We start from the raw sequence: 140,041 nt of genomic DNA, 5'->3' as shown, positions 1-140,041 counted from the left end.
TGCCTCCGGGGAACCCCCCGACGCCCTAAGCCTGTCCCTACCCCCTCACCAATCACAACAGTGAAGGCGGGACCAAACTATGACCCCCCACCCCCACTAGGTGATGGAGCTGATAAAAGGGGCCCAGAGCAATTGATCTGATGTGGTGGCAGAGGCTGTGTCAAGACTAATGTAATCTAATAGATAATTTCTATATTGGTTAGAATTAAGATTATTTTTATTTTTCCAGTTCATGAGGACTGTTTTCTTGGCTATGCATAGGGCAGTGAAGATCATATGGGCTATATTCTTTTCTGAAGTGACATTATCTAAGCTGCCCAACAAACACACTAAGGGGGAGGTTGGAATGTTACATTTCAGACATTTTGATAAGTCTTCACATATCTCGCGCCAAAACTTTTGCACTGGTGGACAGAACCAAAGAGCGTGGATGTAATTGTCTGGTGTATTGCCTTGACAGTGTGAGCAGTTGTTGGAAGATGTAAAGCCCATCTTGAACATCCGATGACCTGTATAGTGCACTCTATGAAGTATTTTGTATTGTATTAATTGCAGACTGGGATTTTTAATTAATTTAAAAGTTTTTAAGCAAATCTGAGACCAGAAGTTTTGGTCTAGGTTGACTGATAAATCTGCTTCCCACTTTGCAGTAGGAAGGGATATTGATTCATCTAATTTAGAAAGTGTTCTGTATATTTTAGATAATAATTTGGGGGATTTAAGAGTAAGAAAATGTGCCGCACTTAGTGGTGTTTGTAATTCAACTTGACTGAGGTTAAATTTCTTTTTTACTATGGATTTAATTTGTTGATATTCTAAAAACCTTGTCTTGTTGATCCCATATTGTTCAACTAGTCTGTCAAATGGAATAAATTCTGTTCCCTCTAATATATGTTCTAAGTATTTAATTCCTTTACAACTCCATTCTGGGAAATTAATCATATTATTGTTTTGTAATATGTCAGGGTTATTCCAGATAGGTGTACGTTTGCATGGGATTAATGAAGACTCCGTTATTTTTAGAAACTCCCACCATGCTGTTAGAGAAAAGCTGATGTTGATACTTTTAAAGCATTCATGTCTTTTGATGTTTGAGCTAATAAATGGTAGGTCTGAAATCTCTAGATCCTTGCATAGTGCCTGTTCAACATCTAGCCAGGGCTCAACTAAGAAGGTATGTTTTAACCATTCTGAGATGAACTGAAGCCTGTTGGCTAAGAAGTATTGGTGAAAATTAGGCAGATCTAATCCTCCTCTATCCTTGGTTCTTTGTAGCGTTTTTAAGCTAATACGCGGGGGTTTATCTTTCCAAAGGAATTTGGAAATATATGAATCCAGAGATCTGAACCAATCTTGTGATGGTTTGTTAGGGATCATCAAAAATAAGTAATTTATTTTTGGCAAGATCATCATTTTTATAGTGGCGACCCTTCCCATGAGTGATATGGGTAAAGATTTCCATCTAGTCAGATCGCCTTCTACTTTCTTTAGAAGTGGGATGTGGTTTAGTTTAGTTAAGTCTGAAAGCTTAGGAGAGATATTAATACCTAAATATTTAATGTTTCCGGATTGCAGTGGGGCAGAGGAAGAATTATGGAAGGAGCAGTTAATGGGGAGAACTGTAGATTTTGGCCAGTTAATTGAATAATCTGAAACTGTTGAAAACCAGTTTATTAAAGTAATTACCTCAGAGAGGTTGGTTTGTGTGTTTTGCAGAAAAAGCAACACATCATCCGCATAGAGACTGATTTTATGTTCTATGTTCTTACATTTTATGCCCTTAATTGTTGTAGCCTGTCTAAATGCTGCTGCTAGAGGTTCGATAAAAATTGCAAAAAGTGAGGGGGAGAGTGGGCATCCCTGTCTGGTGCCCCTCAGGAGACAGAAGCTGGAGGATGTCTGGTCATTTGTTCTGATACGAGCCGTTGGGGAATTGTATAATATTCTTATCCAGTTTATGAAAGAGTTTCCAAAACCAAATTTGTGTAAAGTTGCGAATAAAAATTTCCAATTAACTCTGTCAAATGCTTTTTCTGCATCTAGAGATAATATTATGGCTTCGATGTTTTTATCGTATGAGTAGTCTATTAAATTAAGTAATCTACGAGTGTTTGTTGAGGAGTGCCGACCTTTTATGAAACCAGTTTGGTCAGGATGAATTAAGAGGGGGGTCATTTTCTCTAATCTCTTTGAGAGAGCTTTGCAGATTATTTTAAGGTCTACATTTAAAAGAGAAATTGGACGATAGCTTGAGGGAAATATAGGGTCTTTGCCTGGTTTTAGCAGGAGACTAATGTTGGCAGAATTCATATTTGGTGGTAGTCTGCCCTTTTCCTCGATTTCCTGCAACATGCTGTGGAATACTGGTGCCAAAATTGTCCAGAATTCTTTGTAGAATTCTGCAGGGAAGCCGTCTGGACCTGGAGCCTTATTATTGGGCATACTTATCAGGGCTTCCTGGAGTTCACTTGGCGTCAGTGGCGAATCCAATTCCATTGCTTGACTGTCTAGTAATTTTGGAAGAGTTACGTTGTCAAGAAACAGATCAATTTCATTTTTAGATGGGTTTATTTGTGGTGAGTATAAAGTTTCATAGAAATCCCTAAAAATGTTGTTTATTCTTCCAGGATCATATATTGTGTTCCCCGATAAATCTTTAGCAGCACATATAGTTGTTTTTTCTTTATTTATTTTTAGCTGGTTAGCTAGAAATCGACCTGATTTGTTACTGTGTTCAAAATTCTGCAAGCGAAGTCTTTGTATAAGGAATTGTGTTTTTTTATTAATAGTTTCATTTAATTCTAGTTTTGTTTTGCATATTTTGTTCAATGTTTCCTGATCTTGGTGGGACGCGTAGGCTTCTTCTAGTGATTTGATGTTTTTTTCTAATTCCTGAATATTTTTGTTTTCTTCTTTCTTTTTGTGTGATGAGAAAGAAATTATTTTACCTCTCATCACAGCTTTCCCTGCTTCCCATAGAACAGAAGCAGATATTCCGGGAGTGTCATTAAAGTCTAAATATGAAGTCCATTCCTTTTTAAAGTATTTAATAAAGTCTTCATCTTTAAGTAGTGATATATTAAATCTCCAGTTTTTTCTTGGCGTAGTATTATTCTTGTGCATTAGTGTTAAAGATACAGGAGCATGATCGCTGACAGCTATAGGGTGAATCTCAGTGTCTGAAATGTCACACAGCAGTGAGCTGCTGACCAAAAAATAATCCAGACGAGAGTAAGAGTGATGAACATGCGAGAAAAAAGTATATTCCTTACTGGTGGGGTGAAGAGAGCGCCATGCATCGCAAAGACCAAAGTCGTTCATATACTGTTTGATTATATTTGTGGACTGCCAATTACGCTGAGTTCCTGTTGTGTTGAGCCTATCCATTTCTTCATTTAGTCCAAGGTTGAGGTCACCGCCAAGAATGAGTGTGCAATCAAGGTGTTCAGAGAGTGCACTAAAAAAACCGTGGAAGAATGAGGGTTCATCAACATTTGGACCATATATACTAACAATACATAGTTTTTTGTTCAATATTGATAGTTTAATAATTAGAAATCTACCCTCTGGATCTATAACTGTATCGAGTACTGTAAAATTAACATTTTTATGTATTAAAATTGCTACTCCCCGTTGTCTAGAATTATAACCGGCTGCAAACACGTTAGGAAACTCAGGTGTTTTAAGTTCATTTAAACCTGTGACAGGTTTGTGAGTTTCTTGTAATAAAACAACATCTGCCTGTAGTTTTTTAAGCTGGTTAAATATTTTTAACCTCTTTCCTCTGGTGCCAGCTCCATTTACATTCCATGTGACAAACCTCAGCATGCCCTTAATTGTGCGTGTATGTTTAATGATGTATGCTGGGTGTTTCGTTTAGACAGGTGGAGAGAATATGGAAACATCCCTTGTTTGTAAATAGAAAGAGAAAAAGAAGTGTGGTGAGAGACTCCATAAGTCTGACTATGTGTGTGAATATTCACTAATATGAACAAGCGTGGCTTGCTTATGTGTCCTGCAAGTCTGTGCGTGCTGTGAAGCTGTTGTGAATGTGCTGCCGTTGAGCTGATGTGTTTGCGTGATCGTGTTGTGAAAATATGTAGAAATAGAGGGTGTTGTTTGTAGGTGAGTGGGGAAGTAGGTGACCACAGCAGTGAAAGACAAGAGAAAGAAAGAAACCACATGAACTGTGAGCGACAACAAAAAAAAAGAGACGAAACGGAAACATTCCAATTAAAGCAATGACGGAGGGTGACGGTGTTATATCTGCTATGACATCCTACTGATATTACTAGGTTAAACACATTTTAAAGGAGAAAGTGTGAATGAATAAGAAAAGAGTGTAGCGGGTTCTTATCTGGAGTGCAGTCAGTATAACCACGGTGTGGTGCCGGGGTCGCGGTACAGCTGTCCGTCCACGTAGAGCCGGTCCACAGCGATGACAGCACGGGAGCCTTTCTGGATAAAGCTACGTCGAACTGGGAACAGGACCTTGCGTCGTTCCAGGATCTCTTTGGGGAACTGGTCGTTCACGCTGAAGTCCGTTCCTTTCAGCTCTCTGCCGCGACTCTTCACCTGTTCCTTTTGTTTGAATTGGCTGAATTTGGCCACAATAGGCCGTGGTCTCCCGGTCCGCGACCGCGCGCCCCCCAAGCGATGTACTCTATCGAAGTCGATGTTCTTTACGGTGTCCTCCGGCAGCTTCAGGTGGATTTTAATGAAGCTTTTCACCGTTGCCTCTGCGTCCTCTCCGGCAGTTTCTGGAATACCAGAAAACACAAGATTATCTCTCATGCTACGGGCTTGTAAATCGATAACGGACTCTTTTATTTTTTTATTTTCAATATTTAGCTGGGTCACGTTATCGGTGAGAGATTTAACCGACTCCCGTAGCGTGGCATTTTCAGCGGCAAGCGTTTCCACCTGCCGCTGGCTGAATTCCAGGGATTCTCTCAGAGATTTAAATTCCCGGTGTAAGATCTCCACCAGGGACAGCCTCGCATCGAAACTGGACAATCGCTTGTCGATGGACTCCAGGATTTTGATGTAATTTTGAACAGATGCAAAATACTGAGAGGTCAGATGCCTCTTAATGATTTGAATTTAGCAAATATTCTCAGAAGATGCAGATCTTAAGTCAGGTGTTGTTGTGTTTTCTCATTTGCATTGCTGCCTTCTCCAGACAGGCGTGTTTGTTTTTTAGTTTTGACTGAAAACACAACAAACTTGCTGTGACATTAGCGGGGCAGGTATTTTATCTACATCATTTAATCCACAAAGATGAACGTGAAAGAAATTTCATTCAGACTTTTGTTCAGATAAGCAAAAATGATAAAATCCCATTTTTTGTAGTGAAATTTTTCTTTTCTCTTCTTTTTTCTTTAACTCAATTTGGACTGAACGATTCATGTGGAAAAGCCAACCTTCAGCTTTCAGAGTTAGAAAGATGTCTTTTCAGTGTCTTTCTGACCAAATTATTAAAAAAATAGTAATAAATATTATTATTTTAAAGCTAATTATTAACCATGTAGCATATATGAAACTCAGTATAAACAGGTGGTGCCAGTACTACATCAATGGCAACATTTTCATTCCGTTTAAATCTGTTTTGATGTTTTTATTTTAAATTCTTAAATTGGCCACAAGATTTTGTTCCCTGTGAAGTGAACCTAAACATCCTCTTGTGATCTGACTGGGCTTATATAACGTTAAACGTATGTATATTATTATTATACATATTTAAATATTGTAAAAATGCAATTTCAACAGCACATTTCAGTTTTTCTACATGACAAGTGTGTAAAAGTACAGAAAAATCTCTTGTAGCTCACTGCCCAGATCTCCTGTATGTATGAAACCTTATATCTTTATTTGACTGATGAAAACATTCATTTTTTTACTGGAATTTCTGTTGTACACAGTAAAAGGTTTTTTCTGTCATTTAACTGTTTATCTAATACCTAACTACTTTGGTGTAGTACAAATGGCTCTTGAGGAGCAGAAAAAGTTGTACACCTATAAGAAGTCCATAAATGCATGCCATGCACATTTTCCAAAACCATCCAGCAGACCAGATTGGAGTCTCTGTCGGGTCAGTTCTGGCCCCCAGGACTTATGTTTGACACCCCTGATGTAAACGATGCTGTGGAAAACTGTAGCTGCAGAAAAAAACAGATTGTCTCTTTTTAAAACCCTTGTTCTGATGATACACTGAGTTGGACTCATATACAGCTGTGCTTCTGATCCCTGTTTAAAATGCTGCTGATTGGTTCATTACTCATGGTCATAGTAACTTAAGTTTTATACACTATGTGTGCTTATTACTTTAGAATATATCCCTCCACATTTTTTTTTTTTTTGTAAATTCAGCAATATATTAAATGTATAAAAGGTATCTCTGTTTGTGTAAGAGCCCTTAGTGTTGAAATTAAATATTACTCTTGAGAAATGTAAGTGTCATCATCTTCAATCTGGCTGATAGACTTTGAGGTAAGCTTATGTGCCTTTGAATGTAATGATCAGTGAAATGAATAAAAATGTCTAATAAGGCAAGTGAAAATGTAGAAAAATAAAATGTTTAAACATTAAATTGTAGAAACATGCAGTGGAAAGGTTTGGTCTGAAGATTTTGAGTGTGTGGTCATTCATGCAAACATCAGTGACTAAAAATTTGCATATTCTTGGATACTGAAACAAATGCAGGAGTAAAGTATGAGACTGGTAGTGATTAGAAGAAAACTACAGAGACAGTAAGTCAGTCTACCTGCCAATTACTGCGTTTTATTAATGCCACAATACATTTGACTTGGATACTTTCTTAAGCCATGAGTGGGACTCATAGTTGGAGCTTCATTGGTAAGTTAAAGTATCTTAAACTTTCTTTAAGAAAAAATAAAGTTAAAATGAAGATGATGGAATTTAATGTACACATCAGTGAGATCATTCAAAAAAATAACTCCTTTTTTTTAAATATCTTTCAAATGTCGGTATGTTAACAGGCATTTCCATCATGTTAACATTAACATCTGGAACACTGGCAGGTAAATTTTTCTTCTGCAATCAAAACATTCTCGTCCACATTTGTTAAGTGCAAACTATCACAAGTTTGCAAAAATTAAAAAAATAAAGATTTTTATTTAGAAAGCACAGCCAATAATTGAGCAAAGTTTCATTCTTAATAAAATGAATCCGTCTCAGTTCAGGCAAATACAAATATAATAACTACTAATTTGACACTGGACCTTGATTTATCTGTATATTTATATGTATATTGCTTATTCCGAGCAAAAATGTAAAAATAGCCCTCTATGTTTTCATTAATATTTTTTTTTAATCACTTAGGTCAACTCCTTTACAACGTGGCACTGAAACAAACAGCTGTCCAATCTTCAACCAGTGGCACTGTGGGTATTGCTGGTAAGGCAGTTGATGGAAACAGAGATGCAAACTATCAAAGTGGGTCTTGCACACTTACCAATGTAGAATCTGATCCCTGGTGGAGAGTAGACCTGGTAAATGTGTATACAATTGGGACTGTAATGGTAACCAATAGACAGGAATTGGAAAATGGGCTGGATGGTGCCGAAATCTGGATCGGAAATTCAATAACAATCAGTGACCCTGAAAGCATCAGGTGAAAGAGCTTGATTTATAACCGTAAGTCATTATTTATCATATCAATAGGACTTATTTATATTTATTCTTTACTTTTTCTTTTTGAATGTTTCATACACAGGTGTGCTGTCATCTCCCACATTCCCAGCGGACAAGCGTTTTATTTTCCATGTAACTCTGTGAAGGGACGCTACGTCACTGTGTTTTTACCAGGAAGTGCAAAGGTCCTAAGTCTCTGTGAGGTTGAAGTGTATTACGGTAAATACTTTCAATTCTGATGCAGATACATAAAACTGCAATTTACTGAGTCAAAGAACAAATGACAGCTTTCATGTCAGGGTGTTTTTAATTTCTAACAACATTACAATGTCACGTCTGCCATGGCAGATGAGTGGAGGTTGAAAGTTAGGACGCAAGATGCAGGCAGCTTCAGATGCAGGTGAGCTTTATTAAACTGGTAAGTGAAACAAACAAAAACTTAGCAGGCGAGAAACAGAAGCAAAGAAATTTATACTGGGAGAAACAAACAAAACACTGAACTGAAACCGGGATGCAGGGAGACGCGGGAAGATGACACAGAATGAGGCAGGGAAGAAACACAGACGAACCAACAACGAGGACGAGATGACACACAATATAAATACACAGACAGGAACATGAGGGAACAAGGAACAGGTGGCAAGCCCGGTGGAACTGATTGGGCACAACGAGACAAGGAAGCAAAACAGAATAGACTAACATGAGACACAGACCTTCAGAGTAAAACAGGAAATATACAGAGATGCAGACTGGAGGGAACACTGAGAAACACAAGGAAGAGTGCAAACATGACACGCTGGATAAACATGGAAAACATAACAGAATGAAACACAAACCACGGCACGAGAACTCACACAACAATATAACACAGACACATGGGGAGACAGAGGGCAGAGACACAAGGCGGAATCCAGTAAAATAAAATAAACAACCTAGGAACCATGGAATAAATCATGAACTAAAAAAGTAGAAAAACACAAGAAACCTAAGAACGCTGGGTCAAATTGACCCAGGACTGTGACATGCAATTATTCTTTGTGTTTTTATTATATAAATCAATAAGAGTTGTCAGAGCCCAAACAACATAAATTATTGTCCTCTTGGTTTTCCTTCAAGGATACCCATTACCCAATGTGGCACTCAAAGGAGAAGCTACCCAGTCATCTACACTCTCTGTTGCCACTGCGTCCAAAGCCATCGATGGCAGACGGAACTCGTTCTATAGCAATGGGTTCTGTAGCCACACGGCTGAAGACGAGACCAACCCCTGGTGGAGGGTGGACCTGCAGCGAAGCTTTACAATCACTGCTGTAAAAGTCACCAACAGAGGAGACTGCTGTGCTGAAAGAATGGATGGAGCTGAGATCAGAATAGGAAACTCACTGGAGAACAATGGAAACAATAATCCCAGGTAATTTTATATCAGTCAACGTTCATTGTGATTTTTTTCTTTGTTTGTTTTACTTTAGAATAACTTGAACAGCAATGTTTCAGCAATTAGAATATACATATTATCGACCACAGGACTAGTTAATTACTTGATGTTACCTTCTCCTTAACATGAAGTCCATAATACTAACATAATGCTGCCCCCACACTCTCTGCTGTCAGGTGTGCTTCCATCTCACATATCAACGCGGGTAAAACCTACACATACCGGTGTGATGGAGGCAGCATGGAGGGTCGCTTTGTGAATGTGTTTCTTCCTGGACAGAAGAAGACTCTCACCCTGTGTGAAGTGGAGGTGTATGCTGCCCCAGCAGGTAGAGCTTTAAGTGACTGGATCTGATCTACTGAAACACATCTGCCTGATACTGATTCATACTTGTTTCTTCTTTTCCACAATTTAGTGGAACCGCTTCCAAACGTGGCCTTAAACAAACAAACAGTACAGTCATCAACTTGGTATGGGCCAGTGTTTGGGCCCTCAAAGGGTGTCGATGGGTGCAGGAATGGAAACTTCAACATAAGATGCTGTTCTTGTACTGTAGAACAGCTGGGTCCCTGGTGGAGAGTAGACTTACTGGCTGTCTATAAAGTCAGTGCTGTCACCATCATCAACAGACAGGACTGTTGTCCTGAAAGGATTCTTGGGGCACAGATCCTGATCGGGAACTCGCTGGATCAAAATGGTAACCAAAACCCCAGGTGAGATCTGATTTCTGATAAATGTAACTTTTCTCCTTCAACATTAAATTCAATATTTTTTTGTTTTTTTAAAACAAAGAAAAACTAATGTCTGAACATAGTTTTAAGTTCTAATCTATCATTTTCTTTGTTGTTTCTCTACATCCATCAGTTGTGGCATGATCACATCATTAGATGGTACACCAACATACACATTCCAGTGTAATGAAATGGAAGGTCGCTACATCATTGTGATCATACCAGGAAAAAGGACTTACGCAACCCTGTGTGAAGTGGAAGTGTTTGCTTCTCTATCTGGTAGGGTCTTGTTGTGCTATTTTTTAGAAATTGTTGTGGTTTTGTGTGCTTAAATTATTATTGTAAGATTTATACTGTTGTTGTTTTTTTCTTTTTCTTGTATTTACCATTGTTCATAGGACCAAATGAACATCATGCACTTTGCTGAACTTTTAGCTTTCAGTGTCCAGTTAAACTGCAGAATATTTCAATGGAACATGTTAAAATGAAAGGAAAACAATAACAACCAAACTGGCTTAAACAAACAGAATCCTAAAGCAAAGTACTTCCCTGTAGTTCCAGAAGCTGTCACTCCTTTACCAACTCCTCCGCCTCCTCCCACCCCTCCTCCACCTGTGAGCCTGCAGCTTGGTGGCAGGAACGTGACGGTGGTGGGAGAGAGGCTCTGCTGGTCTGATGCTCTGATGTACTGTAGACGTTATTACTGGGACCTGCTCAGCCTTCACAGCCAACAGGAGCAAAGCGAGTTGGAGCAGCTGCTGGGCCTCGTTCCTTTCTCCCTCACAGACCACGTCTGGCTGGGACTGCGCAGGTACTGATAGCTATAGATACATTTAGCTGATGTACATCACAGATTAAATAATGAGCAGGACATAACATAAATGAGATGGTGCTTCTCTCCAATCACAAGTGAAATGAAAAAATGTATTAAAGAACTAGACATAAATATCAAATGAGAACAAAGAAACAGAAGAAACAACCAAATAAATGGAGAAAGACACAACAGGAAAAGCCAGAAAGAAATGCAAACAATGTACAAAGTGAATGAAAATAACTACCAATGGTTCAAAGAAGAAATAACTTCTGACAACACAATGACCCCAAAAACAAAAAAACCCAGTCAAGAAAATATTTACTTGTTTTCTGATTATTTATCCAATTGTGTGTCATAGGGAATACATTTTTCACAGTTAATAAAGAAGGCATATTATGTAAATTTAAACTGCTGCAACATACTAAGAGGTCAGATGCCCCGCCTCTTCTGAGGAAATATTCTCAGAAGAGGCAGATTGTTAGAGTCAAAATGTTAAATATTCTGCCAAAGTTGTATTTTTACTCAGTTGTATATGTATTAAATTTTTATCCTATTGTACATTTTATTTTATTTTATTCCATTCTATATATAGTATTTTTTTATTCTATTCTATTCTGTACAGTTGTGTACAGTGTATTATTCTTATTGTTTTCCTGTGTTCTTTAATTTTTGCTATATAACTTTGCACTGTTGTGACAAAACAAATTTTCCAGATGTGGTACTAATAAAGATTCTCATCTTATCTTAAATGTTGTCATTGTGTACTTAAATTTGTAAGTCTCAATTCAAACTGAATCATCAAAGACATTCCTTTGTTTCTGTTGTCTTCCCCAGCCTGTTGAATGGTGAGGGGGGCTACAGTGTAACTGAAGGCACATCCTATGTGAGGGTTCTGTTCTCTTATTTAGCGAGGATATTTACTTCCTGCATTTATGACCTTACCTGTGCTTGTGTATGGTGAGACGATTAGAGGGGTTACGCCATATACAGGTTGATGGAGATGACCCTTCTTGTTTAATGCTTGTTTCAAAAGAAAAAAGAACGAAAATTGGAATTTTCTGAACTCATTCCAGGCATATTTGCATCTTCCCAGTGATCACCTACTGTGCTTTGTTAATCTGAATTTCATTAACAGGTAGTCACACAGAAACGCAGACCCAACACAGATCTTTAAGTTAGATGCTTTGTGTTGTTGTGTTTTCTTATTTGCATTGCTGTGTCAAACTTACATTTGGATTTTCTATTCACTTAAGCAAAATTATGCTTAAAATGATAAAATTCAAATTGTTTTCCAGTGAAATTTTTTCCAGTATATTTAACATATTTTGTTATTTTGAAGATAAATATCAATCATATAGCTTATGTTAAATGTCAATAGCTGCATTTTCCAATCAGTTTACATCTGTTCGTTATACTTTCTCTACAACAGATCCCTCAGAGCAGACGAGTGGTTCTGGATGTCTGGATATTCCATGAATTTCTTAAATTGGCCACAAGATTTTGTTCCAGACTGTTACTCCAGCACCTGTGGAGGCGTGGCCAGCACAGACCACTTCCTCTGGCAGGACCAGCCCTGTGAGGAGAGCCTCAACTTCATCTGCCAATCAGGTTTTACTTACACCACATTAAGGCTTGTGTGCTTTTATTGTGTATTGCCTTATTGAACTTTTCCTCATGTTCTTTCAGGTGCTGACGATGGCGTGCAGAGAGTTTATTTCTCCAGCACTCAAGGATCCAACAAGTCCATAAAGGAGATGACACAGTATAAACTGTGATGCATAGTTATTTTGTTAGAAATAGTTTCTATCTGAATATGTTTTACACTCCTTTAAACCATTCTTAGAAAAATTCAGTAATTGCATAAAACATTACGTTTATCTTTTTCATAAGTTACAGTCATGAATAAATGATTTATCTTTAAATAATTTCCTGTCTAGTTTGTAGTAATGCTCATAGCAATCATAGCAATTGTATTTCTACAAAACACGTGAGGTTGTTCCTCTGCATTATATAAAGCAATAAGTGCCTATAATAGTGCCTCTAAAGTTATGGCAAAGACTGTAATGATGAAATGTGGTAATAAAGTTTGGATTAATAAACAAAGACAGTCGTATATTATAAAATATAACAATATCAAACAGTTTGGTTTTTATTTGTGCAGAAGAACACAAGTTCTTAAGCACTTCACACTACACGCACAGCAAAGTGCGAAAATGTTATTTTTCATTTGTGGACAATATAGCATACAACACACATGTCTGTAATTACTAAATTCTCTCTGACACTATATTAAAAAAAATCATTGCAGACCTGCTGTCTGACAGTATAAATAAGTTTTGTCTCTAAACAAATTAATTAGAAAGATTGTCAGAAAGATTTCCAGGGATTTGGTGGCATTTTCATATTCAGTCCTGCAACAATTTAAAATGTACCAAAATCAGTCGCAAAGTAACAATTTAAGATACAATTTAAAATAAAGCAGAATAATCAGTATGATTATTCTGACTCACTGAATTAACTGAATTCCAGCTTTGCATCAGCTTTAAACAGTCTAGTATAAATGTACTGTGAGTATACAGGATGGATATTAGCCAAGATTCGGGTTGCATCTTGTTGAATCCAGTTTTGTAAATCAACAAAGAGCATTAAACCTCAGAGCACAGCACAGGTCACCTGATCACAGCCTGTACAATAAAAAAAATCTACTGGAACTCATAATAGAAATGATTATGAGTTATGATACTTTTCCGCATGCTGAGCCACTACAACTGATTTTAAGATTCCCTCACCTGCTGAATCCCACTATAGACTCTTCCATACTAATTTTCCTGTTTTGTTATCTTGTTGTTGTTTTTTAAAGCCTCCTTCTTTTCCTATGATCGTGTTTCAAGCCAAACATATTCATTAGAATTAAAATTTAGGCTGAAATAAAGTTTGTGTTCTCATGTACTATATATGCACCACTTCATATATGACGCCATTCTTGCTTTTCAAAATACTAAGAGGCCTTTCTCTGCTCTCATTTCATTCACAATTTGAATGACGATTTGAATTTTGCAAATGAAAATTTCTCCAAAGATATAGCCTTTAAGTCACAGGCTGTGTCCTTGTTTTTTCTTTCATTTGCATTGCTAGCGTTTCCAGACAGGCATGACTAGACGTGATGCAAAAAGTTTTCCTTATGTATACTGAGGTGACTCCGGGGCTAAACTGTGAAATCTTGCAAAATATTTAATAAAAACAAAAACATTTTTATATGAACCCATTTCACTACATGAACTAAAAAAAAGTTTAACAAATATTATTTTCCAAATATTATTAATTTAAAGTCAGTGTAAAAGGCAAACTGCTTTTGATGTAATTTTGAACAGATGCAAAATACTGAGAGGTCAGATGCTTCTTAATGATTTGAATTTAGCAAATATTCTCAGAAGATGCAGATCTTAAGTCAGGTGTTGTTGTGTTTTCTCATTTGCATTGCTGCCTTCTCCAGACAGGCGTGTTTGTTTTTTAGTTTTGACAGAAAACACAAACTTGCTGTGACATTAGCGGGGCAGGTATTTTATCTACATAATTTAATCCACAAAGATGAACGTGAAAGAAATTTCATTCAGAGTTAGAAAGATGTCTTTTCAGTGTTTTTCTAAACAAATTATTAAAAAAATAGTAATACATATTATTATTTTAAAGCTAATTATTAACCATGTAGCATATATGAAACTCAGTATCAACAGGTGGTGCCAGTACTACATCAATGGCAACATTTTCATTCCGTTTAAATCTGTTTTGATGTTTTATTTTAAATTCTTAAATTGGATGTTGCCCATTGTGGGGTGAACCTAAACATCATCTGCTGATCTGGCTGGGCTTATATCATGTTAAACACATGTATGTAAATATTGTAAAAGTGCAATTTCAACAGCACATTTCAGTTTTTCTACATGAAAAGTGTGTAAAACTACAGATAAATCTCTGGTAGCTCACTGCCCAGATGTCATGTACTTATAAAACCTTATATTTTTATTTGACTGATGAAAACTTTCATTTTTTTTACTCGAATTTCTGTTGTACACATTAAAAATGTTTTTTATCTCATTTAACTGTTTATCTAATACCTAACTACTTTGGTGTAGTATAAATAGTTTTTGGGGAGCTTTAGCAGGAAAAGTTGTACACCTATAAGAAGTCCATAAATGCATGCCATGCACATTTTCCAAAACCATTCAGCAGACCAGATTGGAGTCTCTGTCGGGTCAATGCTGGCCCCAGGGCTTTTATTTCACACCCCTGATGTAAACGATGCTGTGGAAAACTGTAACTGCACAGGTATCTCTGTTTGTGTCAGAGACATTAGCATTGAAATTAAATATTACACTTGAGAAATGCAAGTGCCATCATCTTCATCAAAGTAATAAAGTTTACAATAAAACGGCACATATAGTTGTGTGTGAATCTGGCTGATAGACTTTGAGGTAAGCATGTGCCTTTGAAAGTAATGATCAGTGAAATGAATAAAAATGTGTAATACGGCAAGTGAAAAATGTAAAAAAATAAAATAGAATATTTAAACATTAAATTGTAGAAACATGCATTGGAAAGGTTTGGTCTGAAGATCCAGATATGAGTTTGGGTGTGTTGTCATTCATGCAAACATTACTGACTAAAAATTTGCATATTCTTGGATATCAAAACAAACAGGGGAGAATAGTATGAGATTGGTAGTGCTTAGAAGAAAACTACAGAGACAGTAAATCAGTCTACCTGCCAATTACTGCATTTTATTAATGCCATAATACATTTGACTTGGATACTTTCTTAAGCCATGAGTGGGACTCATAGTTGGAGCTTCATTGGTAAGTTAAAGTATCTTAAACTTTCTTTAAGAAAAAATAAAGTTAAAATGAAGATGATGGAATTTAATGTACACATCAGTGAGATCATTGAAAAAAATAACTCCTTTTTTAAAAAAAATATCTTTTAAATGTCTGCATGTTAACAGGCATTTCCATCATGTTAACATTAACATCTGGAACACTGGCAGGTAAACTTTTCTTCTACGAACAAACATATTCTGGTCCACAAAGTGCAATCTTGTGCAGAATAGCACATGATGGTGATGGAACAAAGAAAATGTAAAAAAGTCAAATAAAGAAAAATCACAGCCGATATTGAAGCAAATTATCTTCAAACTAAACTGAAACAGCCTTAGTGCAGGTGATAGCCGAGATCAATAAGCTGCACAGTGTATATATATATATATATATATATATATATATATATATATATATATATATATATATATAGATAGATAGATAGATATATGTGTGTGTGAAAAAGTGTTTGACTCTTCTTTCATTTTTTTTTTTGCACATTTGTCACACTTGCATTTTTCAAATCCTCAAACTAATTCTATTATTAGACAAAGATAGCCACAATAAGTACAAATTGCAATTTTAATTGATTTAATTCATAAAGGGAAAAATGCTATCCAAAACTATGTAACTGAGCATTCAAACAACTGTGAAGTTGGTAACTGAGATTCTTGAAATACATTATTTTTATTTGTAGTGTGCTACTTTAGATTTTTTTTTTTCCCAAAAGGAGGTAGAAGTTAGTTTGGAGCTATGCTAAGTTGCAAAATCTGCTTAAGTTAAGTTATATTCATTTAACCTCTGTTTCCTCCTGTCTAACCAGCTCACTCCCTTACAGTAAGAAATTAGTAAGTAGCCGCCTTGAGACCAGGAGGGCCAGGTTCTAATCCTGCTCATGGCAACGTTTCTTGTGGGGCAGGGATAGCTCAGTAGGTAGACTGGTCGCCCCATGATCGGAAGGTCGGGGGTTCGAATTCACTGAACGGCCACCCTGAAGTACACCTGAGCAAGGTACCGTCCCCACACACTGCTCCCCGGGCGCCTGCTTAGTGGCTGCCCACTGCTTCACTGAATGAACGGGTCAAATGTAGAGGAAAAACAAGTAATTTCCCCATGGGGATCAATAAAGTATACATTATTATTAATTAATCTCCTGAACCTGATAACTGGTCGTGCCACTTTTTGGCAGGACAAACTGCACTCAAGCATTAGTGATAACTGGCAATAAGTCTTTGACATCACTGTGGAGTAATGTTGGCCCAATCTTCTCAGCAGAATTGTGTTAATTAAGCTACATTGGAGGATTTTTGAGCATGGAAGTGTCATGTTCAGCAAACAATTGATCTTTCACCGAAGTGCAGGTTATGCCAAAGCATCTCAATGTGATTAAAAGTTTGACCTTTGATTAGGCCACTCCAGAACTGTTATTTGGTTTGGGTTTTTTTTTTTTTTGTTTAGTTTTGATTTGTTTTTTCTTCAGGATTTTATGGTATAGAACAGAATCAATGCTTAAATCAAATCCTTCAAATCTGGATGTAGTGTTTTCAGTGGAAGAAATGTTTTGTCACTCATTCAAGTGACTTCTTCAGTCTCAGTTGACTGCAGGTTTCCTCAACCTTAAAAACACTACATTTGCATAATGACTTAAACTGGCATCGCTGGCAAACAATGGGCTGTGTCTTGGGGATCATCAACATGTTTTGTGAGGGGGGCTTTTGGTCAGCAGTGTCTTTTTCCTTGGATCTCTCTTATGGATGACATTTTTACTTAATCTCTTTCTTATTTTTGTATCATGAACTCTGACATTAACTGAAGCAAGTGAATCTTGTAGTTCTTTGGATGCTGTTCTGGGTTCTTGTGTGACCTCTGGTTGAGTCATCAATGCACTCTTGCAGTGATTTTGGTTGAAAATCCCGGGAAGGTTCCCGACTTTTCCAAGTTGTCTCCATTTGGCAGATTGGATAGTTTTTTTCTCTTATAAATGAACTCTTACCTAAATAAACTTTTTTTTTTTGTATTTACTCGTTATTTTGTCTATTATTCAAATTTGTTTGATGACATGAAACATGTAACTGTGTTAAGTATACAGAAAAAAAGAAATCAAGAAGGGGACAAATGCCTTTCAGAGCACTGTATATTATGTTTGACTCTAAACATTCAAGGTGAGCAATCAGTGAAGAGTTGCAACATATATTCAAAGGTTTGGTTCTGCTCAGTACTAGCTGTTTTGATTAATAATGCATTTTTTAAAATATTTAGGTCAACTTCTTTACAACCTGGCACTGAAAAAAACAGCTGTCCAATCTTCAACCAGTGGCACTGTGGGTACTGGTGGTAAGGCAGTTGATGGAAACAGAGATGCAAGCTATCAAAGAGGGTCTTGCACACTTACCAGTGAACAATCTGATCCCTGGTGGAGAGTAGACCTGGTAAATGTGTATACAATTGGGACTGTAATGATAACTAATAGAGATGAATTGGGAAATGGGCTGGATGGTGCTGAAATCTGGATCGGAAATTCAACAAAAATCAGTGACCCTGAAAGTAACAGGTGAAAGAATGCGATATATACCCATAAGTCAGTTATCATTATATCAGTGGGACTTATTTATTTTTAATTTTTATACTTTTTCTTTTTGAATCTGTTATATACAGGTGTGCTGTCATCTCTCACATTCCCAGCGGACAAGCGTTTTATTTTCCATGTAACTCTGTGAAGGGACGCTACGTCACTGTGTTTCTACCAGGAAGTGCAAAGGTCCTAAGTCTCTGTGAGGTTGAAGTGTACTACGGTAAACACCTTTAATTATTATGTTGATACATAAGACTGTAATTTACTGAGTCAAAGGACAATGAAAGCTTTCATGTCAGGGTGTTTTTAATTTCTAAAAATATTATTATGATTCTTTTTTTTAAATTTATGTCAATAGAGATTGTGACAGGCCAACCAAAAGAAATTATTGTCCTCTTGGTTTTCCTTCAAGGATACCCATTACCCAATGTGGCACTCAAAGGAGAAGCTACCCAGTCATCTACACTCTCTGTTGCCACTGCGTCCAAAGCCATCGATGGCAGACGGAACTCGTTCTATAGCAATGGGTTCTGTAGCCACACGGCTGAAGACGAGACCAACCCCTGGTGGAGGGTGGACCTGCAGCGAAGCTTTACAATCACTGCTGTAAAAGTCACCAACAGAGGAGACTGCTGTGCTGAAAGACTGGATGGAGCTGAGATCAGAATAGGAAACTCACTGGAGAACAATGGAAACAATAATCCCAGGTAATGATGACTTCATACCAGTCAATGTTCATTGTGATTTTTTCTTTGTTTGTTTCATCTTAAAATAATTTCAACAGCAATATTTCAGAGATTGCAATATTTATATATTATCCACCACAGGACTAGTTCAGGACTTCATGTTACTTCCTCCTGAACTGGAACTCCACAACATTAACATAATACTGCCCTGTTAAATATCCCAACTCTTTGATCTTTGGGCTGAAGGAAGAATAACACTCAATGCATAAATGCTCAATCAACAATTACTTTAATCAGCACAATTCTCTTTATTCCATACAACACTTTGAGCATTTCAAACGTCCGAACAGGAGATGTGCACTGGAGGGTGTCCGGCAAAATCTCAAAGTGTCTGACCATTTCTCACATTCTTACAGCTTCGGCCCCCCTTCCAAACTAAGCATCCAAATTCTTTCTCTCTCAGTGAGCCTAAGTTACGACCTTGGCTTCCTGTGCAGTATGTTTTGCTCTTCCTACAATCAGAAAAGCAAGGCCATGATTCTCCGCAAACAGTATTTTCTTTATAAATCAGCAGTATGAAGTACCATAGAACAGTGTAATTCATTCACAGTAAATCAGCAGTCTAATGTAATACAAATCAGTCTAATCAATATAATAATTTCACCTTCTAACTCAGGAGTATAATGCAACCTAAAACTATAGAATGATTTCATAAGCTTAAATCAGAGGTATAATGTAACATAAGACAGTGTAATAATCTCACAATTCCCCCTTTGAGCTCTTCTTAAACACAGGTCACATGTGGGGCGACCGTGGCGCTGGGGTTGGGAAGCGCATCTGTAACCAGAATGTCGCCGGTTCGATCCCCGCGCTCTCTGTCCTGGTCGTTGTGTCCGTGGACAAGATGCTCTAGGGCTCTAGTTACAGAACCATCTGGGGCTATATTGTTGGGAATGAAAGTGCAGCACATCTCTCCAAACATTACACACACACTCTCTTGTTACCCACTAGGTGTCAGTTCTCTTAGTTGTCATGCTTCTTTTCTCTCTCTCAACCCTCTGTCCCCCTTTAATAGGTGGACCATATGTGGGATAACTGCTGTGTTTGGGAAATTTAGATGCAAGAAAAATAATGTTCTTCTAGTCACTAGAAGAACATTATTTTTTCATTTCATTTTTCACTAGAATCTAGTGTTTCAAAGTTGGTTTAGTATAACATGTTCGTTACTTTATGACCCACAGACTTATTCTAAACATAACCTAGGTGTGTAAGCATGTTTGCAATGACCCCTCTGCACTCTAAGTCATTTCCCACAATATATCAGTCACGCCAAACAAAGCTTATGACCTTCAGAAGACTGAGTTCCAACTCTCATGAGCACGTTTGCCAGGCCCTGTGTCAGCCCCCCCTTAATGATATAATTAACTCACATGTACATGTACATATTTAAATTCTTAAGATCGCGTTTAAACTCACAAAAGAGAATTTCCTTCCTTCAGTAGGTCATTTGTGTTGTTCAATAAGCAGAAACCATCTCACAATTTGACTATCTTATCTAAATGTATTGTTTCATCACTGGTTGGACATACCAGTCTTTCTTTTTTTTAAGTTAACCTTGCTGAAATTCACGTGTTAATGAGTGTAAGCTGATTTTCATTGCATGTGTGCATTAGTAGGCGGGTTAATTCTATGTGTGTTCAGTGGAGCTGCAGATCCAGCAAACCCTCTGTGCGTGTTTTTGTTTGTTGCGATGTTCCAGACACTTTCCCAACCTCCACAAGTCAGTTGGCCCCAAATTTCAACACAATTTTATGTGCTCTTAAAACCTTCATTTCCGTCCTTGCTGCTGTACATTTCACAGCTGCTGATTGTTGCTGGGTGTGGTTCCCATTATGTTTATCTATCAATTTGCTCCGGCTGCTGTGCTCATGGTGGAAGGTTGATCAAGGTCCGTAGCCACCTGTATTAACACACTGTGACACTTATCTAATATCATTTTCATCACTGCTCCATAGACAAGCAGGTAACACGCCCACCTTTACAGCGTAAACTGCACACAAGTCTCGCAACACATTCCTCTCTCTGCTTGTCAATGTTGATACTGAAGGTTGACCCCGAAGGAAATTGGGTTAAGGCTGCCGACCTTTTGCCAGCGCCATCTTACCCTTCCGACCGTACATACATTGCACAGGGGGAAGACAGGTCAGAGAGGTATAACACAATTTCTGCTGTCAGGTGTGCTTCCATCTCACATATCAAAGCGGGTAAAACCTACACATACCGGTGTGATGGAGGCAGCATGGAGGGTCGCTTTGTGAATGTGTTTCTTCCTGGACAGAAGAAGACTCTCACCCTGTGTGAAGTGGAGGTGTATGCTGCCCCAGCAGGTAGAGCTTTAAGCGACTGGATCTGATCTACTGAAACACATCTGCCTGATACTGATTCATACTTGTTTCTTCTTTTCAACAATTTAGTGGAACCGCTTCCAAACGTGGCCTTGAACAAACAAACAGTACAGTCATCAACTTGGTATGGGCCAGTGTTTGGGCCCTCAAAGGGTGTCGATGGGTGCAAAAATGGAAACTTGAACTCAGGATGCTGTACACACAATGATCAAGATCTGGGTCCCTGGTGGAGAGTAGACTTGTTGGCTGTCTATAAAGTCAGTGCTGTCACCATCATCAACAGACAGGATGCTTTTATTCCAAGGATTCTTGGGGCACAGATCCTGATCAGGAACTCGCTGGATCAAAATGGTAACATGAACCCCAGGTGAGATCTGATTTCTGATAAATATGCTCCATAAACATTTTTTCCTTATTAAAAAACTGAACATTATATTTAAAAGAGTTACACTGAAACTTTTTAAAATTTTCTCTACATCCATCAGTTGTGGCATGATCACATCATTAGATGGTACACCAACATACACATTCCAGTGTAATGAAATGGAAGGTCGCTACATCATTGTGATCATACCAGGAAAAAGGACTTACACAACCCTGTGTGAAGTGGAGGTGTTTGCTTCTCTCTCTGGTAGGGTCTTGTTGTGCTATTTTTTAGAAATTGTTGTGGTTTTGTGTGTTTAAATTATTATTGTAAGATTTTTACTGTTGTTGTTTTTTTCTTTTTCTTGTATTTACCATTGTTCATAGGACCAAATGAACATCATGCACTTTGCTGAACTTTTAGCTTTCAGTGTCCAGTTAAACTGCAGAATATTTGAATGGAACATGTTAAAATGAAAGGAAAACAATAACAACCAAACTGGCTTAAACAAACAGAATCCTAAAGCAAAGTACTTCCATGTAGTTCCAGAAGCTGTCACTCCTTTACCAACTCCTCCGCCTCCTCCCACCCCTCCTCCACCTGTGAGCCTGCAGCTTGGTGGCAGGAACGTGACGGTGGTGGGAGAGAGGCTCTGCTGGTCTGATGCTCTGATGTACTGTAGACGTTATTACTGGGACCTGCTCAGCCTTCACAGCCAACAGGAGCAAAGCGAGTTGGAGCAGCTGCTGGGCCTCGTTCCTTTCTCCCTCACAGACCACGTCTGGATGGGACTGCGCAGGTACTGATACAGTAGTTATTGCAGTAGTCCGCAAACTATTCAGTTCCCCCAAATTGGTCCTGATGGTCTACAACATAAGTATGTTTGGATGCGATAAGATGCAAATGTCTTCTAAAACAAACAAAATAACAAACAAATGGAAAAGTGCTGTATAATTGCACAAAAACTACCAATTTTGTTGTGTTTTTTTTTTTCATAATTAATGAATAACGTTTGTGATGTTCAAGGTTCCTGCACAATACTAAGAGGCCAGATGCACTACCCTGTACTCTTATGATGCATGATGTCTGTGACAATTTGCAAACTTTGCAAATCAAATTATGCAGATGCAGATCTTTGCATTGCGCGTCCTTCCATTTTCCCATTTGCATTTCTGCCATTGCTGCAATAATAGGCCACTTTGCAAACAGCTTTCACTGTAAACACAACAAACCTGCTGTACCAAGGTTTTTTTTCTGTTTTTTTAATGATTGTCATTGTTCTTTTAGGCCTACACAACATCAAGAAGATAAATATGGATCATCCAGCTTATGTGAAATTCAACAAGCAGCTTTTAAACGCCCATATGCTCCATAAAGAGCAACATCTCGATAAATGTAAATCTGTTCAGATCTGTTCATCTGTTCTGTCCAACAGATCCCTCAGAGGAGACGAGTGGTTCTGGATGTCTGGACAGTCCATGAATTTCTTGAATTGGCCACAGGATTTTGTTCCAGACTGTTACTCCAGCACCTGTGGGGGCATGACTAGCACAGAGCACCTCCTGTGGCAAGACCAGCACTGTGAGGAGAGCCTCAACTTCATCTGCCAATCAGGTTTTACTTACACCACGTTAAGGCTTGTGTGCTTTTATTGTGCATTGCTTTAGTTGAACTTTTCCTCATGTTCTTTCAGGTGCTGACGATGGCGTGCAGAGAGTTTATTTCTCCAGCTTCCAAGGATCCAACAAGTCCATAGGAAAATCGATGACACTGTATAAACTGTGATGCATGATTTTTTTTGTTAGAAATAGTTTTCATTTGAATTTGTTTTACACTCCTTTAAACCATTCTTAGAAAAATTCAGTAATCGCATAAAACATTACGTTTTCTTTTTCATAAGTTACAGTCATGAATAAATGATTTGTCTTTAAAATCTTTCCTGTCTAGTTTGTAGTAATGCTCATAGCAATCATAGCAATTGTATTTCTACAAAACACGTGAGGTTGTTCCTCTGCATTATATAAAGCAATAAATGACTATAATAATGTCTCTAAAGTTATGGCAAAGACTGTAATGATGAAATGTGGTAATAAAGTTTGGATTAAAACATCCATCCATCCATCTTCATCCGCTTTATCCGGGGCCGGGTCGCGGAGGCAGCAGCCTAAGCAGAGAAGCCCAGACCTCCCTCTCCCCAGCCACACCACAATGTTGCGTGCGTGCATTTACTGGGCATTGCCTTAATTTAACTGTAACTCATAACCCTTTAGGTGCTCAGGACGGTGTGCAAAGAGTTTACTTCGACAGCACCGCGATTGCCACACGTTCACAGTAAAGGTGAATATCGTCATGTATGCTGAAATGTATATTTTAAAGATAGATTTAATTAGAAACTTTATTTCTTAATCTATCCTTTGCTGAGGCGCCATAAGAAATGTGTGCACGAAAGGGAATTTGACTTTAAAAACATGACTAAAGCTGTTAATGCAGTACTTCTGTTAGAACCCCTGAATGTGAGCTGACAGACATCAACTCTGGTACATCTTGATTGTCTGATTTAAATTCAGAGGCAGACTTACAGGAATTGTCTCATTGTGTAAGCATTTATGGACACAAATGTGTTGGAAGCTAAACTTTGTTCTGTATTATGTCAAGACCAAAGCAATGAAATGCAGATCACGCTTCAACAATTCAGAACTGATGTACAAATTCATCAAAGCAATAAAATTCTCATTAAACCAACAGACACGTTTGCGTATTTTAAAATTGACCTTGAGGAAAAAATATTGAGACTCTTAATATGCTAAAATATTAAAATAGCACACATGTAGGACACACGCTTTCTCTTGTGAGTGCTTGGTTTAATACTCATATTCATACTCATTAAGGGAACATCTGGGTAAATAAATCAGTGACTTCCACTTGCTCACATTAGAATATTTTCTATAACAGTTTTAGTGCTTTAAATGAAGTCATGGGAAGTTTTGTCTTTGTACTGTGAATATGTTCAGCGTTACAAGCCTCAAAGTGAAAAGGGGCAAGCCAAAGCTTTGTTTTTTGTTTTTTTAAATCAAAGTATTTTCTTGCCTGTTTGAGCGTCAGAATTTTATATGAACAGGAGCAAGACACGTTAAATTTTCAGGGTTGGAAAACATATTTAAATTCTAAGTAAAGCAGTTTTTCACAATCTAAACCTGCAACCTTGTTTTTTCCCAGCACAATATTTTTTTCTGCAGCCAACTGTGAGAACAGCATTATGGGACATATCGATGTTTAAAAGCAAAATATCCATTCTGCAGAGAAACAGCAATGAGCTGTGGTACCCTGGATGATTGATCTGTTTCCTGATGACTGGTTCTTGTGTGACGCGTTGACTTGGGAATGAAATGACCCAGTTCTAAAAGGACACAATTACACAAAGGGAACATTGTGATTGTAGATCAACAGGGCACGTGTTTCTGTTACATTTCTTTAGGTGTGGTACAATCCTGTAGTTTCAGGGAGCGTGCAACTCCCATATCTGAGTAATGTGTTAACTGAAGCACGTTGACAAGTTCTAATATAAACCAAGTAAGGACAGATACACCCAAAAAATTAGGACAGGTTGAATCAGTGTAAAGTTGAGTAATGATTCACCTGGTCTAACTTGTCCTTCTTGTCTCGTGTCTGTGTCTGGTGCAGGCTGAGTCACTCGTTTGAAACTATACTTGTGTATCAAACTGTGCATTGTTTTATTTCTGCTGTTAAATTAATTCTTATTTAATGTCTAAACTGTTTATATAGAGCAATAATATGGCAGAAGAGTCCCATAGAAGAGTCTATGGGAGGATAGATTCTGGCCAGTGATGATCCAGCCCTGTGCTGATCCTGCCAGCATCTCTGGCGCTGATGCAGCCAGAGATGTTTTTAATGTTTTTAAGTTTGGGGTTTTTTGTGTCTGTGTCTGGGGGGAGGGTTCACAGCTAGTTTTAGTAACCCCGCTCCTTGGCATCGTCTGCCTTCCATCCTTTGTATTATAATAATTGCAAGCACATGGGGGGCGCTGTTGTAGTGTTTCAGATCAAAGCGTTTCTCCTCACTCGGTTTTAAACATCAAAACTTAAAGTTAAATTTAGCAGCTGCAAAGCCACTATTGCGGTGCTATTTTCAGTGAAATGAACCAATAAAAAATATAAGAAACTGTGAGTCATCTCAAAACTAAAAAGTGATCCAAAACTTTAGGCAAGGCTGACTTTTGATTTACCCCATTCTGACTGAATATACTTACAAAACGTTACAGTAAAACTCTTTAATTAATGTTAGCATGATTTATAGGCTTATAAATCATTATCTTATTTTTCTCCTACAGGTCTGTTACATGGCATACGACATGAATCATGTCTGTAGTGCACCGAACATGTGCAGGCATTGCTGCAGTTAATATTTAAGGGAGTATTCACAACAATTTTCTGTTAGTGCATCTGCCACTGAGGTTAAAGAACCTCACAGCACTTGGGGGAAAGTTTGTGAGGGGACTCTGGTGTTTTTGTTAGGTGAGAAGGGGGGGGGGGGCTGCTGGGCAGAGGAGGGAAAATGTTCAGCTCAGACGTTTCCAGGCTAAGAAATCCAGCAGGAGAGTGTGGAAGAGAGGAGCGCTGAAATCTTACTAAATAAATAAAGGATTTGCAGCTTGATTAGATGTAGGTCGAGAAAATTTTGTGGAGATTGTGTAGAGGCAGCAAATCCAGGAAAGGAGAGGAAGATTTTGTAGGAATTCCTGACTGACGTCATTGTAAGTAATGGTTTTCTCATAGCTGACAGGAGCAGCGCTCACTGCGGTCTTCTGCTGCTGTAGTCAATCTGCTTCAAAGTTTTGACATGTTAGTGGTTCAGAGATGCTCTTCTGCATACATTTGTTATAAAACCAAACCCAAAAAAATGGTTATTTGAGTTCCTGTTGCCTTCCTGTCAGCTCAAAGTAGCACATCAACCAGGCATTCTCATTAAAGAACTGATGTTCACTGGATATTTGATCTTTTTCCGACTATTCTCTGTAAACCTTTGAGATTTTTCTGTGGAAAATCAGTAGATCAGCAGTTTCTGTAGTATTCGGGCTAGGTAATCTGACAAGAGCAATCATTCCATGTCTCATCAGTCCACAGAACTTTATCCAAAATCCAAGCGCTTCATTAAGATGTTTTTTGTCAAATGTGAGACGAGCCTTTGTGTTTTTCTGGCTCAGCTGTGGTTTTGTCCCTGAGCTCTCCTATAGACAGCATTTTTGTCGAGTCTCGTTCTTATTGTTGAATCATGAACTTTGACCTAAACCGAGGCAAGTGAGGCCTGCAATTTTTTAGATGTGGTTCTGGGGTCTTTTGTGACCTCCTGGATGACTCATTTGGTAGTTCGGTCATTCCTGGGAAGCTTCACCACTGTTCCAGGTTTTCTTTGTTTGTGGATAAAAGCGCTCACTGTGGTTTAAACAGTCCCACAATTTGAGAAAGGTTTTGTAACCGTTTTGAGACTGATAGCTGTCAATAACTTTGTTTTTCACCTGTTTCTTTAGATTGTGTCATGATGTTCTACTTTAGCCTGCTTCACTTTGTCAGACAGACTCTAAATAAAGTCCTGATTCAGCAGATATGACAGTAACCAGACGTGGGTGTGGCTATTGGCTTAGCTTTTTTAAAAATGTGGTTAATTACAGTTAATTCCTGGTGCACATTTGGTGCGTGCGTGCATGTGTGCGTGTGTGTGTGTGTGTGTGTGTGTGTGTGTGTGTGTGTGTGTGTGTGTGTATGTGTGTGTGTGTTGGCTCTTGAGACAGGTGAAGAGGGCTTATTGACTTGTTTAAAGAAGTTGTTGTGCGGGGATTGGATCGGATCTTAACCTCCAGCCGGATGCCACCTCGGCCCTCTGCTTGTCTCCTCTTCACCCTACGACGAACTGAGTTCTACATTATAAAGTCTTTGTAAATAGTGAAATAAAAGGCTATCTTATGTTAAATGCTTAAATTGCACTGTGCTGGTGGTTTTTTCTTCACTGTGGTATGAGCGACGTTTGAGACTTTCAAACCACACATCCACAAACTCGTGCTGCATTTATATCCTGGGGGAAAACCAGGATTTTCTGTGTACTGCTATGTCCTTCATGAATAAATAGATTTTTTTGTCCTCTTAGCTAAAAAATATACATCTACCAATGACAAAGTTAGTGTAAGTTAGTGTAATGACAAAGTTAATACATGCTTTAAGTTGCAAACACAACTCATCCCATAGATGATAAATAACTCCTTGAGTACAACAGGTTAAACTTCATAGGCTATGATAAGCATTGTGTTTATATATTTTGCTCCGTCCTAGGATCCCTAAGAGGAAGCGAGTGGTTTTCAATGAATTATTGTGTGTATTGTGTATACTGAAATGCATGTTTTTAAGACTAAACAAGGTTTTAATTTGATGCCTTTCATTGCTGTAATGATGTAAATTATTCCGTGGAAGGTTCTGTAGGATGTTTCTGCACCAAATGGAATCTGGCTGTGATTCCCAAACAGTTAAATCAGGATTTTTGTTGAATTTGAACTGAAAGCGTGCAGGTCAGTTACATCCCAACTGTCTGTTCTGAAATGTTTTTGTAGTGATGCACAGAGGCAGAATAACGCAAAATGTCATGGTCTAAATATTTCTGCTGTTGTTGTTTTATATGATCCAGTTCTAAAAGGCATGCTTTGAAACAGTTGCACATAGAAAGAAATGTAAACGCAAATCAAAAGGTCAAATTCTTTCAATTGTATCTAGCATTACTTTAGGTGTGGCACAGCCATGTAGCTTAAAAGGAACAGGTGAGTAATATGTGTTGACAAGTGTGTAACATAAACTGAGTGACGACGAACACACCCAACGTTTGAAAATGGCCTGAACTGGTTCTGCCTGTCCTGCTTGCCTGGTGTCTCTGCCAGGTGTAAGCTCAGTCACTCCTTTGAAATGACACTCCTCTAATTTGTAGTGCATTATATTATTGCTACTATTGTTATCATTATCATTATCGTTATTAGTATTATAATTAGTATTAATATTATTTCATCTCTAGATCATTAAAGTCTTTCTGGCCTGCACACATAACACAATTACGTGTGTTATTAAAAAGACTAAAAATATCTCCTCACTGTTTTTATTTTAGTTTTCTAGTCCAGTTAGTTTTTCTTTTCTCTTTTTAATGTCTAGTTTCATTTATATTTATTTTCATAAGCTAACAAGTTTTTTCACATCAAGTTTTAGATTTCAGTTTAGTTTTAGTTTGAAGAATTACTAAATTATTGAATTCAGGTGTTCCAATTGCTTTAATGGTCACAGGTGTACAAAATGCAGACTGTTTCTACAAACGTCTGTGAAAGAACGGCATCGCTCTTAGAAGCTCAGATGTGAAATTTTCTTGCTACTAATTATTCCACAGTCAGCTGTTATTGGTATTATAACAATGAGGAAGCAACTGGGAACAACAGCAACTCAGCCATGAAGTGGTAGGACACGTAAAATCACAGAGCGGAGTCAGCAGTTGCTGAGGCATAGAACACAGAGGTCACCAACGTTTGGGGTTGTTTTTAAGGAGTTGGGCTCGGCCCTTTAGTTTGAAAGGAACTCTTAATGATTCAGCATCCCAAGACAATTTTGGACAATTTCATCCAGCCAACTTTGTGAGAACAGTTTGAGGATGGCTCCCTGCTGTTCCAACATGACTGCACAGCAGTGGGCAAGAAACGGTCCATAAAGACATGGATGAGTGAGTTTGGTGTGGAACACTTGAAAGCCTTAAAAAAAGAAAAAAAGAAACAAACTTTGGGATTAGTCAGAGCACAGCCAGGACTTTTCATTCCGACATCCATGTCTGACCTCACAAACGTGCTCGAATGATCTAAAATTCCCATAAACACACTTGTAACCTGGTGGAAAGCCTCTCCAGAAGAGTTGGTGCTGTTTTAGCTGCAAATATTAAATGTTCACATTAAACAATATGGATTAAAAATGGGATGTCACTCAAGTTCATGTGCATGTGAAGGCACATGAGAGAATACTTTGGCAGTACAGTGTCGCTTTGCTCCTCATCGTTGTCTGGTTTTCCATAATTGCAATATCATACACACAACACAGGGGGGCGCTGATGCAGTGGTTGAGATCGTTCCTCCTCGATCCATAACACAAACCCTTACGGTTAAATTAAGCACAGTAAAACCACCAGTGCGGTGCTTTTTTCAGTGAAAAGATCCAGTAAAAACATATGAGAAACTGTGAGTCATCTCAAAGCTAAAATGTGATCCAAACCTTAAACAAAGCTGACTTTTAATTTAGCTCATTCTGCTCATCCTCAAAGTGAATAAACTTCGGGGGAGAAATAACCTCCATTATGATTTATAGGCTTAATTAATCACCGGCAGGTCTATAGTGGTTTATATATCCAGCATTATTTGTTCTGGATGACTCTGAGTCAAGAAGTTTATATAGAGAGATTCGTATTAGGGAGAACTTTAAATTTAGATGCAGCATGATTTGAATTAAACTCTTATTCGGTTATCAAAGTACTGTAGGCTGGGCCCACGTGGGCTGCTTATCTGCCATACAGGGCCTTTCCCTGTGGGCCAATGTGCACCGGCTGTACAACAGCCTATTGGTTCATTTTCATTACTGACACTGGATTGCCCAATCAAATCTCTTAATGCAAACCGGTTCCTCCCACACCTTCTCAGCTTGTAGAAAAAGTTAGGTGGAAGTAGTGAAAAGCTGGAGGTAGAAAGCTGAGAGAAAAGAATAAAGACTAAAAAATAGATGCTGCAAAGTGTCTGAAATTAACGACATGTTAGCTGAACAGAAGTACCAACAACAAACAAGGCCTCACGGGCAGTGCTTTAAGTGGGCCGGTACGCGCCGGTACTCAGTACCGCCACTTCTAAATATAGCTCTTGAGAGTACCGCCACCTCTCCATGCGCCCAGAACGTGCTTTTAGCGTACCGGTACTCTCATTTGCACATCTGTTATAATCGTTTGGCTGCGCTGCCGCTTTTCAGAGCGCCCTTCACAAGCACGCTTCCTAATTCGTCCCACCGAGAGCAGAGACTACATTACCCATACACCAATGTGTTTTACAAGTGAAAAGCGCATGCGTCGCTTTTGCCGTTGTCATGTCAACAACTCAACGTGGTCCGGAGAGGGTGTGTAAAACGCGCAAACAGCTGCTCGGTTAAAATACAAAAACAATGAACACTTAATATGCTCTCCTGGCTTCAGACTCTGAGTAGTAAAAGAACAAGGTCAGAATCAGAGGACTCGCTGGCTGACACCCCACCGAGCCAGAATGATATCGCTGCAGGTCAGACGCAAGCTAATGAAAGCTGCACTAGTGCCGCAGCCGCGGACGACGGCACTTTTTGCGACGACGAGGACGAGAATGACACCATTTCTACCGATGACAACAGCCGCGTTAGCGAGCATGAGTGGCCAGAATGTTGGTCCCAAGCACAAGTCCGGTATTTCTCCACAAATTACAAGTGGCTGATCAGCAGAAATCAAAAGTTGGGTTGTAGTGTGTGTAGTCAAGTTTGTGCTCGCGTGGACATGCAGCAAGGGCAGAGAGTGTCGCAGGAGTGGAGTGGGTGCTTAATCTCGTCTTTTGGAAGGGACAAGGCTGCACAACAAAACTCACTACGAAAGAAAATAAAAGAGCACAGAGACTCAATTTATCACAAGAAAGCAGTTGAAATAAAAGAGAAGGCAACACAAAATACAATGCAAAAACACATTGAAGATATGAGAAAGGCTGACTACGCTTCAACTTCAATGTGTTTAGAGCAGCTTATAAGATTGGCAAGCATGGGCGTCCCTTTACAGACATGCCAATAGATGTCCAGTTGCAAGTCTTAAATGGTGTCAAGATGGGCAGAGTTTTGCACTCTAATAACTCATGTGCAAATATACTGGATCACATTGCAGCTGAAATGAAAAAGAAGGTAGTCAATGACATAGTGATGAATGAAAGAAAATTGTGTGTGCTCACTGATGAATCCACTACAATAAGTGGAAAGTCTGTGCTTGTCGTGTGCCTGCGGTCAGCTATTTCCACTGAAAATCCAGACACAATATTTTTTGAACTGATTGAGCTGCAGGGGACCACAGCAAAGGACATCACTGAAGCACTGTTAGGATGTCTTCATAATAATGGCTTTGACCCTCACTACCTACAGGAACATTTGTTGGCATTTGCTTGTGATGGAGCCTCAGTGATGCTTGGGAGGAAAGCAGGAGTTGCTGCGCAGCTTTGTTCCAAATTCCCTTACCTGTTTGTCTGGCATTGTTCCAATCACAGACTGGAACTGGCAGTTTGTGATGTTTTGAAGGAGGTAGGAGGAATCAACCACTTTAAAATATTCTTAGATCAGCTTTACTCCCTCTCGCATCACCAAAAAACCAAAGGGAGTTAACCGAGAGTGATCACAATGTTGGACAACGTCTCCTTGTGATAGGCCGTGTTTTATCAGTGCGTTGGGTTGCTTCAAGTGAGAGAACAGTGAAAGCATGTATGGGAGAACTACCAAGCTCTGCAGGTACACTTTACAAGTGCTGCTGCTGATACCAGCAGGGACTCAAGAGAGAGAGCAAAATACAAATTAGTTTATAATTTATTTTGTGTACATTTTGTTAAAAAAAAATTTCAATACCTTTTTGCACATTTTATTTATGTTCAGTAGCTCTTTCTAGCTCAAGCAAATCCACAAACTAATAAAATGATTTATTATTTTGTATAAGGTTGTCTGTTGACTGTTGTATATAAAACCCATTAAATATAGTTGTTGTTACCTCAGGGGAGGCGGAAAAAGAATAGAGTACCGGCACCTCTTTTGGGCCACTTAAAGCACTGCTCACGGGGGATGTGAGGAAGAGACAGAGGAAGAGGAGCTACAAATGTATTCTCCACTCGTGAAAATGTGCTACATGATGCTCTGTGCTGAGTGTGCATAGACGGAGGGTTTTTTATTCATTTAAAAACAACTCTATTGCCACTTTACTTCGTGTGCAAGTCTGTGAAGTGGCAGGGAGATTTTCCAGTGTCAGTACTTGAATAATGCTGTTGTATATCATGGGGTTTGTGGTTAAGAGACTGAAATAATGTTGTGCATGTTTCTCATCGTATCCACTTTTCCACAAATACTTCTTTAACTTCTGAGCCTTTGCCTCGGGTTTGATAATTAAAGGCTCCACCTTAAAACGGGTGGATTGTATTGAAATCCCTGATTATTCACTCTGAATTATTCTTGGACATTGCAATAGGCCATCTGACAAATTAGTTTGCTTCTGAAGGTAGCATTGTAAAGTTTATCCAAATGAATTGAGGTTTGCAAATGTGAAACACCTACATTGACTGGGAGCTGAGCCCCCCTAAAAGTTTGAACTGTACATAGGATGGGCCCTAAACTGAGCCCACTGGTTCAGCTGCCAGTGTGCTACCTGGGAATTTTCATTATTTGTTGACTCACTTATCAAATTGCACTGGCATTTGCTTATGTGTCAAGGGGAGGGCAGCTGGGTGGGATTTCTCCCCTCAGTGATGCACTGAACATGTGCGTACGCTTCCATTTAATATCTGAGTGTTTTCGATGAGAAGCCCACACTTTTCCATGAGATTACATTTGATTGCACACAGACTCACTTAGCTTATCTGCCCTTAGAATAGAAGCTCACAATAAAACATCAGAGGTTTCTAGTGGCTGGTGGCTGGGTGGGGTAACGGTTTTTCATTGTGCATTCATTTAAGTTACCACTGGGGGAAATGGAAAGTTTGAGAGGAGAGAGAGGGACTGTAGTTCTCTTGTTAGGTGAGAGGAGGAAGAGGAGAGGGAGGTGTGGGGTGCGTGGGACTGCCGGGCAGGAGAGAGGAGGGGTGGGAGAAGCAGTGCAGCTCGGACATTCCCAGGCTGGGAAATACAGCGAGACAGTGTGGAAGTGGAAGGGAAAGAGAGGGGAGGAGAGCTGCTCCTCAAGTGCCGAAATCTTACAGAAGGCGAGCTTTGAAGGGGACACGAACCTATAAAGTAAAGGAGTTGCAGCTTGATTATTGTAACTGAGACAAAGAGAAAGTTTTGCGGAGAATGCGCAGAGGAAATGAATTCAGGAAAGGACCCGAAGACTACGTAGGAATTCCTGACTGAAGTCATGGTAAGTCCCCTGTTTTGTTTTTTGTTTTTGTGTGTAGAAATCTTTACTGGTATTGACCAGTCGTCATTGTCACAATGTTTTTGTGTAACTTTTATGCCCATGGATATAAATGATCTTGTTTTACTTCTTGAATGCATGACTAGTGCATAGATGATCACACATGTGCATTTTAAACTGAACAAGAAGAAGGATCCCTCATTCATCTCTGACAAAGGCTTGCTCTTGATTTGAGAAGATGTTTAGTCAGCAGTTACAACGCTCAGCTTAGATCCCAATGGCTCTAAATCATAATGATACGATTTAAAATGTGTGACGTTGGTGATTTTTGTGGCCGACTTGCGGAGGGAGTAAGGGACTGCCTCTAAAGTGAAAAGAGTCCTCTGTTGCATCTCTTGGGAGTTTGACTAACCATCTCCTCCCACTTATGGTCTGATCAGTGACATACAGAGGCAGACAGACTGGGAGATGGCAAACACATGCAAATGTGTCTGATGAGAAGTTAAATCAAGAGGATGCCAAGTTAACAAAGAAAGTCTGTGACTGTATTTCAACTTCTGCGAGTTGGGTGGAGCAGTTTGGCAGGGAGAGGAAGAGAGAGAGCAGAAAAAAAAGGGAGAGCTGTGCAGGGAAGGAAGAGAATAAAAGAGAAGGGTAGGGTTACTTTTTTTTTTTTTTTAGGAGACTTGGAGAGCAGCGGTGGTGGTTTCAGTGATGCTGCATTTTCCACACTGGACCTGGGAGAAAAAGCTGGAGAGAGGGGAAAAGGGGGAGGGAGCAGAGAAAGGAGGAACAAGGGATGGCATGGACCTCGGGGAAGGACGAACATGTGCTGTGCAGTTTTGTTCTCCTCGATCCCCAGTTGGGACAGTTTAGAATGGAAAACAGTAACAGATGTACACACGAAAACACAGAGTCACAGTAAAGCGTTACGTGGAGAGAAATCAAACTTTTCCCACAGTACTGTGCTCATAAGAGTTTATGTAACAAACAGCCCACCAAAAACGTGATTGCGCATGGACACTCACTGGATACTCTATCAGCTGCATCTTTGTAGCACTGGGTTGGAGCCGTTTTTGCTTCCAGAATTGCCTTAATTCTAAATTGGTGCAACAAGTTGCTGGAAACATTCCTTACAGAGTTTGGTCCGTGTTGACATGACGGCATCACATGGTTGCTGCAGATTTGCTGGCTGCACTTCCATGATGTGGCTGCCATTCCACCACATCGCAAAGATGCTCTACTGGATTGCGATCTGTCTGACTGTGTGTGTCTGACTGGAGTCCATTTGAGTACAGTGAACTTACTTTCATGTTCATGAAACCAGTTTGAGATGCTTTGAGCTTTTCGACATGGTGTAGCTTCTGGCGTAATCTTCTGCTGCTGAAGAGATGCTCTTCTGCATACTGTGGTTGTAATGAGTAGTTATTTGAGTTACTGTTACAGTTTGAAGAATTCTGGCCATTTTCATCTGACTTCTGACATAAACATTTTCACCCAGAGAACTGACTGGATATTTTCTCTTTTTCAGACTGTTCTCTGTAGAGGCTGTGTGGGAAAATAACAGTACATCAGCAGTTTCTAAAATACTCTGACCAGCCTGTCTGACATCAACATTCAAATACTTAAATCACCTTTCTCCCCAATTCTGATGCTCAGTCTAAACTTTAAAACTCCATCTTGTCAAAGTCAGTTTCTACCATTTGCTTGGCTGATTAAAAATATTTACGCTGACCAACAGTTGAATACCTAACAAGGTGGACAATGAGGGTGCATTCCCATTCAGGGGCAAACAAGGCTGCTAACAAACACATGTACATAGGCGCTAACATAAATCAGCAAACACAAAGTGACACACACTCAAACACATACAGCAGGGCTCCCTTGTGAAAATTCCATTCCCTCTGCCCAGAAATCTCTGATTTTGAAACTAATGGGATGTACCAGTCCTTGAGTTTGGCAAGGCAATCCATCAAAAAAAAGGAAAAAAAGAAAAATATGTACAGTATTATGAAAGCTATAGCAAACCATTTTCTGTGTTTGTTTAAACATGCTTGCAGTGCCAGTTCAGTGGAGATAACTGCACTAGAAAGAGCCAGACAGGACAGAATCATGTTGTCAATCACAGCAAACAAAGTTTCCTGTGATTGTTCAGAGTTTCTGACACGTAGAGTGCATACAGACCGAGGATGGCTACTTTTCAGCTCAGCAGCTTGCTGTTTGGGCCATTTTTATTGGACATTTTATCCAACTTCATAATCACCAATCTAGCTTTTTCCGCGATAATATAAATGATAAAAATTGTGGTCTTTTGCTTAAATATGTATTAATATTAGACCAAAGAACATAGAGCAGAAGGCTTAAAAAGTCTGCAGTTTTCTTGTAGTGAGCATTTTAGAAACGTCCAGCTCACTGTTTCTGTTTTTGGACCCAGAGCCACACCAGAATGCTCCAATAAAACCCACTGCATGCTTTCTGCACCAAATGGCAGACAAAATGTTAACTAGGTGGTAACCAAATGGTGTTTAGCTGCTAATGAAACTCAGATTTGCATTTTTGATGTGGACGTGGAAAGAAAAAAAAAAGAAGAGGTAAACGGGTGTTTATGTTAACAGGTTTCTTTTTTTGAACATTTATTATCCCCCAAAGTGTTCATGGCTGACATCACAGTTTACCAAGGATTAGAATAGTGCCGATATATTTATAGACTTTCCCAATAACAGAAAATTGCTGTCACTATAATATCTAGCTAGCTATTTTTAACTTAATAAGAGTTTGTGTCACATTTTTTAATCTAATTTTGCTCTTAGTCTGAATTTAAAACATAGTTGCCAAATCATTTGACATCCTTTCATTTTCACTCTTATACTAAGTGTTAATAAATGATAACAAAGCACTGTTTGTACATCAGTGGAGGGGCAGTTAAGCTGGTGAGCTGCCATTCTGTTGCACTGGGTAAAAAAGGACCCTTGTGTATATGGGATCAGAATGATGCCACCTTGAAATTGTAACGCGCTGCGGACACTAAAGCGGTCGCGCCAGAATGTCACGCTAAAAAGAAAGATTCTTTAAAATACAAGGGGGAGCAAGCGAGTCAGATACCACGGGCACAGAGAGGGAGCAGGTCTGATCAGAAACAGTTTATTACTAGGCCAGGGAGCACAAATAAAAACACCCTTAAAATGTATGTAATAAAATGTTTGCTCTCTACTAAAAACAATTCTAAAACCCATAAAACTACCATTTTCTACATTCACTAAAACCCCCCCTGCTATAATTAGGCCACATGTTCAGTATGGGTCCATCAGCAGGCCAGGAATTCCTCCTTTAGAGCAGAGTCCACGCCAGCCCTGTCTTCAGCAGACAAGAAAGAGCCACCCATCTTCTTGTCCTTCCGCTGGCCCATCACTTCCCAGCCCGGCTTGCGTTCTGCACCCGAATCCATGATGCGACCACCGCCACAGCTCCCCTCGCGTCGGTGTCCTGCAACATAACAAATAGGGGCCAGAACAATGGTCCTGATAGGCCACCTCTGGACACACCCCTGCCTCAGCAGGTGGTCCCTATCAGCTAATTTGTCCCATGTGCAGCCAGTCCACAGTGGATAAAAACCATGTCACATAAAACACTAAAAACCATGCAAATAAAACACTCATAAATAAACACTAAAAATCAGAATAAAAACAATATACAAGATAAATACAAATTTCCACTGTGTGACAAAATGAAACCGAAAAACCCCCCATTTCGGTTTCATTTCAAGGTGGCATTATTCTTATGTGTAGAGCATTCACCATTAGACAACATAGTATTTACCACTCCCACTCTGCTGGCACTGCTGTGCTGCTTCCACCTTAACAACAGTGCTGAACTTGTTCAGAGTAAATGACTATGCTCGAGAAAATTCACAGTCCATGCAGCTATGAATCATTTAGCATGTGATTTTTAAATGATGATAGTCATTGTTGATATCAATGCATTTGCTTTTGGGTGGCTGTAGTTCAAATGGCAGAGCCTACAATCATTCACAAATTAGGCCAATCCCCAAAGAGCCGAACCCCTACAGCCCTCCAGTGGATGGTGGGTGCACAGAGGGATGGATCAATGTTGCTTCTTACGGATAAAGCGAAGCCACCAAATACTCTCCCCTGATGCTCTACCACAGGGTGAGGGCCCAGTAACCCTGCCCCGCAAGGGTTCGCTAGATCTCTAGTTTATTAGATCTGTAATTGATTAGATCATTAAGATCTCTTAGTTATTAGAGATATAGTGAAGTGATAGGGTTGTCTGAGTCTTTCTTGTCTGGCCCCTCCACTTTGTCATGGGAGACCCTGGTGAAGAAAGAGCTGAGCATGAAAGTTTACCAGCCAGGCTTTGTTCCTACTGTCACCTAAAGTCACAGGCTCTGGATAGTGACTGACAGAATGGGATCACAGATACAAGCGGAAATTAGTTTCCTTCAAAATTTCCTTCCTTCAGGCATCTGATCAGGACACCTGTATGCCTCCTAGGTAAGGTATTCCAGCGATTCCTACCAGGGCAGGTCCTGGGGCAGACCCAGGACTCACTGGAAAATGTGTCTCGACGGGTTTTGGAAGGACTGGGTGTCCGCCTGGATGACCTAGAAGAGATGGCTAGAGTGATGGAAGTCTGGGCTTATCTGCTCATACTGCTGCCCAGTGGCTCGAACCCAGATAAGCAGCAGAAAATGGATGGACATTTGTTTGACTGATACATGCGTATATCCCTGAAATGTTGGCTAATTTGTGAAATATAATTTGTTAATTCAGAAACAAAAGACAGCCAATTAGTTTTCTGTCCATCTTTCAGTTCAAAGACTGGTCAGCTGTGACCCCATGTGCCTGCAGAGATGGCTAGAGTCATAGTTCAACAAACTTTGTGCTAACCCCTGCCCCTCGCTCAGCAGACATCTGCGCAGACTTCTCAAACATAAACAAAAATGAGGAGAGGCATGAAAAGCAGGGTTTTTTCCACAGGAGTATTACTATGCTCATAAGCTGTTAACTCTGGGATTCTCTACATTCCTGGAAGTCTAATGATTTAAAAAAATGTATGAAACTCCCATTCTAATCATTTATATTTGTGATTTTTTTATGTTGCAGTTAATGAATTCAGAACAGCCCACACTCCTTCAGCACTTAAATAGTCTAGAACAAACCATAAGAAATCCCTGGAAGCCGATTGACCTACAGTAGGTCAGATCAGATCTGGCTGTACAGGCTTATTTAAGAAAGCAAATCAATGTTGGGCCTCCCCCCTTTCCCCCTTCATCCTCCTTTTGTCTGTCTGCCTTTTTTCCCTTGCTGGCTTCGCTTCACTTTTTCTTTTTCCTCATTCTTTCCCTGTCAGCATCTTTCTCCTGTTTTCTTCCTAATCATGTCACTTTCTATCTCTCCTCCATTCACCGAAGCCCCCTCCCTGTTCTATCGTCTTCCTCTCTTTCTCTGTCCTTCATGTACATCTGGTTTCTATCATGGTTGCTGCTGCTCTTGTTTGCCATCGATCTCTCCCACTGGTCAGCCTCCTTTTTTTGTTCTCTTTTTTTCCCTCACTTTCTGTCTGAACCCCCACTCACTGCAAATCTGTCTGGTCTTCTCAATGTCTCTCTTTCAGTCTGTTTCTCAACTCGCTCAGTCATAAGCTCCGAAACCACTTCTCAGGCTCTTATTTTTCTCTCTCAGGCTTATTTTTTTGAGTTCTCACTCGTTTTTCTACACCCCTTCCTGCATATCTCCATTGTTCTCTCTTTGCCAGTCATCGGTGGAAGACAAGTTGCCGTACGGGAGAGAAAGACAGGAAGTCTGACTCAAGAATGACAGACCCCAATTTCGCACAGTGTCCACTTTTTACCGTACAAACATGAGGATACAGATGCACACTAAACAGACTGTCCTGCCTTGAAAAAGCACATGATTTTATAGATGACTCAACCATGTCAGACTCTAAAATACCAAAACAAAGTGAGCAATATGTCACCCATCATTTTGTAAGTTGTAGTTAGAAGACGGGGTATTTGTGTTTCTGGTTGCTGTTCATCAAGTGAAAGCATTTTGAAATAACACAAAACAAGCTGGTTTTTGACAAAAAAAGAGAAATTCACTGACTCGTCACGACCATTTTTGTAGTGCTTTTTCCCCCATCTGCATACGCTACATTGCCATTCGTAATTTATCAAACCTCAGTTTTTTTTAGTACTCTTACATATTTCCTATTTCCTATTTCCACAGCCACTTTATTAGGTACAGCTGTTCAACTGCTCGTTAACTTGGATCAGCCAATCAAATGGCAGCATTTTGGAGACATGAGCATGACAATCTACTGAATCCAAGTATCAGACAATCCAAGTATCAGAATGACGAAGAAAGGTGGTTTAAATTACTTTGAAAGTGACTTGGTCTGAGTATTTCAGAAACTGCAGATTTCCACACAACCCTCTCTGGGGTTTACACAGGATGGTCCAAAAAGAGAAAATATCCACTGAGGGCAGTTCTTTGGGTGAAATGGACTTGTTGATGCCAGAGGTCAGTGGAGAATAGCCAGGCTGATAGAAAAGCAACAGTAACTCAAATACCCGCTTGTTAAAAATGCAGCATGCAGAAGAGCATCTCTGAACAGCAGCAGTAGACCGCATTAGTTATCACTTAAATTAGCTACAAAAAGGAAACTAATTCTAAAATTCACACAATGTCATGGGGTAATAGTGTGGGGGATATTTTCTGGGATACTCTGGGGAATGTTTGCCACAAAGATGTGGCTTCAGAGGAAGGCGGAAACGATCCAACCCACTACTGGCAACATGTACCAAATGGCTGGTGAGTGTAGTGCTTTATGAACACAAGTATTGGTGGATATATAGCATTCATCAGGCTTTACAGTGCAGTCATTATTCGATATAGCCTAAAAAAACTGACTCACAAAAATCCTTCTGCACATACAGTACATGTTCGAATATATGCACGACCATTCATGCTCTTCTGAAATGAAAGCTATTTTCATTTTCTGTTTTCCATCAATTTTTGGTTTCCTTTGTTTGGTAATAACTTGCCATGGGGACAGTTATCAGCAAGTTGACTGCATTTGTTGAAAACGTAGCATTTTATAAAATAAGACCTGTATTTCAAGGTCAGTGTCTGTCCAATTGAAGAGTAATTGGATTATAGCTAAAGTCCCTCAAAGCAGAGGCAGCAGGTTTAACATGAATGTCTTCTACTGTCTTGGATTCCAGCAACAAATCAGATTTACCGAATGTATCCTTGTTGCTTTGCTTTGTGTGTACCAAAAGAGTTAAAGTTAAAAAGAAGATAGTTCACCTTTTACCCAGAAACACTCATCATTTCAGTGATTCTACTGGAAAATAAGCAGTATTGATTTTTTTTTTTAACGAGGACTTTTTCAGTTTAGTGGAAAAGCAGCGCTGCTCTTTTCCTGCCTCTGTTAGACATCATTTCCACTGTGCATTTTTAATAATTGTGCTTCCAGACAGAAATTCCATTCTGTGGATGTTAACAGTGGTATATCCTGTTGAAGGCTGTCTGCACAGGCCTGTGAACACAAAGAGATTCAAGCCTGTTTAAAAAAATAAAAAAATAAATAAAAAAGTTGCTGGTGGTATACAATTGCACATGGCACATTCAAACTAAATATTATTGTAGGCTAGCTAGTCGGCCACAAAGTCAGCTAGTGAATTCACGTTGTCCACTAAATATCAGTTAATGCCCAAATAGGTAATATGATGCTCATATGTCTTTTTTTTTTTTAGCAACATTTAAATAAAGAGTATGAGTGGTGCATGCACACTGTGAATGATTCATCTGGCAGAAGTCCCCCAAAGGCCACTATTGCACCAGATGGACTGAAATAGCTAAGTTGTTCCTATTTGCGTCTTTTAGAGTCTTCAAAGCACAAAAGCTTTGCAAAGAAAAGACTAAGCACACTTACTGGCTAATATTTACAGTGAGTCTAATGATACTGAAATGTTTGTGTCTTACAGGAAGCACACAAAAAAGAATTAAAACATTCAAGATTTTCAGCTGACATCTTTTAGTTTTTGCTTTAATTTAGTGTTTTGTTGAATTGTCTAGTGGGGATGTTTGAAAAGGGCTTCAGTTAAGAGGAAGTTACTGCTGGGTTGCCTTGCAATCCTCAGAACCACCTGCTGTGCTTTTACTAGACTCAATATGTTCTGTCAGTGAGCCAGAAGGCTGTCTGAGCCTTTATTTTTTTTTACTACTGTTACACCTACTATAGCATGCTCTGTAAAATAGTACAGTCCACAGTTGACCATCGTGAATAAACGAATACACACCCTGTGTTATACAAAGACAGTTTTGGCAGCACAAATCCTGCACACAATTGGTCGTACCGTGTTTTTTGCAATTAATAAATTATTTTTTTATAATTTATTTATTTTAACATTGAAAAAGTGCAGGTAAAGTGGTCACATCAACAAGCTCAAGAAACCTGTTCGAGAAGATTTGAGGTTTGTGACACGCTGTGTAATTCTGCTGGAAGCAGCCGTCAGAAGATGGGTCCACTGAGGTCATGAACGGCGATGCACGATGTGGCTTTTAAATAGTGCTGTCATCATTAATCCCGTTAAAAGGATGTTTACGCCATAACCGTATTAACGTGGCAAATCTCCGAGTTACCGCAGATCACCCCGTGCGTGCGGCTGCACGGCGTCAACATGTTAGTGTGGTGATCTGCGGTAACTCGGAGATTTGCCACGTTAATACGGTTATGGCGTTAACATCATTTTAACGATGACAGCACTACTTTTAAATGTTGTTTCAAAGTGGCCCAAAATGTGCCACACACTATTATACACCACTGTGCCTACCACCTGAATGTTGAAGTAGCATGTGTAGCCTCGTCAGACCATTTTTGGTGAGCTTGTGTGATCTGTAGCTTCAGTTTCTTGTTCTTTGCTGATAGAAATGGCACCCGGCGTGGTCTTCTGTTACTGTGTTCAGAGATGCTCTTCCGCATACTTTGTTGAAACAAATAGTTATTTGAGTTACTGTTGCATTCCTATCTGCCAGGCTATTCCCCTCTGACCTCTGGCATTAATAAGGTATTCTTCAACCAGAGAACTGCTGCACACTGGATATTTTCTCTTTTTTCAAATCATTCTCTGTAAACCAGAGACATGGTTGTGTGGGAAAATTGTCCAGTTTCTGAAATACTCAGACCACATTTAAAGCCACTATTCTTACATTTGGTTTGAGCTTAAGCAGGCCATCCCGAACCTTGTCTACATGTCTAAATGCATTTAATTACACCCAATATTCAGTGTATTCTTCAGTGTTGTTTAAGGTAATAAAACAGACTATTTGACTTGCATTAACTTGCCTAAAAAGTTTGAAATTCTAATAACCTGACACTTTTCCATTTTTTGAGTCAAATAAGACTGAAAATATCACTTGAGTCTACTAAGATTTTCTTTTCTGGAAACTAAATAATAAAATGACAGTCTGTTGGTGATTTAGTGGCTTCATTCAAAGAAAACCAGTGAACAAACATGTCCTCTGAGCGCTCTGCCCATGGAAATCTAAGCTGTGTTTTGAAAAAGTAAAGCCAGCACAGCTGTGCCTTAAACCTGCTTTTCTTTTTTCTACTGGCCTCTGGTTGCATAAAGAGGTTTCACTATAAATACATCTACAGCAAAACAGCACTTTTTACTTTTCCCCCCCATTTTTAACTCCTTTTTACTTAAATTGTGCAGAATCACAACTGCAGTCACCTCAAGGTGCTTTATATCAGCGGCCCCCAACCGCCAAGCAACGGCCCGGTACCAATCCATCGTTTGGTACCGGACCACGAGAGTTGAGGCTCGGGTGTAAAATTTATGGTTTTCAGGGTTTCTTTTTTCTTTTATCGTTAACTCTGTTTCCCTGTGTCTTTTCCCGTGTTGTAGTTGTGTGTTATTTTAAAAGAAATATTTATGCATTACTATAGCGACCAGAGAGCATTAAGGGGCAGAGAGGAGGATGTTACTCTCAGTGTTGTTGGCGCATTTCAGGAGGGCGCTGCTAATAAAGTTACACAATTTCACAGAGAATTCACGTTGATCATTATATTTACCAAATGCCACAGTTTTTGTCTTGGTCGTATCATTTTATTTTGTTGTATTTATCCGCGACATCTTAAAGACCGGTCCATAGGTGAAGACCCTACGGTGGGGGGGCTTCTGTGCCAATTCTAAGTCTTTTTACAGCAATAAATGTTCATTTTATAAAGTGAACATTATATTGTTCAATTGTACAATTGAGGATGGGTGTACCTCCCAGCTGACAGGGCTCCGTGGTGTAGTGGTTAACATTTGTTCCTTGGTTTGAGACCATTAGGAGACACAAACTGAGGGAGTCACGAGTTGGTGTACTCCTAGTGCTGGTCCCAAGCCCAGATAAATGGGAAGATTGTGTCAGGAAGGTCATCTGGTGCAAAATCTGTGCCAAGTCAAACATGCTATCCATCCGCTGTGGCGACCCCCAGGGAAATGGAGTAGGAGCAGCCCAAAGTACCACACGCTATTATATAAACTTGCAGCATTCCTAATTTTAACAGTCACGTGTACCCCTCGATTGTCATATCCAGTTTCAAAACACCAACATGCATGACATCGCGGTGACTACAGCCATGTTCGTATGCAGTCTGTGTCTGACTTCTCTCTGGTTTTCAGAGTCGAGTTTTTCACCCACTCTGTACAGGGGTTCAACTAAACAGACTGAAATGATCTTTCTAGCCAAAAGACTAGTTAGGAAACAGAACCGAACATCTGTCCAGAGCAGCCCTGAATAACCTCAGCAGAACAGCACTCCACCCAGTTATACTGTTGACTTGTTGTGACCATCTCACATGCACTTTGTTTTTCATTTTCAGCATTTGAAAAGCAGGATACAGTAATCGCTTTCCACACCATTTCTTTTCCTTGTTGCTTTTAGTTAATAGCACAACTATTTTTCCCAAGATCTGGATCGAAAACAGTTGCAAATAAGATATGACTTTATATTTTAATCTTTCTTAAACTGATTGCTTCATTTTGTGAGAGCATTTCAGTCAAAAAGTTGTGTAAGAGGTACATTTCAAATGGTATCCTTCTTGTACGACTCATTCTGTCCTCCTTTGTGGCTAAACCTCAGCTCTCCTCTGCACACAAAAACAAGCCCAAAAAATAATACTGAAATACAGTTCAACCTAGGTCTTCTTCCATAAAAGCCCCCACAACACCACCAGCTCATTCATTCCTGGCTCTCTCTCTCGTTCTCCACTTTTTTCCACACACTCTGTTCTCCCCTCCTCAGCCTTTTTTTTAACTTATTGCTTTCTGTCTATTGCTTTGGTTTTTGCAGATATTCAACACGCTATGCAGGCTGTTGCAGAGAATCTCAATGTAATTGTTGTCAGATGACATTCAGAGAATCGGCGGGAGGTGAAAGAAAGAAAGTTGGGTTAAAAAAATAGAGATGATGTAAAAAATTAAATAAAATAGAAAGAGAAGCTGCTGGAGGATCAGTGAGGAAATGTTAAAGTAGAGAGCGAAAAAGAGAAGTTGGAGAGGGGGGCGGTTTACAGGTTACCATGCCAACAAAAATAAACACCAAGTGTGTTATGTGCTCCATGCTCCAACTCACTGACCTGCCCGGTGCTATGATGTGTGTGTGTGTGCAGCTAAGTATTAGGGAGTTAACACACTGAAGTGAAGTCACCTTTGTTTTGGGGGGTTTCTACATTTACTGGGCCTCGGAGGAAATGCTTGACACTCTGGAGGCCGTACAGCAGGAAGCTCAGAGCCGACCATGTGTGTATATTTATGTGTACGTGTGGGCGTCAGCAAAAACAGACACGAGCCGGCTGTTCAACACAAACGGATATTACAGTTGATTCAGTGTCCGGTGATGAATTAAACCCCTTTTTTAACCCTTTCTTTATCTCTCGCAGGGTTCAGAGGCAATGGAGGACTGCGTGCAGGGGGCGCTCTCATCGCTTTATCCTCCTTTTGAGAGCACAGCCCCACCCCTCCTCTCCCAGGTAGATTTCTCTAGTGCGCACAACTTCATCCCAGTGCACGTCTTCAGGGAAATATACAAGGGTTGTGTAGACAAAGACAGTGTGATGTACAAACCCAATTCTGAAAATGTTGGCTGTGTAAAACGTAAATAAAAACAGAATGCTATGACCTCCTAAAGCTTTATTTTATTCACAGTAGAACACAGAAATTTTACTATTTCATGAAAATATGACATCATTTTGAATTTGATTGCAGCAGCACCTCAAAAAGGGTCACAGAGACAGGGTCAACAAAAAGTAAAAGTAATTGGTTCTGAAAAGAAACAGCTGGCAGAACATTTACAACTAATTAGGTTGATTACCTACTGGTCAGTCACACGATTGGATATAAAAAGAGCCTTTTAGAGAGTCAGAATATAAAAAATCCATATTGAATGGCTGTCATCTTCTGGCCTGTCATGGAAATCACCGTCTGCAAATGTACGTTAAAGCGCTTTTATCAAAAGAAGAAGCCATATGTGAACATGATCCAGAAAGGCTGCCGTCTTCTATGGCAGGGATGTCAAACGCGTTCCCTTTTGCCAGCAAAAGAAGTTTAATCGGGTTTAACTACATATTCTTCTTCTTAATACAAGTAAAAGAAGTGCAGTTTCAACAGTTTATCTCTGTCCACATGCTGTTGTAGTAAATGAAAGACATCTGTTTCTTAAATTGTAGGAAATAACAGTGTAAAATGTGTAGGCCATTGCCTGTACTGTCATGTAATTACAAAACAGACAGCTTCTGTAAATGCACAGAAATGTCTATAGTCAGTATTAGCGGGGAAAAAAGCCTTTGTGTACAGGTTTCAGAACAACACATGCTCCTATCCGGACTACTTCTTTTTCAGGGATGGCCTTGCATAGCGCAGCAAACTGCATCTATAAAGATAGTGTGCCATTGTAGTACAAGGGTACTGAAGAGCCTTGCCTGCAGTCCAGACGTTTCACCAACTGAAAACATTTGGAGCATCATGAAATGAAAAACACAACAAAGAAACCCGAAGATTGTTGAGCAGCTAGAATCCTCCAGTAGACAAGTATAGGACAATGTTCCTCTCCCACGATTCCAGCAGCTCGGTTTACATTGTGGTACACATGGCGGTGTCCCAGCTTTTTTGAGACGTGTTGCTGTAATCGAATTCAAAATGAGCTAATATGTTTTGCTCATTTTAAACATTTAAAATGTTTTTATATATTCTAGGAATAAAATGAAATTTGCCAAATTTTGAGTTGTTTTTGCAGTTGGGTTTGTATGGATAGCACAGACTTTCCATCTAGTTTTCAAATTTTTAGTTTTTAGTATTTTTAGTAACCAGCTTAGATATTTCTTTTTTTCTTTTTTCAAATTGGACCAAGTAGTCTTTGTTACCTAAACTTCACAGAGAAGGTTTTAGTTCCTAAATCTATCCAAGAAGTCTAACCAAGAAGTATTTAGTACCTAAACCTAACCAAATAGTCTTTGGTGTTCAAGTCTTACAGAAGAGACTTTGATGCCTAAATCTAACAAAAAAATCTTAACTAACTATCCAACGAGGTTTGCAGTTTCCAAACCTAACCAAGTGCGAAGTTAAACCTTAAACCTGATCTTAACTGAAAACACAAGCTTGTGATTTATTCAATGCTGCTACTCCAGTATTGCCATTAAGCACATGTTATCCATATCTTTGCTCTACCAGAAACCCTATTTGAAACCCTACAACAAGAACACCTTGACTTTTCGATAACACAAGCAAATCTAGTCAGTTATAACCAAATATTCTTAGATTATAGCACCCCTAACTATATCTAGCATTAATTTAGCTTTCGGTGCTTTGTTTCCTTAAAATTCTGGATACAAACAGATTTTTTAGCAACGGCTTGAACCATTGAGAGTTACTCTACTTACTTTGTAATTGTTTTTTTTTTCCAAGTTGTCACATAGCTTCCAATCAGTTTTCTTTCTTGCCATGGAAAAAGCTGTTTGATACAACAAGAGGGATCAAATTAAACAGCCTTGGTGATTTGCTTGCTTTAACTACTGATCATATGCTGTCTGGGTTGAGCAAATTCTTCCACTCAAGGGGAAATTAAACCCTCTACAAATCCACTGATAGACAAAAAATACACACACGCACACAAAAAAAATGTTGCTAAAGTAAATGCTGTTTAGTGCCTAAGAATCTGATATTCAGAGAATAGCTTAATTTTCTATTCACTCCAAAGTGTTTTTACCGAGTCTTGCATCCATTGTCCAGGTCTTCTCAGTCCTGGAGTCGACCTATCAACACGACAGTCTTCGCTATCTCCTGGACTACTTCGTACCTGCAAAGCACCTCCTGCACAAACTCCAGCAGCATGCCTGTGTGAGTTCTAAACTGCAAACACTGTTTGAATGGAACACACACAAAGCTGAATACTTAGAAACAGAATCAGCCATCACACACAAGAAGTATAGTCTGAGAAATTTACCAGCTAGCTTCTTGATTCCTTTAAAATGGTCCTTGGGTCATTTCTCAGGTAACTTACTTATTGGAACTGACAATTTAAGGCAGTCAAGCCGTAGTTCATAATCTGAGCAATGCCTTGTCAAATTCAGCTATGCAGAATAAACCCAAACCTGTTAGGTGAGTAAAAGATGCGACATCGCCAAATCTCTTAAACAGAAGTTCTAAAGTGCAGATAAATAAATGTAAGTCAATAACTTCTATTTACAATTATGTAGCATACCCATGATAAGAAACCAAATTATTTGATCTCTTCTGTTATCAGCACTGTAACTGTGTGGCATCCGTGGAAGTTTTAGCCACAGATGCATGAGGAGATGCTTACTGTCTTGATTTCATTTCAACATGAAGTTTAGTAAAGTCCAAGTTATAAAGGTCAAATTAAGCTAAGTCAATTTTAACATTCATTTAAAATTGACAGACAAGTTATTAAAAAGTACTTTAAAAGACAGCAAACGACTAAAGGAACCAATAAGACTAAATTTATTTGCAGTTTGATGGAGACAAAGAACTGCTGGTATTGATCTTGTTGGCAGAATGCAGCACAAATTAAGCCTCAGTCTAGTCTTTAACATTTCTCACTAAATCATTTCAGAACAGTGGAAAACCTGTCTGATTGTTTTTTATTATTTGGGGTTTCTACAGATTCTGGCTTAAAAGTCTGTGATTTCCAATATAAACTGGGGTTGTATTCTCAACAGTCAAGTCCAAGTTTTATGCCGGGGGTCCTGTAGTGTCTCTGTAGCTGGTGACAGGAAGACTCCAGAACTTAAAACATGTAGAGTTTGATACACGTAACCCAATACCAGTTGTTCACTACGTTATGGAGGCTCGAGTCTGCCCCTAAACTTTAGCTGCTCGGTAAAATTTGTGAAAGTCTCTGGTGACATTTGAGATTCGCAAACAAATGAGGTGGTTTTCCTGCCTCGGAAGCTCCAGGAGTGAATGACATGCAGTGCAGTCTTGTGTAAATAAATAGTTTATGTTGTGATGTCTTTAGGATCCCACATACATAAACACAAACGCATATAAATAATATGATACAGGATACACTGTCCAAACCTTGTGCAAACATGCAACTTCCACTTTGTGTCACTCTCTTGCTGTTTCTGCCACACTTAGCCAAACCGAGACAAAGAAATAAGGCGCGATGTCTATTTAACTCGAATCCCTGATGTTTAATTGAACAGCATTCTTTATATTGAACTTTCTGAGACACGCAAAGGTAAACAAGTCGCAGTGTTTAGTGCAAGATTGGTAGCTAAGAACGTTCTCATATTTCCCTCCACAGTTTTCCTAGACTTATACACACACATATACACACCCCCGTACAGCGTTTGTGAGCAAACTATGTTTTCATTGTCGCTGAGTGGAGCTGCCTGGGATGGGAGTTAGACTGTGAGTCATGACAATAATGCCTTCCATATGTGAGTGTGTTACTTGCTGCGAGAGAAAGAGTGAGTAACAGAGAAGCGGTGGGAGTCGAAGGAGAGAATGAACATGACTCCCATTCACTGTGCCTGTGCGAAAACAGAGACGATGCTGGAGTTTAGCAGGCAATAGCAGACTGATTGAGGAATTTTTGAGTAATGGGAGGTGGGGAAGAAGGAGCAAACACTGGGGCATATTGAGGGAGAAGGAGGGGGTGGGCCAGAGGACACAGAGAGTTACAGATTGTGGACTGGCTCGAAATAGGCAAACTTTTTAAGAGAGGAAAAGCTGCACATGCTTTTTAATGCTAATATTCACCCTGACAGATATCAGATACTTGCTTCCCCAAAGCTTGCCACAGTGACAGAACAGGCACGAAATGAGACAGAAGGGAGGCTTAAGAGGAAGAAATTGAATAAAGGACAGAGGTAGAATAAGGGGAGATGGAGGAGAGGCTGAGGAAGGAATTTAATTTGATCACGTCTCGTGAGTCTGGAGGGCACAGAGAGAGGAGCGAGCAGCCCTGTGTCAGTCGATTAGACGTGACTGGGAACAGCAGAGAGAGGCTCTGGATGAGTTTTAGGCTTCAAGGCTTTAAGAAAGGGGATATAGATTGGACACACCACTGATTAAGGTGGGAATAGTGCTTGGATTAAGGTGTATTACCTAAATAGATCAGTTGATTAATCGTGCAGAGGGTCCCACAAGAGGCCCACACTGCTGTGCCCGAAATCACAGAATTTGCAGTTAAATTCTTTTACTATTCACTGGAGGGTTTTCTGTATTTAGGACTGATTGAAATTGATTCTGTCGTTCTTACAGAGCCACCTGATGTGTTTTCCAACTGTTTTAGTAGTGGCTGCCTGTTGCGAGGAGCTGGTCATCTGCAAGTTTCTGTCTGACTCATTGACTCTCTGCTAACTAAGCAGTTTTACACTTAGGACACACGTCATGTCTGACATTTGTATGTGGCACTGGCTTTTGGCCAGTTCAGCTTGTGAAAACCGTTGACTCGTGTGGTATCAGTTCTAGAATTTCTGCTCATTTAAATAACTAAGCCAGATACAACCATGCAGGCGGACACCAGTGTGGGTGTGGGTGAATGGGAAAGCACAATTGTGCACACTGAGGGGACTCTAATGGTTCTAAAAGGAGGTCAGTGCATCACACAGTCGGAAGGGGTTCAGAAAGATGACTTGTTCAGCAAAATCTAACATTATCTGAATGAAGGTTTAATTTTCTGTTCGTACATTTAACACTCTCTCTTTGTTTTCTTGTGTCAGTCTCAGTACCTGGGTTGCTTGTTCCTTCACTCTGGCTGGCCTCTCTGCCTGGGCGAAAAAGTGGTTGTCCAACTTTCCACTTTGGACTGGAGGCTTCTGCGCAGTAATGACTTCTACCTACAGGTGGTTCCCTTCTCTACACGTTGCCCAAGGCTGGCACTAAAATGCCTGGCTCCTGGGGGACGGACTGTTCAGGAAATCTTGGTGCCCGAGTCACAGCATCCCCTTGTGTTCACCACTGAGTGGCTTCACATCATCAACAAAGAGCGAGGTCACAAGAGAGAAGGTAAGGAACAGATTCCTCTTATCTGACCGTTAGAAAAGATCATTGGGGAACTGAAGATTGGGTAATACAGGTGGGTTGCTTGAAGAATCATATTTTTTACCAGGTGGAAGGACAGAAAGACGGGGGCTATGTATATAAGGGTGATGATGGCAGATGGGGAGAACGTAACAGCAGAGCTAAAGAAATGTAACAAAGCTCATTTTAGTCAAGTCAAGCTGATGTTGGTGTTTTCTTATTTTTTAAATTACCCTGTACTTTTTCTTCATAAATGCATTCCTTTCTCTTCTTTACAAAGTTGGAGGAGGACTTGACACCTGTCTGGTCAGTACATGCGATGGTGTGGTTAGACTTCCATGGAAGGAGGTAGTCTACCCAAAATTTATCCACGACCCCTCTGAAGAGTTGGGCCTAATGTCCAACCGTCTGCCTAGCGAGGGGGGTAGCAGCCTCGGAGGCTGGGGTGGCTCATCCTCTGGGGAATTAGACTCCTGGTCCTGGGATGAAGAAGAAGATGAGGATTTGCAACCGGATGGCTTGGACTCTGACTGTGTGCTTCCTCGACGAAGGCGCAGTGAAGACGGCCTTGGGCGGACATCGAGACAACCTCAGCTCGATGGGGATTATGTCGAGCTTTTGGAACCCAGGGGGGGTCCTGATGGAGGAGTCGATCCAAGGCAGCGGTACCAAGAGATGCATGGAATCTGTAAGACCAAGACTCTACCTCTTTGCAGGAGAGGAAAGGCTATCAAGGTTCGCAGAGGAAAAGCATGGGGATATGGGCGAACGGAAAGGTCAGGAAGCTTTCGGGCTATTCTTGGCATCAAAGGAGACGCTGTGGCTGCCAAGGGTGAAGCATTACCGCCACTGCCTGTGCCAGGAGTTGCCGAGCCTGGCCGAGGGAGGAGGTCTTTCTCCTCCTCAGTCCATGACTCTGATGAAGGAGATAAAACAAACAGAGACTCTGAAGGCCTGGAAAGCCGCCGCCTTTGTTTTGATGGCCCATTCAAGGAAAGGAGACCTGGAGTGGGCAAGGAGAGAGATAGCAATGGTCACACACAGCTATGTAAAGATGACCACAAAAGTAAAGAATCCAAGAGCAACAACAGCTTGGACACAGGTGAAATCCATGAGTTAACAAACCACAAAGATGGACACGTTGTAGAGGGCCACTCTGATCACGGATCACATTCGGACTCTGTTTTTGAGGATGCTGATAAACCACTGAGCGGAGACAGTGAGGCTAATACCCCAACATCAGATGCACCACAGAGACCATTCGCTGCTGTTTCAAAAAGTGGTGAAATTACAAACACTGGGTCTAAAAAGAAGAGTTTGTCAAACCAAAAATCCATGGATGAAAAGGATGAAGGAAAAGTGGAGGACAGAGTATGCCCCAGAGGAAAAGAGGTTAAAACGGCAGGATTCAGAGCACCAAGGTACTGAAATATCGTACTCTTTCATCTTATTTGTGTTCTTTTTTGACACTTCTTTATTAAAACACAACTTGATAACACTTAGCTGCAACCTTATGGACACAGAAAGGCCTCAAAAACGCAATGTGGCATGACCGTGACACATGCCTGTAAGTGCAGCTATTAATTTTATGGTGTGCCTCATTAAGATTTTCCTCTGCTTTGTGTTTAGGAGGAAAAGGAAGGGAAAGGGGGCCAAAGGGAAAGCTAAATCTGGGGGTCGTGTAAAGGAGAAGGCCTTGAAAATGCAGGTTAAAACTCCTCAACCAAGCCCAGCCACCTGCACTGCTTCAACAAAACTGCCGACTGCCAAGGAGAGCCAAACAGAGGAAGCAGAGCAGGCTGACCAAACTGAAGGTGCTTCTGCTGCAGATAGCGAGGCGACAGACAACACAGTGAAAAGCAGCGCAGGTCTGAAGAAAACCGTGTTTGTGCACGAACATTTGGTCATGTGTGCTTAACTGTCCTCAGACTGTTTTGTATATTTTTCTGTCCCTTCACAGAAGCTGAATCATCTCTGCCTGTGTGTAACGGACAGTCGGGCACATCTTTTTTTAACCACTCTAATGAGGAGGCTGCGTCACCTGACAAACAGAATGGTGATGCTTCAAAAGAGCCCGCCCTGCTGAGGGAACTGGACGCAGACCTTCTCCAGTCAGGGAAGCTCAAGTTGACAGGCAAGCTTCTTTAGGGCCTTCTGCATAATCAGCTCAGAACATTTTAACAAGGGCCTGTTTAGATATGTGCACTGGACATTTCTAGGGCTTATTTGACAGAGCTGCATATATAAATGCAAATGGCAATTTAAGCAAGAACATATAACCAACAGCCTTTAACACACAGATGTCTAAGTCATCATTGGTGATTACCACAACATCAACTCTAAGTTTTGGGGAAAAACAAAAAGGACTATTTGACAGTTTTGATGCATGTCTGTTAGAATATTTATGTCCAATGGCACTGATTAGTGCCAATGTGAGAACACTGCAGGCTGGTGTATTCCCAGTAAATGGTCTGCTGTTAGCTGTCTGTACACTCCACCCAGGCAGCCCCCAAAACCAGAAGTATTTCCAGTAATCAGATGATTCCTGAGCTAAAAATCTACTTTTACACTTATCAGAAAAGTCAGCTTTGGACCATGTCCTTCCTGGGTTTTCCCACATTATCTGGGTGTTATTTGTGAAATTGCTTCAGTGAAGCCTTTCTAATTACTTTTGTAAAGTAGTAACTTTTTTCTTTTTTGTTGCCTTTCTAGTCTGCATAGCTGGCTTGTATCTTTACCAAGTATCAAAAGAAATATTTTATTTTTTTATGGTACTGAAACAAAACCTGCTTTATTTCCAAAGTTCACATCATGGTGATCCTAAGTAATTCAATTCAATTCAGTTTTATTTATACAGCGCCAAATCACAACAACAGTTGCATCAAGGCGCTTTATATTGTACAGTAGATCGTACAATAATAGATACAGAGAAAAAGCCAACAATCATGCGATTGAGCAAGCACTTTGGTGACAGTGGGAGGTAAAAACTCCCTTTTAACAGGAAGAAACCTCCGGCAGAACCAGGCTCAGGGAGGGGCGGCCATCTGCTGCGACCGGTTGGGGTGAGAGAAGGAAGACAGGATAAAGACATGCTGTGGAAGAGAGACAGAGATTAATAACAAGTATGATTCAGTGCAGAGAGGTCTTTTAACACATAGTGAGTGAGAAAGGTGAAAAAGAAATACTCAATGGATCATGGGAATCCCCCAACATATACCTACTATACCTATTGCAGCATAACTAAGGGAGGATTCAGGGTCACCTGATCCAGCCCTAACTATATGCTTTAGCAAAAAGGAAAGTTTGAGGTCTAATCTTAAAAGTAGAGATAGTGTCTTTAGTAGATATCAATAACACCAACAAGCTTACAGCACAGAGAAAAACCAAATGGATTTGTATGCTTGTAGCCTCGGTGAATTAGTTTGTCCTCTTGGCTTCCCCACTCGATGCTTAACCTGATGCATATTGACCACAGGTACAGTGGACAGGCTGGGGCGTGTTCTGGTTTTCACAGAGGCCGACGCATCAGAAGTGGGTTTCTCTGGGGAGGAGATGGCCCGCGTCTTGGCCTGTTACCACACAATCACGCGGTAAGTGCGTGTTCCTCCTTTGATTGTTTATTTTAGTCGTCCGTTGTCACCAGAGATTTATGGCTTTTAAATACAGGGGGATATTGCCAATAAATGTAGCCTTCGGCTCTCTGATTCCCCCGATTCTCTGAATGTATGTTTAAAAATCTTTAACTGGCTTTTTTTGTTCACATTTTTATATTTAGGCTTGTGTGGTTTGTTTCCTGTTATACCACCGAGACCGAGCCTGTTTAACGAAAAGCGCCTCATAATTATGTTCGACTCGACTCGCTTCTTGACTTTTCCAAATACAACATAAGGTGGTGTGAGGGAAACACAGAGTGTGCCAGAAAACGGAGGACAAACATAACAAACTGACTCAATGTCAGCTTCACAAACACATCTGAGCTTGCCAGTTTACCTGGCACAATAACTGCTACTACTTGTGGCAAGTCAGAACCAAAGCTTCTCAACGGCTTTGGGTAGAAATGATGTGATTCTATGCAAATGACCAAAAAACTCTTGTTTAAGAACAAATGTTTGTTTCAACTTCATCGTTTGGTGAAAATACCTAAATAAAAATGGCTATTACACTGGTTTAAAGCTAAACACTTATTTTTAACATTTCTCTCTTCATCCACCCTCAACAGGCCTGCAGCCAAAGAAAAGGGTTTAACAGTGTTAATGGACAGCAGGCGCGCCCCACCCTCCGCTCTCTTGTTCTCTGCTCTTAAATTGTTCCAGGTGAGACAGCACAAGGACGCTGGTTAACTGGAAGTGCTAAATGTTTGCATGCACGCTTTAATTAGGCTGCAGATGTGATAGTAGCTCGAGCACATGTGTTTTTGTGTTCGTGCCAGGGATCGGTCCCCGGTGGTCTTGGATCCCTTCTGGTGTTGGTGGAAGAGCAGCAGGAGTCCCCTTCTCATTCCCTGGAAGGAGCAGAGGTGACCTCATGCACATCACATGTTTAGACTGTATTACTAAGCTCCTCATGGTTAAGTCGGTTATACTTCTTTTACTTGCAGATCCGTAAAATGAATAAATGTGAAGTTATGAAAGCATGTCAAAAGCTCAGTGATAAATAGCACGAGAAAACATTAGCAGAAAGCAAGTTCCTGTAATTCTATTGCCTATTATAATGTCAACAGGAAAAAGTGTTCATATAGGAAATGCAAATTGCGCGAGAGGAAATAACGTTCCATAAATTGTCCCTGTTCCTTGTTGCAATGCGATCAGTGTCAGAAGTGCTTAAGCTGGAGTGCACATTCACATTGAGCTTGAATCTATTAAACCCAATTTCCATACGTTTGGAACATCTACTGCTTTCAGATAACTCGGTTTTACCGCTAATTCAGCATATTGCTTTGCACCGATCAGCAGAAATCTTTCTTGCGCACAGGCACGGGAGGATCGGTCATGCCACGTGGTTTGTGTTTCAAGCAGGCAGTGTTCAAACTTTGGATGTCGACGACAAACACTTCCAAGAAGATGTGAACGCTGTAGTTAAATTACAACGTCAGCACCATGTTGAATTTCAGTAACCAGTTGTGTACCTGCTCAGAAAGTAAAAAATAAATCATAATACAAGTTAGTTTTTTTTTATTCTCTCCCATTCTCAGAACCTCTAGCCATAATTGCCATTTAATAGAATCGCAAATAACAAAGAGGTCAGCATTATTCTCTCACTCAAAGTGGCCACATGCCCTGATAATATGGTTTAAACAGGTGATTTTTGAAAACTTATGATTGGCACAGCAGGTTTGTTGATGTTTTTAAACTCTTGGAGCTTTTCACTTGGTGTGTACTCAGTAAACATTGCCAACACTAACACATTCAGATAAGAGTTTATATGTTCCAGGCTTCAGTGTGATTTAATTTATTTCTTTTTTGGTCTAATTTCCTTAAAAGCTTTTATTCTTCTCAAACATACAATAAGAAAGTCACTTCCTCTGCCCCTTACTGTTTCTCCTCTCCTGTGCAGGTCCACACAGTGCGAGGAACGAGTGTCCTTCAGCAGTATGTAGACAAACAACAGCTGCCCAAAGAAGTAGACGGGGACTTTATCCACTGCCACGCGGACTGGCTGGCCTTCAGACTGGTGAGGAGCTCTGTTTTGTCTGTTCGATTATGCAAACATGAAAAAGCATCCTTGAACTTTTCACATTTGATTCTCCACTATAGCATTTGTGTTTTCAGTGGTTCATCCACAGAGTGGAGGTATGACGAAGTTCAGACTTCAGTGTAAACAGGAACATTAATCAGTCAGCTGCAGTCTTCAAAGTGACTTTGGTGTATCAGGGCAGCAATAAAAACAATTAGAGTCTGCTATTAGTTTGTGATTGAATCAGGTCAAAATGGCAATTGAATGCAATTTGTTTGTGATAATACGGTCATTAACTCATGAATCAGTGAAAATTTCAAACCTGTCGCCATCTCGATGAACAGAAATTCACACTAACGGCTTGTATTCAGAGTCTATCCAGAAACTCAGAGATCTGAAACAGAAATTCATAAATTCCTCCACAAATCATGATGTAGTTGCTGCAGAGTGGCAATTTAACAGCTACTTGACATAAGAGCTGGAAAACCTTTCTTTTAAACAGGAATATAACCAGAATACAGCTAACCAAATCCATTTTGCAAAGAGACACGTCACAGAAAACTTGCACCTTGATTGCAAAACCTTCACCGATCCATCTGATAGTGGTTGTTTGGAGACATGTTTCCTCCTATATGTGACCCATGCCATCTCCTTGTAATCAAAAGCTGTCGCCCAGAGATTGTGGGTGTTGTATGCTCAGCCTCCTGGAGACTAGTTAGTTGCCACAATGACTTAAAATCCAAAACATTTAAGCTATCACTGGGCAGCCACAGATTTTCTCTAGTCACAAGAGGGTTGCTGTCCTATTTTTACTCCCGTGTGCATCAGCGTGTGTACATCAGGGATGTCAAAGTCATTTTTCACATACAGCTCACTTTGATCTTAAGCTGTCGGACCACTGACCTAACCCTAACCCTTTCTGTCAGGAAATAATGAAATTTCGATAGCATGTCTCGTTTTTTTTTCACATTATTAAAACATGCTGCCTTAGTAAATGAAAAAAATGTGTCGGCACGACTGTTTGAGGTTTTGTTCTGTAATTATAAAACAGAAAGTTTCTGTTAATTCACAGGAAATGCCATTTTTGTATGTAGCTGAGGAATTTTCTAAAGCAAAAAGTCCTTAGTGTATTTTTATTGTTATTATTTTTAAACTTCTTACAGACAGCTTGGAATGAACAAGCTCAAGTAACCCACTCAAAGTCCGGAGTTCTTGTAGCTCGTAACTTGTTTCGAGTTTTGGGTACCTCCAGTGTAAAATATGACCTCTGACAGTTGAGGGAGTATTGTGGGAGAAAGAACATCTAGGAGGGAGGGAGGCGAAATAAAAGGATGTTGGCTGGGAAAGAGTGGTCGTCTGCTGGTGGTCGATTATTTCAGACAGGCATGATGAACTAGGTGAAGAAAAAACACAGCCCGTAAGAATCTCAAGGACCCTTAATGGCTTTCCCCCCACAGTTTATGTTGCTTTATCTAAACAGTTGAAAACATTTTCCTATCCTCTGGACTTTTTCTGACCTCTCCTGTGGATTACAAAAAAGGTGGAATGAAAGAGAGATTTCATGTGTTTGTGTGGATTTCTACTTCTTTTTGTCCTGTTTAGAGTCTGGAGAGTCTGACAGAGCGCTGTGAGAGCGCCCTCTCACTGCTTGGAGAAGCACTGCAGTCTATGGACGCTGAGCCAATGCCAGACAACATAAAGGTCCATAACTTTAACATGATGCTCGTTCTACTCGTTGTGTGCGCTCAGATATATTTGTGTTTTAGTAACTTACCAGTCTCTATAAAAACACACACAAAAGGTACAATACACATGCTTATCTTTTTCAGGCTGTTCCTCTGAGCATTGACAAACACAGGCAGCTCATGGCCAGCGTCCTGGCCGACCAACGGTTAACTGAGCTGCAGCAGAAGGGCGGGGCCTGGCTTGCTGGATTGACAAATAGAGCATCTGGACTGGCACAAAAGTCACCAGACTGCAGGTACCAGACACCTAATTCATCCAGTATTTGTAGGACTACTGAATTTTTATTTTATGGATTATACTTTTTTCTTTCTTTTTTTTTTTTTTTTTAAATCAAGTAACAAAATCCAATGAAAATATTGGGGCCAAAAACCCTGGAAAACGAACACTCCCGGTTATTTAGTGCTAATCAGCATATGCTAACACGCTAAACCACGATTTTATAGTGATTTTTAGCCATCTGTCAGTGTTAGCACCATCATGCTGAACATGATTTGGCTCCACCATTGATTGGCCACACCTTCTCTGAGCTCTGCCAGCAGTGTTAGTTCAATGCCTTGTCATCTTATACAGAAACTATTGGATTTGCATATAAACTGAAGCCTCATTTTCCTATTCTTTGCTGACAGGACAAACACCCAAGCCTTCCGCCTTCCTATCAGCTCATTAGTAGTCTGGCTACTTTCCACTGACCTCTGACATCAACAAGACGTTTTCTTGCAGAGTTTAATTCTCTATAAAATCTTAGAGCTGTTTGTGTGGGGGAAATCCCAGTATATCATTAGTTTCTGACACTCTCAGACCAGTCCGTCTGGCATTAACAACCATGCCATGTTCACTAAAATCAGCCTTTTTCCTAAGTTTGAACTTCGTTGGGTTCCTGCCATGTGATTGGCTGATTAAATTATCGTTTTAATGGGTAGCTGAGCACACATATGTAACAAAGTAGCTGGTGACCTTCCACCCGAGTGTCGTGCCACCCCAAAGTTGTGCTTGGAGCCTATTGCCACACTTTACCAGCAATGAACTGAAAGCTATTTCCTTCTAACATCCAGTAGCTGTACTGTGGGCATTTTATGCATTCCTGAGTTATTTTTTAATACAACCTAACAACCCACAATGTTATGATTCTGAAAAGATGCTTTAATATACATTAAGCACAGGACTTGAAGACTATATTTTAAATCTTCTTCTCTTTTCCTTTCCCATGCTTTTTACAATTTTGATTGAAGGGTTATTTTTGTCAGGATGAGCTTTAGGTTAAAAATAATCTTCCTGACAAAAACAGAGTTGTTTGTTTTTAACCATAAAATGAAAACCAGCTGGAGAAGAAAACACATCAAATAAAGGACAGAGCGATGCAGCTTGTTTGTGCATGACTGCAGCTTAGAGATGATCTGAAGACTGTTGTAGCTCTTCTGTTCTTACTGTGTAATGAGTTTTGGCTTAAGCTGTGCAATAATACAAGATGGGTTTTTTCTGTGCTGTACATGAGACGTTGTTTTATAATTAGATCATTTCTGTCAGCATGATTTCGAAGAATTTAAATGAAAACCAAAATTTCTTTCTTCTCCTCTCAGAGCTGCTCTTGCCGTAACTTCTAAACTTTATGACAGCGTGGACGATGCACTCCATCGGCTTGTCCGAGTGTCCAACCAAAGAGGTCGTGACCTGGAGGCGCTGGGGCGTCTGGCGGGGTTGGTGGACAAACTGGAAAAGGTATCTGAGGAAGATTTGCTTTACTTTAAAATAACCTACACTCTGTAATCTGCGTATTTCTTTTTTGCTTCATCATCTTCAGTTTTTCCACATCTTATGCGTAACAGAGCGCCTCATGTCCTCCACTCACCCAAACCTCCGCCTTTAATCCACAGTGCGATAAAGAGATTGAGCAGGTTCAGTCGCAGCTGGAGGACTACAAGGATCCTCCTCTCTCCCTCAGCAGACTCTCGCTCAAACAGCAGAGGTTCAAGACGTTCAAAGAAACGGCCAATGTGAGTAATGCAAAGATGAATGTGCTTTTTGTGTGAAAACATTTTCACATGTCATGTTAAAATATGCAGGTTCACTGGGCTCAGTGTTATGGAGCCAGTCTTAACCCTTTAAATTCCTGATTAAATAATTGCCAATTTTTTTTTTGGGGGGGGGGGGATAAAGGATGAAGTGTTTTTTGAATCTTCTGACAGCTAAAAAACAAAAATATGAAATTGCATATATGAGTCTTAATTGCATCGTATTTACCACATCTGGCATTTTTGGCGATTTATTGATTAAAAATCCGCTTTGTAATTTACTAATAACATTTTTCGGTGGGGGGGGGGGGAGATCACATGGATGCTGTAGAAGTCTCTAAAACTCACCAAAACTGTGTGTATCAAATGTAAAACACTAGGCGTTAAAGGGTTGACGCTAAATAAAAAACAACTATGCAACGTAGATTAGAAAATTTCCCTCTTTCACATCATCTTACAGTAGCAACACTGTTGCTGTGGCTGAGTAATTCATTCATTTGCATAACGGCGTCAGTCACTGATGGCGATGACTGAGACTCAGAAGGATTGACTCTGTGTGTGTGATCTGAATGAAATTCTTTGAAATTACATATAAATACAAGTTTATATTAGTGTTAGTAAGTTAGTGTGGATAGGTTAATTGGAAACTCTAAATCGCCCATAGGTTTTCATTTGAAAAAGCACCGTGTTCTCTCCATGTTGGCCTCCAGTCCACACTGAGACGCCGTTTTTGCTCAAGGAAAACGCAGCGTTTTGGAAATGCTCTTTCGTGTCGCAGTGTAGACAACAAAAACGGAGACTTTCTAAAACGATGACACATTTTAGTCATGTGATGCAGTCATGTGACCAATTAAACTAAGATAGCGGAGGGCATTATACAGCAGTTGTTTTGTTTGCGCTCAATTTTGACAGCCCTATTAAAGATTAATATCAGTCTGTACACGCTTCAGATAGCTTTTCTTCAAATTCTTTAATTCTCACTCGCTTTTGCAACTTTGTACTTTTGTGTTACTCACAGCAACAACTCCACCTCATTGTTAGTCCATTTAAAAACTCGGTGCTTTTCCTCAACATTTTGCTGCGATGTTTCAGAGAGCCGGAAAGTAAAGAAACGGCAGACAGAAATGAGGCAGGTGGAATTGTCTTGCGCTTCACGCATGCGCAGTACTGGAACGTAAGCGTTTTCGTCCGTTTTTGACACGCAACTCTGTGAAAACGACTGAAAACGCTAGTGTGGACGTGGAGCGTTTTCAAATTTATCCTTGCTAGTGTGGACAGAGCTTAAGACAGCTGGGATAGGCTCTAGCCCACCCGCGACCCTGAAAAAGATAAACAGTAGAGAATGGATGGAGATCAGGTGTAAAATCAAAGGAGTTGTAAACACAGAGTTCCTGCAAACATTGTGGCTTTAAAATGGTTTTGGTAACAGGCTGTCTCTTTTCTCTAATGCTTACAGCGATGTCTAGCCCTGATCTCTTGACAGTACTTATGTGTTGGCAGCTGTGACTCATATAGACTTTGATTTAATTGGTCTTCTAAAGGTCATTTAGATTTCATTCATGATATTCACAAAACGGTGAAATATGACTGCCACACACCGTCTCATGTACCGCTAATACACTTATTACATCACAGTGTTTTGGTCCGACTGACCTTCTTCAAGTACAAAGGGAGTGTCCAGTTTTATCTGCATGTAAATGACTTTTGGTAAGTAAGCACACATCATGATAACAACATGGAGAATATTCACATACAGTTAAAGCGTCCGCCCTCAGAGCTTTTGCTTTCACTTTGTTTCTACAGTACATGTAAGCATCTTAACATCGCCCACAAAAAAAATCCCTTCTGTCACGTCAACTCTGGGATAAGAAATCTTATTAGTCGTACTTAAGACACATGTGTTACTGTGAATCACCCACTGTAGGGTTTGAGAAGTCAATAACTGAAACGATAAACTGTGAATAGATGTGCTTTAAGCCCACTGTGCCTTTCAGTGGCATATTTGTGTCATTCTCATGGAGACGAGCTAATGAAAAGTTTTCCCAGCATATTCCCAAGAGATGCAGTCAATATTTTTCCATCCACGATTTCCCAAGTGTGTCCTGTCAGTCTTCTGCAGTAAATACTTCTTGACAGCCCATTTTCTGGCATCTTTCAGGAGCTGCACAGTGAGACTCTGTCACTGCTCAGTGATTTGGAGGGCTGGTGTGAACTGGACTGGGCAGGCCTGAGCGACGTCCAGATCCGACTCCCTCCGGTCAGGGAGAAGCTCAGGGACATGTCCCACTGTCTGTCTGACTGCTGGACCACTCTGGACAACACACAGAGGTTGTTGTCCACTCTGACCGAGGTACGGCACAGGAAGACCTCTGCAGCACACACACAGGAAGTTATAAACATACAGTCATGGTTCCAAAGTGTTTTAATGCCGAGCGGAAGTCCTAATGACTTCCCTGACTTTCCTGTCTCTTGTGCAGGCCACCCAGTGGTGCGATGCAGTCTCCTCCACCTCCTCCTCTTCCTCTTCTTCCACCTGCCCTCTCGCCTCCCTCCCTCCAATACCCCCGTCCCGTTTCCAGGACGCACGCTCTTTAGCAATAGAGCTGGGTGGCGGGGCACTGCTGGATCTCTGGACTCAGACAGTTGAGCGATACCAGCGAACAGTAGCACAGGTCAAGCCCCGATTCCTCCAGTCTGACCGGACGCAAAATCAGGGACAGGGGAAAACCAAAACTCCCTCTGCCAGCAGCCTCTGGGACCTGATGGGCCCCGAGGGAGAGGGTGACTCCTGGGGGCTGGGAGCTGGCGGAGGGGAAGGCGGATTGCAGTCCTGGGGATCCCTGGCATCACTGTTCAGACCGCAGACCTGCTCCACACTGAAGATAGGAGAGGAGAAAGGGAATAAGAAAGAGGGAACGGCAGGAGGAAGTGGTGCGGGAGGAGGTGGGGCCGGGGGAGGGAAGTTTCTATCGAACCTTCTGAATCCTACAAAGAAGAGCGTGAGTTTGATTTCTATTTTATGGTAATGTTTTCTGTTCTATGATCTGAGGTGTGTTACAGGACTGTACTGTTGTAACTGAAGTGTGTCACAGTCACACCAATGACCAGTTCAATTCCCTTACAGCCCACAGAGGCTCCACTTCCCTTCAAGCCACCTCGGAAGCGTCACCCAAGCTTTGACCTCCAGGCTCTCCTGGCCCCCCGTCGAGGTACAGCCACCCCCAAACCCGCTGAGTCGCCGGTGGCTGGGGCGAGCCGTAACTCCCCCATGTCCTGGCTGGGACGACGGGCTTTGGCCGACCCAGTCATTACTACTAGCATGGCTGCAGCTATTCCAGGATGGAGCGGTGGTGGTGGTGGTAGTAGTGGCGGAGGAGTGTTGATCCGAGGAGTGGAGGTCAGCAGCAAGGAGGTGGTGGATCACACGGGGTCACCGCGCCAGCATGTACTGCTGGGGAGGACAGACAGGGAGACGGGGACGGATAGGGCCGGTTCAACCGCACAGAGGTGTGTGTTGGCTTTCTTTGCTTTTTTTTTTTTTTTTTTGTCCTTTTTCCATGTACTCCACTTTCCTCGTAAGAAAATCAGTCAGAGATAGACATAATAAGTCGCAGCAAGAATGGAACAGGCTGAGATGAAAGAAAAAGCGATGCATAGTTTTAGGGATAATTTAAGTACAACTGAAGGCTCTTTCGCATTGATTTTATCAGTCAGGATGCAATCTTAGATAATTTTTTCATTACTGAGTCTTTGATCTCAATCCGTTGCTATCTTCGCTCTCGCTTCCCCTTACCTCCCACTTGTCCACTTGCTTCCATGTTTGTTTCTCCTTTAAGTGTATTCATGCACTGTTTCTTTCCTCCCCTCCCCACCCTTTGCCATCTCCACCACAGTAAGCTGTACCTGCTCTGGTGTAGGATGCTAAGTTCAGAGAGGCAGTACGTGACTGTGCTAAAGGGGGTAGAAGAGACGTACCTGCCCTTACTGGAGCTCTCAGACACCCCAGCTTCCATCAGGGGGAAGGCAGACTCGCTGTTTCCCAACTGGGCCAGCCTCACCACCTTTCACTCGCAGGACCTACTCCCAGCCATGGAGGGCGCTCTTGTGCAAAGCCTGTTGCAACAGGACTGCTTCAGTAAATTTGTAAGTTGCAAAATGCCAAGTGAAGCTGTATGACTGCATGCACTGCTCTTCAGTTTTACATAAACCTCTGAGGGGTTGTTTTATATGTTTGCATATAGAAAATGTCACAGATTAGTTAGAAGTCAGCATAATTTGCTTAAAAATATCCATTAAATCCCTCTCTGTGTAATTAATCTGATTAAAATCAATTAAAAACAACTTTCTCGCCTGTCACCACACAGCGGGACCAGTTTCTGCAGTATTCCCAGTACATCAGGACCAAACCAGACCTGGATTCTCCACTGGTCACACAAGCAGCCGACTTTTTCAAGGTAGGATTCATCGTGCCTCTTAAAAAAAGAAGTAAAAACCAGTCTTGTTCCTGCAGAGATTTTACTGAGAGAGTTGCGGTCTTAACTCTTATTCAACCAGTTCATCTCAGTAAACATGATTTCAAAGCGATAAAAGTGTCTCTTAACAATAAACCCTTTTTTTTTTCTTTTTTTTTTATTTGGTTATTTTCTTTTTTTAGAAAACTGGTTACACAATGTAAGAGCGTTGCTATGAGTCTTTTTTTTTTTTTTTTTTTTTTTGAACACATCACAGGCTCAAGCCAATTAAAGCTGCTTTATTTGTTGGTGGCGGCAATTATGAACGAGCTGTATACAGTAAAGTTAATTACAAGTTTAATGCACACTAGAAAAGCCAATTAAAGGCGGATTACAGAGAAAGTCATTGGAGCTCCCGAGCTACAATTAACAAAAACTAATACATCGACAGCATCGTGAGATTATTATGAGGGCTATATACAGACAGATCAAAGAGCTCAAAACCTCTGAGGCGACGCTCAAACCCAGCATTTCTAACAAGTCGCCACCAGGAGGCAGCACGTGCTCAGGCCACACTGAGCAGCAGCAGCAGCTGTAAAGCAGCTTGATAACAGGGATATGGCTATCATGATGGCAGGGGACATTAAACTGGTGTTCATTTTGAATGATGATGGTGCTGATGATTGTTACTGCTGCGTAGCTGCTTCTTCAGGGTTACTGGGATCAGCGGATGAAAAGAAAATGGAAGAAACATTAAAGCAGCAGCTACGAGTTGGAACTTTCATACTTGCTGAGCAAAGCCATAGTTACCTTGATTACACGTGTCTAAAAAAAAAAGAACCGTTTGCCAAAACATGCCAAATGATGTCACAATCATCCACAGAGAGTTGTGTTAACTGCGACTGTAACTATCTCAGAGGAGCGGCTCAGCCTGATGTAGCATGTTTGAGAGCTGATGCTAGCAAAGACTTCATGGCATGTGGTGGGCAGGCTGAGCGTGGACCAAAGGAGAGCCCATACACTTTTTTATTTAGACCCTGAGCGTTTTCTTTAAAGCAGCGAGATGCGAGGGCGCGTGTCTTTATAAGGGATCCAAATCAAAAAGTGATTCCTGCTGAGAACTGGTTACAACTTGTCCAATCCATCAGAGCCTCATGCCTCCAAGCTCAGCAGCTCAGATTTATTATGTTTTTCTGTCAGCTGCCTGTTAGAGAAAAGGTTATCAAATACTTTTCTATGCGCTGTTTAGACTTGGAGATGATAAAATAGTTGCAGTGGTGCTGAAAACTTGTGTAAGCTTTTATTTTTTTTCAACCAAAAATCAGAATTAGGAATCAATGAGGAAATCAATAAAGAACTGGATGTTTAATAATCATAGAGAGATCACTAAAATCATATCAATTGCCATCTCTAGACCAGCGAACTGGCAAATCTTCACTAGTTGCATGTGATTTATATATTATTAAGCTTATTGGGCTGAAGGGCGATGAGCTAAAAGTGTGCTTACATCCACGGTTCACAAGAATCGCCGCTCATCCTGCAGCATCGCTCACAATTTAATCACACAGTGGACACAACGATCACCTAATGGGTCTTCGCCGAAAATGTGCTTGAGCTCAATGTCACCTTTGACGATTTTTTTTTCTCAGGTGAATCTTGTGAAGTGTGATGGGCCACAAGCCGGATGAGCTGCTGTGTCATTGACGTTCCGGTTTATAGGCGTATCTGTTAGAATTAGAGGTGTAAGACACGAGCTGGCCTCTTTTACTGTCTCTTTATATCATCTGTTTTGACAAAGACCAAAAATCACTGTTGTTGTCCTTATTTTTGGGTGGGAAAATTCACATGTTCTAAAAAAGAAAACTTGTTCAGTGTCAGAAAACAAAAAAATGTCACTGATTTTCCACTAAGTAAAGTCAAAGTAAAAAAACGCAGACACCTTTCGGGCCATTTAGGTCAGGACATTGTCTGAAGCTGCCCTTTCTAAGATATAGGACATAACAGGAATCGGTTGCTTTAGATGAGTTCCGAAAATGCTCTGGTTGGAGGAGGTGGGGGTCCCGGCAGAGGGCACAAGGTAGGACATGTGACATCCATGGGCGAAGCTTCTGACTGTGTTTTAAGGTGAACACAACTTATAGTGAAGTGTGTAATAAAATACAGTGAACACAGCCCAGCTGAACATGATGGGGGAACACCAGCAGACTTGCTAACGTTACCTTTTTATTTGTCCTTCCCTCCCCTGTTTCAGTCAAAACTTCCCCAAGCCTCCCCCGTCTCCCCTCTGGCCTTCCCTCACTGTCTGCAGGCTCCCATTCAGAGACTGGAGCAGTACTGCGAGGCGCTGGAGGAGCTGGGAGGCATAAACCCCGCCTCAGACTCCGCCCTCTCCATCCTGAGACACGCCCAGCGGCACGGCGAGGACCTCAGGGCCAGTGACCTCATCGTCGGATGCCCGGTGAGAATGCTTGTCCCAGTTTATGTCTCTGCAACTGTCAAGTCCCACTTTCTTTTCTTAGAGAGAAAGAAACTAAAATCTTGTTGAGGTCAGGCCAGTGGAAGTGACTTATTTCTCTTTTACCCCCAAATAAATCAAATAAATGTATTGGTGTTTATTTTCCACACAAACACTAGAAACACGGCTTACATTAGCCATGTTTCAAGAAGAACACATTAAAGAATTCATGGAGGCACATAAATAGAAGCTCATTTGCATTTTCTTACTACTACAAGATGTTAAGAGGTGTTGCTCATAAAAGGAAAAGCCCATTTATTGTGAACTACAGTCTGCGGCGTCTATTTATAGAAAGAATCAGGACAATGTGCGTGAATGTGTGAGCATCTAAACTCGCATACTATGACTGAATCCGTCAGCATTACTTTGGCTAAATGGAGATCTTCCATCTGGATATGCAGAGATCATAAGGTGTGGGAGCAGCAGCAGCATATCTGGTACAGAGCGGAGCGGGCATCAGTAACAACAGACATGACACTGATGAAGTCAAACACAGCATGAGGAGGAGGAATTGGGGTAGAGGTGGGCTGCAGCTTGCAGAGGCAGCTGCAACTCCAGGCAGGCTAAAGCAAGTCAAACATTGCATTATGTATGAGATTTGTCAGTGTTAGGGGCCTGACCACTTTTTCCTTCAAGCCGATGATATTTATTTGCTAATACATTGATATTGGTCTGCAATGGTTGATAAATGACATTTTAAAAAGTGAAGAAGAAATCGGAGAAAGAGCCTACAAATGTGTTATGAGTGTTTGTGTTGCAGTTTTTCCATCTGTTCAATTCAATTTTATTTATATAACAGTTGCCAGAAGATGTTCTAAGGTAAAGAACAAGCACTTGGCAACAGTAAGAAGGAAAAACTCCTTTTTCTCAGGAAGAAACCTCTGGCAGAAGCAGGATCAGAGAGGGGCAGCCATCTGCTCCACCCAGAAGCCGATCTGGAGCTTTTGGGAATACCAAAAAAGGAACAAGTAGCTGATTCGAGCAGAACCGCCTCATTGTTTTTTGTGTTGTTTTTTTTTTTGCCTGATCATTTTTTTTTATATTAGCCATTTACCAATATAGAGGGTACATGCTTTTAGGAGTATTGATTTTGCATAGTTTGTCCACTAGATGGCACTGTGCAACTTTCCCGTTAGGAGCACATGTTTGAAACACCAAAAACACAACAAGCTGCTGATGTGAGCAGAGTCGGACGTTTTTCTTCAGTGCGATGGTAGCTATTTTTAAATGTATCAGTATCGGCATTATAAAGACAAATAAGATTTCAAATTTTTAAAAAAGTAAGAAAGAGACGGGAAAAACACTCAATCTTTTTCTGAGGGCTGATGTTTCATAGTGTGTCCACCAGGGGGCACTCTGCATGTTTCCTGTTGGCAACAAGTTTGGAGAACTAAAAACAGAGTTTTAATATTAAATATTGAGCTACAAATAACACATGTCAGGGAAATCTGTTTAAGTTTAGAAATATGAAAGAAAAAAATATTAGCCGATGTATCAGAATATCAGATTTTTGAGTCATCGGATATTGGCAACATTATCTGTCTTAAAAATCCTTTGTGAGTCGGGGTCTAGTAAACCTAGAAGCTTATCAGCTGATGTGGTTTTCCACTGAGATCAGTTGTCATCATCTGATCTCAATCCAGACTGAGTTTAACCTGAATTATGAAGCTGAATCTTTCTTATTTCCTAGTCCTGAGAGCTGCAACAAGGACGTGGCAAGTGGGAGGAAAGACTGTGTTCTCCCACTGGGAATAAACAAAAACCGAAAGACTTATCAAAAGTCCAAAAACACTAACATCCCTGCGCCCTACACCACTGTACTCTGACACAGCTGTAATATTCAGTGGTAGTCGTGACAAATGTTTGACACACACACACACACACACACCTCTCATCTCTCTGCATTCTGAACGAGGGGAAAGATTACAGCAGCACAAGCACTTGCGCTGAGCTACTTCAAAATTGCGCTGCAACACCTCTCCAAGTAAAAATGATTTTAAGTACAGCTGTGTGTGTGTTTGGGTGGGTGTAGATGTGGGTGTTCATAAAGTGTGTGAAGCATCACTTATATCATGACCCACTCATTTCTAGAGGTTTAAAAATAAGAATCTACTGTATGTCAGTGGCCGCTTGTAAAATTCCAGACCTTTTTAAATTCATTGTCCGCACGCTTTTGTTTCGTTTGCATTTGCCTTGTTTGTTGCTCTTTTGTGCTTTTGCATATCTAGCATTGACAATTATGTAATTTCTTTTTCGCCTATTATGAGTGTCTGTGTGCCTTTGACTTCCAACAGCATCTCAAAGTCGCAACCCTGTAATTGACATGAACAAAAAAGTCACTTTTTTTTTCTTTTTTTTTTATTATTACAAAAGATGTGATTCAGCTGGCCAATTAGAGCAAAGATCCAGCAGAACGAAGCATCCATGTGAAGAATATGTCACCATGCAAGGCACTGTAATAATAATGCTCCTTTGTCCTTCGCAGTTGAATAGAGAATAAAGCTTTTCAGTCTTTGTAGTCAAAGTGTCTCGCAACTCCAAACAGAAAATTAGAGTAGGTGCAGGAGGGAGGATTTGAGACTTTATAATACGACGACCATTTAATTTTTAACTCCTAGTTTTTGTTCTACAGATGAGCAGAATCAACAGAGTTTTTCTCCTCTGAGCGAGTGGGGGAAAAAATTGAATCTGTAAAAGTGAGAATATTTCGCTTTGTTAGCGTTTTATGGATTCTCAGATATAATGATGCTTATTTATTTTTATTTCTGTTTTCAAGATAATTAATGAACCAATTCAATCAAGATTGGAACCTGGCAAAGAGACAGGATTTTAAAGCTCAGGCCTGAATTTCCTCTTAAGATTGAAATGAAGATGGTATCTTTTGCTGAGGGTTGGTCCTGGGCCTAAGGCCAATATAAGTGTGTCCTAACGTGTGTGTGTTTGTGTGTGTTTTCAGATCCCTGTGACGGAGCGCGGCGAGCTGGTGCGGCAGGGTGAGCTGACGGTGAGCGGGGGAACTCGGAGGAAGCGGGCAGGCGTGAGGAACGTTTTCCTTTATCAACACGTCGTAATCTTCACTAAACACAAGAATCCCAGCCCGGGACGCACCGCCTACAGTTACAAACACAGCATCAAGGTGAACAGCTCTCTCACACACACACACACACACTTCTCCTTCACACCATCTCCAGCACTTTGTCTTATCTGTAAAATCTGCTTTCTGTCTAGATTCTGTTGAAAGCAAACTAAATTTGAGGTTTCTAAAGTTTTTTTGGGCGCTGCTTTATCTCCCCCCCTCTTTCCTCTATAAACTCTTTTTAACTCTGTATTTTTCTTTTGAATCACAACATCACCTGATAGAGATGTGCAAGCACAGATGACCAGTGCATACCGATGGGGCATGAAACCTTTTACCTCTCGTATTCCTTGCACAAAGGCAATGTGACGTCCAGATGTGCTCGTGTGAAAATAGAGCAGGCAAATCTCTGGTGAATTCCCAGTCATGTGTCCTGCCTTTCCCCTCACCTAAACCACATGAAGCATTTCCAGCAGTGGGATTGTGTCAGAAGCAGACTTCCTGTCATAGAGTTTGTGTGTGATTTTAACACTTCTCCATGCAGACGAATGAGATGGGTCTGACTCAGAGCGTCGGTGAGGAGGGAGTGAAGTTCGAGGTGTGGGTCCGACAGGCCCCGAGGACCAGAGACTGCATCACCCTGCAAGCGCGCGACAGGGAAGACCGAGAGGCCTGGACTCACGACATAGCCCATCTGCTGTGGACACATGCCATCAACAATACAGGTAAAGACCTTTAACTCGATAAGCAACAGCTCAGTATTCCTTCAGCAGCTTAGGAGCAATGTATATTTTAACAGTGCTGTTACAAAAACTGAAAACATTTTCCTTTTTCCTAATTTTCATTTTTTTTGTTTGCTGTTTTGCACCGTTTCAGATCATCAAACAGTTTTTAATAATCAACAAAGATAAGCTGAGTAGATGTAATATGTATTTTTTGAATGATGATTTTATTTCTTAAGGGAGGCAAAAGCTGTCAAAATCCATCTTGGCCCTGTTGTGCAAAAATAATTGCCCTCCTTTGTTAAGTCTTGAATTAACTGTATTTAATCACATTTCTTAGAAAGCTGAGTTCAGTTTCAAAAACCACAGCCAGGCCTGATGAATCGAGAAATGACTTCAATAGAAGTGAAGCAGGCTAAAAGGTCTCAAAAAGCAACACGTCATGTCCTGATCGAAAAGATACGGCTGATAAACAAAGTCATTGATTATGTCCGTCTGGAAACTGGTACAAAGCATTTTTAAGGTTTTGGAACTCTATGAACCACGATATGAGCCATTATTCACAAATGGTATAGCAAAGTAACTCCAACATCACATCAAAAACTCATCCAGGAGGTCACAAACAACCCCAGAAGAACATTAAAGAACTACAGGCTTCACTTGCCTCAGATAAGGTCAGAGTTCTTGATTCGACAATAAGAAAGAGACTGGATGAAAATGGCGTCCATGGGAGAGTTCAAGGAGAAAACCACAGCAGACCAAGAAGAACACAGAAAACATTTTGATGATTCCCAAAACTGTTGGGAAAATATTCTGATGAGACAGAATTTGAACTTTTTCAAGGCTTGAGTCCCGTTACATTTGCAAAAAACTAACACAGCAATTCCTAAAAATCCCATCATACCAGCACTCAGACATGGTGGTGGTAGTGTGATGGTCGGGGCTGCTTTGCTGCTTCAGGACGACTTGTTGTAACTGATGGAACCATGAATTCTGCTCTCTACCAGAAAATCCTGAACAAGAACGTGTGACCATCTAAGCTCAAGTAATTTTTTTGGAGTGATTAAGGTCATGTCAAAGCATCTCAAACTGCCCGTTAATGCTCAAAAGTCCTCCAATGTATCTGTATTACAACAATCCTGCAAAGAAGAGGTGCCAAAGCTCCTCCACAGTGATGTGAAAGTCTCGCTGCCAGTTCACCAAGACTTGAATGCAGTTCTTGATACCAAGGGTGGAGCAACCAGTTATTAGGTTTAGAGGGCACTTACTTATAGCCGTACAGGTTTGGATAACTTTTTTCTCCTTAATCAACGAAATCATTATTAAAACTTGCATTTTTCATTTACTCTGGTTATCTTTGTCCAACTTCAAACATAGTTTGCTGCTCTGAAGACAAACGGCACTGTTGATCTCTAGGTCTCCTGTATTGATTTGGATCCTTAAACAGGACATTGTGCCAAGTTGTCAGATCATAAGCAGACTATAACACTGTTCCAATCTCCTTTCATTTTCTGGACACTTGGTTAAAGTCCTTCAGACTGAGTCATCACCTTTGTTATGTGTATAAGCTATCTGGTGGCGGATGTTTAAGTAGAAATCATGTAAAAATATCCCCTCTGGCCCAGTTTGTTGTTTTGATTTTTCCAAAAAACAAGGAAGTGTTGGCCGTGAATGAAGGCGTTCTACCTTCCTTTATCCATGAAGCCTTGCGCCTCAGCATTGCTTCCTGCCATCGGCTTAGATTGCAGTATCACGCTGAATAAGTTGTTCGGCACGTTTTTAGGCGTGGTTACCTTCTGTTCAGATGGCATTGTTCTAACAAACACAATATTCTGAGCTAATAATAAAATAAAACTGGTAATATTCTACGAGCTTGCAATATATGAGGTAAACATGAAGTTATTTTTGTGCCTTTGCTCTCACAGAGTTGTGTTTGAAGGAGTCACTGTGCATGGGAGTTTCCAGTAGGCTTCTGTTGGATGCAACAGGAACTCCAGGCTCAGAGTTGGACTCCATCTACAGTCTCAGCGACAGAAGTAAGTTTAAAAAGGAACAAACCTGTAGATGTTGAGGCGCCTTGGACTTAACAAAAAAAGGTGCATGTAGAATTGGGAATGATAATGTAATATGATCTCATGTTTTGATTTCCCGGCTGTGTTAAATCGTTGTTGTGGAAACTAAGCTTATCTCGAGCGTTAAAAAGTGAGCATGTGATCTGGCGGAGGATGTTATGTTTGAGTTAGGTGCACTCCTTAGTTTGAGGCGCGCTGTTCCACATCTCGGCTCGCAGATAAAGGAAGCTGAAACCATTTTTCAGTACAACCTGTGTCCTCGGGAATTCGCCCAGTTTTATGTGACCAGATTGGATTACTGGATTGTTCGAATTTGCTCTCCGAGCTGCAAGTGATGTGGCCCTGAGATTACAGATAGGAAAGAAAACGGGTCCTGGGTGTATCTCCCCATGTGACAAGGTAATAATATGGTACACATTTTATTTTGTTCTTATTTTCTTTCTTTCTTTTTCTTTTTTTCTTTTTTCTTTCCAATCGTGCACCCCTGGGCTTCTCTATGAATTTTTGATATTTGTCTCACACTGAGAAATTTTGAAGAGCTGTGACATGCCTGCGGAGAATATACGGCGCAGTCAAAAAGCTCAACTGTGGAAACACGTTTTACTTGTGCCATGATCAAATCCCATCACAGCCCTCGCTACTGTGTGTCTGCCTTAAACTGTTTTCAAAGCAGTGATACAAACTGTCTCACTTCCATAAACAAAATGTGCAGCCTGGCGCTCGCATGGGTGCGTTATTGAAACTGCTAGGCTAGGTTCATGTAGCCAATTTGTCCTGATCACTAACTGAGCTGGGCAAAATTCCAACATTATCCTTTAATGATCTGGATTTCAAGTCATTGTGCGGCTGAGGCCTAGTAACAAAACAACAAGTTATAAATAATAATATAAGTCCCAGATTCAGTTTTTCCTTCAGGTAAAAGTTCCACTTAGAGTGTTAAAAAGTAAAGAATTTAATAAAAAACATTTTGTCATTGTACTTTTTCTACAACTGCATATTGTTTTGTTAATTGAAGGGATCCTTTACAGGGAAGAACTATTTCCAAAGGAGCCCCCTTGTAATCCTATCCCACTTTGAGAACAAGTTAAAACTACCTGCGAATTAATCAGCACTACAATAATACATCCAGTTTTCAGCAATACTGTGATATTATCATATATACTCACTGAACATTTCATTAAGTACTACACTGTTTAGTTACACATAAATATCTAATCGGCTGATCAGATGGTAGCAGCTCAATTTAGGCGAGTAGACGTGGTCAAGACAACCTGCTGAAGGTCAAAATGAGCATGAGAATGAGAAAGAAAGGTGACTGTGAACATAGCATGGTTGTTGGTGCCGCACAGGCTGCTCTGAGTGTTTTAGAAACTGCTGATTTTCCCACACAGTCATCTCTAGGGTTCACAGAAAATGGTCCAAAAAAGAGAGAATATACATTGAGCAGCAGTTCTCTGGGTGAAAGTTCTTTGTTGATGTCAAAGGTCAGAGAAGAATGGCCAGACTCCTTTGAGCTGATAGGAAGGCAGCAGTAACTCAAAAAACAAACAAACACTCATTACAATAGAGGCAGAAGAGCATCTGTGAATGCAAAACACATCAAACCTTGAAGCAGATGGGCTACAACAGTAGAAGACCACACCAGGTGCCACTCCTGTCTGTACAACAGAAGACTATAAAAATGTTGCCTGCTGTCCGAGTCTCCGTTTCTGTATTCAGATGGTAGGGTCAGAGTTTGGCTTAAACAACATGAAAGCATGTCAACGGTTCAACGCTGTGGAGCATGATTTGTCGCCACACTTTGAGCCTCTTGGTACCAACTGAGCATCATTAATACTCCACAGCCCACCTGAGTATTGTCGCTGTCCATGTCCATCCCTTTATGACAGCGTGCCATCTTCCTGCTTGTAGGGCCAATATGAACTCTCTCCACATTGAGTGTTTATTGGTCTGCAAGACTGTGTAAAAGTTACCTGGTTTAATTTCAGAAAACTTGCCGGAGAGTTAGAACACAAGCAGAGGAAGAACTCCAGTGGATTTTAATCGGTCTTTAAAAAAGCTGTTCAGTGTTTAAGCAGTAAGAGAAATTTAGAGACTCCCGAGTGCATGGAGGACAAAGCCTTAGAGACAATGGATACATATGGGGTGGTTAGTAACAGGTTCACAGCATGCTGCTGAATGAACAACGCAATCTGATACTAGTAATTGTATCACATGTCAAACTGCATTTTTCAAAAAGGGTGTAGGCACATAGTTCCATAAAACAATAAAAAATAAATAAAATCACAGTACCTAATCTAAAGTACAGTCCTTTAGATTCCAGGGCCATCATTCAGCCTCCATCAGCCGTTGTTGTCTCAGAGCCAAAGTGATTTCTCATTCATGGCCCAGTGTAATGCCCATACTGCTCACCAGGTGTCTCATTGAGTGCAGCAGTTCAGAATTTCAATGCATGAATTGTCCTGTGGGACAGAACACAGCGTTAGAAATTCATTGAACAGGATGGGAAAAATGCCATCTCACTCTGACTCCTCTCTCTTTGTTTCTGGCGTTCGTGCGCTCCATCTCTTTTTTCCTTTCAGGAAAGTGTTATAACACGAGCGCCGTTAAACCGCGAACGTGCACAAGGTTAAAAACGCAGCTGTTCCATGCATGTGCATTTTACTCAAAACGCAGGAAGGCGTTATTATTTGTGCCTCCACCGGCAAAATGTGATTGTTTTAACTGTGTCTGGCACAGACCTCTGTCACACAGCCCCACTCTCTCTGCCTGTCCCCTTCAGTCCACAGTAGCTGTTCAGACACTTCTTCTGTCGGGAGTCAGAAGGAGGGGGGATCTCCAGCGTCTGGGAGGGACCCCAGGAGAAGCTCTGGATCAACAAGCTGCTCACAGGTGGGCTAAAAAAAGTATACACGTGTAACAAGCCCAAAAGATAACATGTGATCGCCGAGGTGAATAAAAGCTATTTTTATATCCTGTAATTACTCAACACTTCACCAGTGTTTTAATATAGACGTGAAGTGAGAAATGTGCTTTTCTGCTCGCTGGAAACGAAAGCGTCTTTTTTGATCTTCTTAGGTTTTCTAGAACCTTTTAGGAAGGGGAGCTTTGCTGAAAAAGTCCCTTTTTAAAAGCCCAGGCTTTAGTTTGCAGAGCTAAATATGGTTGTAGGCAACCCTTCTAAACTCCTACAAACATGACTTTGTCATTAGTATCAAGATGTTAGCCATGAACGCCCACAGAGTTCTGTTTCTCTTTGCCTTATTTCCTTTAATCTGTGGGCTACTGCCGGCTGAAGACATACAAATTACTCCAGAGCAAACATTTTTATTTCTAAGCATTTTTTAAAATTATTTAGCGAAGAGCAAAGAGGTGTGTTTAAAGGACACTATAGAAGAAGAGACTGTATTTAAAAGATGAACATAGCCAGCAGATTTGCCTTCTTTCTAATGGTAAGCATGGACGACTCCTGGTAGCTGAAATAACTCTGACTGTGGAAGAACATGAGAAAATGACCCATCTTGTCATTTGTTTTATGACCTTATGTCAACATTATTCTGATGGGTTTGTGGCCTGAATGGCTAGTTTCCCGTCTTATTTAATAAACCATGATGTTCACTATCTAAATTAGTTCTAGATTATAAGATGATAAACCAGAGTATGGCTTCTTGTGATTGACAGGTCACTAAACTACTCTTTGCTTGTGACACCTGCTTTTGTTTTTTTTTTTATGTTTTCTAAGTGCTTTAAAACATTAGTCTACAAACATTGATTTTGCAACAATCTTAAGCCACCTTTCATCTCTTTACTTTACTTCCCATTTTCTCGCTTATCTTGTAACTTTTAAAGTGATCTTGAAGCCGGACACTGACCTATAACTTATTCGAGCGTTTAAAAAAAAAAAAAAAGGCACCTGATCCGTTTTGTGTCTACACATAACAGATAAATAAGCAATGAGCCAATTTTAAATCTTTTGGGACCTTTTACTGGTGGCCTGTTACAAACAAAAATTCCAATTTCTTTAGTCAAATCTATGAAAAATGCCAGGGATATAAAATCTTTTCACCAACAAGGTGATTCCCACAGAGCTATTAGCTGAAACCCTGACATATCTCAGCTTGTTTTTGTGCAGCATGTGCTTAGAAATTTGAAGTAACTGGACAAGTCGAGGATGAAAGACAAAAAGACCTATAAACTATCTATAATAGATGAATAGTAAAGTTATTTGAGAGTCATGTGCACTAAAGACCTGACACAGCACCTGAGAGATGGGCTCAATGAAGCCTCACAGAAATGTCAAATTACACAAGAACTGGACTGATTTCCAGTCCAGTTCTTGTGTAAATGTATGAGGGGGACGCTCGATCGTGGCTTGAGGCCACATTCCAGCGAGTGGTGACAAAATAGATGGTACTTTCCTGTGTTTATAATTCCATCAGATTTTGATCTGCCATGCAATGTCATCTGAACAACATCTGACTGGCAACAGCTTCACTTTTCAGCATGACAGTGATCCCAAACACACTTCCAATACCTCGATAGTGCATCACTGTGTATTTTTCTACCAGCCATGACAGAGCCCAGACCTCAACATTACAGAAGCAGTGTGGGATTAAAGACTGACCGAGAATGAAACGAAACACAGCCAACATCTGAATAAAACCTTTGAATGTCTGCAGAACTATTCCTGAAGACTACTTAAAGAAACGACAAGAAAGCTGCCTAAGAGTGCTCAGACTGTGCTAAAGACTAAAGGTGGTCGTACCAAATTTTGGCTTTCAAGCTCATTAGATTCCATAAACCCTTACATGCTGCATTTCCATGCACGATTACACGTTTCAGTAAATCATCGCACTTATTTCATGGTTCAAGACTTTTGCACAGCACTATGTACTTTGAATCATTTGTATGTAACATAGTGGTGATATGGTGAAGAAAGTCATTCATTCACACTGAGCTGATCTGTGTTAAAAAGGCATCCTTTAAACCAGTCAAAGCATTTCTGTATGTTTGTAAAGTGAAAACACTGCATGAATCTGGCTGTAAGCAAACAGCAATACCTGCCTGCCATCGCCATGGTAGAGTTTAAATGAATTTGCTCAGTGTGCACACACACAAACACACACACATTCTCACAATCTCCTTATCTAGCAAACAGAATATGACAGATTAGCAAACAGACAGCGCTGGGAACAGATTGACAGACAGACGGACACACGCAGCCCAAACAGATAGGGCAAACACGCAGACAGCGATATGCACATATTCGACAACAGAGGGAGGATTTGCCGCTTGCGCACGGGTGCACGCACATTTTTGGTGTGTACGCACACTTAAGCGCCGAATGTAAAAATGCGACTGTTTCTTCCTCCTCAGAGCCAGTCTCCCTCTACAGCTGTGTGACTGTCATCTCAATAAGCGTAAGTTTACTCTGTTTATCACACGTTTCTTTTTTTTCTGCACTCTGCCACTTTACATGCGCTGCTCATGTCGCTGCATTCCCACGCTGATCGCATTTATTTTAGTCATTCTTTATTCTGGGGATTTCTGCATGTGTCACTATTAATATTTTCTTCTCTTTCTGTCGCTTCAACCAGAAACTGGACCTCAGATTTTTTTTGTTTTTTTGAAGTTTTTAAACATCTCAGTTCCACCTCTGGGCGAGCCAAACTGGACTTTGAAGAGGAAGAAGACAAAATGAGAGAGAGAGAGAGCCCTCCTCATCCCCCCCCCCCCCCCCCCCCCCCCCCATCACCCTTTTGAACTTCTCCCACATGCTTTCTCTCCTTCCCCTTTCCCCGTCCGTCTCTTTAAAATAAATAAAGTGCCAGCAGATTAAGCGGCGCAGCACAGCACTGCTTTTCTCCACTTTTAAAACCTCCCAGCTCTGATATGACCCCCCACCAAAGAAAATCTGCATCCAAAAAGGATCAAAACTGTCCTGTTTAAATCATGACAAGCACCAGCGGGACTCTCTGCGCTCCGCCATTTTGGATCTGCCAGTCTCAGTTGCTGGCAGAGTCATTGACACCAAAGGCACTTCAGCCACACAGTGCGGCCATTGTCTGCCCCACGACTCCCCACTAGGCCAAACCACTTGGTCTGAACCACTGACTGCCTCGGCTGGCTGACTGTACGCATCACATGCTCCAGCATCTGATAATAAACGGGAAGTAATATGCAGGGCGTAAATCCACCGTTGGATTGCAGATTTAGAATGTGTTATGTTCTTTATCATTTTCATAACGCAGAATGGAGTACTGTACGCTTTTTTTCGTTTTCCCTACCTGTGTAAAAATGCGTGGCATAGCCTAGGTGCGATTGCATCTATGTAAATTAAGCAAGGGTGGTGTGAGCATATACACACGCTCACATTCACACACACAACACACAATGTCCCTCAACACATGCAGTCACTCTTATTGTTACAAGACAGTGGAGCACTGTTCACATTCTCATGCCCGCACACTCACTGTGACCAGTTTCGAGCCTGGTACAGTGACCACATCAACGACAGGCAAGGTTACATTTGAAACGCATGCCGTGAGCTTTGCCTTGATGAAGACCAGGAAGGATTTACAGCATCATATCAGACTGTTATACATTGTGTTAGAGTGTTTCATTTAAGCTAACGTGTTGTTTTTCTTTATTAACAGTGGCCACAATTTAAAGGCAAAATGGTATTTAGTCTTCTTTAAAGTGTAACTTACATCAGCAACATATTGGTGCCTTAAAAATGTTCTTCGGAGTACTGAAGAACATTGCTGTGTAAAATGCCATATTCTATATGCCAAAGGTATAAAATGGGTGACTGTGCAATGATGATTTCTGTACATTTAGTACGGGCATTCCTCATTGGAATGCTGTCTCCATAAAATGGAGAAAGGTGGGTCTGTTTGTTGTGCTAATTTGTGGTTTTACTGCTTTTATTCTTGTGGCTAGAAGACATGAACTACATCTAATTCTTTTCAGAGAATTAATTAAATCTAATCTCTTAGCTTCTTGCTTAAAGGAAGACATTTTCCTAAAATATCCCAAAACTATTATTTTCATGTTTCTCTCCCCCCCCCCGGTAGAAAATTACAGTTTGGAAAGTCTAGTTCAGATTGGTTGACATGGGATTCCTCAGAACTGTATTTATGTTCCCAGGGTCCTATGTTTGGCAATTCTATACTCTTTTAACGCACATCAATCCTCCTGTTGTGTTTGGGTTAGACCCACATCATATTAAGCGAATTTGGGATCCTATTATAAGCTGGGGAACAAAGGACTCTGGGAACATGGTATGACCCTGATTTCGTTATCCTGAATTTTAAAGGTATGTTGTCTGTATACAGAAATGAGAAATGGAAGGAAAGCTAGACTCAATACAGATACCTAAAATGCTGACAGTGCAGCTAAAGCTTTTTTTTTTTTTTTTTTTAAATATACGTTCATGCATTTTTCTAAAGAATTCTTAAATCTGGAAGTCATAGTTCCAAAATCATGGTTTTCATATACTTCTGAGGGGGAATGTGGAAGTTTTAAAGAAGACATGGTGTTTTTTCTTGCTAATGCTGTTAAAATATGATAAAAAAAATATTGCTTTATTTGATTTTGTCTTATAACACTTACTGATAATGACTGTCAGGTGATTACTTTAGCATAAAGATTGGAAACAAAGTAGCTAGCATAGTTTTGTCAGCAGGCTTAGGCTAATGTCCGCTAACCTACTGCTAGTTTGTATTCAGTAGGAATCTTCCAGGCAACTACTTTACAAGTTCTTTAAATGAAAGAAAATAGAAACTAGTCGACTAGCATAAAAGACAGAAAACCTCAGAAATAATTTAAAACTCTTTACTTTAAAGTTTCATGCTAAACATTAGCCAAACAAATATTTCATTTACATCTTAGGAGATACAATAAATACTTAATCATGTTCCTCGTTAATCAAACCATGTCTTAAATGTTGCTGAAATGTGCGCTGTATATAATATTGCAAACGCACACAACGTCAGATAAGTTTGCAGAGTTTAGCTAATCCAAGCGGTGCTAGCAACAGTAGCCTTGTTTTTTCCAGGCAGGCGTTCAAATACCAGTGGCCAAATAATGGGGTCACAGTACATGCATGGCACAAAGGTTTAGGCTTCAGACTGCCAATAAACACTGTTTGAGACAGTTTTGACTACTCGGGCCTCTGTGATGTCACAGAGAGTGGATCAAATCTTAATGTGATTTTGCATTGATCATTTGCTTCCTAAAAGTTGGACACAGAAGGATTCAGCTATCAGGTTAGTGTCAAAGGGCAGCTATGTCTAGTCGACTAGTTGCATAAATCCCTAATATTTAATATTGAGATTCAAGTCAATTTTCTTATCTAACTTATACCATGAACAAAACAGTTGTTGTTTTTTCTCTAGAATGTCACATTTTTCTTTGAGATATCAAACCTCAACACTAACAGAAGAAAAAGATTAGACAAGCTTGCACTTCCTGTACTACTCTGTGGAGACTTGTTGTTGGTGGGCCCATACACAAAAAGTTATGTCCTCATTCTCTGAAGTTGAAATGAATTATAAGGAAATGTGCAAAAAGATGCACAAGATACACAAAACATACCATTTTATCTCATGACACGGCCCCGAAAGGTTTCAGCATTTCACTGTGTTATTCATATTTCATGACGGCAAGCATTCAGGCAGTAAAAGCAATAAACATGCACTCGCCGCTTTGATTGAGTAGCATGTGTATCAGACAATACCATGCTTAAGGTACAATATGAGACCGGCAGGTAGCGAATGCCGGCAGCAACAGGAGGTCAAGCTCATGTCTGCAGACAGCAGCAGCAGCAGCGGTTTTTCGCTGTTATCAGATTTAGCACGTTTCATATCTGCATCCAAATTCACAAATTGCAAATGGCTATTGAGCCGTTTCTGAATCAATATGTAATTTGTTGGCTCGGAGAAGTCTGTAAACTTCATAGCCTTTAGCTGTTTGGTACATTGCATTATATTGGAAGCAATGTAATGAACACCATCTTTCATTCCTACTGCAGCATAAATTGTCATATGCAGAATCTCTCACTTTTGTATGGCACTTTGTAAGGCAGTATTAATGTATAGAAACTTCTCTCTTTATTTTTTATTTTTTTGTATGAAACACTTTGCCTGATGTTTACATTTTTTGGAAGCAATGTGGATTGTTTGACATGCATGTTGTACGTACTTGATTTTTTTTTTTTTTTTAAATAAAACTGAATTAAAGTTCCCAGCCTCAACAGAGGGGGATCTGAAGAGCTGGGTGGGTGGGTGGTTTGTTGCGCTTGAACCTTTTGCAGCAGGGTGTAAACCTCAAAATGAGGCCTGTAACCTTGTAACCCCCCTCCAAAAAAAACCAAAAAAACTTGCAGTAATGAGTGCCGGGGTCTCCTGTGGAAGCCAGCTGTGCTGCTGCCTCACAAAACCCCGAATGATTAGATAACTACAGTGCAGCGCCATATCAAATAGTTCCAGGGATCAAATTCTCGAAAGGAGGGGAGTGCACTTTGAGAGCATGAGTGTGTGTCCATCTGTGCATGTGAGGGACACAGAGAGAGGAATGAGAGATAAAGGCTGGGTAAAGAAGAAGGAGGAGCAGGAGGGGGGGACAGGAAGGGGCAGAACTGAGAGAGCGAGAGAAAGGGATCGACAGAAGAGAAGGACAGGAGACAGTAGGTGGGAATGATGGGAAATGAGCGAGGGCGAAGGGGCAGACAGACAGAGAGGCACAGTCAAGGGGAGAGCAGGAGCACGAGAGCGGGTGGGTGGGGGGGTAACCAGGCAGGGGGAGGGAAAAAAAGAAGTGGAAGAATAGAAAAGGGGGGCTTATAGAAAGAGGGAGACACAAAGTAGAGTTAGAACTTTTTTCCTCCTCCTCCTTCTTCTTCTTCTTTCTTTCCTAATGTAGAGAACCAAGAGCGAGGGCCGAGAGAGCTGCAGGAAGGATGAAGGAGAGAGAGTGAGCGGGGTAAAAGGGGGGATGTTGACAAAGCAGCGAGACTGTGGCGAACAAAGAGAACGTGAAGAGAATGAGTCGGGGGAAACATCAAAGGGATTTTTCAGGCCCGGTTACCGGGACAACAGACATTTGCATGCGATTAGCTTTTTACATCATATTAAGAAGGGTTAGGGTGAGGGAGGGAGGAGGGGAGAGGGTGATGGAAGTAGGAGAAGGGTGGGGGGACTATAGATCATACACACACACACACTGTATGAGATAGTGTTAGGGGGGGAAAAAAAGGACGTTGGTCATCTCACGCGGATAAACTGACTTATAGGCAGCCAGCCAAGCGTTTCTTTTGTAAATGAGAGTGCATGTTGAGGGGGGGGCAGATACAGTAATATGCCAGCGCAGACATTTTGGCAAAGGGAGGTCAAAGCAGTCAGTTTTTTTTCTTTCTTTAAAAAATAAATTATTTCTTTTGATTTTTCTGCTCTGAGTAGAAGTTCGACACCAGTGATTTCAAGCACAGAGGAGGAAACTTTAAAACCTGACAAATGATTTCAGGTGTAACGGCCAGTTTTGGTTTTGTTATTGTTAGGATTTTCTCATGAAATTCAACCTTTCTCACCCTCACTTCTTCAGAAAACCATGTCCAAAATGGGCAAAACATGTCACGACAGTCAACAACATGTTGCATTCGTGCCAACTAAAGAGGACAAATGTGCCGTTTTTTTGGAAAATGTTTCCAGTTGGTCTCACAGATTACGCTTCTTTTTTCTTTTCTTTTTTCAACTGTTGCTGAAACATTTAGGCACTTAGGATGCAAGAGGTCTAAAATTGATACAAATTGCCCTAAAATCCTAAAACAACAACCGCATATGCGTGTGCGGGCTTTTGTGCGTTGTGTTTACCCACGCCGTCTAGACACAGGTACGCAGTGCACTGTCCATGCAAACACGTGGGCATCGTCACACATTTGTCACAAAACACTTTGTTGTTCGCACCCGTACGCCGCATACATCACTCTGCCAAAAAAACACACACCTCACACAACCTTCCCCGCAATCATAAAAGCCATTAAACATGTTTCTATGGGCACACACCCTCCGGCATTTTACACATGTAATATTATCCCACCATATCGCTCCTCCACCTCCCTCCTTCATTCCTTCCGTCCCTCCCTTCGCTCCTGTCTCTCCATCAATCCACACCCCCACCCCCTTTTCCTCTCCATCTCCATCCTTTTCTCTCTCCTTTTTTATCCACCCATCTTCCTCCCTCTTAATCTCCTCCTCTCCCTCCTTATATCTCACCCCTCCCTCCCCCCCTTTTTTCTTTTTATTCCCTCCCTCCTTTTTTTCTCTTTCTCTGTGGCCTGCTCTGCTCTCTCTCTGAGTGTGTGTGTGTGTGAGAGATGCTTCAGTGCCCTCAGTATTGTGGCTGCATTGTGCCAGTAGGCGTCGCCGCGACAGACGTTGTCACGGCAGCATTGTGATGGGGGGTGAGATGGTGTGTGTGTGTGTTGGGGTGAAGTGGGGGGGTGTATTACAGTATCAATACCCTGACACTGCGACAAAAAGGACAGCAGCCGTAGCCACATATCACTCCACCTCTGCACTCCTCCTCCATCACCTCCTTCTCTCCCTCCCTCCCTTCCTCCTTGTGACCCCCCCCACCCCCCCCCCCCCCCCCCCCCCCGCCACCCTTCTCCCACCTCTACCTCCTCCTCCTCCACCAGCCCCCAGATCAATTCCTCCTCCCCTCCTTTCAATTGATTTGCCAACATATCTCACTGAATATGTACATATTGATCCCCTCCTCCTCCATCACCTCAGCCCCATCCCTCACTCTTTTCTCTTTCTCTCCTTCTCTTGTTTTTACTCAAACATCTATCAGATTTCATCCCCACCATCTATGCGCCCCCTCCCCATCATCCCCTCCACCCTCGCCACCTTATCTCGCTCCATCTCTCTCCCCCTTTTGCTCTCTGTTTCTCTCCCTTTCCCTCTCTCTCTCACACACACACATATACTTTCCTCATCTTTCATTTCATCTCCCCTATTCTTTACCTCTCTCTCCTTCTCTGTGCCATCTCTTCTGCCCACCCCCCACCTCCCCTCCTCACTCTTCTTTCCATTGCACCTCCCTCCTCATCTCCCTCCCTACGGCTGTTTCTCTTTTTTTTGGTTTTGTTTTGTTTTTGTATGTGTGTGTGTGTGTGTGTGTGTGTGTGTGTGTGTGTGTGTGTGTGTGTGTGCATCTCTGTCTCACTCACTCTCTGCATATTAATTGGTGTATTTCTGCTGCGGCGGAGAAAACAATCAAAGCGTCAGGGGCGGGTGATGATGCCATTGTGGCAGCCGCAAACACATACACATATGTAGTGTGCATACACACACACAAACACAAACAGAGAAAAAAGGGGGAGACGAGCACACACTCATACACACACATGCATACATGCACGCGCAAGGCCAAAATGCACGGAGTACAGTTGTGGGGACATCAGCAGACGGAGCTTATATGCACTTGTATACACATATATAACCTGCTGACGTGCAAAACATGCTCATGCACACGCTCGTATACACAAAGTGATTTACTATGTGCACACACTGAGGCAGGCATGCACGGCACATATGCCACAGACTTTAGTCAGTCACTCTCAGATACACAATAGCGGGCTTACAATGGCTGATCCAGGAGATATGTTCTGCGTCAGCAAAGACATTTGAATTTCCCAGCCAACATTTACCTTCAGAGCACAACACGTTTAAAATGTTAAAACCAAGGACTGGAGCTGAGAAACATTCACACTTGTGATTTCTTCTGCACGTCATGCGGAAAAGTAGGAACAGAGGTTACGCCTAAACGCTTTTTATACTACAGCTCTTGTTTGCTGAAAAGAAAGAATATGAACGCACCTGAAATGTAAAGAGAAATACTTCCCAAAGCGGCTTTTTTGTTAATGTCATATATTTTGAATTTCACTCTGGAACTCTCTTTGAGAGCTCGCGGATGAGGCGCGTGGGCTTTGTCACTCCGCATGCACCCTGGCCCACATACTGTAGATTTGACTGGCTTATTTGTTGTTGTTGTTGTTGTCATTTGCCCTTTAACTGTTCACTCTCTAAGCCACGGTGCAGCTTGCAAGTGAACATGAGAGCACACTGCAGAAAGAAAACAAAAAACAAAGTCTGTGTTTAACTCAGCATTTGGGAGCTTAAAATGCAGACCCAGCCGGAGCAGATAAAGCTGAGGGCAAAGATCTCCTGAAAATATTTGAGCTAAATCAAGACCTGTCAAATAACTTCTTATTTCCAGCCAAGCAATAATAGGATCTTACTTTCAGTGCAAGTTGATATAGCTCTAAAACTGATGGCATACAGTGGCTGAAAGTGTAATGAATATATACATATATATAAGCATAGATTCCAGAGACTGCAACTAATTTAAAACCGGCCATTTGTGATAAACCCACCAAGAAACAAAGAAGCGGTCTTACTTTTAAAGTCCCCTCGATTCCAAATGATGTCTTGCTTTTTTGTTGCTTCCCTTTGATGTTTGACTGTGTGGAATGATGTCGAGCTTTGTGCACAGTATGACACATTTATCTGCTGAAGGGGAAAAAGTTTCTCTTTGCTTCAGTTCAGTTCAACACAAACAGGATTTGGTGACATCACAAGAATGGAAACCGAATGCAGCTTACAGTGCTGTGATGTTTAGACCGGAAACCTCCAGTAAAGATACACTGCATATGTCGTCCTGTGAAGTAGGAGACGTGCTTTGTTCAGCAGATGATGAGCTGTAAATCATCTTTAACTGCTGTTTCTTTATATTCAAAGACTGAAACACAAGGGTTTCAAAGTTATGAATAAACAGTCTCAAGGGTTTAAATTCATGTGGTTGTTCGTGGTGGTTGGTTGTAGGTTGTGAAGGTGTAGCTGCTGTATGTGTACAACCTAACTTTATAAGGGAACAGAATGCCAAAAATGCCTGTCTTTCTGGCTTATTTTGGAGGTTGTGTGCCAGCTAGCAGCACTTACTATTTCAGTCTCAGTGGAATGGCAGCACCATGCTTTAAATCAGGGGTTTTTAAACGTGTGCAAATATTCAGTGTTTGTATTTTTTCTGCTTAGTAACCCAGCTTTATTTGATAATGTTAAGTAGGTTTAAGACAGAGAAAAGTTAAAACCTAAAGAGAAAGCTCCTTTGGTCACAGTCAGTGCAACTACTTTGCAGTGTGACATAATGTAGCAGCACCGGATGAATGAAATGTACAGAAGGGCATTCTTTTGGAGTTGTTAGGGGGCTGCATGAATTGTTAACAGAGGCCACCGCTGGCCTGCTGCACTTTGAGGACTGTGGGTTTAAATGAAGCTTGAATAAAACCCGCTTGCTCTGTATCAGCGTACATCAAGAGATCATCAGCCTTGATTCTGTTGGACAAAATGAAAAGCTGTGCATAGTTGTGCTCGTTCTTTAAATGTTTCAAAGGGATCCAAACAATTACCTTTTTGATATTCAAGTCTATTTTATTTATATAGCACCAAATCACAGCAACGGTTGCCTCCAGATTCTATTATACAGAGAAAACTACAGCAACCACATGACTGAGCAAGCGTTTTGGCGACAGTGTGAAGGAAAAACTTCCTTTTAACAGGAAGAAACCTCAGGCAGAAGCAGCCTCTGGGTGGAGCAGCCATCTGCTGCAACCGGTTGGGGATGAGGGGTCAAAAACAGGACAAAGACACGCTGTGGAAGAGAGCCAGAGATTAATAATAACTAATGATTAAATGATAGAAATTGAGCTTTAAAGAGCTCACAAAACAGCTTTCTGTGTCTCCAGTGGTGACCCTACACTCCTACAAAGTCATAAAGGTCAGTGTTGTAGGCTGAAGTAAATAAAAAACCTAATTAAATAAATCTGTGTGAGTTTCTTTTGTTGTGTTTAACCACTTCTTTGTCTTGAGTTATTTATTCTAGTATGTAATCGGTTCTGTTTAGCCCCTTTTCCATTAGTACCTACTAAGAGCGATTCACCACAACTCGACTCGGATCGACTGGTTTTCCATTACAATAGAGTACCACCTAATGTGCTTGGTCATCGTCATAGCAACACGGCCAAGCGTGTGACAAAGGTGAATGTCAAAGTGAAGGCATGTCTGCTGCTTGGTCTGTGGCTTTTCGTTGACTCTGGGACCAGGGGGTTGATTTTTATAGCCATTTCCCTTGTTGTCTAGTTTCAAAAATGACAGTTTTGATTTTCGTGAATGGGGCGCTCGCATGGCTCATCGAGTGACGCCACTGACCAGGCAATCGGTGGCATGGAGTCTGACGACGTCATTTTTTACTACCTGCTTGGATCACTTGGAACCACGGTCGAGCAGGTACTATTTTAGTACCTGGTACGGAGTACTATGGCCTAATGGAAAACCCTCAAAACTGTGGCAAGTCGATTTGACTAGGTACTAATGAAAAAGGCTTTTGCTTGTCAGTAGTCTGGAATCCACTGTTTTCAGGATATCGTGTTTAAATTTTGTGTGATGGCGGATATGAAAGTCAAGGTCAAAATCACACAAAATGCTCTTGTTGCTAATGTAGCTACCATAAGCTCAGTGTCAATGTCACTGTTCCCTTAAGACCTCACAGACAACAACACCGGGAATTATTATACAGGACATATCTTTAATCTAAAGAACTGAGTACACAAGTTTGTATTAATTTGGGATTTTCTGTAATATACACAGGGTCAAAAGTCTGAAAACTCACTGAAATCTTTTACTAAGGGGTTCTGAATGCTCTAGAATCTCTTTTAACCTGACTAGGCCAAGGGATGTTAACTTCTTGTTAGTGATCATGATTTACTTCAACTGGTAGTTTCTCCTTGCAGGATAAAACAGATTTGTTTGATAGCATTCTTTGCACTGACCAATACTTAGAATAATGGGAAAGTCGAAGGAATCCAGTGAAGATCTAGGTAGAAGAACTGTAGATTTACATGAGTCTGGAAGCTCTCTTTGAGCCATTTCTTAACAACTGCAGATTCCAAGATTATCAGTTCAAATGACTGTTTGTAAGTACAAGTTATTCTGATGTGTGACCATGTTGCCAAGGTGTAGAAGAAGACCCAAGGAGCGGGGTGCTGACCAAGAAAGAAGCACCTGCTCCAAAATCAACAGCTTCAAACTCAACTTAAATTGGCCTTCTGGAGAAACATTTTATGATCAAACGAGACAAAGACTGCATTAACTGGCTACAATGACGAAAGGATGGAGGAGTAGAGGTGAGACTGTAAAACTTATAAACGCTGTACCAGCTGCCAAGCATGGTGGTGGCGGCATCATGCTTGGGGGATGTTTTGCTGCCAGTTGTTCTGGTACATTGCATGGAATGATGAAGAAGGAGGACTACCTTCAAATTATTCAAATTCACCTCGAATCAACAGCTAGATGTCTGAAACTTGGATATCGTGTGCAAATACACATTAAAGCTTCTGGAATGGCCTTCCCAAAGCTTAGATGTCAACCCTGCTGAAAATGTGTGGACTAAAACCTAAAGACTGGGTCCGTCCCAGGAAACAAACCATTTTAAAATCTACCATTTCTGCCATGAAAGAAGTCAGCTAGACCAGCGGTCCCCAACTTTTTTTGCACCACGGACCGGTTTATGCCCAACAATATTTTCACGGACCGGCCTTTAAGGTGTCGCGGATAAATACAACAAAATAAAACTAGTACCTGTACCGAAAAAAAGAAGATTTATTCATAACACACGTGAAAAGACCAAGGAAAACCAAGTTAACAATAAAAACGATAACAAAATAACGCTGAAAACCGATAAAAACCCTGAAAACCATACATTTCACACCTGAGCCTCAACTCTCGCGGCCCGGTACCAAACGACTCACGGAGGTTGGGGACCGCTGAGCTAGACTCATGCCAAAAGGTGTATATTGCTAACAGACATTTATTTGAGCCTATCTTGATTAGATCCCAAAAAATCTGAAATGAACTCAAATGTGTTCACGTATTTCACAGTGGAAAGAATTCAAATAAATCATTAAAGGTCCCAAATTATCATGCCATCAGTGCTTTTGATGTGTGTATGTAAACCGTGCCTGGAGTTGGCGTGACTTGGTGGAGAGGCGATCTATGATTAGAAACTCCTAAACTCCTTTCTGTCTATGACAAAACAAATGGGGTGTTCCAGAGACTTATTCATGCAAACTCTATTGATGCTGGTACATGGTGTGGACATGGTGCACCTGCTGCGGCTTAGCTATTAGAGTGGGTACAGCAATACACAGTAGTGTGCATTGGCTAGGAGATGTGGAGAACATTCAAAGACAGAGAAAGAATGACTCAGACTTGTTATTTTTCCTTTGATGTTGTTGTTACATTTTCTAGAAATGAAACTCTGCCTGACCTCAAGTTCAGTTTCGACAGAAACATTTTTAGTTTTTTAAAACTCATTCTGTACTTTTATCATCACTTTCTCTTTACCTCTACACTTTCGTTTGGGACCTTTTGGAAAACCCCTGGGCGACTCCTATTGGTCACCCAGCCTCATGTTGGGAACCCCTCCTCTTCCTCAACACATCGAAATTTGTGCACTTTGTTTCTTCCCATCCTCATAGCGGCCATGTGCTTCCGGGGTGGCTCACCACAACATTTTAGCTGCCTCTTGCCTCTGTCATCACTTTTATCTCACTTCTGTTGGTGTGAAACTTTCTTCTTCTTCTCCTTCTTCTCCTGCCACCCCAAAAAAATGTCTCTTAACTGTCAGCTACCCGCCACCCCAGATGCCATATTTAGGATACAAATGTGAAGAGATGACAGCGTTGTAAAATGGTGCCCGTGCTGAGATTATAATTAACATTTCCAACCTACATCACTCTCCCTCCCACTTCTCCTATGCTCCCCCCACCACTCCCCCCCATTCACTCACTCCTGTGTAATAAATGGGCAAAAATGCAAGAAGAAAGGAGAGAAGGGGAGAAGGAAAAGAAAAGGGAGATGGAGGAGGAGGAGGAGAAGGAGGAGGAGAGAGATAGTGTGTGTGTGTGTGTGTGTGTGTGTGAGAGAGAGAGAGAGAGAGAGAGAAGAGGGTGACCAAACGGAGGGAGGGGGAAACGGCGTATGCTTGTATACAACCCTGATTTCCATTTTTTTCCCAACTCGTAATGTATTTAATTCAAGTGAAACGTAATCATGACGTGTCGTGTCATTAATCTCCTCGCCGCCTCTCCCGTAAGTACACTGAGTCTTTACTTTCAACATATATCCTATATCTTCATTTATCTTCTTACATTTTATTTACCACTATGTTTACATATATGCACTTTTATGCGTGCTGGCACGAAACACCGGCGACGAAACATTTCCAAAATTGTTTAATTTACTGCGACTGTTGTTGCCTCTTTTTTCTCTTCTTCTTCTTCTTCTGTCACGGGCAACACGCGGGATAATGGCCAACATAGTTGTTGATGTGTTTTATTTCACTCCGCTTTTTCACATTTATTTATTTCATTGGCAGCTTTGGCTGTGTGTGTGTGTGTGCGCGTGCTCGCATGTGAGTGATTGGCACGAGGCATGCATGTATGTATGTATGTATGTATACATGTAACCGCGCGCTCCGGACCACTTTACGTGTGTGTCATGTATGTAAGCCGGTGTATGTGCGCGCGTGGTCGACAAGCATGTAGCAGTCGGAGCTCCGCTTCTAAGCCGTGACATGACAAAAAAAAAAAGAAAAGAAAAAAAGCTGAGAAATGCACTGTTTTCCCTCATAACTGAGGAAATACTCGGTGTAACAGTTAAACCAAGTCGACTCGAACAGTCAGCACGAGATGAAATGCGACTTAAAAATGCTCGCAAGTGCACGAAAAGTCACTCGGAGGTTTATTTTTGTTTAAAAATTGGACACAACTTCAGCTAAGTAGTTGTGCAAGCTAGCTCTTAATTTTTGTTTTTATCCGCGCGAGCAGTTTGGTAATTTGGCAGCTCTTCTTTAACCTCTCTGAAAAAGAACGGCGTCTTCTTCTTCTTCTTCTTCTTCTTTTTTAAGTAGGTTATATTTTTATTATTTATTATATATGTGTATTTTTTTTTTAAAGAAGAGCCAAGTTCTCTGTGCGTAACGGAGAATTTCGATAAGCCGCGGACATATTGTCCAAGCGTAAAAGTGGATTTTTGCATGTTAGCAAGTTGATTTACAAAGCGTAATTTGTAGGTAGATGCGATTAGCTTGACTAATTCTTTTGTTGGACACACATTAGGCATTGTGTTGTGCGTTGTTTCCGAGATAAGCACCGCCACTTTTCGTGTGGGATACGCGCAAAAAAAGAGAAAAGACTGTTTAACGGTGCTTTATAAACCTTATACTTTCGGCCACCTTTTACTACAATGTTTACTACAACCCGTTTAGTTGTCCTAACGTTACCTCAGCGCTCAGAAAGTAGCATAGCAAGTGTGGCAATACATGCAATGTTGGGGCCGTGTGCGTGCAAAACGCGTGTTGCCAGATTGTGTTCAGTAAAGATAAGTTACCGATTTTCGTCCAAAAATGTGCGTTTTTGGACACGATGGCTCTTTTTTTTGAGGGGGGTGAGGGGGGCACTGATGTCGGTGGTAGATTGGCAGAGAGGGATTCAAGATGAAATCCATGATGGCACTTTTCCCCCCTCCCGTCCTCTCCTTGCTCGCTCACTCGTCTTTTTCCCCTCCCTTAATCTTTTGTATAGAAAATTTAGGAACAAAATGGAGCAGGGGAGAGAGAGCGATAGATAGGCTGACATGACACACACACGCCACCCTCCGACTTCTCCGACTACCCTGCATCCCCCGTGTTCATGATTTTTAATCGCATTTTTTCTTTTGGTTGTTGTTCTTGTTTCTATTTGGAAGCGGGATTGTGCGCGGACACCATCTGCGGGCAGGGTTAATTTGATTTTTAGTGTGTGTGAGGGGGTGTTTATTAGTGCATTGTTTGTTGATGGTTATTTATTTCATTAATGTGCCTCTAATTGAGATGGCCGCGAGAGAGAAGAGAGAGGGGGGAAAGGAGCGTACTGAAAATGGTTGCACGTTATTGACGCACATCACAGGGGCGAGGAGGAAATTCCTCTTGAGATAAGGCGCAGACGTGTCATCTGGGTTGACCAAAGACACTCCCGTCGCCTTTTTCTATATCCAATGGAATATGTTTAGGGATCCTGAAATGCCCTATTTTTTTTTTTTTCATATCTACCCAAAATGTCACACTCTTGAGAGCCTGTGCACAGTGGAAGTAGGTTGACATTGCTTGCGTGTCCTAAAATGAGGCATGTTTTTGGAGGGTTTGGCATTTTTCAAGACGGGTTTATGCACATTAACTTTCATAATCCCTCTACGAAAAAGAAAAAAAGAAAAGAAAGCTGAGACAATTAGAAAAGAAATGACTTCACTCCAAATCCCTGTTTTTCTTTGGATCATCGCCTGCAAGAGTGACTTTTGGCAACAAGACGCTACTTTTCCTTATCCGGGCTTGATCAAAAACTAATAACGCAAGCATTGTTTTTTTTTAATTATTACTCTGTTAGTAAAAAAAAGCCTCCCCTGCCTCTCTACAGGTTGTTTGCCATTAGATATAAGGCGTTGATTTCATGTCAAACCCTTGGCAGATACTCATCTGCAACCAGCTGTACTAATGAATATAAAACACTGGCCCCATGTTAAAAAGGCTCTAATGGTTTTTGCTTCATTCAAACCTCTGTCTGCTTGTTGTGTCCAAATAGTATCCACCTCCTCCTCCACCTCCTCTGTCACCCTCAATGCCGCCTACTTCCCATCTTTGTACATACTGTACTGTACTTGAAGGGGCACATCCACCCCATCCAGGTGGCTCTTGGGAAAGAGATTGTATGTGAGGGGAGAATGAGACAGAGGGAGAGAGAGTAAAAGGGAAAGGAGTGTAGCACCAATCAAGGCTTCTGATTGATATAATTGGGTCATTAGTGCGCTGCGGGAGAGGCACCTGCTTGCCCTCAGTTAGGGAGAATCTACTGCATTGTGACATTTTGAGACTGTTGAGAGTTCTGCTAGGCTGCTCGGGATTAGAGTGTATTTAGAGCATTAGGGTCTTACTTAAATAGTCTGCCACTTTTTGTCGCTCGCATTTAGTTTGGAAGACCAGCTCTGAAATCAGCGTTTGCAGCAGAGGCGTACAGGTAGACGGTCTGAATAAAAAACAAAAAAATCAAACACGACAATTTGATAAGCAAAACATTTTTCCAACTTTCCATTAGTGGCAGTCCCGTGACTGCGCTTTTCAGCAAGGTGTGCGATGTTATGAAAGCAAGCAGTATTTGAATTTCTCCCTCAAATCTTTTTTAAAGTTACAATACAACTCTTTTTGTGTTTTTTGGTTGCATTTCATTTGACCTGCTGAGATCAGCACAACAGATGCCTTCCCAGATGAAAAACTGAAAGTGTGAACTATTTTGGCCTCAATTTAGTCTGAAAACATTCTGGACACCGCATCAAAGCACTTTATACTGTAACCTGAAGACTGTGCAATAGAGAGAGAACCCCACAGTCCCCAGTGAGCAAGTACTCGGCGACTGTGGGGAAGAAGACATAAAGTCATTGTTGGAGTGCATCCTCACTCTTCAGCTCAAATCCCCTGCAAAAAAAATAGAAATAAAATGTTACATTCCAGCCTATACATAGAGTCAGGGAGCCCTTGAGTGCAATCAGTCACCCAGAATTACACCAGGATGTGTTGATTTAAGTACTGGCACCTCCCATTTATATGTGTCTTTATAAAATATAGTGCAACAGAGTGTGTTTCAAACAAGATGTTCCTAAGAAAGAGAACACATGCTCTGTAAATTTCCCCAGGGTGAAGAAAGAATGAAGCCATTACTATTATACACTTACCCTTTTCCCCCCCACACTAAAGCTGTTTTAGGTATCTGATATATATACATAAATACCCCAGGGAGGTCACAGTGAGTGGTGAGCATCCCTGAGGGGGTCGAAAGTAGTGTGTTGCTTAAGGACACTAAAGTGGAAGGGGCGTCATTCATGGAAGAAAGGTTTCTGAACCTTTTCCCAGACAGTAGGGAGAAAATTGATCAGGTGGATGTTTGTTTCACCTGCAGGATTGTCTCCAACCTAGCAACTGATCCTCGGTGTGCACACATAAGCCTTTTAGGAAGAATGCGTACAACCACACACATGCTCCAACCAATTCTTCTTTTAAAGCATCAGTCTCGTAATCCCGAGTCAGACGAGTCATTCAGCACCCCCCTTCCCCCTCCACTCACTGGTTTTAGGAACGGCGCGGCCTGTATGAGTTGGAGTGAGACTCTTTTTTTTCTCTGCCGAGATGCTTTCCGGTGTTCGGGATTCGCCCGCTCGGGTCTGGCACTGCAACGTTGCCTCCCAGTTCGAGCATCAGCTCGTGTTCTCTCGCTAGAGGAGTAATTCATTCAAAAAGAGGAGAAGCAGGAGCTCGAGAGGGGATGGTGCATTAGAGGAGGAGAGGTTAGACAGGAAGAAGCAAAAAGGAGTAAGGTTGTGAGAAGTGGAACATAAAACACATCAGTGAGGCAGGAAATGCTGGCTCAAGCTGGACTTTGCGCAGATGAAAGACGGTAAAAGTTGGGACGCTTCCTTTTAATGTAACTTTTTCTTCAACTCCGCTAAAGTACCTTTCGAATAAGGTCAACGGCGTAACAGATGCGAGCCATTAGATCGCCGTTTCACTTGCGTTCTGCGATCAAAACGATACACATGAAGTAGCATTTTTCCCCGTATAAGCAATCTGCAACACTCATCTTTAACGGTCGGTGGCGGAGACTGCGCGGGAGATGTTCACCCTTATCATTGTTGAAGCTGAAGATGAGGGAAGAGCGAGAGTGCGAGGCAGGCAAAGTTGAAGCGAAGCCGGCGGTGGGGAGGGAGGAGGTGGTAGTGGTGGTTCAGGGAAAGGTGAAGTAAAGGAAATGAATACCGGCTGTGGGGAAGTTCGCCACGTGACCACGCGATAAAAACCACAGGGCCAAATTATACTGTACCGCACAGGGAGCGGGCTCCCCTCACTTCCTCTCGCTCTCATCTTCTCTTTTTCACACACTTTGTTTTTTTCCCCCCTTCCTTGTGGTCAGTCTCTCATACACCCACTTATCCCCAAAGGACACCTCACCTCGCGCTGGCTTCATCACACGAGAGTGCAAGTAATGCAGCGGGAAGAAAGATGCACTTGTAGGGATTCACAGAAATACACACAGACTACGAGCACAGTCCTTACTTTATGCCTTAAGGCCGGTGCCTGAGACCTTGAAGATGTCTATTTTTAGGTACGTGGAGGAGGACTTAATTTTCAAACAACACAAAGGTCGCTGTTGCTATAGATCACTGGTTCCCAAACTGAGAGCGAGATCCCCAAGGGGTCACAAGGGGTCAAGGAGAGCAGAGCATACACTCAGATTTATTCTAAATCTTTTGACATTTACCTCCACAGACTGATAGGAAATGAATGAAGGGATCATTGTAAGTCAGGCTTAATTACACAAACTGTGACGAGGCATTCAAAGTACTGTTTAGCTTCATGAGGCTACAAATCACAATACACAAACCCTTCTTATATACAACCTATGATACATTAACACTATTTATTATGAAGCTGTATAACACTTCTATCCCACACACACGGTTACCATTATGAACACTAGGTGAAAGGTGTTCACACCCTGATATATATTTACAATTACAACATGTATCTCTCATGTGCATGTGCAAACCTGCACTGACTGCCTTCACAATAAAACTCTGCCACTTCGGTGGATATTTACACAGTGACACCCCCGATCCCCACCCCCAGCTAAAAGAAAAAAAAACAAAAAACTTGTCTGAACATATTGTGCAAATTTCCCTCAGCTAGTATTTACCAGGTATGTAACGTATGATTCAGCCATATCGTTATGCACTCCTTGTGATCTGAGTCAAGGAGTAGTTATCAGTATTTAAACAGTGCAGTTTAAAAAAAACAAAACAAAACATAGTGACCCTGATGATAAAAAAACCCTCATTTCCAGTCAAGGCAATTCAGGACCCACAAAGCTGCATTTCAATTGCTGGAATGTCAACTTTGGGACGCTTTAAAGCTGGTGTCATCTTGCGAATTACTGTGTCATTACACTCCTGCTCATGCACTGCAAATTTCAGGATCAGGGGAAAAAAGAAAGGGAAAAAACAGGAAAAGCCAGTGAAAGTGCAGGAAAATCCAGTTTGTATCGAAGGGATGGGAAAATCCATTATGTGTTGCATATCAGCAGTCAACTATAGCTCTGGGCCTGAGAAGTGGAACAAATGCTTAAGTGCGTTTTACGTGGAGTCTTTGTAACGGCCCGCAGGCCGTGGCTGCGACAGGAAACCAGGTTGCTCAGAAACCCTGCGTTTCACTCCATTTGTGATCTCAGCAAATGCTTTCCTGAGCAATTTAGGGTCTCAGCGGTTCGCTTTTTAATGATGATGTCATGATGTCTATTTTGTAAATTGTGATCACATTTAGGCGATAAATCAGGGCCTGATTAAATGTGTGGCTATCCTGTGATTGACAAGCTGCTAGCATGTATGTCTACAGTGGCTATTAAGCCTCTTTTCCACTAGTACCTGCTCAGCTAAACTCAACTTGGTTTTTAGGGTTTTTTCATTAGGTGGTAGTTATGGGTACTCTGCAGTTTATTAGCGTTTACTCTGACTGTTTTCCAAGTGACCTGAGTCAAGTTGAAAAAGTGATGTCAGAAGATCGCATGCCACTGATTGGCCCACAAATGAGGTCACTGAGGGAGTCATGAGAGCAACTCTTTCGCAAGACTCAAACCCGGCAACGGCTGCTGGGCAATGGCCTCACACCTACTTGGCTCTTTCTTTTACCCTGAGTCTGACAAAAAGCCAAAGTGCGTGAAGCAGGTGTACCATCGCCTCGACCTCCATTGTTGTGTTGTCTTTGGATTGCAGGCAAACAGCGTCACTGGACTTTTGGGCTGCCTTGCTATAACGACCCCGCCCACATTGAGGTGGTAATAGAAAACGACCAAAACCTCGTTGAGTAGTCTAGTTGAGGTGCTAGTGTAAAAGGCAAAAATTATGCTACACTCATGGCTCCAGACCATTGTTTATATACAGTTTTTGTGTTTATCTAAAGCAAACCAGAAAGTTGTTTTGTAAAGTCTATAGCACTGATTCCCAAAGTATGGGCCAGGGCCCCCTGTTGGGCTGCAAAGGTACTGCAGGTGGGCTGCAGTATTAAGCTCAGTTTAAAATGAGTATGTATTATTGTGTATAGCCAACAACCCGTGTTGTTCATGTGGTTTGAATGAAAGTTTCAAGAAAATCCATCACTTTCTCTTGTATTTTGATAAGAGTGAAGATTTAAGATTGGGTGAGACCCCATTTTCTGGTTTGCAAGTGGGCCACTTGCTGGTCTGTAATATCATTGTGAATCTCCTACGTGGATCACATTACCTAATATTAAATATTCATTGCCATGACGCACATTTAAAATCAGATTATTACCCCTCCCCTCACAAAACTAAAAACACCCACCACACACACACGTAGGTGTCACATTTTTGTACGCTGCTCTCACCCTTGCTTTGAGTACCTACCCCAATCCATTTTATAGCTCGCCGTGTGTGTGTGTGTGTGGACACACTGGGAATGAGCAGCATTTGTGGATGATGTGAGAATGTCGTCTTCGGTGCGCTTCTTGCTTAATTTACACCTGCTTTTTATGTGTTTCTCCCCCACCTGATTCCAGCATGATTTCTTCCCCACTCCACCCTCTCCCCGAGTCACCCCCAGCCCCCTTTTCCCATGCATCCTCTGCTTCACCTTATCTCCCTCTCTCAATCTATCCAAATTTTCTTTATTGGCATGACAGGGCCGGTGGTTGGCGACAGCCACCGTCACGGTGGAACAATGCATTGTGATGGTGATATTCATATGATAATGCCATCAGACTTAATACTGCAGCAGATACATTTAGATAGCCGCTCTCTCTCCCTCTTTTTCCTGCTTTTTATTCCTTCTCCCTTTCTGCACCCCCCCCCCCCCCCCCCCCCCCCCCGTCTCTGTCTGCATGTGTATTTCTGTGTTGACTTTCAAAATGGTTTTTAAATGTTGCTCTCTCTTCATGTTATGCCCCAGCCTGCCACTATCACTACTCTGATTTCTCTGCTATTCTCTGTTCTAGCATGTCGCTTTCTCTTTTTTTGGTTTCTTTGCTTTTACCCTCAACACCATGTTGCCAATCAAATTAAATCATTTTCGTTCACATGGCTTCTGAGACTGTTTCTTTTTTTTTTAATGCTGCCCAGTTTGTAACTGCTCTGTCTATTTGTCTGTGTCTCCCTCTTTCTTTCTCTCTGTCTGCCTCCTTTCTCATTTTTTTTTCTTTGCTCTTCGCCATGTTGGCAGGGCCCAATCTACCAGCTGATATCAGCATTCCTTGGCACTCTGCCAACTGGCAACACTGCAGGAGAGAAAAAAGAGAGGAGAGAGAGAGAGGGGAGAGGGAGAGAATGAAAGAAAATTAGTGAATAATAGACGGAGGGAGGGAGGGAGGGAACGAGAGAATGAGAGGGGGATGGGAAGAAGTATGAATCAGGGAGAGAAAGAAAGACAGAAGGGAGAGGAATATGGTGAGAGAAAGAACAATAATGGTGGATTAAGAAAGGACTGTCTGTGTCTGTGTAAGAGAGTGTGTGTGTGTAAGTGTGTGTGTTTATGTGATTGATATGGTGTGATATCCCTGTGAGTCATAGCTGAGCTAAAATGTCAACTGGCTACATGAGAATCTCTTTGTCATCAAGCCTCAGTAACTCACACACACACACACACACACACACACACACACACACACAAATACTCAAATCCATATAAACACATATGTGACCATACCGCCATGTGAACAAAAATGTGGGTGACACACCTGCGAGCACAGATGTTCCATTGTTTTTGCCACAGTGATTTATGACCTTTTTGTTGTGTTGTGGGTGCTCAACTCCTGCAAAAATGATGGACAAAAACCAGCCACGGCGCACACAAATTCGGTGGAAGTGAGGCGAAGTGCTGCGCTCTCAAAATATTTGGGCGTGTGAGCGTGCCCTGCCAAAATGCTTGTGCGTGTTCAATGCGCAGTATCACACTTCACGTTTCAGCTGACTCTGTTATCTGGGGTGACAGTCGCAGTACAGTCGAGACAACAGCAGCAGCGGCGGCAGCAGCAGAATAAGCTCACATATATAAATGACTTCAACAATTAAGCATGACTAAGCAATGTATGGGTGAATGCCACCACACCCAAACAGCAGATTTATTGTTCTGGCTAGGTGCATGCATACCATATGTGAGTGTGTGTGTTTGTTTGTGAGTGTGAGTGCGTCCGGGCCTGATTTAAGCAAAAAAAGCTGCTACTGTATGACTGTTCAGGAAGGGTGTGTGGGGAAGTCAAAACATTGCGCGCCCATCCTGTTTGGGACAGTCCGTGTCCTGTGGTGGTGCCCTTAACTCCTAAACACACACACACACACCAATGCACGTTCACACTTCAGATAATCATCCCATATGTGCTAACAGTATGCCAGCATGTACGCTGAACACATGCAGGAGGCAGAACAGGTGCACACCTGTTACACATTCAATGCGCACACCAACGCAGGCTGAGGAGCAAGTGACGATCAAATACAGATTTTCTTCGTAGTAAACATGCACGTGCATTAAAATGTATTGTTGAGTGTGCATTTGGTGCTTTGCAATCAGAATTTAGGGTGAAATCTGTTCAAAGGGTCTTAGTGTAAATAGCTTTTAATCCTGTTCGGCAAAACTCTGCTACCTGCAGTTCATCGCTGGATATTTCAAAAGCATTACACTGATACTATTATTCCTAATTTACCTAAAGTCTTTAGTTAGATAATTGTCTTAACATGCTTTTAAAAAAAAGGGTGGGAACAACTTCAAGTGCAGTAATTGTTAGATTTTTGGTTGCAAATAATTTTCTGAGCTTTCTATGCTTGTTTTTGTCCTCAGACAATTACAAGAGGAGACTGCCACAGGACTGTGTCCCCCCTCAGCAGAGACACTAAAGAATGGCATAACATCACACACAATGCTGGTAGGACTTTTTTCTATTTTCTTATATGCGCATGCATCAACATATAAAGACTCATACCCTCGAAGTTTGTGCAGTTTTTAAAATCTGGCCAAGGTTGTGCTATAAAAGCTAATTATGCACAACATGCAAATTTAACCTTTTCTTGAGGTTTTTAACTTTTAACTCCTTCTTAAGTCGCTGGTTGCCGCTCATTATCTGTCTCTCTCCCTCTCTTTGTGTTTTTTCTGATAGAGGATGGATTCTCCACCGGAGTGTGTGTTGTCTCTTTCTTGTGAGCAGACCCAGTCGCCCCCAACGCTGCCGTCTCTAGACCACAGCCCCCAGACCTCCTCTCCTCACACTCAGCTCTCTCTCCCCGATAGCCCTGTTGTCTTGCCCATTCACAGCTCCGAACCTTCCCCCCAGAGCCCGGACACTGCGCCTTATTTCCCCCTCTCTCCGTTCCCCCTCCACGAGGGTAATAACAGCAATCACCATGATGTTGATGAAGAAGATGATGAGGAAGGGCTGGATGGAGTACCTCCATCCCCAACGCCGGCAGTGGCTTTGTTCCCAGGAGGAGGGGGACAAGAAGCTGGATGCAGCCCCTGTTTGGACTCCTCTCCGCCAGATACACCATCAGCACCATTACTCGGGTGTGGTGCCCTGGAGCTGGCCCTGTCTTCAGGACAGAGTGGGAACTGTAGTGATGAACTAGACCTCCAGCTGTTCCAGAAGGATACTGTTACCAGGGCCACACCTGGAGTTGGAGGGGCCTCCTCGGGGCCTGCACTCAGGTATCCCTGTCATGTATGTGGAAAGAGATTCAGATTCCAAAGTATTTTGTCTCTTCATGCACGAGCTCACAGTCTGGACAGAGACCGGCGAGCTTCAGCTCTGTATAGGACTGGGCTCCCTTCAGCTCCACTAAAGCAGCACCTCAAAATCCAGCAGAACCACAAAGACCTAATTCCGAATCACAGAAGTCACCCAAACCAGCGTTTACTGCCTGGGGCTCTCATCCAGCATCTCACAGAAGACGATGAAGTCAATGGTGAGGTCAAAGGTCTTGATGATGGACTACAGACAGACCAGAACCCCAGTTTTTTACTGGATGACAGCACACCCTTGACCCCTCCGCTGACAGAGGACCCTGTGTCCGTGACCTCTCCCTATTCTTCAGCCACCGGGGAGGGCGTATCTGCTTCCATCACGCCTACATTTCGCTGCCATGCCTGCAAAGGAAAATTCCGAACAGCTTCAGAGTTGGCGCGGCATGTACGCATTCTCCACAATCCATACAAATGCACTCTTTGTCCCTATTCTGCCAGCCAAGAAGAAAGCCTGGCGTCCCACTTACAGGAGTGCCACCCTTCTCCCGATGTACCTGCTCTTCCACCAGCTTACAGTTCGAGGCCCATCATCGCAACCCCCGACACCCCAGTACCCACGCCAACCCACACGCCAGCCCCAACCCCGAGCAACCCACAGCTGACATCAGTTGCTGCAGTGGGCGGGTCCTCTCCACTGCCAGCATTTCGCTGTGACACTTGTGGACAGCGATTTACGCAGTCATGGTTTCTGAAGGGACACATGCGAAAGCACAAGGACTCATTGGACCATAAGTGTCAGGTATGTGGCCGTGGCTTCAAGGAGCCTTGGTTCCTAAAAAATCACATGAAAGTTCATCTCAACAAACTTGGCCTCAAGGCTGGACTGGGAAACCCTGGGGGACCAGGAAGTGCTGAGCAGCAGTCTAAAAGCTCCCTCAACGCCCTCTACTCCAGTCTCCTTCTGACTCAGCGAGGAGGTGGTGCCAGAGGAGGTCAGGGAAGACCAGAGAGAGAAACTGGAGGCAGAATTGGGATGGGTTTGAGTAAGTCAGCCATCCTGGGCTATCTCGGTTTGCCTAGTGATGGCAGTGGGGCTAGCTGCATGGAGAGACTTCAAGCAGTGGCTCAAGTAGCAGAGATGGGAAACGGTGGTGGCAGTGGTACTGCAGGGGGAGCAGACTCGGGAAGAGGAGGGGGAACGACTAGAGCAGGGGGAACCGGGGAAACTCCAGCAACAGTTTCAGAAGGAGGAGATCAGGCAACTTGGTGGCAGCTGGTGGCTCGCAGCTTGGCGGTAGCTCAGCAACAAAGGCCTCATCAGCGAGGCCAGCAGCAAGGGCAACGAGGCCCGGGGCGGAGTTCAGTGATTACAGAGGTCGACCAAGTCAGAGCCTACCTTGGAGGCCTGGATCCTAGAGAAGAGACCGGAGGACCAGGAGGGCCATGGGAATGCCCAGATTGTGGAAAGCTGTTCCGCAGTCTACAGCAGGTGGTAGTTCATGCTCGAGTTCACACTCAGAGGCCCCAGAAAGGAGGTGGCAGCGAAGAGGAAGGGAGCAGTCATCATAGAGGAGTGGGGCTGGGAAGAGGAGGCAGCAGTGAAGTGAGACAAGAATCCCAGCTACACAGCGGTGGATCCCAACAAATGGCAGAACTGAGACAGGAATCAAAATTGATGGGTGGTGGATCACAACAAGCTGGAGGGGCTGCAGGGTTTCACTCTGTCATCTCAAGCTTCAAAGGTGTGACATGAGTGTTTTTTCTAGTTCTTTGGTTTGTGTTTGTTTGCTATCATATAAGAATACATTGTTTTTCAACTTCAACTTTCAACTTTCTATTGTCATTAGAATCTTAGCTGCTATCTTTACATTTTCCACTTTTTTCCCTTCTTCCCTACTTGCAGGAGAAAATGGGCTGACGACAGTCTCCTCCATACCTTCAGTTCCCACCAGGGAGCGAGTGCGTGGCAGAGGGATAAAAGACTGCCCCTACTGTGGCAAAGCCTTTCGCTCTTCACACCATCTCAAAGTGCACCTCAGAGTTCACACAGGTGAGATACTGCTGTGAGTTTAACAAACCATGTTTACTTTTTTAACCTTTATAAATCCCTGGAAAGGTTGCATTGAGCATCGTTGCTTTTCTAGAACTACAGTTTTTTTCTTTTTCTTTTTTTAAAAGATTTTACCCCAGAGGCCTGGCCAGCACTAATCATAGCCCTCTACTGCAGGCAACTGAGCTGCTCCACCGGAGCAACTCCAGCTTAAGTGCCTTGGTTGAGCGTATATTAACAGTAGTTTCTGGGGGGAAAAAATCAAGCCACTCCAGGGATTAAAAAGGGAAATTGCTCACTTCTCTTACTGGCCTCTAACATCGCTACCAGTAAACGGTACAAAAGAAAACCTTTTCATGTCTTCTCCACTAATTAAACAGTAATCCTCATGTCTCTATTTCGATTTGTATAATGCAAAATTTAGCTAAATGAAACTGGTGTGGTTTGATGTTTTTTTTTAATAACCTATTTATTTTTATAGACACATTTATTTCTTGTCAATTACATAAAAATACTAAATCTTCTTATCTTATCTTAAATAATGCACATATTAAATGCATGAAAAATTGCAGAGAATTCGCTGTCTTTGAAACAAGAATCTGTAACAAAAATCTTTAACATCCATCTTAAATACTGTAAAGAGAAAAAACATTTTAATAAACTTTTTTAGGACAAAAAGAAAAAAAAGAGGAAAAACTGAGTACAGGATTTCTGACAACCAACTAGTTGGACTTTAATGAAAGTTAGAATCTCAAACACCACTCACACTCATACTATTAATTAATGTTCCATATTCATAAGCCTTTATCAGCATGAGTCATCGTCACTTTTCATTATTTGCCTTCAGGTGATGTATTTGATCAAAATTAAAACCCATCTCTCATTTTTTGCGATGGCACCTATCACTACTGGAGAACCTCCCATAAAGACAGCAGCCAAAAAATGCACAGTGTGAAGTCTTTTTAAGAGTTGCCATTATCATTACTCATTTTATAGCTGAAAGGACTTATCTCAATGCGTTTATATTTTTCCCAATCATGCACTGCTCATTTTCTCATACACTACTGCCTCTGTTCCATCAGGTGATTATCACATGGTCAGTAATTAAAGCAAATGCATCAAATTATGATAATGCTCTCTTCAGAATCTCGTTTCCCATCGAGAGTTTTATCCCGTCTTTAGTGTTTGTTTCACCAACACAATCAAGTTGTCCCTGCATCTGTACGTGCGCCTGCGTTCCTCCTATGTGACCAGTTTTTTCTTTTTTGACTCTTGGGAATAAGATCATTTACGTTTTTCATATGTTTAACGTTTCCTGATGTTAATGTTCAACATCATCCCCTTTATCTTTCCCAGCTGTGTAATTTTTAATGAGTAATGGAATACTGCCATCTTTCTTTAAAACATGTAACTGCACCTCCTACTCAGAACTGCTCAAATGACCTTTGAGCAGCTTATACTTGCTGCAATTTTGCAAAATACTTGCTTGCCATACTTATTTGCAATGTTACGATTTTGCAATAAGTGCTGTGGCATAGTGAAAGTACTTTTAACCTATTTTAAAAATGATTGCATTTTTTGTGTATCTTTTACACATGAAACGATTTAGACTGCTGAAATTTGTCCTCAGGTCTGCATTTCACACAGAGTGTACCCATGAGATAGTCCTCAGTAAATAGGAGTAAAACTGATTAAAAAAATAAGAATTATTTGCAGGGAAATTTAATTTTAGCTGCCATAAAAAAAGTACAAGTATATATTGATATTGGAAAAAATCAATCTGACCTTGTTTTATTTGCAAAACTGGCTTTCCTGTGAAAAAACATGATTCGTTTATTGGCTTATGAACCGCTCTTTTAAGGTCCCACCACAACATTTCAGTCAGGTTGAGATCTTTACTTTGATTAGGCCACTGCAGCACCTTGAATTTTTATTTTCAGCAATTCTGTTGTAGATTTGCTGCTGTGCTTGGGATCTTTCTCATGTTGCATGGCCCAGTTTGAAACAAGCTTTGACTATTAAACAGATGGTCTCACATTTGACTCTAGATTACTTTGGTATACAGAGGAGTTAATGGTCGACACAATGACTGTAAGGCGCCCAGGTTCTGTGATTGCAAAACAAGCCCAAATGATCACTGTTTCACAACTGTGCTCAACAGTTTGTATGCTTGTGTTTCTTAGCAATAAGAGGCTTGCTCCTGGTAACTCTTCCAAATAAGCCATATTTGTTCAATCTTTTTGTAATTGTACTGTCATGAACTTTAATATTTAACATGCTAACTAAGGCCTGTAGAGTCAGAGATGCAGCTCTTAGGTCCTTTGCGGTTTGTTGGACAGTGTCGAATTGGGGGGACTTTGCAGAGACGTCCACTCCTGGGAAGATTGTGTCCTTTTATTAACACACTCCTGAACCTGCCAGACCAGAAAACTTCTAAAAATTCTGCTTTCATAGAAATGCTCAGACTTGCTGATGATCATTTAATCAAGCATATTTGATTAGCAGCACCTGGGTACTACTTAAGTATTTAATTCCAATGGAAGTCTCAAGAGTATTCATAGTTTATCATGTGGCTTCAAGGACCTGTGAAAGCTTTCTTTTTTGCATGACTGTATATGTGTGTATAAGAGGCAACTGTTTTTCAGGGTCAAAGGTGAGTACCATCAGGTTTCTACTGAAGAAAAAAAAAAACATCCTGTATGTGAAATCAACATTGTGTATGCCATAAAATAGCTGGTATATGATATCATTAATACTAACACAAAGGTATTTCACTAACTGTAATATAAAAATACTTAAAATCACCAGAATATTTTTTTTCCTTCTTACCCAGTGAACACCCATTTTGGGGCATTCATTTTAGAGCATCTAATGAGTCCCACTGTTTTTTAAAAGATTTTTCTAGCTTTATTTTTACTGTTCTATAAATAAACTTTCTTCATTGTGTTTTCTCTAGGTGAGAGACCCTACAAATGCCCCCACTGTGACTATGCGGGTACTCAATCTGGCTCTCTGAAGTACCATCTCCAGCGGCACCACAGGGAGCAACGCAATGCCTTATCAGCTGCCTCAAATTCCTCCTCCTCTGGTCTCACCTCCACTATCAACAGTCTGACCTCTGGAACCTCTGGATTGGTCAAGCAGCGCCGATCTCAACCCAACCACTGCCCGGTCAACCGGGCTCCAACAGACAACCCCGCCTCTCGACCCAGCCAGCAGTCCTGGCTCCTGGGACTTCCAGACCAGCGGGAGCATCGAAAGGCCTTAGCAGCTCTAAGGGATGTTGACCTAGAGACCCAGTACAGGTACCTGTCTGGAGTAATGGGCGCTCTTTACCAAGGTGGAATGGAAGGAAGCTGGATCAGGGAGTCTCCTCCACCAAAGGCACCTAAGGTGTCACGACGTAAGCCCCTTACTACAAGCCGAATGGTTCAAGCATCAAGTGACAAGGAAGTACCCGTGCCATCAACTCAGGAGGGTGGTTTTGAACCACTGGATCTGTCCCGTCGCACTTCTCCTGGTCTTGGAGGGATGGAGGAGGATGGAGGCATGAGTGTAAGGGAAGGTGGTGAGGATGCCGTAGAGGATAGTTCAACAGGGGTCAAACTGAGCGAGTGTTTGTTTTGTCCTTTTCGAACATCATCAGCAGAGCTGATGGCCATGCATCTCCAGGTCAACCACACCAGTAAGTCCAGGCGCAAAAGAAGCTCTTCAGTGATCTTGGATGATGATGGAACCTCAAAGACCACAAGGCCAAGGATGGATCCCTCTGACCTCGACCCTCTGACAATATGGAGGCACGTAAGTGAGGCCGAGTCCCAGGCCTCCATGGGAGAATGGTCCTTAACTCAGTCCCAAACTCTTAATGGTCTCTCTGAGCACACAGCAGAACATCTGGGTAATGCTCTTGAACACCCAAACTCCATGTCCTCAGTGTCAAAGAATGTAACAGATGTTCCTGAACTCAAGGGCAAAATTGATGAAGAGAGAGATGAACAAGATGAAGAATTTGAAGAGAATTTGGAGAATAGCAGTCTGGAGGATTCACAAGACCAAGACCTGAGGATGTCCCTCGCTCTTTCACCAGCCCTGAGCTCTAACCACGTTGGAGGGGAGGAGGATAGAGTCTGAGGAGATTAAAATGTTTTCAATGACACCGCTTAAATTGGAATGTTGGGTTTATTGTTTTCCAACAAATTTTGACAAAGAATTGAAGAAAGGGCAGAAAGTATTACATAGAGAGAAGTTGTTTATGGTTTTGCCCTGTCATACCTTCATTTCTGGGCAGTCCTGAGGAGTCTTGACAAAGAGGAGAGCCAAAGCTATGGTATTTCCTCTGTCATTATTTGTCTCCTTGGCTTTGTGGTCCACCACAAAATACGGTAAAATTCCTGTAAAAAGAAAGCGCATGGACGCATCTTTTCAGGATTTTGTCGTCCACATTTTCTATTTGTTTTTCAGACTTCACCGAAAGATGGGTGATTTTTACGATGATCTCCAATTTGATAATCGAAAGATCTAGGGCAAAGTCCTGCATCATTCTAGAGTCGTGCGTTTATCCCACACTTATAATGGACTGGTAAATCCCAGACTACAACACTGACCATGCTGGAGCCAGCTGCGACTAGATGCTCTCCTGACGGACTGACCACTGAACAGCTTCAGGTTCCTCCTCAAACTACAACAAACAGACATGGAGGAAAGTTTAGTCTAAAAGTTTCAAGCTGCAAACCTCGGCTAAGCTATTCTTTATTAATTTAAGGCATGAGGCAACCGTTACAGGCCATGTGCTTTCCTTCAAGTATGTATCACTGCCTTGTTTGTCAGAAAAGTGTTTCTTGATGACTGTGCTAAAGAAAAACAGAAAGTTTGTAATATTTTTGTTCATTTGTTTTCAGTTAGTGCCTGTTCATGTATGTCGTCGAGAGAGTCTCTGGTATCCTTGCCCATCGAGGCTCTGATAGATCGTTCATTTTATCTGAATATACAGTTTAAACGATTTAAGTACAATATATTTGTTAAAAGTGGTTCTAGGGTGTTGTGAATAGTTCAGTTGTAAAAGAAATGCTACATCATAGTGTAATGTCCTTGACACAGACTGTAGCTGTTTGTGGCTCAGCTTGAAAAGAACAAAAAAAAGTATGTCATATAATGTGAGGAAAGGTCAAAAGCTGAGCGCTTAAAAAGGAGGTCAGAGTTCAACATTCAGTGTTTACAATGGTAGCGGTTGTTGGTTGGGGATGCAAAGGCACCAACTGAACACAGAGCGAGAGTCTGTGTGAGGGCTGAAGGGGCGACGCTTGAGCTCCTGAATACAATCAACTGACACATTGTTTTGAAGAGACTACGACTGTGTCAAAAAAAAGGAAAATTTTAACTTTTTACAAGGTAGAGAACGACAAAGAAAGCAGTCTAGCTGCCAGACAAGACTAAATCTAAGAAACAAACTGTACTCTTGGGTTACGGTGTGTTTTAGATGAGTAGTTTCCCTCTCTTCTTCTTCTTTTTTTTGTTTTAATAAGAAAAGAAAAGACAATGGTAGGAGTAATTATTAAAACACTAACAAACGCATAGGCATCCCAGTAGAATATGTGTAGCTTTTGTAAAGACGAAAAAAAAAAAAAAAGCAGACTTTTGTTTATTTTCCTTTCAAGATGCTTACAGAAAAAGGTTATCAATATAGGTGATATTGATTATAATGTTTGTGAGCTAAGACTAGTTGGAATGTCTATACAGAGCACTGTGCAAGTTATTTTTTGAGTTCCCAAAGTAGTTGTTTTCATTTTGACTTTATCAATAGACCAAACGTTTTTTCAATGGCAGTTGTCACTTTCGGTTGTCATTTTTAAGTGTGTAAATGTGTGGTTTCAGTAGATTTACCCCATCGATTAGCAAAATCAGTCAGCTAGGTTGTCAGTGTATCAGATATTCGACCACTGAACTGGTGGTTAGGAAAAAAATGAAGTGCATTTTGTTTTTTATGTGGAAACATCCAGTAATCATTTCTTTATCCTAGTTTGAAGGTATATTTATGAATGTGAGGCATTAATATTCTCTTACACTGGTTAACAGCCTCTATTTATCTGCTAAGACTCAAATTGATGGGGTAATTTATGATTGTGACCACTCTTTAATGTGCATTAATGTGATTAAGTTCCCTTTTTAGAGCACCTTATGAGTTTTGTAGTGAAAGTCCCTTAGTGGTGTCTCCTTTAACAACTACTGTCAATGCCACCGTGCCTTCTGTTTCAAGCACTTCCTGGTATATTTTGTAAAACTCACCAAAAGCACTTAGCCTATATCGACACACTCTCTTTCCTCTTTCCTATTCCCCTTCAACACATCAGCCCATTCTCTTGATCATCTTCTCCTGTGTTCACCTCCTGATCCCTCTATTCTTGTGTTTTTGTTTTTATTATTTGCCATTTTTTCAGGCCCATTGGGCCTTAAACAAGGTCACTAGGCCTTATGTTCTAGCATGGCTAGACTCTTAAAAGAATGAACTACCTACCCTTAGACAAGTAAAAATTGTTGTAGAAGTAGGGTTAGAGAACTTCGGGTCATAATACTAACCCTTGGTAAACCAAAGCCCAAGTCTAAGACACATATACGTTGTGTTTAATCTCATGAGGTGCCAAAACATGTCTGATGTGACACTAAATCAAATACACTAGAGGAAACAAAATAATTCACCGTTTTCCTTTTACTCTCTCTTTTTCCCCTCGTCATGCTTGCTCTCCCTCCATGTCCTGCTCTCATCTGTAAACAGTCTATCTCTAGCACCACTTGAAGGTGACGTGTACTATCTGGTATTGAGGCCTTTATTAGATTTTTATTTCAGTTTGTGTGGTGTTTGTTCAATGCCGTTGAGATGGAAAAATGCTCTTATAATGATAAGTATTATTGTTTTAGCATTATGGTTAAAAAAAAATCAAGAGAAATGTGTTGTTGAATGTTGTACAGATAGCATTAGAGATGTTGTGTTTTTTTAAGGAGAGCACAAACCCGAGCAATGGTCCCTCCAACTCCTCCCGCTGGCAGATGGGAATAAAATGGACTGCCAATCATCATAAAAGTCTAATGACAAAAAGTCCCAGAGCTGTGGCATGTTTTCAAAAGAAACAAAAGATTTGAATGTAAAAATGAAGCCAAGGCCTCATTATTTCCAAATTGATTGCAAAGAAACAAAAATCATCTTTGTACCTAAGCTAATCATTTTACTCTTTTGAAGGTGTAGTTTAGTAGGAGTAAGACAAACACACGCACGGCTTTGTAGTGACTTGAAAACAGGGAAACCAGGATGTGCTTACCTGAAAACTGATGAATGCACAATTACATTCCAAGGATGCACAATTGGTGTACCTAACATGTTTAGCAATTTCTATTTTTTTATACTTTGAACACCTTCCTACTGTTTCATTGAGGTGTAGCAGTTTTTTACATGGCGTCATACACACATTGCATGAAAGTTGTCTGCATATAGGACGTGATACAACCACTGGTAGCTACTGTTCCCAGACTGTTTGGCAAGTGGTTGCTGGAGGTTGCGAGTTGAAAGTGGTCTCAAAGAGAGTGGTATAAGGAAGATTTTGTTGTTCTTGCTTTGGCCACTAACAAACTGTTGTGGTTGCCTGTAGTTTCTACACAAGTTGGTGAATTATTTGCAAACACTCGCAAACTGCTTCCTCAGTGGCATTAAACCTTGAAAAAAATTGCAACACAAACAGAGAATGTTCACCTTCAAAGTAAAAGCCAAGTAATTTTAAACGATGTGGCTTTTGCTTTGAAGGCAAAAGTTTTACTACTGCTCTGAGAGTAGCTGGCAAGTGTGTGCAGATAAGTCAACATGTTCCTTGCAAACCGTGGGCGACTGTAGCAGTTTTCTAGGAATAAAGGCTTTCACCAACTAGTCAGTGAATAAACATTTTTTGCTAGCAACTGGTGGTTGGCAGATGATCACAGCCTCATCTCTAGACCTGTGTGTCTGGGGCCTTAGTCACCCTGCAGTGTCACACATCCGAAATAGCACACAAGTTAACATCATGTTAGCCATCATGTTATTAGCAATGACATGACTGCAAAACATAAATAAGCTATATATGGTGTAAAAGAGAAAAAAAGACTTCTAAAAGCTAAGCTGCTATTGTGTCATTAGATATGTGCCTAGTTTGTGTAAAAAATAGTACTGCTGTTCAGTGAAATCAGTTATAATTAATGCATTGAGGAAGACGTTATCCACTAACTGACCCTGGGTAATGCCTTGATATTTTAAACCAACAATGGCATCTTGTTGGGCAGTGTTTTGATCTAGAAAATAAAAAATATGGTTGTATATGTCCTCTGTCATTTATATAATCACTGTCAGAGTGCTGAACAACCACACATAGTAAACACAAGGAAAGAAAACTACTCATGCTAGCAATGCTAATGGTAGCTACAGGTTTTCCTTCTATTAAACTTGTTTAGTCTAAATTTAAAAGTACATTTAGCCAAATAGGAGACTACAAACAGGCCTACCTTTGTCTTGAGATACTAAGACATCAGAGCAGATTGACATGTTTAATATGTAACAGTTTATTTGCCAAAAGATTATTGAAGCAAAAAGAGTGTATAACATCCTGTGTTAGCTAGCTCGTCTATATTGTTACGGTTAAACTTTACTGTTAAGTTCAAACTGCTTGTTACCGAGTAGAGTCTGCCCTCTTTTCTTGTGGTATTTACCCTTGTCTGGTATTTATTCATTAGTTGCTTAAAAAATGTTCTCAAAGTTGATTATTGCCCTGAAGAAATAAGATTACATCATGTTTTGTGTATCAGCAGCAACTACAAATTCTGTTTTTAATTAAATAGTTGTAAACTGTAATTTTGTAATAGCTATTAAGAGTATTGTCAGATTTTTAAGGTGCATTCCCAATTTTTAGAATAATTCACAATTAGAAATAGAGACAAAATCAGCTGACAATTTAACAAAGTATTCAAATGTTTCCAAGAAGATTGCTTGTGTTTGTCTGACTTCAGTTAATTTTTTTGCCAAACAATTGTTAAAAAATCAGCGAATTTTTTGCACAATTTTCAATTTGCTCGCTTGTAATTTACAAATAGATGTGAAAACGGCACCTTATATCCTGATTGTAAATCAGAAAATTCTCCAGAAAGGATACATTTGTCATTTCAAAGGGTATTGTTCTTTTTTTTTGTAATATGACAAATCTTTTGTGAGGTGAGGGGACCACGCTGGGTTTGGGCTCTTGTGTAGTTTACTGCCATTGCAGTGAGGGAAAACTGACCTAACATAGTAGTGACTAATATAACTTTGTGGACAGATAAAAAAAATAAATAAAAATAAAACACATTAGAAATAAATAAACACAAAACAAATCCTGTCTCTCTCTTTTTTATACCTGTTCATTTAGGATGCAGTTGTTCTTTAAAGTGTGAAAACGCTCAGTGAGACAGCTTTATTTTGCATGTTTATCTGCATTCTATAAGAACGTGTTTGTGACTTCAGAATTTGAGATGTTGAGATGCTGCATCTGGTTGAAGTGGGTGAAATACAGAAAGCTTGAGCTTGTTGCAAAGGGAGCCCTCCTGTGGCCTCCTGGCCGATATTGAGGGGATTTAAACAGGCTTCCCTCAGTCTTGATATTCATTTCTGCTTACAGGTCACAGAGATGTTTGCTTTAAAGACTGATAACTTAGCAAATCTAATATTAGAGATCTGTAAATGTATATCCATTAATTATGATTTCATTTGTGTTTTACAGCAGTGGTTCCTAATCAAATTCTGCCTGTTTAAACTGAGTAGCAAGGGCAGCTAAGACTGAATTTTCCCTATTTCCCGACTAAGAAGATTTAAATTTATTTAACCTGTAAGCTGCACAGTTAGCGCTGTACTGGCATGTCCTGCTGGGAAATGAGAAATGTTACTGTATATTCACAAAAGGACAGCAATACAAAGTAATCTGAACATATAGGATCTGTTCGTTTTTGGGTTTTTTTTTTATTCATTAAGCTTATCTTTATGGAAGTTTTTTCCCTTATTGAAAAAAACAAAACATTTTTTGCCATCTATAAATAAAAAAAATCTGGATTATGATCTCAAAATATTTACTTCTTAACTCGAAATTTCAGGTTATTTTCTCATAAGTTTGACTTACCAAGTCGACATTTTGATTTATGTTGGGGTTTTTTGTTTTGTTTTGTTTTCTTACATTTTTTCCAGTGGCAGAAAGAAGCTTTTACAAAACTGTGATGTTTTTGGCATTTATGGTAGATTTTTTTTGCATCATGCATATTCTGTCATCTGTGCTTGTGCTGCGTGATTTCCTTGATTTCATGTTAGCCTCTAATTTGGGCTCCGTTTGGCATTTAAGGCCTACTTACAGCACTCTAAATGTTGCGTGGGTTGCATGCGACCCAAATGTCAAGGCACCCCTGACATCTGGGCCAATAAGGGTTGACCTGTGGCTGAGTGTACACAGCCGCAGTCACCGTGAGTCAGTGCTGTCAGTCAAGGATGAGTGTGTGGCCCACATTTGAACTGCACATGTGGGTCATAACTGGTGCTGACATTTTCCTCCAGAAGGAGGATGTGGACAACAACGACTACTGCAGTTATGTCAATGTCTTTGAGTACCTAATGTGTTCTAATAGTATTATTTGAACATGGAAAGGGTTCTATTATTTACAGCAGCTATGAAATCCCCAGGCCAGGTGCAGGCTAGGATCAAATGAGATACATAATGACAACAGCACCATCAAGTGGAGACACTTGGCAGGGTTGAGCAGAAGGGAATCTGTTTTCTGTCCTTCTGTGTTTCCTCTTCCCTTATCCCTGACACTAACCAGTTATGTCTGCTTACTTCCAAGCCTTAGAAAAAAAATAGGTAGCTCTTAAAATAGATTCAGAAATTCTAAACACCCTTTTTAAAGTTAAGTGACCATGATCAGACATGACATTACATCAAATTAACATTTAAACACATACAACTGTAAGTTTAAGATTGTTTAAATAGAACCCCCGCCACCCACCCCCAGGCAGATCGACAGAAATACCAATGGTATTGACACAAAAGGTACTGGTATTGGATTGATACTTTGTTTCTGTTCTCTCAGTGTGTAGCCCACTGAATTGTGTTAGCCTATAGGCTATAGATAGCACATTTAAACAACAGAAGTTGACCCAAAGTGGTTAAGAGACAGGGAAAAAACCCACAGTTTCAAAACACACCAAGAGCTTAAAGGTGTGTGTTGTTGTCAGAATTAATTATTGTGGGAAAATAAACATCACAGTGATTCACTGGTCATTAAAATGTGTTCAGAATTGCAAATGCATGATGATTCATCTATAAATGAATGACAGACTGCTCTATCATGTATACACGGCCTTTATAAGTGAATAGTATTGGCATTGGTATCAGCAATAATGCTCCTGCATTTAACTTGGTCTCAGATCGATACCAATATTTGCAGTATGCTGCAAAAACACAATTTACACTTTCTGCTTTTGCAAACGTGGTTTATTTTGAAACTCTGGACAGGAAATCGGATATTTATTCTGAGTGGGATGTGGAAAATAGCATCCTTGTATTGTGAAGCCTCCCCCACCCCACATAAAAAGTTTAGAACAGGATGTCACTGCAGTATATTCGTGTGTTTGCAGGCTACACGTGTTTTCAGCTCATGGTCATTTCAAAGCTGAAAAAAAAAATCATAACTATAACACATCAATTACCACGCTTATGTAAAAGGCGTATCTAAATGCTCCAGGGTTATACTTCTTATTACCTGCCTATTAGCCTACATGTCTGTACCAGGGCAATAGTGTGCTCCCTGGTGACTGGTTGAGACTGAGTGGGCGAGACAGAAAGAGAGAGAGGGAGGGAGAGAGAGAGAGCGCTCCTGTTGCCCATAAACCGCAGCGTTGCTGTCACTAAAGCTTCCTCCCATCATCTGCACCGGAGAGCTGAGCATCTCCTCACTCTGTCAGCCTACCTGCTTCACTCGGTCTCGGAGCCTCCACAGTCCACTCAGCCCACCACCCCCTCCCCTCCATCACTCTTTCATCTTTTAATTTTTTATTTTTTCCCAGAGTCTGTGAAGCACACACTGCAGCACTCTCTCGCGCGCTTCTGGCTGAAGGACTGAGCACGGAGAGCAAGAAAGACCCAAGTCCACTTCTTCTTCTTCAGTTGCAGAACTCCCTCCGCGCATCTTCCCAACATGAGTGAGGTGAGTATGTTACAAACTACAGCTCGTGCTCGGTGTTTGGGACTCGATCACTTTCTTCTGTTTTTAGCGGCGCACGGTCTACAAGTGCAGTTCCTGGACTTGGTTTTATTACGCGCTGCAGTCCGCGCATTCTACCTCCGTGCTGAGCCGTAATTTCCTCCACGCGTGTCCGCATCTGCACCTGTGTGGAATTAACCGTGTTATCTCTCGTCCCCGCGAGCACGCACGGGTGCATCACATCCGATCAGATCAAACTGCTGGTATTTTTGTCGTTTGTCCAGACCCCCCCACCCCTCACCAAATCCCGCTACGGCGAGGTGCGGTTAAGAATCGGAACAACGTGTCTTAGCGCAGCGCTTTTTGCTCCTGCTTGGCTTTGATCCCGAGACTGACAGAAGTGCTGCAATGAGAGCAGCAGCAGTGGCACCAGCTCACATCGCCAGTGGGCACTGTGGACATGGTGATGGAGCAGAAGGGTTTTCCCAAAACCGGGATGTCGGGGCTTGTGGAAGGCAGGGAGGGAGGGATTTCATAACATCCAAATGATGAAATTCCAGCATGTGAATCATTTCTCATTTAGCGAGTGAAATGAACCGCTCTGCAGTACAGTTCTTTCCAAAGCTAGGGCTTTCAGGCTTTATCTTAAGGATTCATGCAGTACATAAAGTTCCATATTTACTGCAGAACCACTCAGTGATTCATTCTCAAGCTGCTTTTTCTCCTTTGTGTAAAGAAGTGGTTTTCTGGTGTGGAAATGTGTGTGGTGGTGTTGGGGGAGAATCCATGGAAGCATTAAAAGTATGCATACCTTGTCTGTAGGTATAAGCTCACCAGCTTTATTACTGAAATGCATCACTCTCCCAGTGGTTTTTCATGGTCGGAGCGGGTTCTACTTGCAGCTCGCGTGTCAGTTCTTCATTATTTCTGGGAAATAATCCTTAAAGCTTTAAGCTGCAAGTTGACTTAGAAGTAGAAAGGAATGATGTATTACTCTTGTAGGGGTCTTGAACAGTCACCCTCCTTAGACCTCATATTAATTACTTGTGCATAATCTCTAAGATATTCATCTGAGGTGGAGTCATCGTGACTTCCCTTTCCATAGGCGGTGGAATGGAAATGATAATCAGGCAGATTAAAAGATAGCCATGTTACGTAACTTACCAGCTTGTACAGTGGAGTGTCATGTCAGGAGGTGCTGAGATTTGTCGCTGAATCGATCACTTCAAGCGTAGATAAAAATAGCCTCCCTGTGGAGCGATTATTTCCTCTCTTCTGTCACAGAAGTGGAGCAATGGTCCAGTGGGACTGTTCCTTCTGTATGTGTAATGTATTTCACTCTTCAGCCCGGGGCAGATGGGACGTGTCACTGTCTTTTGATACGTAGCAGATGATGCCACTGCTGCACATGGGGGGATTTGAAATGTAAACACACACAGTGAAGGATAGAGCATCTGCCGGTTACCTCTGCAAATCACTAGATTTCCGAAGCCTGTCTCCTGCATGTGTGCAAAGTTGTGGGCTGAAGCTAGTGGCGTCATAAATGGGGAAAAAAGGAAAGAAGAACTGGAGGTTTGCCTTTGTGAAGCCATTTAGATTTTAAAAAGTGCATCTGCTGATGGAAAAAATGCACTTTTTTTCCATCTGTCTGCACAGACAGACAGTGCCTAAAAGGCCTGAGCTGATAATGAACCTGGGCTTCAGTCATGATCCCAATCAAGAGAAAATGTAAGAAAAACAAAAAACAATAACTTTTATTGATATAGTTAATAGTCTTATTACAGATGTACAGAGTTGCATTACAACAATAGACTGTATATAAAAGATGGGCATAAAAATGGTGCTTGACGTCAGACTGGGTATAAAGACTTCCTATTTTAAAGAGTTGAAATTATTATATCTGTTGTTGTCTTTAACAACAAGTGAACATGTTTTGACAAAAAGGTTGAATGCTAAGCTATCAGCTAACGCTGACTAGCTAATTAACAAGATGCATTCATAACAGACCCACATACCTGTTGCTATTTGTTGGATGGTCCGCTAATACCATCCCAAAAGATGGTACTAATATATTCATAGCACCACAAACCGCATTGTTTTCCATAAAACGTATTAAAATAGTCCCAAAGCCAACATTGCTACAGAAGCAGGTGAAGGTTCCAGTTTTAGTAACTGGAATTAGCGAGTGTAAAGTGTCCACACTGGAAGCAGTTCACAGTGATGTGGAAACCAGAGAGAAAGTCAGCGAGCTTCAGTGACTAAAGGTGAAGTAACTGCAGTGGGCGAGAACTTAACTTCCAGGTGAGTCACTGAAGTGATTACCAATAAGAGTGCAGGACACTGCTGATAGTAAATACACTGGAGTTATTTAGCCACCCAGAGACTAATCAAAGCGATGTGCGATAAGCGAATCGCTTCCAGTGTGGACTCAACTTAAGGTGCTCCATGTTTTTCGTTGGCAGACTGTAGGGAGGTACGGACTGTCCGTCTACCTGCAGAGAGCATCAGATGGAGGCAGTCCGTCAGCTAGCCAAGCCGCAGTGACGAGCAAAGTTCTAACATACAAAGAGCTGAACTGAAACAGTGGCAAGTGTCCACTGTAACCACTGTTTGTACTGTGCATACTTTTGAGCTTTGATCACTTGTCTTGCTTCTCCCATTCCTGGTGAACTCCACAATGGACAAAGCCTCTGCTTTCCTTGATTTTCGTGATTTCCTTGATCCTTGATTCTCTTGAACACAGGGCTCTGTGGCGATTGAGTTTTTAGCACTTCCTCTTTTTGTTTTTAATTTAAGAGGCTGATGCTCGACTATAGCCGATACCCGCTCACTTTCCTGCTTATATTCTAGTCCTTCAAGTTAAAACTGACATCTCAGAAGCACGTTTGGCCTTAAATGTTACATTTCTCACACTACATGAATGCAGCTGCCTGAAATGAGCCGACACAGTGTTATTTGTAACCGGCCTATAACCTCTGGCGGCCGTCCCACCTCTAACCCCATTTGGACTGATACAAGTTGAACCCGTGATCCTGTGCATTAGGCTGCAGTCATGGCGCAATCCCAGAGGATGAGGCGCTAAGTGGGGTGTAAAAAGGCATTTCTCTCTCTCTTGCTCTCTCTCTTTTCTGTTTTTAAATTGAATTTTTAAAATTTCAGCTTTAAACTTCCTCTCTGACGTTTGAGCGTCAAAACACTGAGCTTGATAACAAAAAAGTGTGAGTAAGGAACACATGCATAACACACATTTAACAACTGGTTAATGACTACAAGAACATACGTTATCTTAATGTGCACTTCCCCTTTTTTTAAATGTAGCGGAAGAAGATGAGGGCGTGTGTGCTAACTCTACAGCGAGTTCAGCCTGATGTGTGTGAGCTACGCTCAGCCTCACTGAAGTAATGCTGATGAGCTATCGTAGCGCACCTTCTCACTGCTTTGACAAACTGTCTCCTGCAGCTGAAATCCTGTCGCCCGCTGCCTCATTTCCTCCTCTTTCCCTTTCTCTCTGTCTCTTTTTTTATGAGCTTCTATTCATCTCCCCCTCTCTCTTCGCCTTTTCCTCCCCTCGTTAAAGGCTTCGCCATATTCTCCTTAGCAACAGCAAGAGGACTCAGGCAGGGTATTAACACTTGCGCGCACACATCCGGGAGCCAACATCTGCACAGCAGGAGGCGCTGAAGGAGTCAGAATGAGAAGAAGCGGCGGGGGAGAGAGGCGGGAAATGGGGGTGGGGGGGTGAAGAGGGGCAGACAGTTTTAAATTTTGCGGGAATATGAATGGGAAACGCGGCCATTGGAACGAGTTCGGGGACATTACGCAATTCGTGTTTGGCTCCGTTTCCAGTTTTGACAGCTGTTTGCTGGCTTTTCCCTTTTATCCTCGCTCCCTCTTGAAACCAGGTCGGCATTAAGAGGAGAAAACAAGATTTTTATTTTTTAATACTTTGAAAACAAAATCCCGTAATCCAAAGGGGCTCAGCAGAGCATGCGCGCACGCTCGCAAGAGGAAGGTATAGCTTTCTCATTATGCTGATAATTAACACTTGAGCACGCAGCACACCCACTCACCCTCCCTCGCCTCCCCTCCCTAAAAGCCACCCTCTTCCTAGCAAGCTGGCAGGGTATAATTATCGGGGTCTGATGCGGCTCCAAGGCCAATCTCAAGCTAGTCAAGTAAATCTGAGAAAGCGCCAATCTTTGTTTCTCTTTGTCAGTGTGTCTCTCTCCATCTGTCAGTCCCTTTTCCTCACTTCCACTTCTTCCTGCCCCCCCCCCCCCCCCCCACCACCACCACCACCCCCTCCCGCCTCAACTCAGATTGTGCTGCATCTGGCATGTTTGGAAATCACTGGCTTTCCCCTACTCCTTCATGGAGGTATAATCCTTTTATTTTTGTCTATAAATACATTTCTGCTGAGCTTTTAGAGGCTTTTCACTGCCTCCTTCCCTCCTCTCTGACAGGGAGTGCAGCACTAAGCCCCATCAGTGTGTATGGCTTAAGAAATGTACTCTATGTTTTTTTTTTCAAAGGAGACACTGTTGAGAGTTGAGCAGAGACAAGCGCAGGCTGAGAGAAGGGACCAGTAAGAGATGTGTCCTTCTATTAAAGGAAACCTAAAAATGTGCCATCTGTCTCTGGGCTGTTGTACCTTCTTTTTAGCCATCTTTTTTTCTTCTTCTTCTTGTCCAATCATCTTTCTCCATTTCTCCTGGGACTCGGGCTCAAATGATGAAATGCAAATACGTACGCTCAATGGCAAATTACTTTGAATGCGTGGATAGTTGAATAGTGTGGAATATCTACCTTTCGTGAACTGTCTTGAGCCCTTGTCTACAGAGGTGAAGGATGTGTCTTGCAAGAGAAAAGCCGTAAACTCTCACACTTTTTAAAAAACTGGGAAGCCAAAGGTGTTTTTAGCCACGCAGATGTGTTTAAGGTATTGTTCTAATGTTTGTAGTTTGAAAAAAAAATAAAAAAGCAGTAAGACTGTCAGTATGTCTGGCGTGATAGAATAGAATAGAATAGAATAGAATAGAATTCAACTTTATTGTCATTGCACATGCACAGGTACAGGGCAACGCAATGCAGTTTGCATCCATCCAGAAGTGCTTTAGTGATATAGATATATTACAATATATATTAGCAATAATATAGATATGTGAGTATATTACAGAAATGGGTCTATTATGGTATGTTATAATGTACACGGTATGAAGTATGTTGTGAATATTCTATAACTATAGGTATGTACAGGCTGTAGTGAGTACAAGCTATGTACAGGCTATGAACAGGATACAAATATGAAAAACTATACAGAATATGAAATAAATAACTTTACAGAAATCTGAGATATACAGTTATACAGAAATAGGAACTATGCAAGTTGTAAACAGTTGTAGGGTTAAAAATTATCGTATGTACAGAATGATTATTTACACAGAGCTATACAGTAGTGCAGTTAAGATAAGTGAGGGTGTAGATAGTTTCTACAGAGGCTATATAAAGTGCTAGTGGTTGTGAGTGGTGGTTCAGTCCATGTTATTATTGTGTGTTTGAGGGTACAGTTGTCCATTGTGGGTGTGTGTATGTTGAGTCCGTGTGTTAACGTGGGTTAGTTGTCAGGAGGCAGAGTTCAGGAGTCTGACAGCTGTGGGGAAGAAGCTGTTCCGGTACCTGGTGGTCTTAGTCTGGAGGCTCCTGTAGTGCCTCCCAGAGGGCAGGAGGGTGAAGAGTCCATGTGATGGGTGACTGGGGTCTCTGATGATTTTCCCAGCCCTTTTCAGACACCACTTCCTGTAGATGTCTTTTATGGCAGGAAGTGGTGCTCCGGCGATGCGCTGGGCAGTTTTCACGACCCTCTGCAACGCCTTCCGGTCCGAGGCAGAGCAGTTCCCGTACCAGACTGTTATACAGTTGGTCAGGATGCTCTCGATGGTGCAACGATAGAAGTTCACCAGGATGTCTGAGGACAGGTGGTTCTTCCTCAGAGTCCTCAAGAAGAAGAGGCACTGGTGAGCCTTCTTGACCAGCTTGGAGCAGTTGGTCGTCCAGGTGAGATCCTCAGAGATGTGGACTCCCAGGAACTTGAAGCCGCTCACACGCTCCACAGGCGTCCCCTTAATGTGGATGGGTGTATGTGGGTCAGCATTCCTCCTGTAGTCGACGATGAGCTCCTTGGTCTTCTCGGTGTTAAGCAGCAGGTTGTTTGTGTCGCACCACTCAGCCAGACGATCCACCTCCTCCCTCTAGGCGGCCTCATCGTTGTCACTGATGAGGCCAGTCATCTGCAAACTTAATGATGGTGTTGGAACCATCAGCAGGTCTGCAGTCGTGGGTGAAGAGGGAGTAGAGGAAAGGGCTCATCACACAGCCTTGTGGTACACCGGTGTTCATTGTGATGGTAGATGAGCAGTGGTTATCCAGCCGGACATGTTGGGGGCGGTTGGTCAGGAAGTCCAGTAACCATTTGCAGATGAGGGAACTGATGCCCAGGTCTGTCAGTTCCCTGATGAGTTGTGAGGGGTGGATTGTATTGAACCCTGAACTGAAGTCTATAAACAGCATTCTGGCGTAGGTGTTGTTGTTGTCCAGGTGTGAGAGGACAGAGTGCAGTGCGATGGAGACTGCATCCTCTGTGCTCTTGTTCTGGCGGTATGCGAATTGGTGGGGGTCCAGGGTGGGGGGGAGACAGGATTTGAAGTGTGCTAGGACCAGCTGCTCTAAGCACTTAGTGATGATGGGGGTGAGTGCTACTGGGCGGTAGTCATTGAGGCAAGATGGGTTGGAGTTTTTGGGTATCGGGACGATGGAGGTGGATTTGAAGCAGGCCGGTACCACGGCGTGGGCCAAGGACAGGTTGAATATGTCTGTCAGCACTCCTGCAAGCTCCCCAGAACACGCTCTGAGAACACGCCCGGGGATGCCATCATTTGATTTGGAGTTTACTACGATTATGATATGCCACTGCTGTATTTGAAACTTGAGTGGCGGTGAAAGGGTCGACCTTCTTCAGTGATATATCACGGCCTCTCTTCGGGAATATAAACTGTCACCATCAGGGCGGAGGTACAGTGCAGAGTTACTGTGCACAGAGATCCTAGAAAGGTTCCACTACCACCCATTTAGAGTGCTACCAGCCTCGTGGAAAGCCCTTATTGTAAAATAGAAGCAACAAGCCATATGTTTTCAAATGAAAAGCAACAATAAACAATAAAAATCCATATTTGGAGGCTGGAGGGGGTGGAGAAATCAAATTCAAATTAAAGCTTAACCTATTCTGCTTCTCAGCTGTGACATGAGTTTGAGTGTTTGTGTAGTGTTAGGTGTAGAAACTAACAGTACTCAGTGGGGCTACAATGCACTCTTTTAGAGTGTATGCACTTATTTATATGTAGAGATAAACAATTTCCGTAGTTTTCCTTCTAACTGCTTTTATTATTTGCTCAAACCGAGGCTGCTAGCTTGTGGTTGGCTCTGCACTCTTGCTAGCTTTAGCCTCTTTGCCTTAGCTAGCTTCTTTAAAATGTTCGTGTTCAGCTGGGTGAGGATGATTTAAGTGTCTTATTAGGTTTATTGTTACAAAACGCAATTTCTCCTCGCAATTTACTTCGGTAGACTTTTTGTCTACAATCACTCTGAGGAGCGCCATGCTAAAAACATGTTAGCATGTGGCTGTCAGTGCCTGCAGTTGTGTACATGTTGCGCATGCATGAAATATGCTTTGTGAGGCTGACTGGCTGGTCACTGGTCAGGGTTGGTAGTTTAGTGCATCTCTGTTGATATGAATGCTAGTCTTATTTATCACTAACTGAAATGAGCCCATTGAACCAGCCAGAACCACATGCTTAGAGATCTCCTGTTGGTGATATGTACTCAACTAGTAACATCTAAATCAGTTGCTAGCACAGTGATGATCTGTTAAACAAATCTGGATGATCCGGTGTTTTTTGATGGCATTTTACTGTACTGTAATGTTATGGAGCACTTAAATGTCCACCTGTAAGGGTGGACATTTAAGTGGTTGTCCTGCAAACAGCAGCTTGCACCAACACTGATGTCACAGCTGCTGGCTCGAGTTTTGCTTTGCTGTCATTTTGGCCGGGTGCACACCACACCTGTCACTTTCTGTAACCTCTCACGGGGGGCCATGGGTTGGGTTGAAGACACATCTGCACAATAGTGTCAGTTTATACTGCCACTTCAGTTTTGCAGCAGTGCAGATGTTCAGAGATTCTCAAATAATACAAAGGGAGAACTGCAACCATTTCGAAAGATGAGCTGTCTGGAGGAGGTTCAACTTCTCCTCCTCTTGTATGTACCAGCACTGCGGATGCAGAGGTTTTGCCTGAGTGACGACACCTATTATTTATGAGAATACTGCAGTGGGTACCTGCGCCCTCAGTGCTGGTGTAAATGGTTACTGCACTGTGGTGACATCACTGTTTCCCTGTGGTGTCGCCATGATAGGCCCGTAATGGTAATGGTTCTGATTTCGCTGCTCTGTTTGTTATTTAAAGGATTTGAAACAAACTTAATGGTTAAAGGTTTATAAGTTCACCTCCTTAGTGCAGACTGAAATATGTCAACAACTTGAGGATTGATTGCTGTGCAGTTTTATACATACACTCATGGTTCTCAGGGGATAAGCCCTAACAACTTTCCCTCTAGAAATATACCGACAGCTAATGCTATAAATCTTTTACTATACAAGATTTTATATTGTCCAACAGTCCAGGATTATTGGTTATTCTCTTGTAGAAGTCACTCTACAGATAGTCTCCATACCTTTTGTCAGATTGTTAAAGATATTTGCTTTTTTCATTAATATTATTAGCTTTAGTTATAAGCACAAAAATGTTTATTATTCAATATTTCAACTCATTTTAAAAAGCCAGATAAAACTATGTATCAGTAAAAGATACATACCTTAATCTTCACAGTGTTGTTTTTCTCTGGTTCATTGTTACCAGGATGTGAGAGGATACAAGTATGTCCTCTCACACACTTGCTATCCCCATCTGCCTCCAGGAATCCCAACTATTTCTGAATCTCTCGCTCACCGCACAGACCCCCACCCACTGACTTATATAAAGCCATTAACTGGCATTGTGCTATTTTTAGTGGGCAGGTACAATGTGTTACAGCATGAGATTGTTATGACTCGAGAACAGAGGCCGAGGGTGGCTGAGCTGCAGTATTTAATGGATGGAGGATTGGGCTCTGGTTTTAAAAATAAAAGTGGTCACAAAGTCAACAGAAAGGGTTGAATACATTTAAGCGGTTTTATGCACCAAAAGTCTAAAATGTTCTTATTGCTTACGTTGCATTACTATTTATTAGCCTGACAATCGTGTTTATGTTTACTTGGATGCACAGTGTTTACTCTCAGGTCAGACGGATTACATATACATACTATAAGCACATGTACTCCAGACAGGTTAAGCTCTTAAGCTTGATGATGTCTGGCCTGTACATTTAATAAACAGTACATCCACAATAAGAACATAATCTTGTGATCGTTGCACCCATTAAACCTCTGTTCTATTTGTAAGTCAGAGTCAGTTACAGCTCCAAGCTCAGCTCCAGCTGTAATTGTATTAGAGCCTAAAGTTCATTAGAACCTGAAGCCCATCAGAGTCCATTAAGATCAGCAATTATAAGCAGTGGTTTGAACAGGCTGAAGCATCTGGGGATATGAGCAGCTTCGTCCACTTAATGTACAGTAAGAGCAGCTTTGAGCAGATGTTGAGCTCGCACAGTATCACACACTCAGCACCAACGCACATCTGGCCAGCCGGCCAAAACACGGGTCATTAGACGAGTGTTCTCAGCGAAGGGATGGAGAGAGGACGAGGAGGAGGAGTACACTGAGGGGGCAACAGGGTAGAGGAGATGGAGACAACAAACGGGTGGGCGTAAAAATTGAAGGGTAGAGTGCAGGAGAGGACAGAAGAGGAGATAAAAAGAGGGAGGCGAGAGCATGAGTTCACCCAGGCTAAAGTAAGCATATGGGAGAACTATAAGATGGATAAAAACAGCCCACCAAATGGCATGTGTTATGTAAGAGGAGAGGGAAAGAAAAAAAAAAAGAGGCAGGAAAACGAAAGATGGATAGTTGGACAAAGAAAGCCCCAGCTTAAATGCAGCTTCGCTTTTATTTCTTTTTTTTCTTGGCACAATTAAGAAATAAAAGTCACTAACAATGTCGCCTCTTACCAATGATGCACCCTCCCTCTGGACCGAGTAGTAATGAATCCAGTATTTTGACGCATAATTATTGCATCCCTCCTGGACTAGTTACCACTTTTATGGGGCTCATTTATCCTTTCAGCTGGTTTTCCAACAATGTTTTAATTTTATGATTATGTCGACATAGAACCAATATGTTCTCCAGCACGAGGCTGAGCCACTTCATAACCTCTTTATTGTCCTGCTGGTGTTTCGTTAGAGCAAGAGCGGAGCCTTTTGTTCATCATGAAGGTATTCCTCCCAGCAATTAAAATCCTCGCTACTGTCTAAAGAAATATTGGATCGTTTAATCAAATGGCCGTCTTGAGTCGACTTAAAGTCAGAGTTGAATCTGATTTTCTCATCATTTTATGTGTGATGATAATTCTGCTCAGTGCTGTTGGTTGGTATTGGTGGGAGCCGTGTTTGTTTACTGGATTAATCTTTTGGATTTATTGGATTCAATAACATTGGTTGGATGTTGGTAAGCCTAGATTGGTAGTTGTGATTCTTTGCCGAGTGCTAATGTCAAGCTCAACGATATATAGAGTTTTAGCTAAACAGCCTTGGGTAGTGGCAAGGAGAGGACACAAATCTTGGGCATGACGGCAAATATTTCACTTGGACAAACTGAGTTCAAAGGAAATGAAGTACATAAGTCAAAGAACAGGCTGAATAAGCAAAGGTGAGTCACAGGAACACAAAGGAGGTAGTAGAATAGACAAGCTAGCAAACAAAAGAGGGAAACACAAGGGTAGATGTACTCAGAGGACTAATTAACAGGGAACAGGGTAAAAACAACCATGGAGGAGCAAACAAAGGATGGAAAAACACAGGAATTCAAACCAAAAATAGACACAACAGAAATCTAGCTCTCAATGTAAGTAAATAAAACACAATAAAATAAAAAATAAAAATATAACATACCATAACAATGTAAAACAATAAAATAACATATATAAAACAACAAATTAATTAAATGCTTGTCTGTATAAAATTGCCCTCAGCTGCTTTTTAAAAGTCAACGTATGACTTAAAGACAGCGGCCTTGGTACCACGTCCTAAACAGTACATGGGGCCAGCAGTGACCCCTGACCTGAAGACCAAAGGAATCATGTAGTTTCAACAGGTCAGAGATAAACTGGGGAGCTTGACCATGTAGGCCCCTAAAAGTAAAAAGTAAATTTTGAATGTGAAACCAAACATTTACTGGCAACAATGAAGAAAAGCCAAAACTCGAGTAATGTGTGATCCCCTGTTAGTGCCAGGTAAAAGTGTTGCTCAAGAATTCTGTATAGTCTGAAGGCGATCCAAAGCTGATTTGTTGAAACAAGTAAATAGACTGTTACAGTAATCCAAACAGGAAGAGATGAAACCATGAATGATCATCTCAAGTTTAGCCTTTGTCTAAACTTGAGATGATAATAATCTGAGTTTAGAAATATTCCTTAGATCAGGGGTGTGGAACTGCAGGCCTCAAGGGGTAGTGTCCTATACGTGTTAGATGTCACCTCGTGTCAACACACCTAAATCAAATGACTAGTTCATTACCAGGCCTCTGGAGAACTTCAAGACATGTTGAGAAGGTAATGTAGCCATTTAAGTCAGCTGTGTTGGATCAAGGACACATTTAAAACCTGCAGGACACCGGCCCATGAGACCTGGAGTTCCCCACTCCTGCCTTAGATGATAAAAACAGTTCAAGTAGTTGTTTGGAGTGATGCTCAAGCAACATTAAACTGACACCCAAATTTCTGACTCAATTGAACAGAAGAGCCTAAGAAGCTGATATACTGCTTAATTTCTGAAATAATATGGCCTGAATGCCAAAGTCAAGCACAGGCAGAAACACAGGCAAGGCAATTACTACAGACACTACTATACATAGTAGACAAGTTGTGAACTAAAATACTATAAAACGCAAAACTAATCTTATCCATAGAAACAAAATAAAACAGTCAAAAACTGAAGTATGAACCAACACCCTAATTTACGAATAAATTCTTTACAAATCCTACCATGTGGATTCATGGATTTTTTTTTCACATTCTGTCTCTCACAGTTGAAGTGTACCTCTGGTGCAAATTACTGACCTCTGTCATCATTTTAAGTGGGGGAACTTGCACAATCGGTGGCTGACTAAATACTTTTTTGCCCCACTGTATATGGATGATCTGGAATCGCCAGATAGCATAACAAGCAAGTCTTTGGGCTGTGGGAGGAAGCCCGAGTATGAAGGCAGTGAACACAGTTGTGATTTGTTAAAGAGCTGATCAACTGGGAAGCAGTGGTGACTGATATACCCCCAAAATTCTATCATGATATTTAAAGGAAATTTGAAATAATAATACTTCGTATCTTAGGTCGAGCTTCTTAACCACCATGTTAACATCAGTAATTTCCATCCATCATTTTGCTCTTCTGTCAGCTAGTGCAGCTATCGAATGTTCCGGAAATACTCGGTTGAGTCCTTTATTCGTTTTTACTAGCATCTCTTTCATCGTAGCCTGGTTCTACTATATGTCAAGTGGTGAAACAAGTTTGTTTCCACCTTCAGTTTCCTGCATATTTTACAAAGTACTGTGCTTTGTTGGAGGCAATTGAAGGAGCTCATCACAGCAAGAACAGCAGACAGCTACTCTCAAACATCCAAACATGCCTGGGCTTGTTTCATTATTGTTTGCTAGGAAATGACACTTTTTTTATTTACATGAAAAATAATTTGCAAAATATTGTGTTATATTAAGCATTACTTAAAACTAATACTTGAGATCATATTCTCGACAGGAATGTGTTTAATGAGGTCCGAGAAAAAAGCCTGGATTATACTGCGGATCCAGCTGGAGACTAGACGGCCGAGTGGTTATTCCTGTTATGCTTCTTCAAAGTCCGCTCCCTGGGCACATGGATAGTTGGTGCATTGTAATGTAAATTCTCTGCGGATGAGTCAGCGCAGTCACAAAACACAGTCAGGCACGTGGATGTACACACAGATCCTCGCAGTCACTGTCCGATGATAAAATGTATTTCACTGGAACCCAAGCAAACCCTCGGCCATGTACAAAATATAAAACTAGGCCTGTTTCCCCTTAAATCTGTAACCACAGAAGTCTCCCCCTGCTGCCCATTAGAAAGAACACAGGTCTAAGGCACTAATGGCCTTGACTTTTTAGACCCGAAAGCTCTGTCCATCTTTGCCATACAGTCTATGAGAACAAAGGGGGAAAAGAACAAAATTGCCAGAACTTGAAATAAGCATCCCTCTGACCGTACAAGCACAGGCATATAGTTGTTGTTTATATGGGCTAAGAATAAATAATCCTGACTTCACTCATGACTCAGACCCAACTCTCCCAGGATTTTTCCCTGGGAGTAAGGTCTCATTGCAGGAGCCGACTTCCTCCTCGGATCACTTTGAAGGCGGCAATGAAATCTCATCATGGATTTTTTTTTTGTTCAGTGCTGCCAACAAAAAAACATTTGGTCCACAAAGGTTTTAGTTTATTAATCTATCAACACAAAATGAACCAACACATCATTTGATAATAAATTTCTCAGAATGTCCAGAATTAATTGGCTCCAGCTTCTCTTATTTTTTTTTCTTCTAATGAAAGCAGCAGAACAGCTTTGAATACAGGACTGTTCACTGACCAAAACAAGCTTAACCATTGCCGACTTGGATACCTAGTCCTGTATGGAACAAATGATTAATCAGCTAATTGGGTGAACAATCAAAAGTAACTGTTAGATACAACCCTAAATCCTATGTACACACACAGGCAATCACAAAGCCCCAAATCTCCCCCCCAAAATTAAACAACACTTGGAACGAAGATGGGAATTTGATTATTATCATCTCTGACAATTGCAGGCAGCTCTCGAGGACCTTATATAAGTAATTTAATATTTATCGTGTTTATTCCACGAAGACTAGTCTTTGAGAACAGGAGAGGGTAGAGAAGGACCAGCTGGGAACGGATAAAGAAATGTGACAGGAGTGTGAGGAAAACAGCTTGGAGAGGTGTATTCCCCAAAGGAAAACTGTGCCGTAAATGAAGTGCATCGCACTGTGTGAGAGGAAGAGATCTGGGAGAGGAGGGTATGTGAATGTGAATGTGTGTGTGTGTCTTGCTTCTGTATATGTGTGTACAGTATGAGTCTGTGCATCCATCTGCACTGTTTAGGCCGGCCGAATCCTTTCTGAATAGACACTGTATGTTCCAATTGTTGTCATGGAGCCCGTTATTTTCAAGTTTTTTTCTAGCCTCCCTCCTGCTACAGTGCGTGTCTCTTTCTCCCTTTCTCTTGCGTCCCTCTCCTTCCATATGTGTCTTTCTCTCTCTCTATCACCTTCAGTGGCTCCCCAGGGCAGCCTGTTAAATGCTGCAATCTGTCTCTGTCTTCCATCCTTACCCTCCCTCCCTCTTTTCCCTTCCTCTCTGTCTCTCAGGCTGTTCTCCGAGGCTCGGCGCTCATGAATCACAACGCTAACTACTACATGTAAAAGAGGGAAATCCCTGACTAAAAGCAGAAAGTGGAGGGGGTGATAAGGACATATCTCAAGGGGGAATTAAAGCCAGCGACTCTTTTGTGATCTAGAGAGAGTAGGAGACAAGGACAAGAGAAGAAGAAGGAGGAGAAGGGTGGGATAAAGGGACGAGCAGATGACATGAGAGTTACTATCTGAGGGTATAGAGGTCGGAAGGTTGCTTTTAATTTGGTTTCAGCCCATTCAGAAAGTTCATTTGTGACACTCTTAGGAACAGAAGCTTGATGGTGTAGAGGAAAGTGCTGAAACAGAAGCCAAAAAATGAAAAAAAAAGTTGCTTTTCTTCATATTAATTCACTTACTTTCCTACAGGAAGCTGCTCTGCTCAGTAACACTAATCTGTTGTCACAGAGAAGCTTCACTGGAGCAAAAGGGGGTTAAGTGCCCTTCAAAACTAATAGAGGAAGTGCAGGGGGAAAGTGTTTCTCACATGCCATTTTCAGCAGGGATTTCCCAGCAAGTATGTGACACGAATTAACAACTTTCCCTTTAGTTACCCTTTCTCTACCTTTTCCCTCACATTAACTACTAGAACTCCACCAAAATTTTCAGCAAGCTTCTTATTCAACGCTTTTCAACTTTTATTTCCAAGAAATGATCCAGCATCTTTGCAAGGGAAGCTCTTAATGGAAAACATACTAGCACTCATGCCTATTTTATAAGGTACACTTGTCTGACTGCTCATTAATCCAAATATCTAATCAGTCAGTCACACTGAAGCAACAGTGCAGTGACACGAAGGCATGTTAAAGATGAGGGGGCTCTACAGTGGAGTGGCCAAAGAGCCCTGGCTGCATCAGGAAGGTCATCCAGCATCAAAATCTGTGCCAAATATGTCAGTTTATCTGCTGTGGCAAGCCCTTGCAAAAAAGGGAGCAGCCAAATGAAGCTCAGAAGCTCAGACATAGTCAAAAAAAGCTTCCAAAGTTCAAGCCAAGCATCAAAATTGGGAAAAAACACTATTTAAGTGGCATGGTTTTTGGTGCAACAAAGAAAATATCTAATAAGCAGCAGATCTATGGGTGAGAATGTCTGGTTGATTCCGGAAGTTGGAGGTGAGTGATTACACTGCTTCAAGCAAATAGGAAGGCAACAGTCATTTAAGTAAACACTAATTACAATCCAGGTATGCAGAAGAGTTGTTAAGAGACAACCTTGAAGCAGAAGACCACACCAGCTGCCACTGCTGTCAGCTATGAACAGGAACCTATGGCTAGAATTTGCATGGGTTTAGAATAGAGGACTGGAAAAATGTTGCCTGGTCTGAAAAGTCTCAATTTCTGCTGCAATATTTAGATGGAGGGTCAGAATTTGGCGTAAAAAGAACATGAAAGCATAGAGCCATCCTGAATTGTATCAGTCTTTCACTTTGCTACTCTTGTTGTGGTGGTGTGGCGGATATCTTGTTGCCACACTTTGAGCTCCTTAGCACCAAATTATCATCCCTTAAACACCACAACCTCTCTCTTTATGATCACATCTTCTATTGACTGCTACCAAGAGGACAAAACATGATGTCACAAAATTTAAATCGTCAATCTGCAGCAGATAAATCTGCAGCATCTATGTGATGCTGTCACATCAGTGCAGATCAAAATCGATGTTTCCGGCACCTTGTTGAATCTACGCTATGAAAAATTAAAGCAGTTCTGAAACAAAAATACGGTCAAACCCAGTAACTAATAAAGTAGCAAGTGACTGTACGTTTCAGTGTGCTTCCAAGGAAAATCTTTCACTGTCTATTCAAAGCTTAATTCAAGAACCAGAGGCCAAGAGAAGGGGTCAAGTATTTGTAGTTAATTATATCTTTCATCATCCACGAGATTTGTAAGCTTTTGATTTACATCATGGTCCTGGAAATTCCTCGATTCTCAAGGCCACAGAAGGTACGCATCCTTTCATTGCGTACACTTGAGACTGCGTATTAATGAGTACAAGCTGAGGCTTTGAAAAGAAAGAAAAACACATGGTAACAAGTGCCAACTTAACTGCAACAACCTCTGGTTTGTGGCTTATGACTGCAACTCACTGCGGTCTGTTTTAGGGCCATTTTTAGTTGGCAAACATTTTCATGCTCTTTTGCTGTCTAAGCACTTTTCAGTTTTTTGGTAACACGTCTAAAGTGCTTCAGTCAAAGACAGCTTGAGCTCTTTTAGGTTCTCGAAGATGTTTTACCACTCACGTAGACAGCTTCTTCAGTTCTGAAGATGAAACAGAACCTGAACCTTCAAGAACTTAAAAGAGGCCCACGTGCCGTTGACTCAAGCATTTTATATTACTGTGGCCTGGATCACTAAAAACCTACTCTGATACAATTTGGTAACTACTTATCACTCAGCTACTCTTGTTATTAATAGAATAAGTGATTTGTTGTGCCAAAATGTATCTTTTTTACCAGCTAACAAGTTCATAAAGAAGTCCCTTAGGTCAGATTAAATTCAACTCACAGTTAAGATCTGTCAAATTATATCTTTATGTCTCACGTTCTCAGTTTAAGTGTTACCACAGTGTTCCCTCGTGTAATTTTCTCTGTCTTCTTGTACTTGAATTTCTCTGACTCTGTCACTTATGAGTTCCTCCATCCCATTTAGCTGCAGTTAGAAGCCTGAATACCTCGGACAATCACGTGTCTGAAAGAAAAGGATGGGAATTTGAGGCGATCCAAATGAGATAATAAAGATGTACTCTGGTTATCGTAACAGGTCCATCATGCTCTAACTCTAATCAAGTTTCAACCATTTTAATTTCTTCATTCAAATAGCTTGCCACATCCTGCCAGACATTCACAGGAAAAAAAAGCCATGACTGCACTGGCTCAATCGGTTGAAAAATGTTCAAGCCATTTAGTGACCCTTCCTCCACACATTTATTCACGCTATTCTTTTCATTTGTCACCCACACTTTGTCATTTTATCTTTTGCTTTTTTCCCTGCTTCCTCTTTCAAACCTTTGACTTTTGGTTTTCATAGTCATATTTTCAAGGCCAGATTCAGTCTTTCTCGCTTTCTCTCGCTCAGCTTATCAAACACACCGTTAGGAAGGGATTCTTTCTGAGTAAAAGCCTGTTTCAGTGCCGCCCTCGCTAAAAGCTCCTGCACTTCACTGTGCAGTGTGTGTTAATGCTGAACATACAGCCTTCCCCTCTCTCTGCAGTGTTTCACCCTCTTGCTGCAGAAACACTCATATCTCTGCAGTCTCTCCCTCATTTCGCCTTTTTATGTTTCCCCATCGCCTTTTTTTTTTTGTTTCACCGCCTTGTTCTTTTCTTTTTGTTTCACTTTTGTTTTTCAGGTTTTGTAGTTTATTGCTGATGTTTCACCACTATTGCAGCAATGCTGTACAGTGTACGGCTTTAAATGGGCTTTTTTCTCCCTGTAAAATGGAGCAAAATAAGTTGAAGAAGACATCTTATGCCAGTGTTTTGGACCACAGTTTAGACCAATCAGACTTGCCATTATGATCACTGACAGGTGACGTAAATTACACTGATTATCTCTTCATCATTGCACCTGTTAGAGGGTGGGATATATTAGGGAGCAAGCGAACATTTTGTCCTCACAGTTGAAGCGTTAGAAGCAGGAAAAATGGGCAAGCAGAAGGATTTGAGTGAGTTTAACAAGGGTCAAATTGCTGGACGACTCGGTCAGAGCCAAAAGTGCAGGTCTTGTGGACTGTTCCCAGTCTGCAGTCGTCAGTACTGATCCAAAGGGATCTAAGGAAGGAACAGTGGTGAACCAGCAACAGGGTAATGGGCAGGCAAGGCTCACTGATGCAAGTGGGACCGAAGGCTGGCCCATGTTGTCCGATCTACTGTAACTCAGATTGCTGAAAATCGTCAATGTTGGTTCTGATAGAAAGCTGTCAGAATACAGTGCATCATAGTTTGTTGCATATGGAGCTGCATAGTTGCAGACCAGTCAGGGTGCCCGTACTGACCCGTTGCTGGAAGCCCCAAAAATATGAGCATCAGAACTGGACCACGGAGCCATGAAAGATGGATGAATCATGCTTTCTTTTGCATCATTGCTGGGTGCATATGCATTGGTTACCTGAAGAACACTACAGGAAGAAAGCAAGCCGCAACAGTGGTTCAAGAATGGTTTGAGGAATGTAACGAGCTTGAGGTGTCCAAATTCTTCAGATCTCGATCCAAACAAGCACCTGTGGGACATACAGGACAAACCAATACATGGAGGTCCCACCTCGTAAGGATCTGTTGGTAACATCTTGGTGGCAGGTACCACAGCAGAGGCACATCTTAAAGATCTAGTAGAGTCCATGTTTCTATGGGTGATGGCTGTTTTGGCAGCAAAAGGGGGCTCAATACAATATTAGGCAGGTGGTCACAATGGTATGTCTGATCGGTGGATTTATGTTATTGAAATTGAATAGCTTTATATGTGGTTTATATAGTTATAAATAAGTTGTTTTCATTAGTGGCTCCAACATCACAGCTTCTGACTGGCTAGAGTGCTCTCTCAAACTGTTTTGGTTGTACTCTACAGAATACCTCTTTGCTTTTAGACATTGCAAAGGTAGCACAAAAATACTCATACTCATCTTCATTGAAAAAAAGCCACTTTACCCCCACAAACAGTATATATTAGCAGCTATAATATGAATGTAGGAATGAACAGAGATAGTCTTTTATTATAAAACTCAGACAATTTTCATTTTATTTTGAAACTCACTGACAATAATAATGTTTGTTTTGCTGGATTATAAAGAAATGCAACAGTGTTTTATTTATAGTGTTCTATTACACTGAGCACCTTTTTAACTAGAAGTGTCTTCTTTTCACATGTACACTGCTTTATGCTTTTAAGTGCTTATTTTCAATCATGCACACACACAAACAGGGATGAATGCAGTGGGGGCAATTTGTCGTTCAATGCCTCGCCTGCGTATACACTTTGGCACACAGACTGGACAAACCACTCTACCTCCTGAGTCAGAGATGCCCCTGTGGACACTCAGTTCTGATCTCAATGATATGAAACATCAGTGGCTTGTAACTGACAGTAAGCACAGCAGAAATAAAGGATTTCACATGTAAACTCCAGACAGAATCGGGTTATCTTATTTTCCGTAGTTGTCTTACAAAATGAAAAAGGCTGCACTGCTGGAAATAATCAGTGTACACTCGTAGAGCATTGGTGACTTTTATGCACTCTGAAGCCCCGCTCTGTAACTTTACGTTGTCTGACACTTTGTGGCTGAGTTACTGTGATGCATCCTAAATGCATCCGCTTCAGAATATTACCATTTGCATTGTGGAATATTTAGGAGGGAGGCAATTTTAGAAAGTCATCTGCAACAATTAGGGATATCAACATACCAGAAATTTAGTAGTTAGTACCAATAGACTTACATGATTCTTGATACCAAATTCGATACCGAAACAAACTGATCATCCTACATTTAAAGCACAGCTATGGTGGCAAATCATGTATTGAAAATTACCATTATATTTTGTTGATAAGACGCAGAGTGAAATGTTAGGATGGTTACTATTGTTACGCTTACATCACATTAGCATATAGCTTTTAGCTGCTTTGGTAAATTAGAGGTATTTCCTCTCTTTGGACATTTCTATTCCCTATTTCTATACAGTGGTCCCTCACTATTGTTTTGCTGATTTTTTTTGTGTGCAATTCTACATGCTTTTTTTGTTTCTTTGTTTGTTTTGTTTTTTTTACAGCACATTGTGTTCTGCATCCTGATTGGCTGTAGACCATTGTCAATCAATCTCGTGCCGTGTCTCCTGTCCAGTACAGAATGCGTTCAGGTTGTCAAATTTACATAAATCTTCGATCGCTAGCAGTGTGACTCTGAAGTGCTGCACTGTATGTTTTCTCCTCAACAAACACAACAATGTCGATGAAACGTTTTGCACCGTCTAAGGCAACCACGGGTGCCTTCGGTTTCATTCCATTATACTGGACGTATTTTTCTACGAAGGTTTGAACTTTGACAGTGTTTAAACAAGAGAGAAGAGTGTGAAAATGTTCACACCTGTCTGAGAAAAGTGTATAAACTGTGCACTGAGGGGTTTTATCTATAATAATTGTAAAAAATAAAGTTGGCTTCTTCGCGGATTTCACCTATCGCGGGTCATTTTTGGAACATATCACCCACGATAAACAAAGAACCACTGTATTATATTCTCTAGTCGACTCCTTTTCTGATCAATGAGTTGGAGCAGAGCTATCGCAATAGCTGTACTAGTTGCATGTGTAATTTTTCATGTGCGATTTGTAGTTTTTCCTGTGCTTATTGGATTCCTTCTTCTTCTAGATTAGAATGCTTGTAGCTGTATGCTGCCCCCTTCAGGTTTGGAGAAATTGATGCCTTGGTACATACACTTCCTAAAGTACCTACAAAACCCAAATAAAGCTACTGTTGTGTTTTCAACATTTTGATATAGAATGGTACTCTAAGTAGCAATTCTAGTGACATAGTTGCGACAGCCACAATTATAGTAACACACTCAATTTCAGTGACCTCTTTAGAACTACCTATTGTTTCATAAATGTCTGTAAAGAAAGAGAGAGCTGATTAATGATTAACAGCTGAAAAATAAAATGGCCGTGTTGAGATATTCTGATGACGTTGTTCTTTACTTGAGTACTACTCTGCACAGAACACTTCAGTTCTATCTATTACACACTGTTGTGAACTGGGTTCACTCGAATTTAATAACTGTGTTATAACAGTTGCTTGCACTACCTTGCCTACTTCCTGCTGGAGGAAGTAATACTGTTACAGTAAAGTCACTGTGGTTATACAGTGTTTAATACATGTATTAGACACATGTAATACAAATATAAAGAATGCTAATATATTAAAAATGTATCCAGATTTCTTTTTAATAAATTGAATTGAATTGACGTTTAACGCTCAGATTTAAGTCGGCACACTGAACTTCTTTGAGAAGTGAGAAATTAATCAAGTGTAACATTCAAGCATGAAAACATTTTTTTTTCTGTTCAGAAATGGACATAAATAACTGTAATAAAAAAAAAGTGCTTTACTATTTTTTCAGGCTTTTTTGTAAAACAGTGAATTTTGAAATGCATTGATAACAACAATAAATATCTTTTAGCAATAAAAATATAATTTTTATTGAGAGCTATTGTATACTGCTGGATTAACCATTACAGAAACATAAAAATTATTTTGATAATTTACCAATAATGTGAACTTAGGGCAATTTTGGCATAAATCTTACATTGGGTGGCGGTCTAATAAATTTGCCAAGTGCTGTAATTAAGACATACTACTCCATTTGCTATGGGATTTCAGCTTTTATACCTTGAAAATTGAAAAACCTTTGGTATAAAAGTGATTATATTCCCAGACACATTCACTCTTTTCATGCATTTGTTTTTTTGGTCTGTAACATCCCCGTCTCTACTGCTGCCTCCTTGCCTGTCATTTGAATTTCTTCCCTCCAATGCTTTGTCGCTCTTCTTTTGCCTTACCCTCTCGCTCTTTTTTCCTTTTCTTAACTCCTCTATATCTCTCATTCCTTTGCTTCTCTCTCCCCAAAGTCACCAGGCACATACTGTATACACCCGCAGTGTCTGGACATTTTGCACAGCTTTCCTCAGAGTCTGGCGTTGACCCTGGGTTGGCTGTTGACGGCTTTTTACGCGTCATGCCTGCACACTGTACGGTCACAGAAGAACTCCCACACAAATCAACACACAGCACACACATACACTCATGCGTGCTTGAAGACATGGCAGGAGACTGAGTTATTGGCGGGGCCGGAGTGACATGCCCCGCTTCACCAACTCATTCACGCTCTGCTGAATATTGGGTTATGCACGGGCCATTTGTTACATGGATCATAAAGTGCAATAAGGACAGAGTTAAGCAGCAACAGACACATACGCACTCAAACTCAGGCACAGGCATGGACTTAATTTTTTTTTTGTTCTCTGTCAGAAACAGCATTGCATAATCTCAAAATCTGTCTAAATCTCTCCCCCCTTTCTCTCTGGCCATCTCCTCCTCTGTCACTTTCCCCGACTCGCTATTTCCTGATGGCTTTAAGGACATGCAAGTGACTGAAAAAAAAGGCGAGATGCAAGAAGAAAGACCAGAAAGAGAAGTATGTCAGAGACGTGTGACGACTAATGTCTTAACAAGGGGAAAAAGGGAAGTGTAGAAGAAAGAAAAAAGTGTGACAGTTAAATAACTGGGGTCATGTGCTTGATAAGAAAAACAAAAACCATACAGCACCACAGCTCAGCAAAGAAGCAAAAATACCCAAATAGTGGAAACAAGAAGGAGAGGGAAGCGAGGCAGACGGCTGCAAAACAAACTGGATTTTAGCGAAACAAAACAGAATGAGATGCATCTGCCTCGCGCTGCTTTTGCTGAGCGCCCAAACGAGGCCAACATGCCATGTGACAAGCTGCTGAAGAGCCCCGCACATGCACGCGCTCATTCAGCTTCGTCTTTTCTGCTCTCTCTGCACAGTGAATGTGTCATTTTG

At 41.3% G+C, this 140,041-nt stretch overlaps 4 protein-coding genes and 1 pseudogene across 4 annotated transcripts; all 5 read left to right on the top strand.

Annotated features, from left to right (window-relative positions):
- Positions 1 to 7,307: 7,307 nt before the first annotated feature.
- On the top strand, positions 7,308 to 12,408 carry LOC146636101 (uncharacterized). Its single transcript, XM_085350266.1, has 9 exons — positions 7,308 to 7,633; positions 7,736 to 7,872; positions 8,770 to 9,064; positions 9,265 to 9,416; positions 9,504 to 9,801; positions 9,953 to 10,098; positions 10,375 to 10,630; positions 12,063 to 12,241; positions 12,320 to 12,408. The coding sequence occupies exons 1-9, from the start codon at positions 7,308 to 7,310 to the stop codon at positions 12,406 to 12,408; spliced, it is 1,878 nt and encodes a 625-aa protein (XP_085206392.1).
- A 5,333-nt stretch (positions 12,409 to 17,741) lies between these two features.
- LOC146636100 (uncharacterized) lies at positions 17,742 to 23,316 on the top strand. The gene is made up of 9 exons (XM_085349448.1): positions 17,742 to 18,055; positions 18,160 to 18,296; positions 18,489 to 18,783; positions 20,998 to 21,149; positions 21,237 to 21,534; positions 21,653 to 21,798; positions 22,075 to 22,330; positions 22,967 to 23,145; positions 23,225 to 23,316. The coding sequence occupies exons 1-9, from the start codon at positions 17,742 to 17,744 to the stop codon at positions 23,314 to 23,316; spliced, it is 1,869 nt and encodes a 622-aa protein (XP_085205574.1).
- A 7,041-nt stretch (positions 23,317 to 30,357) lies between these two features.
- LOC146636099 (E3 SUMO-protein ligase KIAA1586-like) lies at positions 30,358 to 31,979 on the top strand (annotated as a pseudogene).
- Positions 31,980 to 33,470: 1,491 nt separating this feature from the next.
- Positions 33,471 to 79,164, top strand: arhgef40 (Rho guanine nucleotide exchange factor (GEF) 40). The gene is made up of 27 exons (XM_085350710.1): positions 33,471 to 33,711; positions 45,670 to 45,759; positions 48,014 to 48,121; positions 50,977 to 51,262; positions 51,558 to 52,698; positions 52,907 to 53,145; positions 53,238 to 53,411; positions 54,753 to 54,867; positions 55,497 to 55,590; positions 55,707 to 55,793; positions 56,831 to 56,947; positions 58,553 to 58,651; positions 58,780 to 58,931; positions 60,274 to 60,412; positions 60,568 to 60,687; positions 62,864 to 63,055; positions 63,183 to 63,704; positions 63,830 to 64,212; positions 64,599 to 64,848; positions 65,070 to 65,159; positions 67,408 to 67,614; positions 70,628 to 70,807; positions 71,292 to 71,472; positions 73,395 to 73,505; positions 76,324 to 76,433; positions 78,918 to 78,961; positions 79,139 to 79,164. Exons 1-26 carry the CDS (start codon positions 33,709 to 33,711, stop codon positions 78,942 to 78,944), a joined length of 5,217 nt encoding a protein of 1,738 aa, XP_085206836.1. The 5' UTR covers positions 33,471 to 33,708; the 3' UTR covers positions 78,945 to 78,961; positions 79,139 to 79,164.
- Positions 79,165 to 91,690: 12,526 nt separating this feature from the next.
- znf219 (zinc finger protein 219) lies at positions 91,691 to 109,201 on the top strand. Its single transcript, XM_085350709.1, has 5 exons — positions 91,691 to 91,753; positions 101,582 to 101,666; positions 101,898 to 104,220; positions 104,382 to 104,528; positions 107,485 to 109,201. The coding sequence occupies exons 2-5, from the start codon at positions 101,661 to 101,663 to the stop codon at positions 108,657 to 108,659; spliced, it is 3,651 nt and encodes a 1,216-aa protein (XP_085206835.1). The 5' UTR covers positions 91,691 to 91,753; positions 101,582 to 101,660; the 3' UTR covers positions 108,660 to 109,201.
- The last annotated feature ends 30,840 nt before the right edge of the window (positions 109,202 to 140,041 follow it).

Source organism: Diplotaxodon limnothrissa, linkage group LG3 (assembly GCF_057381915.1).
Source record: "Diplotaxodon limnothrissa isolate DT_005_m linkage group LG3, D_limnothrissa_male_GT1.1, whole genome shotgun sequence".
Classification (NCBI taxonomy): domain Eukaryota; kingdom Metazoa; phylum Chordata; class Actinopteri; order Cichliformes; family Cichlidae; genus Diplotaxodon; species Diplotaxodon limnothrissa.
The sequence above is the reverse complement of the archived record's forward strand: the minus strand, read 5'-3'. Positions and strand labels throughout refer to the sequence as shown.

Coding starts and splice junctions, on each gene's coding strand:
- arhgef40 (XM_085350710.1), top strand. Junction 60,688..62,863: donor CGTTCAAAGAAACGGCCAAT/GTGAGTAATGCA, acceptor GGCATCTTTCAG/GAGCTGCACAGTGAGACTCT. Junction 71,473..73,394: donor ACATGCCATCAACAATACAG/GTAAAGACCTTT, acceptor TTGCTCTCACAG/AGTTGTGTTTGAAGGAGTCA.
- znf219 (XM_085350709.1), top strand. Junction 104,221..104,381: donor TGTCATCTCAAGCTTCAAAG/GTGTGACATGAG, acceptor CCCTACTTGCAG/GAGAAAATGGGCTGACGACA. Junction 104,529..107,484: donor GCACCTCAGAGTTCACACAG/GTGAGATACTGC, acceptor TGTTTTCTCTAG/GTGAGAGACCCTACAAATGC.
- LOC146636101 (XM_085350266.1), top strand. CDS start 7,308: ATGTTTTCATTAATATTTTTTTTTAATCACTTAGGTCAACTCCTTTAC. Junction 7,634..7,735: donor AGTGACCCTGAAAGCATCAG/GTGAAAGAGCTT, acceptor TTTCATACACAG/GTGTGCTGTCATCTCCCACA. Junction 9,802..9,952: donor AATGGTAACCAAAACCCCAG/GTGAGATCTGAT, acceptor TACATCCATCAG/TTGTGGCATGATCACATCAT.
- LOC146636100 (XM_085349448.1), top strand. CDS start 17,742: ATGCATTTTTTAAAATATTTAGGTCAACTTCTTTACAACCTGGCACTG. Junction 18,056..18,159: donor AGTGACCCTGAAAGTAACAG/GTGAAAGAATGC, acceptor TGTTATATACAG/GTGTGCTGTCATCTCTCACA. Junction 18,297..18,488: donor TGAGGTTGAAGTGTACTACG/GTAAACACCTTT, acceptor TTTTCCTTCAAG/GATACCCATTACCCAATGTG.